The sequence below is a fragment of the Delphinapterus leucas genome, chromosome 2, assembly GCF_059928025.1.
Source record: "Delphinapterus leucas isolate spDelLeu-1000000601 "Yukka" chromosome 2, BTC_Dleu_Yukka2, whole genome shotgun sequence".
NCBI lineage: Eukaryota > Metazoa > Chordata > Mammalia > Artiodactyla > Monodontidae > Delphinapterus > Delphinapterus leucas.
Window position 1 is genome coordinate 86,460,723 of NC_143130.1, and position 144,179 is coordinate 86,604,901.

General features: G+C 40.1%; 2 pseudogenes; both read left to right on the forward strand.

The window, feature by feature from the left end:
- Positions 1–2,528: 2,528 nt before the first annotated feature.
- LOC111171843 (uncharacterized) lies at positions 2,529–117,323 on the forward strand (annotated as a pseudogene).
- Positions 48,695–57,845, forward strand: LOC149750191 (RAD52 motif-containing protein 1-like; annotated as a pseudogene).
- Positions 117,324–144,179: the final 26,856 nt, after the last annotated feature.

Genomic DNA, 144,179 nt, shown 5'->3' on the forward strand with positions numbered 1-144,179 from the left:
TGTATTGTCCAAAGGCTACATGGGCCAGTTTCTGCCAGTAGGGTGTTCAAATGCTCTGTCTGTCTCTGTCGCCAAAGCTTTGTTCATTGTATCTGGTAGAATTTTGGTCCCAAAGTGTAGGCACTTGCCTTGCTTCTAATAGGAAGTATCTGTTATAGTCCAGTAGTGTCTCTTCCAGGTTTGAACACACTTTGACCCCCACCTGATGCCTTCCTATCTAATTGTATTGTGATTGAACATTTTTGTTTCCACGGCTTTTAATTTCTATGTCCTTATTCTTTAGTTCTTATTTCTAAGATCAAAAAGTTTTTGAACCAAAGTTGATACTTCTTATGTATGTTTTCACAAATAATTATAATAAAAACTGAAGTGCCAGATGAGGGAACTTCTAGGAAAATGCTCTTATTTTCTGCTTTTAGAAGTCAAAAGAATGTCTAATTATTCGGTGCTACCATTGTATATAGGAAGTTTTAGAACAAGAAAACTTCTGAATTGATCCTTGTAAACTTTATTACAGTAAGTGGTAAAACAGCTGTGGCATATAGACGCTGTGAAGAGGTCACAGATGCTAGAACCAAAGAGGAACTACAGGATTTAATTCAAGTATGTGGAGATAAAAGCTCAAGTGGTACACAGCCAGTGTAGCCATAATTCAAAACAACCAGCAGGATTTGGAAGACTTCAGCATATCTACTCAGTTCTGTCTTCCTTAGGAAAAGGTGAAACTCTGAAAGTGCTTTTGAGGCAGGAAATTTCTAGCACTTCTCCAAGTCCCGGACCTTGTCTCTGGCCCCTTATTTGAAGTTTCGAGAGCAGGATTGAGGGCCACCAGTGTACGTCTATGGTTGTGGACACAGGAGAAGACACAAGCCTTTTAGAACTCCCCTCAAATAGAATTGCAGGGACTTGGGAACAAAGTAACTATGGTCTTAAGTGTGATTATGCTACACTGTCTAAAAACTATTCATGCCTTTCAAGTAAGGTATATTACCCAGATCTCAGCATCTCATATGTATCTTGTGTTAAATATTTTGCTAAAGAACCTTTTTGTAAAACAGTTATATGAATGCCTCGAATTATGGATTAAGTTGTCAGTGTAATTTCTCAAAGAAAACATTAATGTACTGCATATAGGATTTTTATTCAAAAGGAGCAAAAAATGTGTTTCGTGTCATTGAGAGCTTAATTTTTGGCTAGATTTCTGATTATTTAACTCACCCCAATGTTGCAAAGTTTGTTTTGAAGGGAAGAAAGTAGAGAAAGAAAAGGTGGTTATGTTCTGAAAAATTTTGAAAGTTTTTTCCTGTACAAACTAATTATTTTAAATCAATTTAAATCAGTCAAGGGAACTTGAAACGTATCCATGTTTGGGCTTTAAGAAGTGTAGCTTTCTATGAAATGTGAGAGGAAAGGGTTCCGTATTGATACTAAAGATTCTGGAAACCTAATTATAACAACATATCCACTCCTAAATGAGGCCAATCTTGGAATCAGTTCCATTTAGAAACCATCATGTGCTAGGCACTGGAAATTAGGTGAAGCTCCTTCTCTCTTGTAGTTTAGGTGTTAAAGGTGTACCAGACAATTTAAAAGGAGTAAAATTAAATAGATTATGAAAAGGACTGTGAAGAAAGTAAACTTCGTGCTAGTTACAGTATTTCAAGAAAATTACTTATCATGCTGACTTTAACATTCTAACTGTCTTCTCCATATGTGCGCACAGGGTAGACCTCTGAAAAGTGACACTGTAGTTTTTTCTAGATTAATGGCTCTGTTGGGACAAGTTGGGATGGGGGAAGTCTTCCCATGCTAATGTAAAGGGCCATTCACTTGGTTTTAGGCTCTCTTTCCCAGAATGAATTGCTCACCTGCCCCAAACCCCTGCTACAGAAGTTCTGGAGTCATCACTGATTCAGTGGTAACCCCTAATAACAGAGTGGTGTATGAATAATGAGACGTGAATACTGAGAGTTTGGAGGAAATGGCAACATTTTTGCGTAATTGTAAGGTGTGTCCCCCTCCCGCCACCCTAACTGATGCTCATTTTGCAGGTCAGCTACTTTTCTTGTCAGCCGTGTGGCCAAAGCGAGCAAGAATGTCTCTCAGACTGTAGCTTTGAGGAGGAAGAGTTCAGATTGCCAGGACTGGACTAGCACTTTTGAATTTCCCAGAATGCCAGGTCCTTTGGTTTCCTCGGGAAGCTCTGTATCCTTCCCTCCCGCGTCCACCCCTGGGCTGCTGGAGTTTGGGGCCACTCGGGTCTGCAGCCCAAATCCCGCCTCATCGTTTGGGGCCAGGGAGGGCAGGGCGGGGTTGGGAAGAGGGCCCAGCAGGAGGTAATTGTTGCCTTGCAAGGGGAAGGATGGCTTGCGCCCTGGGGACTCTGGGAAGAAGGCCCACTCTGGTGGCGCGGATTGGATCTCCGCACGAGCCTAAAAACTGTGGCGCAACTAAAGACGTCATAAATAACGGGAGGGACGTTAGGCGGGGGCGGGGCGCGCGATTGCTAACGTGAGCCGTTGCGTAGGCGCTGGCATAGCGGTTCAGCTCGGATGCAGGATGTGGCTCCTGCTCCTCACTGGCCTGGGTCTCTGACCCTGGAGCCGCCACATGTTATGTCCCGGCTGCGCCATTGGTTGCCTCGGCTCTTCCTCACATGGCAAGGACGGTGGCTTCTAGTCCAGGCAGTTCAGCCTCCGGAGTGGGCCCTGGGCCCCGTCCAGGTGACCCCCAACGCCCCGCGGCTGACAGAGGCTTGGTCTTCACAGGCATCAGAACCTCTTCCCAAATTGCCCCATGCCCTTACACCCCTGGCAGAAGCCGTGGGCTTTAATTACTTAAAGCCCTTGTCTCCAGTCCAGATGTTGGCCCCCCCTCATCAGGAGTTGTCTGAGACTGAGGTTCCATTCCCGGACACGGATTCGGTTGGAGAGCTGCCTACAGGGCCAGATCAGTTTGCTGTTCCACATCAGGATCTGAATAACAAGCAAACGCAACATCAAAAGCTCCCAGAGGCAGTTCCAGTGCTAGACTGGGATCAGAATCAGCCCTTCGTTCTCCCTTCTTGACACAAAAATAAGACTAAACACATAGATCTAGAGGAGGCTGAAGTTCACCAATCATTTGAAATACTTGTTCCACCTCTAGGTAGTAATAGCTCAAAACCAATGAAGTTTATTGTTTAAGCAAACGCAACATCAAAAGCTCCCAGAGGCAGTTCCAGTGCTAGACTGGGATCAGAATCAGCCCTTCGTTCTCCCTTCTTGACACAAAAGTAAGACTAAACACATAGGTCTAGAGGAGGCTGAAGTTCACCAATCATTTGAAATACTTGTTCCACCTCTAGGTAGTAATAGCTCAAAACCAATGAAGTTTATTGTTTCACCCCCAAATCTGAAGAAAGATCTAGTTCAGCATCAACGGCTTGACAAAACTATTGTTGGAAGTATAGGCCAATTTCAAAAAAACACTCAGGGTCTAGAACAACAGTTGCAGGGTGATTATTTAGATCCCAGTATGGATGCCATTTATCCTGAGGAGTGCCTACCTACGGATTTTTTGGAGGAGCCCAGATGAACCTACAGAACCCCCCTGAGGAAGCTGAAATTTCTCCATCCCAGCAGGATGGCCCAGTGCTAAGTTTGATCACTTGATTAAGATGGTTTCTTCCATATCTCTCCATGGTAAAGTTATTTTTCCCCTTGGTAATTGATAAATAATCTGTGGGGTGATACTTTGGGATCAGTGAAGATCCTACTTTCAAACAACTCTTCACCCAACTGTGCATCAATGATAATCTTTGTCTGAATCAACTATTACATTGATAGTTGCAAAATGACACTTTCCTATTCTATCATCCATTTTGTATTAATTAGCTGACATTATTCTATACAGAAGAGCTCCCCCACTTTTCCTTCTGAGTATCACTATGAACTCATGTGCTTTTTTAAAAATTAACTATGTTATACCTTATTATAATGATAGTGTTATTCTTTGGAATGTTCCTTTTGTCTAGATTTGGCCAATGTGATCTCTGTTACTGTTTAACCACACGATGCTTTTTTATGACTAGAATAATTTCTAATATATTACTACTCACAAATGGGAACTGACAGAGTGATTCCAGAAGGTGCAGTCTTATTCAGACTCTTCTTATAAGTGTGCCTTCTTCCTGTGTACTCAACCCAAAGTGAGGCTTTTGGGTTGGAAGGAGATACTTCTGAATTAAAGTACAGATCAATGTCACCCAATTCTAATCCCTATTCCCTTTTTTGTAGGCATACCATACCTACTGCCATCCTAATCCTTCTGTTGGGCACATCTCTCCTCCTCTATATTTATTTCCAACAGTCAAGAGCAGCAATTGGCCAACCGGCCCCTATTCAGTTCTGCAGTCCATACGCCCCAAGAACTCCTTTTTGCACTGGTCTGTGGTGGCCTTGATCTACCTCTTCTACCTACTCAAGTAACTCTTTTACCACGAATTTAATTATCTGTGTTTCCATTTATAGGGACTTACCTAGCCATGTGGCCTGTTGCCTCTGCCAATTTAAAAATACCATTGAGGTTGTCTGTAAGAGAGTCAAGCTGTGTTGTGACAGTGGATGCCTGACAGACTTCACACGTTGTGGTGAGTCTCAACTGTGGGATAATAAGTTTTTAATTTTATTTTATTTTTAATCAATAATGATAATTTTAAAAATTATTTGAAAATAAAAATTAATGATGTAATTTCATTATTTTAATTAATTCATTCAGAGTTCCAGCTCCCTAAGTTTCTAAGACCTCCCCCCTTGGTAAGAATCAGAGTCTTGGTTACATTATTAAGCTAATAGTTGCTCAGTTACATTGTTAGCTTAATAATGTTACTGATACACATACATAAAGGGACAAGAGAAGGGAATGGAAGCGGGAAGGGAATTAACATTAATGGCCCCATATCCTATGCTGTGCTCTCTGCAAATGAGAACTTATTGATATAGTGCATCACAGTTTGTTAACTGATTTTATATACATTAGGTCTCAGTTACCCTTTACCTTATAGGACAGGTGTAAATATATTTTTGTTTACTTTGTTTGTTTCTGCAATTTTATAAAGAGTACAAGTGATGCTGTTTTATGTCCTATTTGGAGCCTGAGATTTCTGGTTCCATAACCGGAAGCTGCTACCTAGCCCTTCTAATGGATGGGAGAGCTAGTTTATTCTTAGACTGTCCAGCTCTGAACTTGCTCTGAATCTCAAACTTTTCTATCCACAAAACACTCAGGGGCTTTCAACTATTTTGCTATATATTAGATTTATTGGCCCTAACTTGGTGACTTCCAAAATGTGCTTTCATGCCCACGTAGCTTGAATCCAGGTCTCTATCACTGATCTAGAGCACATCATAAATAATAACACTTTGCTACTTATATAAAGACAATATTGCTGATTTTTCAACACAATGTTTTTTTTTTGTCTGTGACACACAGCTTGTGGGATCTTAGCTCCACAACCAGGGATTGAACCCGGGCCACAGCAGGGATAGTGCCGGGTCCTAACCACTAGACCACCAGGGAACTCCCCCAAACAATTTTTTTACTAGTTGTATTACTCCCTCCTCCCCCAGAAGTGGGCAGAAAAGGCATTTTTAATTTCCTTTTAAGGTGAGGAGAAACAAGTTCAGAGCTGTTAAGTGCTATGACCCTAGTGCCCCGGTCTCCTCTCCCCAGTTTGGGGCTCTCTGCAAGCCCATGCTCCTCCTTTCTCATGACACTTCCCTCCTCCTTTGACCCTCAGGAAAAATACTTTTCATCCTTTTGGAAGAGAAGCCCAGCTACACAATGGTATACATTACCTTCACACAGTCAGAAGCTTTGGATGGTTCCCCAAGTAAAGCTGGAAATATTAGAAGTAAAATGAAATGAAAGCAAAGTAGCCATCTGACAGAAGTTGCTTTTTCCCTCCTGCATTTTGGACCTCAAGTATTATTCCATTGATTTGTTGAACATTCCACGTTGGCCTACAATTGGGCAAATCTCTTATACCCCAGATCCCTGCCCAAATTTTAGCAAAGAGCTCAGGCGAACATAGTGATTTTTTTCTGTATAGAGCCTTCTGTTATGAGGGCTGGGATATATGGAAGCAGGGACTGAGCAAAGGACTCGGTGGGTGGGTGGAGAAGGAAATGTCCAGATGACGACCTGTTAATGGCGGTTGTTGTCGTGGTCATCTGTGATAGTAGCACGGACACAAGCACACTAAAGGGGTGGATAGAGGAAGGCTCACACTCCTCTGCCTCTGAGGAGGGACAGGATGGGGTATATAAATTTGAGGAGTCACAGTAGATCTGCAGAGAGTCCAGCTGAGTAGGGGAATATTTGTCTTCCAGCCTTGGATTTTCTTCAGTTCTGGCCCCTGGGAACCAGTGGAGTAATCCTGAATATAGTTAGTATATTTCACGCTACAGAATTTTCTGAGTAGATAGCCACTTTTTCAAGAGATATCTTTTTCACATTTTGTTGTTGCCAGTCATAGGCTTAAGTGTGTGTTTCTTTTTCTCCTAAGTGGCACTCAAACGTTGAGTGATTCCTAATTTATTTGGCTGTGGACTGGCTAAAAGCTCTCCCATCAGTCTGCAGTGATCAAAAACAGTTATTTTTGACAGATGAAGAAACATCTGTAGGGAATGCAGAAGGATCGTTGAAGGTGTTACAAGCCTGGAAGAAGAACAGCAGCGAGCTGACTATTGAGTCAGAGAGGGCATCCTCAGATAAAGTGCTGTCAGCTTGTCAGGCTTCATGAATGAGCAGCTGGACTTTAATAATAGAAGTGATATTATCAGTGCACTGAATTACATACTGCCTTTTATCTCAGAGGGGAATCTAGGAGATGTGGAATCAACATTATTACCATTCATTCAACTTCTTTTCTCAAATACACAAGATGGAGATATGCCACTGGGCATTTTGAAAATCAGTACAAGGAGCCCTTCTGTTAAACCTGTACCCAACAATTCAACTAATAAAAATAAATTGAAGAAACTTCACTTTCTGGAAAATTTTTAGATGCAGAAACTGAAGAAAAATTTGATGAGGTTAAAAAGGAAGAAAAACCTGCCACGCATACGCGTTCCACCCATTTAAGTGCCATGTTTAAACTCTGCATCTTTCAAAAGAAATTGGAAGCTGCCCAACCACAGAAAGACAGCCTAGCAAAGATTGAGATTACAGAGAAACACCTGCTGAGAGTGAACAGGGTCCTCAGGGGCCCAAGGGGCATACAGAAAATGCACCTCAAAGCAGTGGGAGATGAGAGCGTCAGGAGGAAACAGAATGCCCAGCAATCTGTGGCGAACACTGCCGAAGAAAGAAGGCTCAGGAGGCCATCCCCAAGAAAGCTGAAACAGCTTCTCATGGTGCAGAGGCCCAGGCAGCTGGTGGGAAAGTCGTCCAATGCAGAGTCTTCATTCATAAAGGAACACAAGGCAGCAGGCTCCTCTTCCCTGAAACAGTACTTCAAGGGCAGGCCTTGTGCCTCCATCCCTCCAAAATCCCCATCTGAGGTTAAAAGCAAATCAAAAGACTTATCCCACACTATTTTTGTTTTAGAAGCTGTAAAGGCTAGAGTTAGAAATATTGAGGCTCCTGAACTAATCTTACCTTCTGGTGAAAAATACATCTTCCATGAAACTCAGTCTCATCGGGTCCACAGAAAACCCAAAGTCAAAAGGAGTCGAAAGTTCAGAAAGAAAAGTTCACTCAATAGAATGATGCTTGCAAGCTCTCCGTTCTCTGTAGCGAGGAGTCTCATAAATTCCTCTCCACGAGAGGCTGTTTCACCTTCAAGAGAAGTGACTTCTCAGGAAAATCCTTTTCTAGCATTATTTTCTCTTTCAGACCATCCTACAGAACACACTACTTCAGAAAACAATACTGCATAAAATGTTTCTGATGAAATTATTTCCAGAGGAAACTCTACTCTGCCAGGAGGAAACGGCCCTGGAAACACTACCCATAGGAACGTCTTCACTGCACATTCTACTGTTGCTGCAGACAACAGTATTCCAACTGTTCAACACACCAACAAAACACAATGGGAGTACCACAACACGGGCACTGAATTATCCTCCAAGCCCACAGGCTTCCCTTTCCCAGGGCTCATATCCCCAGGTGATCAAGTTGAAACTCACCTAAACCAGCAGCTACGGTCCCTCATCCCCAACAATGACATGCGAAGGCTCATTTCTCATGTTATCCAGACTTTGAAAATGGACTGCTCAGAGACACACGGGCAGCTGGCCTGTGCCAACCTCATGTCTCAAACAGGCCTCCTGATGAAACTTCTCAGCAAGCAGCAAGAAGTAAATGTTTCCAAAGCGGAATGGCATACAGACCAGTGGAAAACTGACAACTATATCAGTGAAAGCACAGAAACCCAGAGTGAGCAGAAAGAGCAGGAGTCAAGTGAGGTGAGGATAACCCCTGACACATGGGAGCTGGACTTTTACTCAGTTTAGGACATGCCATTAACGTGCCCAAGCAGGAATACCATGGGCTCCTAGTCTGTATCTTATCTTCAGCCATGAAACTGGCTAAGACAGTGATCTCCCACTTTGCTCGTTAGAGAGTGTGCCACTATTCCTTGGGTAGACGAGAAAAGGCATAACACAAGATAAATAATGTGTAGATAAATAAACTGTAGGAGAAATTGCTAATGATAAGATTAATAACATTCAATTTGGCTTGTTCTTATTGAAGCTACTCGCCTGAAAGGATTGGGTTTTATAGTATTTTAAGAATAGTTAACTATCATTTAGAATAGGATTGAAAATAGTTAGCTTTCATCCCTTCCATCTCCTTGTTTTAGAAAAACGGTTATTTATTATTTTTAGCTCACAAAAGAAGTTCCAGGATATGGCTATAACAACAAACTCATCCTGGCAATATCTGTAACTGTAGTAGTGACGATTTTGGTTACAATTCTCTGTCTCATTGAGGTAAGGATGATAATTAATTCAGATTCAGAACCCACAAACTGAGAATCAAAGCCACCTTTCCTCCTACTACTACTTGATCCTTGTCTTTAATCATGAGGACTGAATACACTTCGTTCTTTTACTGAAAAGTATATTCCCAGGATTTTTTGTTTGTTTGCTTGTGCTTTTGTTTGTTTTTTTTATGTGCGTTGGGTCTTCGTTGCGGTGCGCAGGCTTCTCATTGTGGTGGCTACTCTTGTTGTGGAGTACGGGCTCTAGGCACGCGGGCTCAGGAATTGTGGCGCCCGGACTTAGTTGCTACGCAGCATGTGGGACCTTCCCAGACCAGGAATGAAACCCGCGTCCCCTTCACTTGCAGGCGAATTCTTAACCACTGTGCCACCAGGGAAGTCCCCACAGGATTTTTAAAGGAACTCCACTCCCAGGAGATCTCTATGGAATTGGATCCATGGTAACAAGCCATTGGACTATTTTGACAAGTGAAGTTTATAAGAAGGCCAGAGTTGACATGATAGTAAAATTTCTTCAACACAAAAAACTATGCTGATTTGTTGTACTCACCTGTCACTCTCATTGTACTGTTGATTTCTTTACTTGTTGGCTGAAATGATAGATATAGGATCTCCATACTCATGGAGCTATCAGTCACCCTGGGAGGGCTAAAAGGACATGCTTAAAAGATAAAAGTGTGATCTCGTCAATTCCTTAGGTTTACTTAGCAGCTTTCTTCTCCGGTGTATTAGGAATTGTGTAGATATGTTCCATTAAAACACTGCAAGTAAAATCCTGCAGCAGGCTACCCTAAAGTATGTCATAGTTATAGTAGCCTATTCCTGGAGCTAGCCTGTTTACCTTTTGTTCAGTTACATAATGGTTTATTACTTTTCCCAACAGGCAGTTGCTAACATTAAAAGAGTGACTTTAGTAAGCTGACAATCTTGATTCTACCCTACCAATCCAACCTACTTTATTGATCTTTTCTCTTGTAATGGCAGGCCCCCATTCCAGCCAAAGCAGCTCCTCACTATACGCTAGTTACACCATACCCATTCCTACTTTTGTCTGTGCCTTTACCCATCGAAAATTCCTTTATTTTGCTTTGCCTGTGGAAGTCCTATGCACCTCTTAAAGAAGTTCAGATATCTTTCTTCATAAAGCCTTCGCTGAATACTCCAGCCCTCCTGATCCTTGTCCTGTGAGGTTTGTCACCAGTTCTTAGGGGCCATAGCAAAGCAGTCCCCTCCCCTCAGAACTCACAAAAGTGGTAAGCAGTTTTTTAAAAGGCAGCCCCCCAGGAGAGAAACAGCAAGGTTAGCACATCGTGGAGCTGAGCAGAGATGTGTAAGGACCAATGGCTTCCTGGCCTATCAGACTTGAATAAAACCTGACATGATGTACTAACTTGTCAAGAGAAATGTGTCTATCTGCAGGAGGGTTGGTCAGTAGTGAAAGCATAGAAAAGGTGAGGAGAGAACAACATGGGCAGTGCCCATCCTCACATTGCCCGAGAGTAGAGATGGCACCTTAGGCAGCATAACTGAAGAGTCAGGCCCACCAGCCAGGCTGTGCCTGTTGAGGAGATGGATGGATCCAGCTACCTCAGACATTCCCATTAAATTCTCGATTCAGCTGATTCCTTTTCTAATTCTGTTCTCACCAAGTAGCCTTCGATTGTGATTGTGCTTGAGTGTGCCACGGAGGCCTGTCTCCACAGAAGGTAATAATTAACTGATTGTGCAGACACGGATGCCCTGTGTGTAGAACAGATGTATTTCTCCTTGTCAAGTAATAATTTGGCATTCTGCGTTTTGATCAATCCTGTGATATTGATAAAGTGAGACCGCCACAACAGGAAGACATGAGTTCTCTCTTGGTGAGGAAGAGGATGATTTCTGAGCCTCGGAGGCTGGGGACTAGCATGGGGTCAGCTTGCTAGTCATTGGCCATTGCCCAGACTGTACTCTCTACATCTCCAGCTGGCATATGTCCTTTTGCTTTTTTACAATTTCTGTAAAGTCCCCTTTTTATTGTTTTTACCTTCTATGTAGTTTAACCTTGCATTTGTTTCCTTTTGTTTTGATTTCGCCTGCGAGACCTTAGTTCCCCAAGTAGGGATTAAACCTGTGTCCTCGGCAGTGAAATCGAGGAGTCCTAACCATTTTTTTGTCTCCCCACTTATATGATAAGCTTTTTGAGGACAGGGGCCATGCAGTGCTCTTCCTATGGCAGACAATAATGGTGTTCAACGGAAGAGAGATGAGGCGTTATGTCAATTCCACAGTGAGGAATAATGCAGCCGAATATTTATTTGAAGTAGCATAGAGTCCAGCAATAGACCCATGTTTTCTTAAGACTTTTGAAATGTCATGTTTTAATATTTGAATCAGTGAAAAAAATGAATTAATGGTGATAGAATAGCTACCTAACTATTTGGGGGGTAAATAATAGCAGATCCCCATTTTTCATCTTAAATAAACATATTTCCATAAATGTGAAGAAAGACCACGTAAAGGTATTAGAAGAAAATAAAAGCAATATTTTTATAATCTTATGGTGTGGGAAAGAGCCTTCAGAGCCTGATGCCACAAGCAGAGCCTTTGATATATTCCACCGTATTGTCTGTGACACCAGCTTAGCACTGATTCATGCCAAGCGTAAGAGGAAGAGTTTTCCATGTATTGTCTGATTTAATGCCCACAGTCCTGTAAGGATGATATTACTATCCCTCCTTCATAGATGAAGGAGATCAATGTAAGGCCCCAGTGGCCAAACCAAAAGCAGAAGCCAGCTTCAGCCGACTGCGAAGCTTGTGCTCCCTACTCCACTCTTTTTTCTTGTCTCCTTAGAGACAAAAAAAACTGGAAAGATTCGAAACACTGAAATTCAATGAAAGCCAGTATTTCTTTACTATAATGAGTTTTTTGTTTGTTTGTTTGTTTGTTTGGGCGTGGCGGGGTTTGGCCATGCTGTGCAGCTTGCGGGATCTTAATTCCCTGACCAGGGATTGAACCTTGGGCTGGCCACAGCAGTGAAAGAGACAAGGCCTAACCACTGGACCACCAGGGAACTCCCAAGAGTTTTATAAGTCAACAAGAAGAAGACAAACAATCCAGGGAAAAAGGGGACAAGGGCTGTGAAGAGTAGGATGTGTGTTGACAGTCAGCCACCATATCTGCCCGACCTCTCCTCATGGCTCCTGTGCTGTGGGTTTTGTTAGCCAGGACTTTGTCACCTCATGACGTAAAAATAATCCATAATCTTTTCTTCAAGTACTTTAATAATCTGTCTAGAATTTGTTGTATTTGTTTTTTTGTGTGGTTGAGGTAGGGGATCTAACATTTTCCCCCTATATGAAGATCTAATTGTTTTCAAAGCTTTCACTGAATGGTTTAGTCTTTCTTCCCTGGTCTAATATACTATCTTTATCTGGACTCTATTCTGTGATCCAGTTATCTTGTCCTGTACGAGTACCAATATCACACTGCTTAATTCCAGTTGCTCTATAACATATGTTATATCTGGTAGGGCAAGATCCTACTCTTTGACCACCTTTTTCATACATTTCATAACTATTCTTACATATATTCTCTACCAAATGTCTGCTGGCCAGGTTTTATTTAAAAATTATTTTGGCTATAAATGGATTGCATTGAATTTGGAGGTTACTGTGAAGAGAATTGATCTCTTTACAACCTTCTAGGAGGATGGTATCTCATGCCATGTAAGTACATCTTAATGTCCTTCAGAAAAGTTTTAATATTTTCATCACATAGGTCTTACAAATTTTTGGTTAAGTTTATTCCTAGGTACTTTATGCATTTCTATTGATATAGTAAATGGGATGTTTCTTCTGTTTCGTAGTTATTTGTGTTATATGGGAAAGCTATTGAGGCTTATATGTGGATCTCTTGATTTTGTATGGAGCCATCTTACTCATGTTGCTTCCAATAAAATTTCGGTTGATTCTTTTGGTCTTTTTAGGTCTCTCTCATTTCACGTGCAAATATTTTTGTCTCTTCCTTTCCAATACTTCGTTTTTCTTATCATACTGATTAAGACCTCCTCCACAGTGATCAATAGTAGCAGTAATCATGGGCATCCTACTCTTGGTCTTGACTTTAAAACAATGCTTAGGTTTCTGCTAGATACTTTTATTTTCTTTTCCTACTTCTAAGAGTTTTTATTAGGAATTATGTGTTGAACGTCATCTAAAACAGTCAATAAAATATATCGCCTGCTGCATGCAAGTCCCTATGTTAGGTACTGTGGAAGAGTCAAAGGATTATTAAACAGGGTAGAATTCCTTTCCTTAAAAAAGTTATCATCTCACTGGGTAGATAAGATTTAAAGTAAAAAGGAATGAATAAGGATTTGGAAATAGTTGTAATGGCTAATCATGATCACGTTTTCTTTCAAAACAGATTTATTCTCATAGAATTGCAAAAGAGGAAGATAAAAAAAGAAGCAGAAGGTAAATATTGGTTTTGAAAGCAGAATTTGACAACTAGAGGAGAACTTAGAACTCATCTATTTCAATTTCCTGACCAAAGGCAGGAAGAATGTTTAATTACCCTAATGGTTTACCCTAATTTATTTATTAGCAGAATTAGCTCCCCAGCCCAAGCTGATTTAGAACAGGACTGGCACCGATTCATCTGCTTTCACTAGTCCTTTAAGGAAAGAGGGTGGGCGGGGGGAGGTTTTGGTTGTACCTGTTCCTGCTGGCCTGATACCGGGTTCCTAGGCATCAGGCCAGGCCAGAGGCCTTCTAGGAGGCTCCAGGGTAGGGAAGGCCACATGATTGGGGATGTAGGGCCTGGCCTCACTCAAAGCTGACAAAAGGTAGAACATATGAGTCCCTTCTGTAATTTGGCAAGGAAACTTCGCTTCTCATCCTACAGCTTTTTATGCCCCTACTCTGCATTCCCTTTATCCAAACCTCATAGAATTTTAACCGGGAGAAACTTTAGACAGTAGTTTGTCTCTTCCTTTAATAATAAGGCAATGGAGAAGGAGAAAGGTAAAATACTTTGCCCCATGGTCATACTGCTAGTGATTATGAAAAGGAAGAGGGTTCCTTTCCACTGAGGACTTCTCTGCTGATCGCACTGTGCTTGGGCTGTGAGCTACGTTTTATGTCACAATTCAGTATACACATACTATATGGACATAAGTATTTTCTGAAACAAATTTATTGTGCACTCTGATGTTTTTCTCTTCTATTTGTATTCAAAAAGAGTATTTTGTGTTTGCCTGCTGGTCATGGCCTTTAAACTGATCCCACAATTCACTGACACCTCAGTGACAGCCTGCAGTATGAAAGTCAGGGAGGTATAGATAACTTTGCTCGTTGGTTTCAGGTGTTTACTTGGTGTGATTCAACTTATAGGATAGAGCAGCCAGGACAATAAAAGCACCTTCTCCCCACACCCACACCCCCAGCAAATGCTGCATGTGCGACTATGTCCGAAGCGGACTGGTGTGAAACACATCTAGAGAGTAACGTTTTTCTGCCCAGCGCCGTTGTGCAGTGTTTTCTCTGCACAACGTCACTTGACCAAGGACCGAGAAAGATGAGTGGGGCTGAAAATCCTGCCTATACTCCATGCTAAGCTACATGTAAAAGTCTCCCCAGAGACACTAGGGGGCCATTTTGGACAGACAGAGAACTTCTGGAAGGACAGCATGCATGCAATGATTCTCAAGATCCCGGGTCTCTTGTGATTTTGCTCATTGTGATTATGGACTGAGGTACCCATTTAGTCCTAATACGACCAGAGATAACACATTGTGAGAGAGATGAAAAATGACATGTAACACTAACTGTGTGTGTTTTCCTCCAAGGGGCTTTTTTCGATTTCTGCTGCGTAAGAGAAGCTCAGGGGAAAGTGAGAGGTAAGTTTGAGGAGGAGAAAATACTGTGGCCAGAGAAAGCAGGGGAGATGCAGAATTAATTTTTCCCTTTCTGTTTCTAGGAGGGCTCTTTGAGGAGAAGGCGGCCAGTTTGGCATAGGGATACGTATAGGCCTCTCAATGCCACACACAAGGAAATTATGGCACAAAAGCTGCACGACAGGGAGTCTTCTGAGGAGGATAAGATATTTCTCCATCCCAGCAGAAGGCCCAAACTTGTCATCCAGAGCTCACTGAGGAGGCTGAATCTTTACCCCAGGAGACCACTGCTCAGCATCCACAGACCCCTGAAGAGATTGAATCTTTTTCACCCCAGGAAGAGGCCCAGACTCAGCATCCAGAGCCCACTGAAGAGGTAGAACCACCTCCACCTCAGCAGGAGGTTCCATCTCAGCCTTCAGAGGCCCCTGAGGAACTAGAAACTCCAAGTCCTCCAGAGGCCCTCACCCGGCCTTTGGAGACACTTAAGGAGCTTGTAGTTCGACCAGTAGCACATCATGGGGTAAATGAAGCTCAGCAGTCAAACTTGTACAATTTCACTATTAAACCTATGGATATGGCACTTACCATAACTCCACAGGTCACTAAATAGGTTGATCCTTCTCCAGTCCATCAGGGACCCTATCTCAGCCTCCAGAGAGCCCTGAGGAGGTGAACCTTCTCTACTCCATCAAGACGCCCCAACTCAGGCTCCAGGTCTCCCTACTGAGTATGTACATGAAATTCCAGTGAGTGAAGAGGTAGCATCTCTACCTGGCGTTCAGCGTCACGCTCATTCCAACTCGCCCAGTGTTACACTTCAACCTCTGGATTTGGAACCTACCATCACTCCAGAGCCCACTATGGAAGCTGAATTTCCTACAGCTCAGCAGGAGGCCCTGACTCCAAGTCTTGAGCATCCTGGGGGTACAGAATCTTCTCCAACCCAACAAGAGACCTCAGCTAAGCCTCCAGAGTCTCCTGGAGAGGTGGAGCCTTCAAGGGAACAGGAGCAACCAGCTCAGCCTTCTGAGCCTCTTGGGGAAGTTGAAACTTCTCCAACCCAGCAGGAGCCCACAGGTCAGCCCCCAGGGCCTCTTGTGGAAGCTGAGCCTTCTCCAAGTGAACAGGATCTTCTCCAAGTGAACAGGACTCAGCCTTCTGAGCCTACAGAGCCTCCTGAGGAGGTGAAAACAGCAACCCAGCAGGACATTCCAGCTCAGCTTTCAGAGTCTTTTGGAGAACCTGAAACCTCTGCCACCAAGGAGGAAGCCTCAGCTCAGTATCCAGAGACCCCTAATGAGGCAGAATCTTCTGCAACCCAGCAGGAGATCCCAGCTCTGTCTCCAGCGGAGATAGAAACTTCTGCAACCCTGCAGGAGCAACCAGCTCAGCCTCCAGAGCCTTCTTCAGGGGAGGTGGAACCTTCTCCGACTCAACAGGAACAGCCAGCTCAACCTCCAGAGCATCATGAAATGACAGCTTCACCTCCAAGTCACCCTCATGCTCAGCATTCAGGCTTATCCAGTGTCATTGTCAAACATGCAGATGTGGAGCTTACCATAATGAAAGAACCCACTCCAGAGGTGGGACCTTCTCCAAATCAGTGCAAGCCTTCAGCTCAGCCCTCAGTGCCCCTTAATAATGCAGAATTTTCTACAATGCAACATGAGGCCCCCACACTGCCTTCACAGCCACCTGAGGAGGTTGAACATTTGTCAGTTCAACAGGAGGCTCCAGCCGAACTCTAGAAGACAGTACACATAATAAACCTTCAGGACAAGCGGAGACCCCAGCTCAGTATCCGGAGCATCGTGGAGAAGAAGTTATACCTGCCACAAGCCAGCTGTAGACTCCAGATCAGTTCTCACAGGCTCCTGACGTTGTACCTTCTCCACCTCAGCAGGAAGCCACAGCTCAGCATCCAGAGTCTCATGGTGAGGTGGAATCCTCTCCAACTCAGTCTCCAGAGCTCTCTAATGTGACTGTAGTTTTCTCTCCAGAGCATCCTGTGACAACAGTTTCTCCTCTAGGTCAGGATCAAGCTCAGCTTCTGCAGTGGCCCGATGTCACTGTTAAACCTGTGGATCTTGCACTTATCATAACTCCAGCGTTCACTAGTGAGATTGAAACTTCTGCACCCCAACAAGAAACCTCGGCTCAGTCTACAGTCTCCCCTCAGCAGTTGGAACCTTTGTCCGTCCAGCAAGAGTATTCAGATCAGCATCCAACCCCCTCTGAAAATGACGAACCTTCTCCAATTCAGCAGGAAGCCCCAACTCAACCTGAAGAGCTTCCTGAGGAAACTGAACCTTCTCCAAGCCAGCAGGAGAGCTCAGCTCAGCATCCAAAGCCCACTGAGTGTGTTGGACCGTCTCCAGTCCAGCATCAGCACCCAACTCAGCCTCCAGGGGCCTGTACAGATGGTGCAGCTCAACCTTCAGTACATAATGAAGTGACATTCTCACCTCTAGGTTAAGGTGAAGTTGAACATCCAGTGTTGCCTAATATCACAGTTAAACCCATGGATCTGGCGGTTGTCTTAACTCTAGAGCCCACTAATGAGGTTGAACATCCTACAGTGCAGCAGGAGAACCCTACTCAGACTCCAGATCCCCCTGGAGGGATAGAGCTTTCTTTAATCCAGGAAGAGGCTCCAGCTCAGCTTACAGTTCCATAGGGGGGCTCAGATATATCTCCTGAGGCCCCTAAGGATGGGTGGTACCTTCTCCCACACAGCAGCAACTTCAGGCTCATTCATCAGAGCTCCCTGCAAAGGTGGAACCATTTCCAGTCCCTCAAGGGACTCTTCCTCAGCTTCTACAGCTCCCTGAGAATATGGAATCTTCTCCAGTCTAGCAGGAGTTCCCAGACCTACCTCTGGAACCCCTTAAATAGACAGAACCTTCTCCAGCCGAGCAGGAGGCCCCATCTCAGCCTCCAGCGCCACCTAAGGAGGTTGTAGCACAAATTCCAGTGCATTATGAGATAAAAGTTCCAACACTAGGACAGGACCAAGCTCAGCATTTAAACTTGCCCAGGGTCAGGGTTAAACCTTTGGACCAGGGGCTTCCCAGAGCTCCAGAACCTACAACGGAGCCTGAACATTCTGCAGCCCTGCAGCAGACTGCAGTTCCTCCAACATAGCCCGAGGTGACATTTCCAAATCCAGAGCAAGTTCAGGCTCATCATCCAACCTTGACTGAGGTCACTATTCAACCTTTGGACCTTAAACTGATGATAAGGCCAGAACCCACTAAGGAGGATGAAACTTCTCCATCCATGTAGGATAACTTAACACAGCCTCCAGAACCACCTAAGGAATTTTTTGTAGCTCAGCCTCCAGTATATCAGAACCCAATAGTTCCAACACCAGATCAGGATCACACTGAGCTTCCAACATCACCCAGTGTCACAGTTCAACCTTTAGACCAGGGGCTTACCACAACTCCAGAACCTACTATGGAGGTGAACATTCCACACCCCTGCAGGAGACTATAGATTCTCCAACATACCCTTAGGTGGCACTTCCAAATCCAGAGCAAGTTCAAGCTCAGCATCCAACCTTGACTGAGGTCACAGTTCAACCTTTGGACCTGGAACTTACATTAATTCTGGAATCCAGTATGGAGGTTGAACCTTCTTCAGCAATGCAGCAGACCCAAGCTCAGCCTCCAGAGCTCATTAAGGAAGTTGTAGCTCAGTGTCCATTGTATCCCGAGGTGCTAGTTCCAGCCCCAGATCAGGATCATGCTGAGCATCGAACATCACCTAGTATCACAGTTAAACCTTTGGACCTGGAGCTTACCAAAACTCAAGCACCTACTACGGAGTCTGAACATTCTACAGCCCGGCAGCAGACTACAGCTCCCCCTCCAAAACACCCTGAGATGACACTTGCACAGCCAAACCTGACTCAAGTCACAATTCAAACTATGGATATGGAACTTACCGTCACTGCAGGCTGCAATATGGAGACTGTACCTTCTCCAATCATGCAGGAGACCACAACTCAGCCTCCGGAGGCACCTCAGGATGTAGTAATTCAAGCTCCATTCCAGCAGGAGGTGACAGTTCCAACTTGAAGTAAGGATCAAGGTCAGTATTCAACATCGTCGAGTGTCACAGTTCATCATGTGGACCTAGAGCAAACCACAATTCCAGAACCCGCTATGGAGGCTGGACATTGTACATCCCTACAGCAGACTACAGCTCCCCCTCCAAAACACCCTGAGGTGACACTTGCACAACCAAACCTGACTCAAGTCACAGTTCCACCTGTGGGCCTGGGAGTTAACATATCTCAGCAACCAAGGGCATCTGAGACAGTTCTTTCAGTATCCACAGGTCTTCCTGGTGTAAAATATACCCCAGAAAAGAAGCAGCCAGAACAGAATGCCACCACAAACATCAGCATATGTGAGCTGTGTACCTGCAAAAATGAGACGCTGTCGTGTGTTGGTCTCAGCCCAAAGCAGAAGCTCTACAGAGTGCCTGAGCCAGAGCCTAACGCCTACAATGGCACCTTCAGCATCATGTAAGAATCGCCTCTCCTCATTTGTTCTCTGCATCCTGCCTGACATGGCAGCCTTTCTTCAGGTCTTCCTGGGTCCTCCTTTTCTCCCCAATCCACATCGACTGACTTTCTGTTTACACCTTTTGTTTGTCAATGATTCCTCATCTTCATTCTCCTTCTTACTATTTTTCCCTCTCCTCCAGTCTTTTACTTTTAATTGCCCTTATTTTTTCTTTCTCCATTTTTTACCCCATTATTTAATGCCTTAACATCTACTCTTCTCCCATCTTTATTCCATCCTCTTTACAGCGACATGTCCCTCTCCCCATCTCATTTGTGGTAATAGAGCAAAGTGGTTAAGAGTAGAGATTCTGGAGCCAGACTACCTGGGTTTGAACCCAGGTCTGTCATTTATTAGCTTTATGACTCAGTTTCCTCATCTGTAAAATGGGGATTATGGTAGTCATCATGTCATAGGATGACATGACTCCTCAATCTCCAAATGGCTCCAATCTCATTGGGAGATTTAGATGAGTTAATATAGGTAAAGCTCTTCTGTCAGTGCCTAGCATATATCTTAGTGTTAGCTATTATTATTATTCCATCCCTCAGTTATATCTAGAGCTCATCTTTTTCCCCTTGGTTTCTATATGTAGCACCCATTTTGTGCCCAACCCAGGGCTAAATACTCTGGGAGCCACAGAAGTATATGGCATTGTCTCCAGAACATGACAATGACAAGTGGGAAGAAAGGGGATATGCCTTAAAAGGGAGGTAATATATAATTAAGTTTTAAGAGAAATAGAGATAGGTGCTGTAATTCACCAGAACCTGTAATCACAGGGGTGAGGAGGTCACAGAAGGCTGCATGGATAACCTAAATCTTTAGCTAGGACTTAAAGATTGGCTGTGATTTGTCAGAAAAATAAGAGGCAGTACAGTCTAGGCAAAAGTGTGACTGCAGGGATGATCAGAATTTTATCGATTAGTCTGGCTGAAAATAATTGGGTTAGGCAACAATGAAAGGTAGGATTATAAAATTCCTTGGCTATCGGCAATGGGTGTTTGAAAGTTACGCTCTAAGTTATGGGGAGCCACTGCAAGTTTTCAAGCAAGAGAGACAAATGATTAATATAAGAGGCTTATTTTAGATTTCATATGTAGAGGGATCTAGAGAGGAAAGCTTGATTCAGGGAAACCAAATAGAGTGCTTTAGCAAAATCTAGGAGTAAAGTGAGAAGGGGCCGAATTAGAGTGGTTGTGGTGGAAGTAGAAAGAAAAACCTGAGAGTACTACAGAGGAAAAACTGGTAAGATATAGTAATTGACTAGAGTTGTGGGACTGTGGTACAGGAAAGAGAAAACTCACATGTGTTGATGGGCAGAATGATGGTGGTATAGCAGGTGGAAATACAGCAGTTGGGAAGCAGAGGCAGTTTGAGGGAGATGAGTTCAGTCTTAGGCATCTTTTATTGGTGAGGATTAAGCAAGCAGAAGGCTCTGTTTGAGTGAAAATGTCCCTCAGGCAGATGGGCAGACAGGTATCCGTTTTGACTTATTTCTGACTCCCGTGAAAAATGTGCATATAAACTGAATAGTTACATTGTTGCTGAGGGAAGAGGACAAAGCTAAAGCAAAAGATTCAAAGTCATCCACTGAGTTAGTGGTTGAAACTGAACCTCAGGCATTTAACAGCTTGTCTTAAACATGTCTAATTCATGGATACATTCTCACTGTTTAAAAAAAGAAATGTCACAGAAGTGTATAAGATAAAATGTGAAAATTGCACCCCACCTTCCCTACCACCAATAAGGTAACTCCTGTTACTGTTTTGATGTGTGTCCTTCCTTCCGATCTCTTTCCTTTGCATTTTGTTCTCCTAATGAGGTAATAACTTTATTCCTTGCTCAGTGACCTGTGCTTTTCCCTATGCAATATGTTGAAGAGATATTTTCGTATTACTCCCTATAATTTCTAATTGCCTGTATCCTTCTAACTCATGCAGAGATTCTGAGGGGACTGAGCCAAAGCCTTGATGTTTCCTGGCATAGGATTTCTTTATATTTATTTGCTGATATTGATAAATGTTTGCCATTTTTCTCATTGATTTGTAGGAGTCATTTTAGACACAAAAGTGATTTTGGAAAAAAAGTAATTGGCATGTATCCAAGAAATTGGACAGATAGGAATTTCAGGTTCTGAGGAGATGCCTCATTGTTTGTGCCAGTGGCCTCACAGTATGTTTTTATTACTTGTGCACACTGAGAAGCCGATAAGCTGTGGGAACTGGAAAGCTGGTCTTTTCTGCATTTGAATATTTCCCACTCGGTGGCCACTATTCTTTTCCTTATTCTCTACATTCTCTTCCTACCTATAAAAGGATATGAACTGTGTTTCTTCACAGAAATTTCCAAGGAAACTCTATTTCTTACATTGATGAAAGTATATGGAAGTCATACTGCTGGCCTTAGAAGCTGTGAGTATACTCTCCCCAAATATGAATACAAAAAGCTAACTGCATTGTAAGATCCTTCTTTGTCCAGAATTTTGAGGTCAATACCTGTGAGAAAAGGTATTTCCCCTTCCATATCCCAAAAGCAACCTAATGATTGACATTCTGTGTTTATTTTAAAAATTAAATTTGGCAGGACCTCTTTAAAATCAGTAAGAGACAATTTAAACTTATTTTCCGTTATACAAGTAATACATGATTATATTCTCAATATATAACAATGAAATAACAGATATAGTGAAAACCCTCCTTGTGCCCTAATCCCCCACCCACTACTTTGAGTTTTGTATTAATCCTTCCAGACTTTTTTCTGTACGTTTGAGTACATGCATATTTACAGATAGCAAAATAGGTTTGTGTGTTTTTCTTATCTTTTTTATACATAAGTAACATCCTGCAACTTGATTCCTTCATTTCATGATATGTCTTAGATTTCTTTGCTTCCCAGTACATAGAGCTTTACCCCGTTCATTTAAACTCTTGCATAATATTCCATAGTATGAATGTATCACAGTTTAATAATGTCCCTATTGAAGGATGTTTAGATTTTGTCCAGTTTTCTTGTTACTTGCATTGCTGCAATGAATATCCTTGTACATGCATTTTTGTGAGCCTGATCATTAATTTCTATAGAATAGTTATCTAGAAATGGGATTGTTGGGGTGAAGACTATTTAGATATAAAATTTTAATTGCCCTCAAAAATGTTGTGCCAACTTATTTATACTCCAGTCATCATGCTGTGATGACATTCATTTCCCCACACCCTTCCACCACCACTGGATATTCTCCTTTTTTTTTTTTTTTTTTCTGCTAATCTGATGGGTGAATAAAAGGAGGCCCATCTGAATTTGAATTTTTCTTATTACGTGTGAACTTAAATATCTTTATATGTTTACTGAACATTTGTATTTTATCTCTGAATTGTCTGTCCTTTGCCCATTTTTCTGTTACTATTTTTTTTTATAGATTTGTAGAAAATGTCAGTTTGGATACATAAATGATTTTGGAAAAAAACATTCAAAGTAATTTTTCATAACAGTCTGTGGTCATATCTGTAGTTCAAGTTGAATAGACAAGTCATAGATGACTTCTGAATTAATAATAAAAGACATAACAGTCAATCTAAAAACAGGTATTATGACCACCCTTAAAGAGATGCCTCCTTAGTCTGTTATCTTACTGGTAAGGAAAAAAATGCTAGAACCAGGCAATTTTTTTAATTTACAGATTTCGTAAATATTATATGTAGTTTATATTTCCCGTGATGGTATCTAACTTGGAGATTTTATTTCCCAAACTTGTAAGAAAAATGAAAATCATTTGGCACAAGAAATAGATAACTTAATTTCCTCTGGGAGTGGAGGGGAGTGGTAGACTGAGGGACAGAGGTAAGAGAAAATGTTTGAATTGTGTGCTACATATTTTTGGAATTTTGAGATGTGAATATATATTAGATATTTTTAAAAAAATAAATTGAAATTAAAAATTAATTTTTAAAAAGCATGTTTGGGAGGCGATACACTATAACATGAGTCTGGTAAGGTTTGAAGATTTCTAAGTCAGCTTGAAGTTTATACCTTATAAGCAGAGGTTCCTAACTTGAGGTCAGTGGTTCCCCAAAGCAGGATTCCTTAACCTCCCTCCTGCTCCCCAGTGTATACCTCTTTGGCAAGCTGCAGAAGCTTATGTTCTTGAGATAATGTTTTAAAATGTATAATAAGCCCAACTATATAGAAAAACAAAGGAAACCAGCTATATTGAAATAGTTTTCAGAATATTTTTAAAATTAATGAAATAGTAATAAATATGCTTCTCTTAACACATTAAAAAACAAGATACAGTGGTAGGTCTAATAAATATTATAACTCCAGGGTAGTGATGAGAATAAATGATATTTCGAGGTATCTGCAATATATATGTGATATGAAATGACCTGTGATTTCTGTTGGGCCCAAAGTAACTATACTGCTGATCTACTGTGGTTTGTTGCCTACATTCATAATGGAAGGAAGTGCTGATTTTAGTTAGAGATTTGTGAAACCTGAGATGTACTTTTATTTCCCATCCAAGTTTGGCACTCTGGATTCAGTCCTCTCTATTCACAGACCTCTGCCCTAAAAGGATAATCCACAAGTCGAAATTGCATGCACACTTTTGCGTGTGTTCAAGAAAGTGCAGTTTTTTAGGGAAAAGAACCATTGCTTTTATGAAATTCTCAAAGGATTCTTGTCTCAAAAGATTGAGTCACAAATGTAGGGGAGAAGAAAGACATTTCTTTTCCTGTACTTATCCTCATGAGTGACGATAAATGGATAATTTGTTTTAAATAAAAGTATCTGATAGTTGATAATTGTCACTTTCTGAATTCATTCAAAAAATATTTTTCGAGTATCTACTATATGCCAGGAACTCTTTTACATGCTAGGGTTACAGGCCCAAGAATGAAACAGACCAAGTATCCCAGTTCTCAGGGGGTTTACAAATATATAGAAATAAGTATAATAAATAGATATAATTTCAAGCATTGTTAAGTACTTTGTGGAGAAAGAAAGCAGGCGAAGGAGAGTAGATCAGTTCCAGAAAGGCCTATTGTTTGCATTGTGTGTGTGTGTATATACATATATAGTTAAATCAATCAAACAAAGAAACCCTGAGACCTCTCAATTTCCTAGAAGTTACAGAGGTGGAAAGAAGGATAATTGTCAGTAATGCAGAATCAAGAATGAATGTGAAATTCAGAAGATTGCCTTAGACTAAACCCTGGTCAAAAGTGAGACATGGATCTTTCTTAAATGTTACTTCATGCCTGGTTTTGATATTTGCATGGTGTGAGAAAGTTTTAGATCTGGCTTTAACTCTGATTCCCCATAGTTTAAAAATTTTTTTCTTCAGTCAAAATGAATATTTGGAATTTTACAGATTAATGTATTTTGTTTCAGTTATTCAGTTATTGCTTATTTGAAGCTCCTTTTTGGGTAAATTTTTGGGGACTAACTCATTCTCAGTCTAAACTTTACTTCTAGGCTGAATTTACCGTTGTTATTTTAAAAATTTCTACTATCCTGTCATCCAAACAACTTCAGAGAAAGAAACCCCATTAATTTGAAATACATACTGTTTGGTTACCCCCTGTCCTACCATGATATTCAAACTGTAACCAGTCTGATATGGGCATCAGCCAGTCAGAGAAGACAGTGCCATAAAGAGTTGAGGATCATCTCTTTGCTGTACTTACTGAATTCTTGTCAGTGTTCAAAGTTATAATTAGTATATATGAGTTCCACTTTTATGTAGCTTTTTTTCATATACCATCATTTCCTGTGATGTTTGTATATCATGTATGGTGTATACATACAGTTTTGTTACGCGATATGGGGAGGTAGAGTTTTTTCCTACCTTTGAAGGTATGGAAAGGGTTACCATAAATGTCGTTGGACATACTGATTTGTTTCTCTTTTCTTTTTGGATAATTTCCATGGAAATATGACACCACTATTTAGAGGTGAGAAAACAATCAATCTTAGCACCATCTGTTGACCATTCCCCCTAACATGTATTCTGACAATCACTGCGATTCCTTCTAAAACGGTGAATTTCAAATTGAGGTCAGGGTCTTTGAAGCATGCTCAGGGCTCCAAGAGTTCATTGTGGGAATTGAAGTCTTTTGTGTATTTGCTTTAGTGATCTTACACAAATGTGTGTGACTATATTCTGTATAATATGAACCACCTTAATAACTGAGTTGCAGAGTTTCCAGGTAGTAATATTTTAATTCTCATAAGCTATGAGTAAAGAATTAATTTATGAGCTGGAATTAAACTATGAGATGGAATTAATATAAATATGTGACCAAGAGACACTGTGAGTGAAAAGCAGAACGTTTTAAATGCAGAACTCAGTGGAAATAGATTCACAAGGCAACATAGCCTGTGCTCAGATCCCCAAGGCTCCTGAAGGATGTACCACTGTTAATATTACCTGCAAGGAAGGGGATTCTTCCAGGCAAGAGAAACCTACCTTTGACATCTTATATACTTTCTTCTGTACTGGCTCTCTCTACCAGTCCCTCACTCCACTCTTGGGATACTGGCTATGTTCCTTCCTGCTTATCAGATATAAGAAACAGGTGCAAAACACCACGCCCTCCTCCCCGCAGCATGTTACTAGACTTTATTGTGAGACCAGCAGAAGCAAAGGGCTTAACATTCTTCATGCAGACCCAGGCGTCAGGCTTGACTGTGAATCGTTCCTGCTCCCTTCATTCTGCATTTTGGAGAAGTCATTGGCTGCATCTCTCAGTTTCCTAAATTATTCTTTAACTGTCATTTCTGCTGCTCATATACTGAGTTTTTTTTTATTATTGCTAACACTTTTCATTCGTATATTCTTGAGTTGATTAATGGAGACACTATCTGCTTACATCTGTCTGAGGGTAATAATTGTGCTATCCTAAGGTCCTCTTGTGCTTTGTTAACTCTCATTCATTGGCTATAAGCTCTTATGTTTGTTTTTGTTTTCTGTCCTTAATGGAGCTGACTTTCTCACATTGTTTGGTCATTCCTGAGTGTAATTCACCTTTGTAGTTGAGATTCTACTGCATTTCTTTCCTAGCTTTAGGGGAGAAGTGAAATGAGCTGTTGGGGCTTATTACACCCAATGGGTTCCCCTGAGAATAAGGCAGAGGTGGAAGGTGCCTTCTGGTGGCTAGTCAGGGCGTGCATACCTTTCTTCCAGGGTTCTGGGACCTTGCCCACTTTCTAACACCAATTACTCTGCCTAGAAGAAAACACCTTTTGCTGCCTTGATCAAGGAGGGAAGATGTGGGGTTGATGTGTGCTGTAGGCTGCTCCTACCGCACTATTCCAACTGATCACCCTGAAGGCAGCTCGGGGACGTTTCTGGTAGGAGAGCTGCTTCCACACATTGAGCTAAGGTTGTGATTTTTAAGTTATATCTTTTCTATCATTCTTAAGGATTTTGGTGGAAGTTGAAGGGGTGGAGACTTGACATGCTTCAATCTGCCAACTTGAAATAGCACAACTTCTTAGGAAACAATTTTGTATCCCTATTACATCCTAGACAAACTCAGGCAAATATGTATCAGGATACAAATACAAGAAGTTTCAAAGCAGTATTGTCTTTAATAAATAAAAACTAGAAAAATCTCAGTATACACCAACAGTTGAATGAGTAAAGTGTGGTATAGTCATACTTAGAAGTCATACACTTCATCAGAAACATAATGCAAGCCACATAAGTAATCTTAAGTTTTCTGATAGCCACTTAAAAATAAAAGTAAAATGAAACAGATGAAATATATGTTAATATCTTTTACTTAACCCTTATATCCAAAATATTATCATTTTAACATGTAATCATTATATACATTATTAATAAGCTATTCTACGTTTTTTATACTAAGTATTTAAAAATATCCAAGGTATTATCATATCTACACGTAATCAATATAAAAACTAATGAGAGGATCTACATTTTTTTCCCATACTAACTCTTTGAAATCACAATTTGGTTGCTAAATTTTATTACAAATACTTGATTGGTATTTAGATTTCATAAAATTTACAGTCGAAAATGTAGTATCACACATGAAAATTTTGCTAACATAAACATTTTCCAATAATTACATTGAGTATCAGTTTTAGTTTTAATTTTAAAATAATTGAAATGAATTAAATTAAAAATTCAACTCCTTAGTCACATTAGCCACTTTCAAATACTCAGAATCTTCATGTAGTTGGACATGCAACACTACATATTACAGGTAAAAATAAAATAATTTTACAAAATAATGTTGAATAAAAAGAGCCATGTGGAAAATAATACATATAATATGATTCCACTTATATAAAGTTCAAGAAGAAGCAAGACTAAACTGTGTTGTTTATGGCTGATAGCGAAAAGGCAAAACCACATTTCAAAAGCAAGGAAATTATTACTAAAGTGAGCATAGTTGTTCCCTCTAGGAAGTCAGAGAGAGCGTTGTGATTGGAAAAGGGCACACGGGGGGCTTCTGGGATGCTGGCAGGATTCTTTCTTGATGTGAATGGTGCTACTTGGGCATATGTTTTGTAATTATTAAATAGTTGAACAGTTGTTCAATTGAATTATTGAACAGTTATGTATATTTTATGCACATTTTAGTTTTCTAAAAGTTTGTAATGGGGGAAAAATCAGATGGCTTCATTTGCCCTGATACAGTTCTGTGTGGGACTTCCCAATAAGGTTTGGGGAAAGAGAGTAGGGAAGGGAAGCGCTGCAACGTTGGTGCAACCAAGAGCAGGGTTCTAACCAAGACTTCCTGATCTAGAGAGTAGGCATTAACTGTATGATTTGGTGGGAAGAGTGGGTGGTGTGTGTGTGTGTGTACGCACACGCGCGCGTAAGCACATGCATGATGGAGAGAGATGGACACAAAGGAGGACGTGAAAAGAAGGTTTAAATGGAAACAGAGCAGAAATCACCATCCCTAAATTAAATAAGAATTATGTTGTTCAGGTGACACCATTACCCAGCTTTCCTCCACATATAGGAGTTAGTCCAATGTAGTATATAGTTGTAGTTATTTTGCATTTTGATCCAGAAACAATCTTTTCATTTTTCAGAATTCTCAGTGAAAATGATTTGACTGAATTACATAAGAACTCATTTGAAGGCTTGCTATCCCTCTAATATTTGTAAGTTAATCATATTTATTTATGAGTTCTTATCTATAAAGTAGATTATCTATACAGTAATTAAGGGGTTCAAGTGAGATAATGTCTTCAATTTCTTCTAGCAATTAAATTCTACAATTCTGTAAGTCTGTGTAGGGCCCCAGCCCATCGCTAGCACTAAATATCTCCTATTCATTTAAAATTTTTTAACTATATAGACAAGGTATAGATAGAAAAATACCCTTTAGTTGTAGAGGAAAAGTGGTAATGAGGTCTCAGCAATTATAGACTCCCGTATGAACCTTGTTATATACGTGTTCATATAGTCTCCATCTGTATTTACATTTTGTTTATGACCTATGGATCAAATCTGGCCCACAGTCCATTTTTATACAGCCCATAAGTTAAAAGTGATTTTTAAAGGGCTATAAATGAGAAAAAAGAAAACTATGTGACGGAGACTGTATGTAGCCTGCAAAGCCTAAAATATTTATTTATCTGGCCTATACAGAAAAGGATTGAGAAAGTTGGTTTAGTGAAATGAGAGGAATTAAAGTTAACCTCAAATTGTCACCTACAGGACAAGAAAATATAGAACACTTACATTAATATGAATGCCATTAACTCATAGCTTTGATAATTTAATGTAAATTAAATTAACGTTTAAGTATTAAATATTTAAGCAGATGAATTATGTAAACAGTATTGTAAAGGGACTTCCCTGGTGGCTTACTGGTTAAGACTTTGCCTTCCAGTGCAGGGGGAGTGGGTTCGATCCCTGGTCAGGGAGCTAAGATCTCACATGCCTCATGGCCAAAAAACCAAAACATGAAAAAAAAGAAGCAGTATTATAACAAATTCAATAGACACTTTAAACATGGTGCACATCAAAAAAAAAAATCTTAAAAAAAAAATCAGTACGGTCAGGAACACATTAAGTTACCACAAGAAAATACTGTTGTTAAGGATTTCAGTGCACGAACTGTGATACTGATATTAAGAATGTTTAAGATGATGGTTAAGTGGTATATTTAGAAATGTTCACGCTAAATAAGCATATCAGAAATGCCCCTAACAAAAATCTCTGCAGCCTTTTGTTTTCTGTTTTTTGTTTGTTTGTTTGTTTTGTTTTTAGGGCCACGCCACACGACTTGCGGGATCTTAGTTCCCTGACCAGGGATTGAACCCAGGTCCCCAGCAGTGGAAGCACCGAGTCCTAACCCCTGGATCGCCAGGGAATTCCCTCTCCAGCTTCTTTATCAAAGAGGAAATGCTTGCCTAGTATTTCTTTTTATTTAGGGATAAGGAGATAACTGTGTTTTTTGCTATAAAAGCTCAGTTCTTGTCCTTTGTCCATGGCATCCAAAGCTGTGTATGTCATTATTCCTTATGAGGCCAATTAATGATCCTCTTTAGCAAATAGATTCTTCTTGCAAATATAAAAGGCTTAAGGGAAGTGGGTGTAAAGAGCCTCACATGACCCGAAAAATAGTTATTTTAATTATCAAACCTTCCAAGCATTAAGGGGCAATCACCTTTATATTAGTCTCTTCTCTGCCATCTGGGCTCCAAACCTTACAAACACAGTTTGCAGAAAAACAAATAAGATAACTGCTCAGTGGACTAGGCCCTTCATTACTTCTACTATGAAATACTTTATAATCTGATTATTTTATGTTAGCATAAGTATTCTCATTCTTTAAAAAAAATGCCAATTAATAAAAAGCGAAAAAAGAATATGCTAATACACACTATGCCTATTGTTGTAAACATGAAGATGGGTAAGACAGGATTCCTTTTAGCAACTCATGATCTCATAGGTAAAATAAACATATAATAAGCTCAAACCAGAATGACAAAGTGCTATGGAGGCACCATGAAGTAATAAACCTACATTTCTTTTAAAACAGTCATTTCCTCCTTCTATTCACTCCCCAGCTATTTGTTGATTTTATAAATATTTGAGTTTGCTTCATGTCCACGCGTTGGCTTTCAACATGATAGACTATGCACAGAAGCAGGATCTAGTCCATACTTTGAAGGAGTTTATGCTCAGAGGAAATGGGTTGCAAAAATAGCTATATTTAAAGAAAGAAATGAATATGGGGAAGGAGAGCTACAAGTTGGTATTGGATCACAAAAGAGGTAAAAAAAAGACTTCAAATTGGATCAGGGAAGATGTTATTAGAGCAATGCTGTTTAAATGGGAGCACGAAGGGCCATTGGGTATCAGTGACCGACATCTTGGGAAGAGTAAGGTTGCAAAAGGAAAGTGGGAGAAAGGCAACACACAGGAAAAATACTTTGAGTACCTGTAGAGTACAAGTGGGAAGAGTAGGAGATTAGAGCCAGATCATCTAGGGCTTTGGAGGCCAAGCCAAGGATAACATGCCAAGCTACCATGTTACCACAGCAGTGCTTTAGGACAAGCTTTAGCCTGCAACAGAACCAACCACTTGGAGGGATTGTGAAAACACAAGTTCCAGCCCCATAGTTACTGATTCAAGAGGTCCAGAGTAGGCTGAGTATTTGTATATTCAATAAGCTCACAAGAGATGCTGGCATTTGAGAACCGCTTCCAAAGAGTTAATCTGGTGATCGCGTGGAGGATGGCTTAGAAAGGGAGAGGGTAGAGATGGAAACACCAGTCAGAAGACAGTTATACCCATCCAGGTGAAATGAGAGACTAAGCTGGAATCAATGGAAATATGATAGTCAGCTATTGTCAAGAGTAGGTATTTTCGAATAAAAGTCAATATGATAGAAAGTGTAATCCTAAATTAACATGACATATTAATGATAGGAGTAACTCCCTTTAAAGTTGTGTGAAAGGTTATCTTTTATTTCTACTAGTAATGAATTGGCCGAGAAAAACAGAACTATACTGGGGAGTGTGTAAATATAAGAATATCCCTTTTAATATTAGAAATTATAATGATATATAGAGATAAAAACTTTGAGCTCATAATCTAGAATTTGATGAGACCACAAAAGGTGGAATCTAATCAATGCCTCTGCCCTCAGAAAAGGTTACCTCCAAAATCTATTGATCTATAGCTGTATATTTAATTTACGAAGATCCTGAAGGTGAGACTCTTAAGAGAGGTGAGGCAGGGTTAGGGGCTCTGGAAGGTTCAAATAGTAATTCCTAAAGTTTGGAGATTAGACCAAAGCTTCTTATTTATTATTATCATTCTAACTTCTACTAGTTATCCCTACTAATTAGATATCTAATAGCTAATTGAGGCAATATTTTCCTTTTACTTTTCCTAGAGATTTATCGTGCAATAAAATACCGTCTATCGAAAGATGTACATTTGAACCACTACCTTTTTTGCAGTTTATGTAAGTTACAAATATAATTGATTATGTTTGCAAATTTTATAAAGCTTAATTTTTTATAAAATTAATTTGTTACTCATTTTGAAAGATGATTAAAATTACCAGTAAAATTTTGTAGCAAATCCTTTTTGTCTCTAGCAAAGATTAGTGTGAGAATTATTACACAGATCAGAGTGAATCATTATAGAGCAGTGGTTCTCACCCAGGGTGATTTTGCACGTAGGTGACATTTAGTAGTGTCTGGAGACATTTTTGCTTGTCAGATCTGTATATGCTACTGACATCTAGTGGACAGAGGCCAGAGATGCTAGTAAACATCCAAGAGTGTACAGGAGAGCCTCCCACAGCAAAGAATTACCCAGCCAAAAATGTCTATAGTGCTGCCTTTCTAGAGAAATAAAGATCACTTAACACAAGTATTTAATGAGCATTTACTATTTTGTATCTAATGCACCACATATATAATCATGAAAGTATAAATCATAACATCTTCCACAGTGAGATTTCTTTAGTGTATGGAGGGAGTAGTGATGTTATGTTTCATCATAGATAAATTAGAATGATTGCCAAAGGATAAATGTTCTGAAAGAATATATATTTTTCTTCTTCTTTTGCTTGTGTCTTTTTTTGTAGAAATCTTGGTTGCAATTTACTTACAGAACTGAACTTTGGAACGTTTCAGGCCCAGCATGGAATGCAGTTTTTCCACAAGTAGTAAGTGAAACAGAAGATGAATAAATGTAAAAAACTGTGTGTAAAAACATCATGCAGTTATTGGTTAGCTGGGTGTAAGCCCGGTATGAACTCAGGAAATTATGTCTTGAGAGCCATTTTTTTTTTTCAAATGAGGAAACTAAGGAACAAAGAGGCCATGAGACTTGTTTAACTCATATATATATGAAACACTCTGCTTTCCATAGTACTTATCTTTGGCATGGGCAATAAAAGGCACCAAGCAAAAACACTCAAAGTCGCATTGTCAAGGAATCCCACTGATGCCTCTCCAATATGCGAATGGCCCATGAAGTTCCACTTTTGAATTTAACTTTGATTCCTGCTTATGTGCAAAGTTCCTAACTGCATAAAATGTATGCAACACAGAGCTGCAAAGAACTAAGTTTAGCACCCACTTCTTCAGGGAGCAAAATGTGTGGGTGCTTCCCCAACATTATTAGCTCTTTTAAATGGTAAAGCAGAAAGAATTCCTGAACACACACCACAGGGCTCTCCCCAGCCACCCAGAACATTGTTTTTCAAAAAGCATATATCTCTGAAGTGAATTATCTGTGACCAATAGGAAACTTTGAGGTATGGAGAAAGACGTTGTTTGTGTTCAGCTGTAGTGTGAAAAATATAAAGAAAATATATTGCTGTAGCCTAATTCAATATACTTTCTTTGCTGACTACTCTTCAATAAGAAATGTGGGTTTCACACCCCTTCAGCTCAAAAATTCTGTGATTTCTCTTGACACAATGAAATGATAGTGGGTACGTTCAATGGCCCGAAGGTGATTTCAGACTCAAGGTAAAGAGAGCTCTTCTACACCTGGCTTTGGAAAAGACTCTCTTACCTGTCTTTTGGGTCAGAAATCCAGTTTTACACAGTTCACACATTTTGGGTTAATGAAGGTGCTGAGGCTGTGTCTGGAACTGGATTAGCAATTCCTACAGATGCCTAGTTTTAGCGGCCTCCTTCCTTTCCCTTGTTAGTTTGCTGATGCCTACCTTGGGGAGAGAGCACCAAGGGTCAGTTGTTCTTTTGCCTGCACACCAGGCTCATGAGGTCCCTTCACAAGGAGGTTTTTGTAGCGTCAGTACAACGTCTTAAGCTCACCACCTTTCCTAAACATCCAGTAACAGCAAGAGTTCCTTATAAGAATCAGAGTTTCACTATAGTTATGTAGGCAACACAGGACAATATATTGTGGAAATAAAGAAAGAAAGAAATCGCAGTTTAAAAATTAATGAATTCATTCAAAAACATTCACTGAGTGCCATGCCCACTGTGTGTCAGCACTGTACAAAATACTGGGGATACAAAGACGCATAGGGCAGGGACTTTGTCCCCAAGAAGCTTTCATACTGGAAGGAGAAAGATGGATGTTGATGGGAAAACATAGATGAGAGCCATTCTAGCATCTATGCAGCAGGGTAACAAGGTGAGGGAGGTGGGTGATGAAGTAGAAAATGGGTGGTAGTTTAGAAAAGATTTGTAATGGAAGAGGCACCAACTTGTTCCTTTTGTATTTGTGTTCCTCTTAAATGACAGAAAAAGGTAGTGAAAGAATCAGAACTATCTGGTGTTGGAAATCAATTAGTACTGTACTCCTAAAACTCGTTCACAGTTACTTTCAAAAGATTGTCACAGTATAGTAAGTCTTTGTTTTGGGCTAAGTCTTTCTAATAGACAAAGCTAATTTGATTCAGGAAACATTTGCCATGGTGAGACATAAGCTTTATTGCATCTCTTTCCAAAGGCAAGCCACCAAGGGAAGACACCACCCTTGAGTTAAGTCATTTTACTACCTATAATGACATATTACTGGGGTGTTTATAATTTTCCTGCATTAAATAAGTTTGGAAAAGGGCCCCAGCTTAGGTGGATTTATCATGAATTAAATGAAGCTTAGGGTTCAGGGCTCCTCACTTGCATAGGTCGCTTCCAAGGTCTTGAGAAGGGTCATAGCGATTTTTGTTTTCATAACTTTACATGTTTTTATTAGATAGGATTTCTCAACGTAGATGAGCTTCAGGCCCCACAAAACCTTGAGTCATCACCGGGTTTCAGGTAATTATAAGTCAGCAGGTTTCTTGAATGAAGCCTCTATGTTATTGACAAATATCAGGTGAAGTAGTTAGCAGTGTGGTAGTCTATTTTAAATCCGAAATCTACTTCAAAAATGAGCCAAGAGCTTACTAATTCATAAAGTACCACTTTTTGAATGTTGGTAGTAATCATATCTCTTTCAGATAAAATCAGGAGTGAAATATATTATGGAAAACCAGCAGTGGTTGATAACCCTAAATGTTAAGTATACTTTTTTTTTCTGACTTTAAAGTGTTTCTCCTTCATTCACCTATGCAGGTGCAGACTGATGGCTTATTTTTAAAATTCTTTTAGTCACTTCTTTGGTTCTAACAATACAAGCTCCTAGATTTTAGAAACTGAAGGGCTCTACAATGTACAAAGGCTATATAACTTAACGAGACAGAGAACATTCACATGCTGCCTTGTCTGTGGTACATCAATATTGTACCAAGAACATAAGGACTAAGAGAGAATAAGAGGAAAATCAAAGCCTTATCCCTATTAAATTATTTACCCCATTGTTGAGAATATCAATGAGGGAGGTGTGGCCACACTATGAAGGCAAATTGAGCTGTCATCACAGAGCAACCCTAATGCTCCCCCAGTCAACTATCATTGGTTTCCTTTAGATAGCTATGTACACACAAAAGCTGACACACTTCAGGGTGCTGTCATCACTTTTTGCTATGTACTAGAATCCTGGCAGCTTCTCAGATTTAGAAAGGTATAAACACTCAAAACAAAAAGACTTGGGTCTGCCCTTTGGGGTGATTCAGGGTGGCTGTTTTATTTGTAATAGTTCAAAATTTTGAGATTGTCACACCTAGCAACTACTATGCTTTTCTTCTCCCAGCTGCCTCTTATTCTTCCCACCTGTAGTATTTTCTCCCATTCTATATGTTTTTTCACTTGCTTGATAGTGTCCTTTGGAGCACAAACTTTATAAATTTTATAAAATCCCATTCATGTATTTTTCCTTTGGTTCTTTGTGCTTCTGGTATAATATCTAAGAAACTGTTGTCTAAAGCAAGGTCATAAAGATTTACTCCTGTGTTTTCTTCTAAGAGTTTTATAGCTTTAGCTCTTACGTTTGGATATTTGATCCATTTGGAGTTAATTTTCATATATGGTGTGAAGTGTAGGAGTCCAGCTTCATTATTTTGTGTGTGGATGTGCAGTTGTCCCAGGATCATTTGAAAAGACTGTTCTCTCCACATGGAATTGTTTTGGCATGCTTGTTGAAAATCAATAGACCATATATATGAGGGTTTATTTCTATAATGTCTGTTCTGTTCCATTAATTTACATGTCTGTTCTTATTCCAGTACCACACTGTGATTGCAGTAGCTTTGAACGGAGTTTTGAAACCAGGATGTGTGAGTCCTCCCGCTTTGTTCTTTACCAACATTGTTTTGGTGATTCTGTTTCCTTGAATTGCCATATGAATTTTAGAATTAGCTTGGCAATTTCTGGAAAGAAATCAGCTGGGATTTTGATAGGAATTGCAGTGGAACCATAGGTCGATTTGGGAAGTAGTGACATTTTAATAAGATTATCTTCCAGTCCATGAATCCAGCATGTCTTTATATTTATTTAGATCCTTTTCAATTTCTTTCAACAGTTTTGTACTTTTCAGTGTGAATCTTGCACTTAACTTGGTTAAAGTTTTCCCTAAGTATTTTATGTCTTTTGATGCTGTTACACATGGAATTGCTTTCTTAATTTCATTTTTGGATTACTCATTGCTGGTGTGTAGATATAATATTGATCTTATATCCCACAGCCTTCCTGAATTCATTTATTAATGCTAACAGTTATTTTCCTACATTCCCAGGAATATATCTTGTGGTCTTCCAGTTTCCCAGGAATACATTGGAACATTTAAGAGCCTCTGTGGACATCTCATGTCTCAGCTTTTCTTTTTAAGCTTTTTCGCTGGGCTGTTTTTTGCCCCAAACTGTTATCCATTTCCTCATGCAACTGTCATGTTAAAATATTTGCTTGCAAATGTTTTCCAGTAATGCCACCTGAGAAGCGGCTTTTCTCACTAGACAGCTCTCAGTCAGGTCACAGGCAAGCCTTTCAAGTGAGGTCTTCCAGGGACCACAAGACATGTAAAACAATGATAGTTCTTTGGGAATGAGGCTTTGAAGGCCATCCCAGTCCATGCTTCTCCTTCTGGTACCAGGGATGTGGACTGTTTTTCAAGGCTACTACTGGCATGGAGATCAAAGGTCAAGGACAAGTTCAGGCAACACAGATCTTATTGTTCTTACAGAAATTAATTTGTTTTCCTTGAATAAATTGCTCCCCAATGTGCAGCAACCTGTTGGTTAAATTTCCAGAGTTCAGAAGAAGTTGATTCTGACCATTTTTGCCAGTTTTATTGTTGTTGTTGTTGTTGTTATTGGTATTGTTGCTTCTATGGAGGGATGAATTATCAGATGTCCTTCCTCCATCATTTTTACTGATTTTCCTGCAATGTTTTTTAAAATCTCTGAAGTCTCAATGACCATAGGCTAATTAAATATTTGTCATGGGAGATGATTAAGGAAAAAATAAAAAGAGAAATAAATAAAAAAACAAAATGAGAAAATATAATTCTCTTAGAGGCTTTCCCAGATGGGTAGATGAAGTTTGAAAAGGTATTTCTATATTTAGTGCTCTCAAAATTAAGGTTCAAGTAACAGGTGTTTAAAACACGCCCACTTTTTTTTTCATTCAGGTTAAACACAGGCTTTAGAGTCAGAACTGAGTTCAAATTCCATCTCTGCTTCTTACTAGCTTGATGACTTAGGACAAGTTATGAAACTTCTCTGTGCCTCAGTTTCCTCATTTGTACAATGGGGTAATATATCTATCACATAAGGTTACTGTGAGGATTAACTGTTAAATGCTGATCACAGATGCCTGGCAACCCAAAAGATATTAGTTTTGATAGTTATCTTTCTAATATTCTGGAAAAATACGTTAATAATTCTTGAGTAGAGTTAACCTAAAGTCAGATATTCTTTTCTTTCTTCCTGTTTCTTTTGGGTTTTTTTTCCCCCTTATTTGTTTTAAAGAATTAAGAAAAAAAAAAGAAAGAAAGTACTAAGAAGGAAATCCATCCCAGCATTTTGGAATAAAATTTTGCTCCCCAAAATTAATTTGTTTATTTTATTGATATATAAACAAAATGTTATTTATTTATTCGGCAAACATTTAGTAAATACCTAGTAAATATTAGGCACTGTGTCAGGCAGAGGAATAATAATGACAATAAAGTGTGATCCCTGCTCTCATGTTGCTGACAGTCTAAGAAACTGACAAGTAAACAGGTGATTACATACACAGTAACAAAGGCTGTGATACACGTATACACATGGGAGTATGTGATGGGAGTATGGCTTTCACCTGTTCCTCTTGGATTTATCTCTTCTTCTTAGGCTCCAGAACCAAGGAATTAGCCCTATTTTTGTCTTTAACTGGGTAGTTTAAATCATTAAATTAAAAAAAAATCGTAGAGATGAAAGAAGAACGCCTTGAATTATGGAGGACACTAGAAATAGTACTTTTTTACAGAGCGAGGGCTTCCTACCAGCATAGGCACTTTGATGGTTTTGAACCTGAAAAGTTCTTTGGCATGTTTTTTCTTTGCTAGCCACTTTTTTTCTATGTTTTTCTTTGTTTCTTTTCTCCACTTTATCATTTAGAGACCTGGGTGGTTCCCAATGAAAGAGTGTTTTAAAGATTCTAATGGTGATTTATAGGTAAAGTGAGAAAATGGGTTTTTTTTGACCTTCAAGTTCCATACCAGAAAAAATGAATATAAGCTTTCATGGCAGTAATTGAAAATGCAGATAATTTTAATTCCATTCCATTTTTCAGAATTCTCAATTGTAATCCTTTGACAACAGTTGAAGATTCTTATCTTTTTAAATTGCCAGCATTAAAATATTTGTAAGTATTGCAACACTTTCATGGCTCAAAATATAATTTCTGCTCTTTTTTACTTTCGTCAGAGATTGAGTATTTTGCCTAAAAAGTCATAATTTAGATTTTAACTGGGTTATTGAAAATAAGAGTTATTGGCAAACAAAAGGATTAAGAAAGAACATATACGGGTAAGACAGCCAGCAGAGAATGAGGACAGTGTTGAAGAACACATATAGTTATGGAAGATGTAGATGCGTGTAGGAATATTATTTATCCCAGAAAGCAAAAAGGAATAAGGGGTACATTATTGTTTTTAAATGAGTGACCAAAGAGGTAGATGCAATTGAAAATGAGAAGTTCGGATAATAAAAAATGATTTTGCTGTTCAGCACCATGGTCATTCATTTGATGATGCAAATTTAAATTTCTTCAGTAAGAGTTCTTTAGAATTATCATCTATGGCATGTCAGAAGCCAGAATTGAAGTAATCACATGTTAAGTATCTTCTTAAGTTTAGAATTTTTGTCTTTGGGTTTTATATCATGCATGTTTGGGCTTCTCCTTCAGAGACATGGGAACAACACAAGTGTCACAACAATTGAGGGCATCCTCATGATGACCCTTGAATTGGAAAAACTGTAAGTTGATTTTTCTGACATTTATTTTCACTCAATTGTTTTTTTAGGTTTGTTTTATTATTTTCTTAAGTCAGGTTTATTTATGTATAATTTTCATTTCACAAAATTCACTATTTTTAAATATACAGTGTGATGTGTTTTGACAAAAGTACACTTCTGTAGCCACCACCACATTTGAGGTAAAGAAAACTTCTGCACTCCCAGAAGACCCCTCATGTCCCTTTGTAGTCAATCCATCCTCCTCCCACTACCAGCCCCTGGCAACCAACAATCGGATTTTTGTCCATATAATGTTGTCTTTTCTAGAATATCTTATAACTGAAAGCATGTGTTATATAGCCTTTTGTTTTTGGCTTCTTTCACTTACCAGTCTGTTTGGAGATTCATCTGTTTTGCTGCACCTGTCAGTAGTTCATTCCTTTTTATTGCTGAGTAGTATTCTAGTTGTGTGGATACACAGTTTGTTTACATATTCATCGTTTGATGCACATTTGAGTTTTTTCTAGTTTTCTGGCTATTATGAACAAAGCCTCTGAAAACACTCACATGTGTGTGTGAACATATGTTCTGTGCGATCATATGTTTTCATTTCTTTGGGGTAAAATACCTAAGGGTGGGATTGCTTCATCATATGCTAAGTGCATATTTAACTTTTTCAGAAACTGCTGAACAGTTTTCTAAAGTGCCTGTGCCATTTTGCTTTCCCGCTAGCAGTCTATGAGAGTTGCAGTTTCTCCACATTGTCAACTGATCCTTATATATGTTTTTTTAAAAAAAATTAGCATTTCTAGAATGTGTGTAGTTGCATCTCGTGTTTTTTGCCACATTTTGCATTTCTGTAATAGCTGATGATGTTGAGTGTCTATTCATGTGCAAACATCTTTTTAAATGAACTGTCTGTTCAAATCCATTTTTTAATTGGATATTTATATTGAGTTTTAAGAGTGCTTTATATAAAAAGCAATGGAAAAAGTCCTTTCTCTCAGATATTTGTTTAGTAAATATCTTCTCCCAGATTGTGACTTATCTTCATTGTATTAAAGTGTCTCTGAAGACTAGAAGTTTGAAATTTTTGATGAACTCTAATTTAGCAATTTTTCTTTTTTTCATATTTATTTAATTTATTTCTTTGCTTGTGCTGTGTCTTAGTTGTGTCAGATGGACTCCTTAGTTGCGGCTCATGGGCTTCTTAGTTGTGGCATGTGAACTCTTAGTTGCGGCATGCATGTGGGATCTAGTTGCCTGATCAGGGATTGAACCTGGGCCCCCTGCATTGGGAATGCGGAGTCTTAACCACCAGGGAAGTCCCTTAGCAATTTTTCTTAGATGGTTTGTGCTTTTTTGTGTCTTATCTAAGAAATCTTTGTCTGAGACCCCATTGTCTAACCCCAAATCACAACGATTTTCTCCTATGTTTTCTTCCGGAAGTTGTATAGTTCCATTTAGGTCTATGATTCATTTTGAGTTAACTTTCATATATGTTTTGAGGGAAGGGTCAACTTTCATTTTTTTGCAGTTTAAAAATCTATTTCTGTAGGACCCTATTGTGACAGCTTATTACACAACTTACTGCACCTTAAATTGTGCCATCATCCCTCCAATATGACAAGCGAATAGAAACTTTCTGTTATGCCAAGGCTAGTTAAGGGGATTGCATGAGATTAGTATGTGGAAAGGGTCCTGCATTTAGCACTCTATTCCAACCATCTTAGGTCAGCTGACAAATGAGTGTCTTCACCACGCCTTCACACATTGGTCACTGCTCTAGCCTCATCTTCCTCAGCCTCCCACAACATCTGCCACAATTGCGATCCCTCTCTTGTCAGGTAGATGCCCTCCTCTCTGGATATTAAAACTTATTTCCCTATGTAACTACAATACTGTTAACACACAGTATTGAAGAAATTAAATTCCTACACAATAATATTACCTAATAAAGACTTGCTATTCAAATTTCCCCAATTGTCTCTCTCATATAATATCATTTCTTTTAACAGCTTTTTGAGGTATAATTGACATACTGTAATCTGTTTTCACACACACACATACATACACACCATGAAGACATCACCAAAATCAAAATGTCCATCACCTCAGAAAGTTTCTTAATGTCTCTTTATAATTCTTCCTTCCTATCATTCCTTGCCCTTCCCAATCGCCATGCAACCATTGATCTGCATTCTGTTTGCATTTTCTAGAATTTTATGTAAATAGAATCATACACTGTATACTTTTTTCTAACTGGCTTCTAACTCAGCATGATTATTTTAATCTTCATCCATATTGATGTATATATCAGTAATTCATTTCTGTTTATTGCTGAATAGTATTCCATTATATGGATGTACTCCAATTTATCTATTCACCATTGATGTACACGTGAGTTGTTTCAGTCTTTGTCTATAACAGATAATATTGCTATGAATATTTGTTTACAAGTCTTTGTATGGATGTATACTTCCATTTCTCTTGGGTAAATACCTGCAAGTAGAATGGCTGGATCATTGGTAAGTGTATGTTTTATTTTTTAAAACATACCTGTTTTCCATACCGTTCTGATCATTTTACATCTCTACCAGCAGTGTATGAGAATTGCATTTTCTTCACGTTGCGGCCAACACTTGCTATGCTCAGTATTTTTAATTTTAGATAGTTTAATAGGTGTGTAGTTGTATTTCACTGTAGCATCCCTCATGATTAATCATGTCAAACAACTATTCATATGCTTATTTTCCATGTGTATATCTTTGAATCTTTAATCTATATTTTTCTGGAGTTTTGAGAGTTCTTTATATATTCTGGAAATTAGTCCTTTATCCAATATACAAGTGGCTAAGTATTTTCTCCCATTCTGTGACTCATCTTTTCGTTCTCTCAGGAGTGTCTTTTGCAGGGCAGAAATTTTTAATTTTGACGGTGTCTAATTTATCTATGTTTTTCTTTTATGCATTATGTTTCTGGTGTTGTATCTAAGAAATTTTGCCTAACTCAAGGTCATAAAATTTTTCACCTGTTTTCTTCTAGAAGTTTTATGTTTTACATTTAGATCTCTGAACCAATTTCAGTTCATTTCTGTATATGGTTTGGATGGAAGTTATTATTTTGTTTGTTTTGTTTTGCACCTGGATATTCAATTGTTCCAGCATCATTTGTTGAAAAGACTATCGTTTCTCCACTTAAATGCCTTTGAACCTGAAAATCAGTTGTCCACATCTCTCTACTTTTGAACTTTCCATTCTGTTCCTTTCATTTTTTTTGTCTATCTTTACCCTACTATTACAATGTCTTGAAAGTGTAGCTTCATAACCCTTGAAATCAGTTACTGTTAGTTCTTCAACTTTGTTCTTTTTCAACGTTGTTTTAGTTATTCTAAATTTTATTTCCATATGAATTTTAGAATTAGCTTGTCAATTTCTATAGAAAAGCCTACTGGGATTTTGATCTATAAATCAATTTGGGGAGAATTGATGTGTTAACAATATTGAATCTTCTGATCCATGAATACATTATATCTCTCCATTTATTTAGGTCTTCCTTAATTTCCCCCAGCAATATTTTTCAGTTTTCAGTGTGCAAGTCTTTTACATCTTTTGTCAGATTTATTTAAGTATTTTATATGTTTGATTCTATTATAAGTAGTATTTTAAAAGTTTGATCTCTGATTGTTTGTTGAGATAAATTAATCTTTTTGTATGTTGATCTTGTACCCTGCAAACTTGATAAACTCATTTATTAGTTCCAGTAGCAATTTTGTAGATTCTATCAGGTTTTCTACATAATCATGTTATCTGCAAATAAAGATAGTTCCCCTTCTTCCTTTCCATTCTGAATATGGCTTATTTTATGTTGCCCTATTGCACTGGCTAGAACCTTCAGTGCAATGTCAAATAGAAGTAATGAGAGTAGACATCCTTGCTTTTGTCCTGATCCTGGAGAGAAAGTACTTTGTCCTTCACCATTAAATATGATGTTAGGTTTTTTTGTAGAAGTCATTTATCAAGTTCAGGAAGTCTCTTTCCATTCCTATTCTACTGAGGGTTTTTTTTTCTGTAATCAGGAATGGATGTTAGATTCTCTTTTCTTGTATCTATTGCAATGATTATGTGATTTTTGCCTTCTTTTCTTAATTTGTTTATTTATTTTTGGCTGCATTGGGTCTTCATTGCTGCATGCAGGCTTTCTCTGGTTGTGGCGAGCAGGGACTAAACTCCGTTGCAGTATGCCGGCTTTTCATTGCGGTGGCTTCTCTTGTTGCAGAGCACAGGCTCTAGGTGAACAGGCTTCACTAGTTGTGGCACATGGGCTCAGTATTTGTGGCTCACAGGCTCTAGAGCACAGGCTCAGTAGCTGTGGTGCACGGGCTTAGGTGCTCTGTGGCATGTGGGATCTTCCTGGACCAGGGCTGAAACCCATGTCCCCTGCACTGGCAGGTGGATTCTTAACCACTGCCCCACCAGAGATGTCCAGATTTTTCTTTTTTATAGTGTACTAAGTTGGGTAAATTGATTTTCAACTATTAAACCAACCTTTCTTTCCTGAGATAAACCCCACTTGGTCATGATGTTTCATCTTTTTATATATTACTGGATTTGATATGCTAAAATTTTATTAAGAATTTTTGTCTCTATGTTCATTTGAGATATTGGCCTATAGTTTTCTTGTAATGTCATTGTCTAATTTTGATACGGTGAAAGTTGGCCTTATAAAAAAGTTGGGAAATATTCCCTTCTCTTCAACTTTCTGGTAAAGTTTTTGCAGCACTGGCATTATTTTATTCCTTAAATGTTCAGTAGAATTTACCAGTTAAGCCACCTGGACTTGAAGCTTTCTTTGTTGGAAGGCTTTAAACTGCACATTCAATTTCTTTAATACCTTTATTCTTTAATAAACTTTAGTAGTGCATGTCTTTCAGGGAATTTTTCCATTTCATCTTGAATTTATTGGTATAAAGTATTCTATAATATTCTCATTATCCTTTTAATATCTATAGTGTTTTTCTGTTTTCCATTTTATTTATTTCTACCTTGAGCTTTATTGTGTTCTTTCTTCTCTTACTCTGTGATTAACTTGCTCTCGTTTTCCCAGATTAAGGTGGATGTTGAGGAAGCTGAGTACAGCGTTAGCAATATCCCACATGTTGACATATTATGTTTTCAGTTTCAGTGAGTTCAAAATAGTTTCTGATTTCCCTTTTGATTTCTTCTTTGACCACAAAGTTATTCAGAAGTGTGTTGTTTAGTTTCCAAATATTTGGAGCTTTTTCAGATTTGTTAATTTCTAATTTATTTCCATTGTGTTCAGAGACATATATTAAATGACTAAAATCCTTTAAAAATTTTTGTAAGTATTTTTTAAAATTTATTATTTTGCTGCATTGGGTCTTTGTTGCTTCGCCTTGGCTTTCTCTAGTTGTGGCAAGCAGGGGCTGCTCTTCGTTGCAGTGCGTTGGCTTCTCATTGGATAACTTCTCTTGTTACAGAGCACAGGCTCCAGGTGCGTGGGCTTCAGTAGTTGTGGCACACAGGCTTTAGAGTGCAGGCTCAGTAGTTGCTGGCTACGGACTCAGTTGCTCCACAGCATGTGGGAGCTTCCCGGACCAGGGATCAAACCTGTGTCCCCTGCATTGGCAGGCACATTCTTAACCACTGAACCACCAGGGAAGTCCCTATTCCTGTATTCTTAATCTTTGTGTAGATCCATATTCCAATCTGGTGTCATTTTCCTTCTGCTTAAAAATCTTATTTTAAAATTTCTTATAGTGAAATTCTACTAGTAATGAATTCTTTCAGCTTTTGTATGTCTGAGATAGTCTTTATTTTGCTTTGGCTTTGACAGATCTGGGTATAGAATTCTAGCTTGATAGAATTCAGTTCACTACTTTAAAGATGTTACTCCACTGAGATCTCATTTACGTTGTTTCCAACAGAAATTCTGCTGTCATTGTTTTCTTTCTTCCTCTGCATGTATTGTGTAGTTTTTTTCTCTGGCTGCTTTTAAATTTTTCTCTTTATTGCTGGTTTTGAGCAATTTGATTATTTTTTGTGCCTTTGTGTAGTTTTGTCCATGTTTCTTATGCTTAAATTTCATTGATCTTCTTGAGTTTGTGGCTTTATAGTGTTTACCAATTTGGGAAAATTATGGCTATTATTTCTTCAAATGTTTGTATTTCTCCTCTCCTTCATAGACTCTAAGTACACATGTATTAGGCGACTTGAAGTTGTTGCACAGCTTACTGATGCTCTATTCATTTTTGTTGTTGTTTTGTTTTGTTACTCTTTTTGTTTCATTTTGGATAGTTTCTATTACTATGCCTTAATGCTCACTTACCGTTTCTTCTGCAGTGTCTAATCTCCCATTAAGCTCGTTCAATATCTTTTTCATTTACACATGGTTTTTAACCTCTAGAAGCTCAATTTGGGCCTGTTTTACATTTTCCACGCCTATACTTAACATTTTCAGTGTATAGTCTGGGTTTTTTTAACATGTGAAATACAGTTATAATAACTTTACTTCAGGTATAATAACTTTTTAAATGTTCTTTTCTGCAAATTCTAACATCTGTATAGATTATGGGTTAGTGTTGATTGATTGCCTTTTCTCCTCACTATGGGGCATATTTTCCTACTTCTTTGCATGCTTGACAATTTTTCATATGATCCCCGATATTGTGAGTTGTAGTTTCTTGTGTGATATATATATTTATATTCCTGTAAAATGCTTGGCCTTTGTTTTGGGTGAAAATAAGTTACTCAAAACAATTTTATTCTTTTAGGCCTAGCTTTTAAGATTCATTGGGTAGGATTCCAAGTAGCCTTTAGTCTGGAGCTCATTATTTGCAACTACTGAGATAAGTCCTTTCTGAGTATCATGAGGGTTTCCAGTCTGACTTGTAGGAACAGCTGTTATTCCTACAACCCTGTGTGATATCCAGTTATTCTTATTATTAATCCTTTCATGTGGTTCTTTTCCTGGCATCAAGTAATTCCTCCCACAAATGTACTGACAAATACTTTGTTGAATTCTCAAGAGATCCCTCTGCATATCTCCAGAGTTCTTTGTCTGTGCACTTCTTTTCTGTCTGGTAGTCTGCTTTGTGAACTCTAGTTACCTTGGTTTTCCCAGACTGTCAGCTCCATTTCCTCAGTCAGGGAGTCCACCAGGCTCTGCCTGGACTTCTCTTTCCTGTACGATGACCAGGGCACTCTCTCAGAGAAGTAAGTTAGGGCAATTATAGGGATCACTTCATTTATTTCCCATTTCCTGGGGATCACTGAACTTTTATTGCCTGAGGTCCAGTTTCTTGAAAACTGTTATTTCGTATATTCTTTCTGATGTTTTCATTGTTTCAGGTGGGAGGTTAAATTGGTCCTTGTAACTTCATCTTGACCAGAAGCCAATAACATTCTTTAAGTCTGTTTTGTTTTGATACAGGGTCCAATTAAAGATTAGGCATTGCATGTCATGCCTTTGTTTCCTTTAATCTGGAATATTTCTCTACCACATTTTTTTTTTGGTCTTTTATGACATTGGCGTTTTTGAAGAATCTAAGCCAGTTGTCGTGAAATTGCCCCACAATCAGTATTTGTCTGTTTCATCATTAGATTCAAAGTAAATATTTTGGAGAAGAATACTATATAGGTGATGTATTCTTCATACTTCATCACTTCAGGTGTCCCAGGACTAAGTTTGATCACTTAATTAAGGTGGTATCTTCCATATCTCTCCATTGTAAAGTTATTTTTCCCCTTGGTAATTGATAAATCATATGTGGGTTGATACTTTGGGATCAGTGAAGATCGTACTTTCAAACAACTCTTCATCCAACTGTGCATGAATGATAATCCTAGTGTGAATCGATTATTACATTGATAGATGCAAAATGACACTATCCTGATACTGTCTTTCCTTTTGCATTTATTAGCTGACATTATTCTATAAAGAAGAGCTCCCCCACTTTTCATTTTGAGTATCACTATGAACTCATGTGCTTTTTTTTTCAATTAACTATGTTATACCTTATTATAATGATAAAGTTATTCTTTCGAATGTTCCTTTTGTCCAGATTTGGCCAATGCGATCTCTGTTATTGTTTAACCACACGATGCTCTTTTATGACTAGAATAATTTCTAATATATTACTGCTCACAAATAGGACCTGAGAAAGGGACTCCAGAAGGTGCGGTCTTATTCAGACTCTTCTTAGAAGTCTGCCTTCTTCCTGTGTACTCTCAACCCAAAGTGAGGATTTTGGGTTGGAAGGAGATAATTCTGAATTAAACTACAGATCAATGTCACTCAATTCTAATCCCTATTCACTTTTTTCTAGGCATACCATACCTACTGCCATCCTAATCCTTCTGTTGGGCACCTCTCTCCTCCTCTATATTTATTTCCAACAGTCAAGAGCAGCAATTGGCCAACCGGCCCCTATCCAGTTCTGCAGTCCATATGCCCCAAGAACTCCTTTTTGCAGTGGTCTGTGGTGGCCTTGGCCTACCTCTTCTACCTACTCAAGTAATTCTTTTACCACGAATTTAATTACCTGTGTTTCCATTTATAGGATCTTACCTAGCCTTATGGCCTGCTGCCTCTGCCAATTTAAAAATATTATTGAGGTTGTCTGAAAGACAGTCAAGCTGCGTTGTGAAAGTGAATGCCTGACAGACGTCACACGTTGTGGTGAGTCTCAATTGCAGGTTAATACATTTTCAATTTAATATTTTAATTTTTATTTTTAATCAATGATGATACATTTTAAAATTAATAATGTAATTGCATTATTTTAATTCACTAATTGAGAGTTCCAGCTCCCTAAGTTTCTAAGAATTACCCCCTGGCTAAAAATCAGATTCTTGTTTACATTATTAAGCTAATAATATCTCAGTTACATTTTTAGCTTAATAATGTAACTGATCCGCATACATAAAGGAACAAGAGAAAGGAATGAAAGGGGGAAGGGAATTAACATTAATGGCCTCATATCCTATGCTGTGCCCTCTGCACATGAGAACTTATCGATGTAGTGCCTCACAGTTTGTAAACTGATTTTATATACATTAGGTCTCAAGTACCCTTTGTCTTATAGGCCAAGTGTAAATATATTTTGTTTGTTTCTGCAATTTTAAAAAGAGTACAATTGATGCTGTCCTATTTGGAGCCTGAGAGTTTCTGGTTCCATAACCAGAGGCTGTTACCTAGCCCTTCTAATGGAATGGAGAGCTAGCTTATTCTTAGACTGTCAAGCTCTGAACTTGCTCTGAATCTCAAGCTTTTCTATCTACAAAACACTCAGGGGCTTTCAAGTGTTTTTCTATATATTAGATTTACTGGCACTAACTTTTTAAAGAGCGCGGGCACGCGTTCTCTGGCGCAGTTCGCTTGCGCCCTGAGCCGCGCACGCACTGTGACGATAGGATGGTGCAGTTGGTACCTTTTGCGGTTCCCATTGGGGGTGACAAAACCTTGCTGCTGTGGGAGCTGAGCTCTCGACCCACGGCTGAGGCCTTGCAAGTGAGATGAGCCGGAGCAGAGACAGGGGTGGAGGAAGCCGCCCCGCGCCCCAGTAACTGGGCTCCCCGGGGTACTGCTTCAGCACCTCATCTGCCTGTGGTCTCCGCTGAGAGGAATCTTAGTTCTAGAGATGACCTGAGCAGTCAGCTCTCCCCCATAGACTTTTGAGAGATAGTTCCCAACAGAAGTCATTGCCTCCTAATGCTTCTCGAAGCTTAGGATTTCAGAGGGAAACCTGTTCATGAAATGAGAAGTGTTTGGAGTTCCAGGCTCACCACAGTTACCTGTGGCAAAGGGCTGGGGGAATATAAGGGAATGGGCAGTTTGGTTTCCTGGGCCTGAAATTTACTGCACTTTCTTAGCGTGGGACCGCCCTACAGCATTCTCTCTTCACAGTCTTCTGCAGGTTTGGCCTTCTGTATTCGGTCTGAGTCTCCCCAAACGCAGCAGTGGCCTGTCCTGGGTTCTATGCCATCATCAAGTTTTATTCAGCAATGGATGCCCACAGAGCCCAAAAGGCATGCGACCAGAAGCAACTTTTTCACACATCTCCAGTGAAGCTGGGTCCAAATGTGGAATTCCTCGCTCTACTGGGATGATGTGCTGAATTTAAAACTAATAGGCCATTGGGAATTTCCTGGCTGTCCAGTGGATAGGACTCTGCACTTTCACTGCTGAGGGCCCGGGTCCAATCCCTGGTCTGGGAACTAAGATTCCAGGGGGAAAAAAAAAAAAAAAAAAAAAAAGGCCAGCGTTTCTACAGCACTGTGGTGTACAGAATGCTCTCACATGCACTGCTCCACTGATCCCCCAGTTCCCCAGTTGTTTCTTTTTTGCTAGATGAAGAAACTCGAACTCAGGATGGTTAAGTGACTTACTTAAGGTTCATGACAGTAAACGTGGAAACTAGAGGCCAAACCCAAACTTAACTGATGTTAAACCCCATGTCATTTTATGCTGCCCCTTAATTTAAGAAATCTTCACAAGAGTCTTCCTTTTATTTACTTTTATGTGGATTTTAAATGTGTGAGGTTGACAATTTTTTAAAAATTTATTTATTTATTTATTTTTGGCTGCGTTGGGTCTTGTTGCTGCGTGCCGGCTTTTTCTATTTGCGGCGAGCGGGTGTTGCTCTTCGTTGCCATGCGTGGGCTTCTCATCACGGCGGTTTCTCTTGCTGTGGAGCATGGGTTCTAGGCACGCGGGCTTCAGTAGTTGTGTCTCACAGGCTCTAAGCACAGGCTCAGTAGTTGTGGCACACGGCCTTAGTTGCTCTGCGGCATGTGGGAACTTCCTGGACCAGGGACCGAACCCATGGCCCCTGCAATGGCAAGAGGACTCTTAACAATTGTGCCACCAGGGAAGTCCCGAGCTTGACAAACTTTGGTTAAATGTAACATAAAGGAGGCTTCATCATCATCATCACTCTCAAACTGCCTATTCAGAACTCCCTTCAGATTCCAGAAAATGGTTAAAATATTCTTTAATGCATTGTAGAAACCTTATTCCATATCAACATGCCATCCAATTTTACTTTCCCAGAATTAACATTTCATTATGTGCCTCCATTCAGTCACCATTCCGTTTTCAAGGACCTTTCCAATTCCTCTGAATAAGTGAGTGAGGCTTAGATTTCCCAGACCTTTCCCTTTGTAATTTTGGGTCTTCTCTGACTGGCTTCTTGCTCTGGCTACTTCCTACTGACCTGCTGCCTATTCTCACCCGTATTTCTTTTCTCACTGATTTCACCTATATTGAATCTGAGAACTCTCCTCAGATGGGACTCCAGGTACACTACCTCCCACCTCTGTAATCTGTTTAACACCCACTTCAATCCTGGCAGTATTCCCTGGGATTGAAATGATTTTGTGTCAGACATTCTTTAGTTTACGGACCCTGCGACCATTTCACGTACCACTCAGATATTACAGATGGTCCTGGAAAGAGTATGAAACAGTTACTTGGTATCAGTTGTAAGTAATGAGTTCTTTTCTTATATTGGACATTAAGACCATTCGATAAGCGTATGTTGTGAGATTTTCACAGCATAAAGCCCGTCACTGATAGAGTAATGAAGAAAATGTTCTCCAAATCACTATAGAGTTGAGAGGAAAGGGCATTCATATTAGATTTCTTTATTTAATGCAGAGCCTTAGTTTACTACCCACACCCCCGAAATTGTTTCCTTATTTACTTATGCGTTCTTTTTCAATTTTATTTATATATTTATTTATTTGGTTGCACTGGGTCTCAGTTGCAGCAGGCGGGCTCCTTGGCTGCGGCTCAAGGGCTCCCCAGTTGTGGCATGTGGGGTCCCCATTTGCAGCAGGCAGGCTCCTTTAGTTGTGGCTTGCAGGCTCCTTAAATGTGACATGCGAACTCTTGCAGCATGCATGTGAGACCTAGTTCCCTGACCAGAGATCGAACCCGGGCCACCTGCTTTGGGACCAAGGAGTCTTAACCACTGCACCAGCACGGAAGTTCCAATTATGTGTTATTTTATTCACTGGCAGGTATACATACTTCTTAGCCTTTTCCCCTGTGTTTTTTATAAATACAGAAAAGAGAATAACATCTTAAAATAAAATGAAGGAAAGGCCTAATATATCTGAGTTTTTCTCAGTAACATGAAGAGAAATGTTTGCCAGGAAGACCTGTGGCAAGGTTATCCCAGATGTGAACTGTCTCTACTACCCAGGGGCTCAGAGCCCTTCTGAAGCTTCCTAATTGTCCAGGACAGCTCCATTATGACTCACCACACAGGACCTAGCGTCCCATGTGACACTCAACATTTAAAAATTAGTCTTCATTTCTCCTTCCCTGCAGGCAGCTTCAGTTGGAGAAAGTAATTTCATTTTCTTATGTACTCATTCCTTCACTCAGTCAACAGACCATCACTCCGCTATTATATGACAATATTTATGCTTGTTTCTCGTAACAAGGAAAGAATAATACATGGTTCCTTCAAGCACTTAAGGAGCTCATAAACTAGTGACAGAGGAAGATGCACAAACAAATCAATAAAGAATTAACAATGCTTTGACTTTATTTGTATTATTTGAATTTTTATGACTATATTTATATACTATACCATGTTCAAAATGGAAATAGACATTTAAGAAAGAACTAGTGATGCACAAATCCACAGTAATATGTAAGTTCTTTAGGGAGTTAAGACTGGAAATATTTGCACTCTCAAAGAAGCTTGTTAATGCAGATGAACCTCTAATTCTTTTCGTTGCTTCATTTACATTTATAGAGGTAGACATATTCCCTCTTCTTACAGAAGTTAGTAACTTGGGGAGGGTGTGCTACAGATTAAGGTCCTAATTCAGTGGCAGGTCCATCTTATCTCCTCTTCACGTCATATTCTCAAGCAGGAGCTACAGGATGAGATGAGTAAAACAGTTCACTTCCTTTGCGTACCCCCAGCCCCATAATAGGCTTCTGCCAGGCTTCCTTGGTTGCTTTCATCATCACTTTCACCACCAGAGGTCAGGGAACCTCCCGGTTAATCAGGGGCCCTGGAAATGATGCAGAAAAGTACTGACTTAAAAATACTAAATAACATTTATTTAGGGATCACTGTGAACACATTGCTTAAAATGTCCTACTTAATCTTCACAACCACTCTATAAAATTGGTATTGATAAATCTCAGGTATATCCAAAATAAGTCTCTATGTAGGGTGGTGATATTTTTAGGTCTTTTATGTCTTTAGGTTCGTCTCGGCACCAGACATAAGGCGGTTCAACATAATACGCTTGCCCTAAACAGCTGCAGATGCCAAGAATTGGCAAATTACTACTTTGATTTCCATGGGTGGTCAAAAAGGATCATCAAGGTAAACTCTGTAGATTTTCTTTGACTAACCAGACTCTTTTCAACATTGAACTCCTAGACTTTAGAGAGAAGAATAGAACAGGGTTATGGGGAGGAGATGTGAGAGACTTCCACATGGAAGTATCTGAGCATTGGCCTGCCAACTAGAATTAGTGATAATCTCAATGACTTGGATGGTGGTGTCCATAATTTTCTCCAGTATTTGTATGGTATATCATAAAAAATACTTGTCCATATCTAGTCATTCATTTGCAAGTCTCAGTTGATTTTGAAGGGGTAGCATACCTAAGCTATCACCTGGGATTGGTGGAGTTTAGTTTTTATTTCTAACAACAGTATATGTTGAAGTCTAGCCTTTAATTCAAAATCCTAACAGCTTCGGGATCTTTATAACCTTGAAAAAAGGCAAAATACAGATATTGTGACACCACTTCAGAAGCAAAGCCTGAAGTTCTTCTGTGCTTTAGAGGTGGTGTTGACCTCCCACGAGTGCAGGAGTCCCTGAGTTGGCATGGCTGAGGAACCTTTGGATAAGTTGGAGGAAGGTCTGTTTTCCAGTATGTGTGTGTGTGGGGAGGTGAGGGAGTGGGATATCTCTTTTTTCCTTTCTTTCTGAAACTCAACTTTTCAGATACATCCTCATCTTTTCTAAGCAAGTAAAGCCCTGGGCAGAATTGTTCTGCCCGACAATATAGGTTTTTATCTTAGGGAATACCTGACAGCACCTTAACCTTTAGAATTTTAGAACTGACTGCCTGCCAAGAAGCTTAGGAGGAGGGAAAATTAGGTTTTTTTGTTTTGTTTTTTGAGGTTGTTTTTTTTTTTGTTAATTTGTTTTGGGCTAAAACAGTCCTTCAAATGCACATGTCTTCTGGCCTTCAGTTATCCCAACAAAATCATTGTCTAAAGATTGAAATAAACTCTTGTGTAAATGTTCAGTCCTTTGCCTCTTATGGAAGGGCCTGAGCGGAAAAAGTAAATGTAGATCCCTAGAAAGGGGATTCCGATTGGTACTGAGTTTTTTCCTAGAATCCATGGCACTTGGGCTTAGGGTTTGAAGTCAGAGGCAGGGCTGTTAGCGAATGGGGTGGAGGAGGCTCCACCATCACCTGCGTGGGTGATGGTTGAGTAGAGGCCAGATCATCTGCACTACAACCAAATCTATCTCACTGTATGAGTCCAGCCCTTTACGCACGGGAGAGCAGGGTCTGTAGCAGTGTAGCCTCTGCTTGTCTATTTGAAATCTGTGAGTAATATGAGATTTGTGCCACGTTCTTGGTTTGCATTTCCCGTGTAGTATTTTAGGAACTTCCAGAATAGATCTGAGCAGTACAAATATGCCATGCCAGGGTATACCTGCAACAGAGACATTCACCCGTACCCCAGTGTTGTGCCTGCCCTTAATCACTAAGATAATGATCTAAGAATCACGGATGCATTTTTAGTTTTAAACGTATAACCTAGAAATCACTTATTCATATAGGCATTTTAAATTCATCTGTTTTGGTTGGATTTAGGGTCATTATCATTCCTTATGGGAAGGAAGGTAAGCCAGAAGCTTGCTATTCAGAAAGCTATGACAGATGCATTCCAGAAATTGCTGATTGTGGTTTTAGGTAAGACCTTTTTGATTGTCGTTGAAGTGCTTCAGATTCAGTGAGCAAATAAATTTATTTGAAAAGTGAATTGGATGAAAATGATGGTTATCTAAAACATTACATATTCTTTCATTCACCATATGCTTTCACAGCAACAGTCTTAAATTTGTTCTTTGTGGCATTTATGAGAAGAACGACAGCAAATATTATTGTCCCCAGTGTTTAGATGTAGAATGACTGGCCTCAGTTCATACAGAAAGTGTTTGATCCAGTTCTTCCTCAATTGCTTGCTTCTCATACAGAATAGTGTAGTGATTATAAGCCTTGGACACCTGTGTTTGAGTCCTAACATTGTCTCTTAGATTTTGTTGTTGTTGCAATTTTAGAGTTTTGTAGCCAGAGACATTTGAAGGTATTTAATATATGTAAGCTGCAATTTCTTTATCTGCATATAGGGTTAGTAATTCAGCTTACCAGCAAATCGGGGATATTGTAAGAGTAAATGAGGTGATGAATGTAAAAAGCTTAGAACTATGCCTGAAACATAGTAAGCAGATAAAGTATATTGACTATTATTATTACCGTTGTTTTCTTGTTGAAGAGTTTATTAGATTATGCTTTTGGAATCAGTGTAATTTCAGTTTTCATTTCTGATATATTGGATGAATATGATTCTTATATAAAAATCGGCTACGTTTTTGTGAGTCTTGAAATTGGTCATGCCATTGACTAGCGTTGATTGTGTTCCCTATCGAGTTATACAATGGTGAGAATGTCACAGGCTGTGCCCAAAGGAAACTTTATGATTAGTAGATTCCCGGAAGAGAATTGCTCCCCTGCTTCACAGCCCTGCAGGCTGAGAGACTGAGAAATCCTAGCTAAGTTGTCAGAGAGATTATTTGCTTGTAAGAGTTGACCCTGGATTGGTCTTGGCCTTCCAGTCTGGGCAGTCCTTCCAGTGAAGTTTGACTTCCCTAGTCATCAGGCAGAATCTCCATCAGCTGTCAACTCTGGGTAACAACCTTTAAGAAGCAAACTTAATGCCTGGGTTGTTTGTGCCTAATATGCCAAGGTACTCCTTATATGTACACAAAACCCCTTAGACCAAAAAGCCTGGTGGCACTAGCTTGCCTTGAGGAAAGCTGTATTGTCCAAAGGGTACATGGGCCAGTTTCTGCCAGTAGAGTGTTCAAATGCTTTGTCTGTCTGGCTCTGTCTGTCTGTCTCTGTCTCCAAAGCTTTGTTCAGTGTATCTGGTAGAATTTTGGTCCCAAGGAGTAGGCACTTGCCTTGCTTCTAATAGGAAGTATCTGTTATAGTCCAGTGGTGTCTCTCCCAGGTTTGAACTCACTTTGACCCCCACCTGATGCCGTCCTATTTAATTGTATTGTGTTTGAACATTTTTGTTTCCACGGCTTTTAATTTCTATGTCCTTATTCCTTAGTTCTTATTTCTAAGATCAAAAAGTTTTTGAACCAAAGTTGATACTTCTCATATATGTTTTCACAAATAATTATGATAAAAACTGAAGTGTCAGATGAGGGAACTTCTAGGAAAATGCTCTTATTTTCTGCTTTTAGAAGTCAAAAGAATGTCTAATTTTTCGGCGCTACCATTGTATATAGGAAGTTTTAAAACAAGTAAACTTCTGAATTGATCCTTGTAAACTTTATTACAGTAAGTGGTAAAACAGCTGTGGCATATAGACCCTGTGAAGATGTCACAGATGCTAGAACCGAAGATGAACTACAGGATTTAATTCAAGTATGTGGAGTTAAAAACTCAAGGGGTACACAGCCAGTGTAGCCATAATTCGAAACAACCAGCAGGATTTGGAAGACTTCGGCATGTCTACTCAGCCTTGTCTTCCTTAGGGAAATGTGAAACTCTGAAAGTGCTTTTGAGACAGGGAATTTCTAGGACTTTTCCAAGTCCCGGACCTTGTCTCTCTGGCCCCTTATTTGAAGTTTGGAGAGCAGGATTGAGGGCCACCAGTGTATGTCTACGGTTGTGGACACAGGAGAAGAGGCAGGCATTTTAGAACTCCCCTCAAATAGAATTGCAGGGACTTGGGAACAAAGTAACTATGGTCTTAAGTGTGATTATGCTACACTGTTTAAAAAGTATTCATGCCTTTCAAGTAAGGTATATACCCAGATCTCAACATCTCATATATATCTTGTGTTAAATATTTTGCCAAAGAACCTTTCTGTAAACCAGTTATATGGATACCTCGAATTAGGGATTAAGTTGTCAGTGTAATTTCTCAAAGAAAACATTAATGTACTGCATATAGGATTTTTCTTTAAAAGGAGCAAAAAATGTGTTTCATGTCATTGAGAGCTTAATTTTTGGCTAGATTTCTGATTATTTAACTGACCCCAATGTTGCAAAGTTTGTTTTGAAGGGAAGAAAGTAGAGAAAGAAAAGGTGGTTATGTTCTGAAAAATGAAAAAATTTTGAAAGTTCTTCCTGTACAAAATAATTATTTTACTTTTAATTCAATTTAAATCAGTCAAGGAAACTTCAAACGTATCCATGTTTGGGCCATAAGAAGTCAAGCTTCCTGTGAAATGTGAGAGGAAAGGATTCCGTATTGATACTAAAGATTTTGGAAACCTGATTATAACAACATATCCACTCCTAAATGAGGCCAATCTTGGAATTAGTTCCATTTAGAAACCATTATGTGTTAGGCAGTGGAGATAAGATGAAGCTCCTTCTCTCTTGGAATTTAGGTGTTAAAGGTGTACCAGAGAATTAAAAAGGACTAAAATTAAATAGATTATGAAAAGAACTGTGAAGAAAGTAAACTGGGTGCTAGTTAGAGTATTTCAAGAACATTACTTAACATGCTGACTTTAACATTCTAAGTGTGTTCTCCATATGTGCACACAGGGTAGACCTCTGAAAAGTGACACTGTAGTTTTTTCTAGATTAATGGCTCTGTTGGGACAAGTTGGGATGGGGGAAGTCTTCCCATGCTAATGTAAAGGGCCATTCAGTTGGTTTTAAACTCTCTTTCCCAGAATGAATTGCTCACCTGCCCCAAACCCCTCGTACAGAAATTCTGGAGTCATCAATGATTCAGTGGTAACCCCTAATAATACAGTTGTGAATGAATAATGAGATGTGAATACTGAGAGTTTGGAGGAAATGGCAACATTTTCGCATAATTGTAAGGAGTGTCCCCCTCCCGCCACCCTAACTGGTGCTCATTTTGCAGGTCAGCTACTTTTCTTGTCAGCCATGTGGCCAAAGGGAGGAAGAATGTCTCTGACTTCAGCTTTGAGGAGGAAGAGTTCAGATTGCCAGAACTGGACTAGCACTTTTGAATTTCCCAGAATGCCAGGTCCTGTGGTTTCCTCGGGAAGCTCTGCATCCTTCCCAACACCCCACCGCCACTGGGCTTCTGGAGACACCCATTAGAATGGCTCAAATGTGAACAATGACAAGAACAAATTCTGTAGGGGTGGTGGAATAACTTGTTCACAACATAGGCCTGGTTCTGTTGGTATTAGGATTCTTTAATGTTGGCGTCCTGGGATAGGAGCTGTTTTTAGGCCTGAGAACTAACAGCCCAGGGGTGTACAACAATTTCAAATGAAACTAACTAATATTCAATGACTATCTCTAACTACTCGGTTGTTGATTTCTATTAGTCATTATTCTCCTGGTTTTAGCTCTGATGTGGGGATTACAGAGGAGTCAGCATTTAAATCTTCATAATCTGTGTGTTTGTAGCTTCAGTATCACTACTGACCCATAGTTTTTTATGGTTTGGGAAGAGTTATTGATTTCATGTATCATGTAAAGGATTCACAATGATGATAGAGCAGCTAAGATTACAATAATGGCTAGTAAATTGTTCACATTTTCTCTACCTGTGCATCTATTGTATATATATGAGTTAGTTTAGATGTCAATATTAGTGAAATAATATAGAGGACTAGAGAACTTATTTTAAAAATCACTATTGTGTGATGATGAAAATGTAAAAGTTCTTCCATAATAGATGATGTTGTGTCTTGAGCGCCTAGATGAAATTGATACGCCTTAGTGATATACAGGATTTTAGCCTATGATTTAACTTTGACAAAGCTACATCACTTTTTACTTTTATCTCATTTATTGAGAAAGACATAATTGTTATGGTGTTGGCTTGAAACTGGTTGAAAAGGACTTGAGTCCTTCCTTATTTTACATTTACATAGGTAGGATCTTGAAAGATGGGGTATGATGGAGGGCATTCGTGTAACCATCCTAGGTTAGGAGTAGCAGTTTCCACTGCTAAGACTTCGTGTTTAGACGCAAATGCTTTTCAAAGAATGAAGATTATTAGCATTACCGCTGCTACTGAGATGAATGAGCCTAAGACAAAATACTTCATGTTGTGTGTGCCTCAGGGTACTCAGACTAGCGTAGTGACATCCCTGAGAGGCCAAGAAAGTGCTGCAGGAAGTCATATTTACTACTACAAATATACTTGGAAAGTGAATATTTGCTCATGCTGAGTTAACTGTATAACCTGCGAATAGTGGGAATCAGTGTAGGAAGCCTCCTATAATAGTGAAGACTGCTCCCATGGACATTAGGTCATGGAAGTGTGCTACTACATAGTATGTATCCTAGAGGACAATGTCTGGAAATGAGTTGGCTAAGATGATTCCTGTCAAACCACCTACTGTAAAAAGAAAAACTAAAGCCTAAAACTCATAATATAGTGGGAGGTCATACAGTATTACCTCCGTGAACCGTTGCTAACCAGGGACTTCCCTGGTGACGCAGTGGTTAGGAATTCGCCTGCCAATGCAGGGGACACGGGTTCGAGCCTTCGTCTGGGAAGATTCCACATGCCGCGGAGCAAAAAGCCCATGTGACGCAACTACTGAGCCTGCCCTCTAGAGCCCGCAAGCCACAACTACTGAAGCCCACGCGCCTAGAGGCCGTGCTCTGCAACGAGAGAAGCTACTGCAATGAACAGGCCACACACCGCAATGAAGAGTAGCTGCCGCTCATCGCAAGCAGAGAAAGCCCACGTGCAGCAACGAAGACCCAATGCAGCCAAAAAAAAAGAAAAATTAAAGAAAGAGTTGCTAATCAGCTAGATACGTTTACTCCTGTAGGGATAGAAATAATTATGGTAGCTGATGCAAAGTATGCTCCTGAGTTGACAGCTATCCCTATGGTAAACATATGATGGGCCCATAAGAGAAATCCTAAAAAGCCAGTAGACATGAGTCATAGTATTCCCAAATAACTGAAAGGCACTTTTCGTCCTAAATAGTATGTAATGATATGTGAGTTTATAACAAACCCTGGTAGGCCATGAATGCAGACTTCAGGGTGACCAAGGAATCAAAACAGGTGTTGGTATAGGATTCAGTCTCCTCCTGAAGGGTCAAAGAAAGTAGTGTTGAGATTTCTATCTCTTAACAGTATGGCAATTCTGGCTGCTCGGACTGACACTGGTAATTATAGTAATATGGCTATAGTCGGGGAAGATTAAACTAATAGTGGTGTTTGGTATTGGGATATGACTGCTGTAATAAAAGTAATAATACCAAGAGTTACAGAGACACGGGCTAAATGTAAGAAGAAAATGGTTAGGTTGACAGAGGCTCCTGCGTGGGCCAGATTGTAGACTAGAGCTGAATATGGCATTCCACTGGTACCAGAACCTGCTTCTACTATCGGTGATATGAGTAGGAGTAAGAATGATGGGGGAAGTAGTCAGAATTTTACATGATTTTTTGGGGGAAATGCTACCTCAGGTGTCCGAGTTGTTAGTGGGCCAAGTCAGTTTTCAAACCCTGCAACCATAATGGGTACAACTATAAAGAAAATTATTACAAGTGCAGGGACTGTTATGACTGCCTTACAGATTTGGGCATCTCCAAGTAGCGCTCCAGGTTAGCATAGCTCAGCCTGGATTAATATACCTAAGGTGCTGCCTGCTACTCCAGCTCAAGCACCAAATAGTAAATATAAAATGCTGATATCTTTGTGATTTGTTGAAAATAATCAGCAGTGTATGAACAGAGGTAAAAAGACTGAGCTAGCATTCGACTGTAAATCTAAAGGCAGAGATTGAGCCCTCTTTCTCAAAAACCCTGTGGTGAATCAACAAATTGAATTGTAGCTTCAGAGAAGCAGCTTAAACTTCTGCCGGTGATTTTCCTGCCTTTTTTTTCTTTCTCAAATGAAGCAGAAGTAGACTGAAGCCAGTTGACTGGAGGATTGGCCTGTTAACTAAAGTTTCCTGGAGTTAAAACTCATCAATCTCGTAAAGATTTGGCTTAATTACAATGTTTGCTTTACATTCGATTGATGTAGGATGAAGTCTTGCAATCCTTATTTTTAGGAATTGAGTAAATTTTACTTGTTTAGGGTTATGAAAGCTCTTGGTCTGAACTAACCTAAATTCCTAGTCCAGCACTGATAGAATGGGTGTTATGTGTAGTAATCGTGTGGATATTATGATTGGTAATGATAGGAAGGTTATTTCTTTGTATGTTCAAATTGTTTTATTTTTGTGTTGTTTAATGAAGGGAACATAGTTAGTGATGTGGAGTATGTTAGCTGCAAGTAGAAATATATGTTGAGGACTGCTATGATGGCTATTAGTGTTGGAAGAATGATGTTATCATTTTTGTTATCTGTTGGATAATTACTCATTTGGGTAAAAACCCTGATAGTGATGGGTGATGTCCTAATGATACTATAATGGTGAGGAAAAGGATTGTGATGGGAGGAGTTTTATCTCATGTGTGTGATAACGATACTCTTGTAGTACATGATCTGGGCATAAATAATAATAAGAGAGTGTTGTTATGATATAAATTAGTATGTTTAGGATTGTTATAATTGGAATATACTTTATAATAGCTGTTATTCATCCTATATGGGCAATTGATGAGGAGGGTGTAATTTTTTCCAGGTGAGTATGGCTAAGTCTGCCTCAGCCTCCAGTTATGATTTATAATATCACTATGATTAATAGTATATTTAGCTTGATGGATGGTGACATGTGATATAAAAGTGATAGGGGTGCTCTTTTGTCAGGCTGATAGCATCAGGCCTGCTGTTCATGGGATGCCTTGTGTGACTTTAGGCACTCAGAAGTGAAATGGGGCAAGTCCTACTTTTGTGACAAAGGCGATTGTCATGAGGGTGGATGCTGCTGGATTAAAGATTTTTGTTATTCATTGTGTTCTTTGACCAGAGTATATTAGATTAATGATAATAGCCATTATAAGTAGTGTTGATGTGGTGGATCGTTTTAGGAAATATTTGTTGGATGCTTCTGTAGCTTATGGGTTCGTGTTTTTTATTAGAATGGGGATACCATTAACCAGTGTGAATTTGTTATACAATTATGTTTCCTGAGAAAATGGTCTGTAAAATGATAGTAAAAACAATGAGAGTTTATTAGTACAGGAAGGATATACGACAACATTTTGGGTGTATGGGCCTGAAGCTCACTTAGAGAACCTTACTATATAGCATGTGGTGTAAAGTGGTAGCATGGAGAATGTAAGATTCTTAGGAAGAATTCAATTCCAGGAATAAGAGCATTGAAACCTCTATGATTTACTCTATCAAAGTAACTCCTTTGTCAGACATATTTCTTAAGTTTGTGGTGGGTTGCCTGGTATGATGACAGGTTGTGAAAAAAACTCATATATATAGGGCTAATGTTAGTAGTAAAAAAACTTTTTATAAGAGATGTATACATTGATCATATCAAAATTCTGGGTAGGATGCTCAAATTCATAGAAAGGAGATTGTTAGATGTGTTTTAATGATGACTTGGGCTGTATATAATTCTTGCACCTAGGGATTGTCGAATGCTCCTAAAAATAGATTGTTGTGGAAATGTTTATTATAAGGAAATTGACATATTCTCTAGGAAGGACGGGGTGAATGGGCCTGCTACATTTTCTACATTGAAGACATATACAGGTTTTGTTTCTACTTCTGTGACATCAAGTGGGGCTTCATTGGATTTCTGCTACTGCGGAGATAATCAAATTCTGGGTAGCAGTCAGGAGAAAATTAGTCATAGGTGTTCTCATGTAATAATTACTGTTGAAAGTGTAAATGATCCATTTATCAGTAAGACTGAGAATGGAATAACTGCTGCATTACTTCATATGAGATTGTGTGTGCTACTGTCCCTAGAACTCCAGTGAGTGAGTATTTTGAATGTGAAGCTCATCCAGATCAGAGGATGGAATAAATGGCTAGGTGTGATATGGCTAATATAAATAATATGCCTACATTTATATTAATTAGTGGATAAGATATGGGAAGAGGAATTCATGTTGTGAGAGCCAGGGTTAAGGCTAGCATTGGGGCAATAATATATAAATTGATGATGTTGATGGACATAGTGGTTCTTTAATAAGTAATTTGAATGCCTCAGCAATGGGTTGTAATAATCCATGGGGGCTGATGATGTTTGGCCCTTTCTGGATTTGTATATAGCCTAGGAATTTCCATTTAGTTAATATGAGGAATGCTATGGTGAAGTAAATTGGGTCATTTGTGAAAGAATGTTGATTATAAACATATTCTTAGGAAGAGGACTTGAAACAGTGCAGATAAAGGTTTCAGTTTTACATAATTACTGGGCTCTGCCACCATAACCAACCCGGTTCTACAGTAAGGTATGTATAAATTAATTGAATGTAGATTTTATCATCATTTAGCTTGCAGACATTTTGTAAAGTAAGCCGTATTGCTCTTGTCCTTTCATACTGGAAGAAACCTGCAATAGACAGAAAGCAACCAGGATGACTCCAGTCTGAACTCAGATCATGTGAGACTTTAATCGTTGAACAAACAGACAATGAATAGCAGTTATACCATTGAAATATCGTGATCCAGCATCAGGGTCATAAACCATATTGCCGATATGAACTCCAGAATACAATTACACTGTTATCCCTAGTAAAACTTGTTCCGTTGATCAGTGTTTTTAGGAACATGTGATAAAGCATTTTGACTAGCTGGTCTAAATTTTAATCACTCAGAGGTGGTTTTATTATCCAAAAAATAAATGGCGCTCGGAGTCAAGGTGCACCGGCTTCAGTAGTTGTGGCGCACAGGCTCAGTAGCTGTGGCCCACTGGCTTAGTTGCTCCGTGGCTCGTGGTATCTTCCCGGACCAGGGATCGAACCCGTGTCCCCTGCATTGGCGGGCGAATTCTTAAGCACTGCATCACCAGGGAAGTCCCTGAATCGCAGTCTCCCTTTTAATATACCTTAAGCCCAAAGAATCCATGGAACATTGTTACAGAAAATAAGACAATAAAATATTGTAAGGACTATAACAGAAGCCTATAGTACACAGCTCATATAGACACATCCCAAGCAGTTACAAAGTATATGAAAAGGGAGGCTGCAATTTTATTTTATTTTTTATTATTTTTTAAACATCTTTATTGGAGTATAATTGCTTTACAATGATGTGTTATTTTCTGCTTTATAACAAAGGGAATCAGTTACACATATGCATATGTTCCCATATTTCTTCCCTCTTGCATCTCCCTGCCTCCCACCCTCCCTGTCCCACCCCTCTAGGTGGTCACAAAGCACCAAGCTGCTCTCCCTGTGCTATGCGGCTGAGGGAGGCTGCACTTTTAAAAGAATAAGATAAATTATACCCACAAACTCCCAATATTTCCTGAAACATTGCAATCTGAAACTCTATTGTAGGAAGCAGAAGATTCCGGGAGACATTCTACAAACGAAGGACTCTAAACACTGTGGTTGGATAAGGAATTCTGGAAGGAAGGTATCCTCACCCCAGGAGAGCAGGTTCCTATACTTCTCTAACATCACATCCCTGTATAATTCCCACTGATCTTGGTCCAGGCATTCTCACTCCTCTTGAGAGAAATCTATGGCCATATCCTGGAATGTCAGCAGTCCCTGAAATTAAAGGTACACATGCCATGTGGCCACCGGAAGAGTTCATAATGTGACCCAAGAAGAAAACAGCAAGTTAAGAGAACTGGTTTTAATTTAGAAGAATGTCTTCAATTATCACAAATATATATATATATATATATTACAAAGTAACTTTCTCTGCCTTATTTCTAACTACAAGAAAAGAGTATGGCATGTGATTCACAAAACCAGTATAGAGACTATACTTATCTGGAAAAGAAATGATAAAATGATGGTTTCAACACAGGCATATGCATTTTTGAATGTTTTATTTATATCAAATTGGATAAAATGTGTGTACTTCTCAGACAGAAAAGACATGTCGAGGTAGAAATGTACCTTTCAACGATTCTTGGGTACACAAGTACACTGGGGAGATTGTAAAAGTGCAGATTGTGTATGATTGAGGAGGTCCGGTGGGCCTGAGTTCTATTTTTTTAACAAGCTCATTTTTAACTAGTGATGCCACAGCCTCTGATCCGTTAAGGACAATTGTGAATATCAGAGACATAATTAGAAAGGTAAAAATTCATATTTAATTTTGAACTTAAAAGTGTTTTATGGATTTTACACGTTTAGTAGGACAGTAAGCACAGCAGCAACAATCATTTGTGAATATTTACTATAGACCGTGTATCTTTCTAACTTTTTTTGTATAGGATTCCAGGAAAAAGGCCTGGGCTGCGGTCACAGTGGGGGGGGGCCCAGGCCGGGTCGCCCCTCCAGGAACCCCGACGGGGCCCCGCGCTCCTGGCGGCTCCGTCCCCCGGCGCCCCCCTCCCTCCCGAAAGGCCTCCGGGCAGAGCAGTCCCACCCTCTGCGCCCAGAACGGAGCCCGCGTTTCCGCAGAGCTGGAACTCCCGCAGCTCGGGGTCTCTTCCCTCCGCCGTCACGGAACTCCCCGGAGGCCGAGGGGTGGGCGGCCTCACTGAGGCTGCCGGTTCTGGAGGGGCCCCGGCGGCCGAAGCCGTGACAGTCGTGCGGACGGCGGGCTGGGTAAGTGGGCGCCGACCCTCCGCCTGGTCCGGTGCCCGGGCGGCAGCGCAAGACCAGCTTCTGAGGGACAGGGGTTCGCTGCCACCCGCCGCTGCCGTGCAGAAAGAGCGGCCCCCAGCGTCTGGTCCCGGGGAACTTCGGTCCCGGGGAACTTCGGTCCCTCCTCCCGCCCCTGGCTTCGGCCTGGCTCGCGGGGCCTGTGGGGCGTGGGGAGGGCGGTCGGCCTGAGTGTCCTGAGGGGAAACGGTGCAAGGGTGGAGCAGGGTCGGCTGCAGCCTCAGCGCCTCTCCTCCCGACTGCGGGGAAACCGGCTGAAAACTCCTCCCGAAGCTCTCAGGCCCCTTATTCAGCCCAGTCTCTCTGCGCTCCTTCCTCCCTGAGCTACAGTATCAGGGGGAGGGGACTGGGCAGGGGCCTGGCGCAGGTAATGGGGAGCATTAAAAGGTGATTGTTAACTAAAGAAAACCAGCTCTCGCAACTTGAGGAATGTAGCGCTTTTCTTTGTATAGGAAGATGCCAGAGTCTGGGCTCACTGAAATTCACCCTTTCATATGCACCTCAGCTCTCTGGGGCCTGCATTCTCTATTTGCATATCCTGAATTACTCAGGGCCCGCGGCTCACACTGGAGGGCTGCAAGTGCTGATGACTGTGACATCCTTTGTTTACTGAGCTGGCAAGAAATATTCCATTTCTCACAGGCTTGAGGGGCAGACAGTGAAAGAGTCGGAGAATCTCACTCAGCATGTACTTTGGTTTACATATAGATAATATTTATACTTAACTGTGCTAATAGAGGTTCTCAAGTCCAATCAGCTTGTACTACTGCCCTCTAGGTATTCATTTCATCAATATCATAAGATAAATGCCTATAGAATTGACTTAATCCATTTAAATAGGATAATGATTTTTAAAGGAAACATAATAGAAATATAACAACAAAACCTTGACCACTAAAGGCTGGGTCTGGAACAACCTACATAAATGTTCCATTGTTAAAATATTGAAAGATGTCTTCAATAGAAATATCAACAAAAATGACAAATAATAAGGGCAGCAGAACGTTGAAATGTTCTATCTTTATCATTAAAGTGGCAGAAAATCATATATTAGTAGGCACTGGGGGCAGAAGATGCCTGATTTTATATCTTTGTCATATTTGTACAGTTGTTTCAACAAGTAACATAAAGACAAAATGGAAAAACAAGGAGGTTTGTGCCTGAGATCACGTTGATGTGAAACCAGGGATGGCCACCTTGTGCCAGGTGAGTTAAGTTGACCTGGCAGGTAGACCGCAGAGCTCCTGAGAAGCAAGGGTTGGAATTTTTCTCCTGGGTGCCCCGTAGGTTCTGTGACTTGACTGATTGTGAGTCATGTTTCGGGAAAGACCTGGTCACAGGAAAAGGGTGGGAATAGAGTGATTTGGGGAGCAGCTAACATCATTCATCACGGCTCAGGGCCTGAATGAAGTTTAAAGAAACAGGAAAACAAATGCTTCTCATGGAATCAGAGAATGTGAGGGCTGGACAATCCCACAAAATGAGGAGCACCCGTCCCATTTTCCAGATGAGAAAACAGAGGCCCAGCAAGGTGAAATCCCTCACCCAAGTTGCACCCGTCTCCCCTCCCCACTGCATGGTTCATGAAAGCAGGACTCTTCCTGTCGTGATCACTGCTGAACCCCAAAAAGGGCCAGGTATCTAGCAGCTTCTCCAAAAATTTTGGTTGAGTGTAGGAGCAATGCTATTTCTTTCTTTCTCACTCTTATTCAGGATTGTGCCAAGAACTCCCCAGTTTTCAATGTAATTCGATAAATGTAAATATTAATAGAGTTTTGTTGTGATGAGGACTTAGGCTTTGAAGGTAACAGACTTGGTTCAGATCCTGGTTCTGCCACTCAATAGCTGTTTGGCTTTGGGAAAATTACGAAACCTCTCTGAGCTTATTTCTTCCTTTGTAAAGTGGGGATAAATGTATCTGAGCCAGCAGATCACCTGCATGAGAGATGTGGACTAAATATTTGTCTTTCTCACTCTACCATGCCATCTCTGTGTTCTTCGCAGAGAAGTTGTACAGAAGGATATAGTACTTTAAAAAATAATTCAATTAATTTTTGGCTGCGTTGCGTCTTTGTTGCTATGCGCGGGCTTTCTCTAGTTGTGGCGAGCGGGGGATACTCTTTGTTGCGGTGCGCGGGCTTCTCATTGTGGTGGCTTCTTTTGCTGCGCTTGCTGTGGAGCACCGGCTCTAGGCGAGCGGACTTCAGTAGTTGTGGCCTGCAGGCTCAGTAGGTGTGGCACGTGGGCATACCTGCTCCTCGGCATGTGGGAACTTCCCTGACCTGGGCTCGAACCCATGTCCCCTGCGTTTGCAGGCAGATTCTTAACCACTGCGCCACCAGGGAAGTCCGGTATAGAACTTTATAAAGAGGGCTTTTAATTTATGTCAGATAGTGTACATGCTTCTTGTAGAAAAGATTATTCCACTATAGAAACATTAACACGCGATACGACTACAAATGCAGTATTCTATGGGCTAGATCTTATCAGTAAATTTCATAAGTAATTGGGCAAATGACAAAGCACTAGGCACTGGGGAGTAAGAAGACTCAAATCTGTGGTGCCCCCACCCCAATTTAAAGAGCAGCGTGTGTTTTTCAAATCCATATTTCATCTGGTCTTTGTTTCTCATCCATTCTCAGTGTCTGCCTTTCTCAAGAAGGCTCAGATCCTCTGCTTTCACACCTTCCTGGCTGGCTGTGCCCCAGCTCCCGCCCTGGAACCTCGGCATGCATGGGTGTGCCCGCTCTCCCTGTGCATCACCAGCTTTGCCAGGGAGCTGCTGTATCGTGCACTGCTTGCTGTACCCCAGGGTACCTAGACCCTTCTGGTACATGAAGTACACTCTCATCACCATGAGTGCACGCCCATCCCCTTACCTTATATCCTGCCTCTAAGCGAGGCTTGGGGGTGACTCCAGTGTGCATTCAGCTATGTGAGCTGCTGGGATCAAAGCGAAGTTCCCAACTTTAGAAGTTGCAGGCTTGAGGGGCACACAGTGATTTAAAGTCGGGTCACCTGACTTAAAGGGGGGGGCTGATTGATTTAAAGCCAAGGCAGCTGACTTAAAGCCTGCGTCCCTCAGCTGCAGGAAGAGACCAACTTGGGGTGCACGGGTTCGCTCCAAGCCAGCACTGCTGTTCAGGAAGAGCTTCCAGTAGTGCCTTAGTGCGGGGGGACTTGGTGCCTTGTCTTGCCCCTGCCCTCAGAGGGAGGCCACCTGCTCTTCTGGAGGAGAATCAGGGAGGGGAAAGTGCAGAGTCCCGGCTGGAGTTGCAGCACCCCTTGTCTGATGTCAGGGAAGTGGGGGCGGGGCTGTGTGGTGTCCTGGGCCTGGACTCACCAGGTCGACTCAGCCTCTCAGCCTCCTAACCTCCCCACACACACTCCACAAGAGTTTCCAATAATACGTAATTGCGCCTTAGGTTCTCAGTCTTCAAACTCATACCCGGACTCCCAGGTCCCTTGAATCATCCAATTCCTCTGTGCTCTTTCTTCTATTAGATACAGTCCGAGAGGGAGGGGCTGGGGGATGGGACTGGAGGGTCCCCGGCAGCACTGGCCTCAGCTGACTAAAGAGATCTGGGGCCTGCGCTCTCACATGTGTCCGAGGACCCTTAAGGCGGAATCGAGGGGGCCAATTAGAGGCAGTCCTTGCTGCCTCAAGTGAGTATGGATCACTGTCCGGTAGGGAGCACGCTGACCCCTGAGAAGTACTGTGAGGAGGTTGTGTTCCTCCCTTGGCTTCAAGGACGTGGGTGGACTTCAGGGCTCCAGTTCCCCTCCAGTCCTCCAGGTCCGACTGCACCCCAGCGGCCTTGCAGACCTGGCTTCCTGTCCCAGAACTTTCCAGGCTCCAGAAAGAATCCAGACTGCAGAGATGGTGCCTGAGGGCTCCCGCTTAAGAAGTGCTGCCCCTGGAGACCCAACAGTGGAGGGAGGAAGGGTGAAAGGAGTATGGGGGTGGCGTAGGGAGGGGTGGCTGCCCTGGGAGTTGTTGAGAGAGAAATATTGCCTCCCACACCCCATGCCCCCTGCAACTGACGCATTCATGCCATAGGATCTCAGGGCCTTTTAGTCAGAGATGCCTCTGCTTCTTTACTCCTGTGTTCAAAACTATGCAAAACCAACTCTTCATCCTCTTGCTGCCTTGCCAGGACTTTGAAAGCACTGTTCTTTTGAAGCACTCGTTCCCTAAACTGCAGTTTGGAGCTGTCCCAGCTATTTAAAAGTTTTCTCCTTAAACTGAGACTAAATCCTACTCTTTTGGAAAAACGACCTTCACTTCAGAGGAGATCGTCTTTTCTGCCCATTCCTTCCTTCTACTTCCCTCTAAAGCACCTCTGTGCTCAAAGAGCTTGGTGATTTATTTTCTGCTTGATGTCAAAAAGAAACCTTCCTCATGCACCCCAAAAAGCTTTCCTTGAACATAGGTGTTTCAAAACCATGACAGTGTTTTGCAGTTAGTATACACTGGGTAGACTGCCTAGCAATCCCTCCAAGAGCCAGAGGTGAGCGACACCTTTACTTATTTGATTGGCTGTCCTTCAAGTTTAGGAAGGTCCCATTCTTATGCCCCAGCAGATAAGAGAGAGCCCTGGATGGCTGTGGCTGTGATTAGATAACTTCTGATGATTTTATTTCCCTTACTAAGCTGCTGCTTCTAGGTTAAATTCATTTTATTACCTGTCCTATTTGTTTTTTTTTTGCAGTACGCGGGCCTCTCATTCTTGTGGTTTCTCCCGTTGTGGAGCACAGGCTCCGGACGCACAGGCTCAGCGGCCATGGCTCACGGGCCTAGTCGCTCCACGGCATGTGGCATCCTCCCGGACCGGGGCACGATCCCGTGTCCCCTGAATTGGCAGGCAGACTCTCAACCAGTGCGCCACCTGGGAAACCCTACCTGTCCATTTTTAAAGAAAGGCTGACAAAGTCACTGTAATAGGTCAGGAGTCTGAGCTCAGGGTTGGTCAAAGGTAGTCACAGGGAAGAAGGTGGATAAAAATAGGTGGGTAAAATAGGAGGGTTGGTAAGTACAGCCAGGACAGCCGTGTTCACTGTGCATACTAATAAAGGCCAGAATCTCCTCATTTATCTCTGGTGGAAAGTTCTGCTGGTTTCACAGGATCAAACTCAAATCATATTCAAACTAGGGGGCTTCCCTGGTGGTGCAGTGGTTGGGAATCCGCCTGCCGATGGAGGGGATGCGGGTTCGTGCCCCCGTCCGTGAAGATCCCACATGCCGCGGAGCGGCTGGGCCCGTGAGCCATGGCCACTGAGTCTGCGCATCCGGAGCCTGTGCTCCCCAACGGGAGAGGCCACAACAGTGAGAGGCCTGCATACTGCAAATAAAAATACAAACTAGGGGATTTCCCCTGAGCATAAAAGTAAGTATCCACCCCTTGCAGGAGTCGCTGCTGAGGAATAAAGAAGCAGATGTAGAGAACGAACTTGAGGACGCAGAGAGGGGAAAGGGTAAGCTGAGATGAAGTGCGAGAGTGGCATAGACATGTATACAGTACCAAAGGTGAAATAGATAGCTAGTGGGAAGCAGCTGCATATAGCACAGGGAGATCAGCTCAGTGCTTTGTGACCACCTGAAGGTGGGATAGGGAGGATGGGAGGGAGACGCAAGATGTGGGGGATATGGGGATATATGTATACGAATAGCTGATTCACTTTGTTATACAGCAGAAGCTAACACAACATGGTAAAGCAATTATACTCCAATAAAGATGTTAACAACAGCAAAACCCCCCAAAAAACTAAGTCAATCAAGCCAAGGGAGACATTGTATGTGTTTACAGTTCAAGAAATCCAGAAGAGAATCCTTTACTCTGTATGCAATGAATGGTCCGTTTGAAAAGAAAAAAACTTTCTGAAATGTTGTTTTTCCATTTATTGTTCAGAACATCATTTTTATACCTCTGCATTTCTTACTATTCAGAGCCAAGTCACGTGAGTTACAGGGAAGCAGCTGATTGATTTAAAGTTGGGTCATGTGATTTAAAAAGCAGTGGCAGTTGATTGATTTAAATCCCGGTCATATGACATGAGGAGGGAGTGCTAAAAACTGCTTTTTCACCTCTGGCTCAGAATATCATATTTACCTTGGTTTTTCTTATGATTTAGAAAACTTGAGCTGTCTCTCCTTGGAATCATCAGGAGAAAAATACAGTATTTCAGGTTCATTCTTGAAACCAACTTCTTACGGTTAAGGTGTATTGACTAAAAGATCTTCCTTCCAGAGATTCCAAACCTCTGTAGGACACTTCATTGTCATTGGGGAAAAAGGAGAATGAAATCAGGCCAGCAGCTGCAGAGGGCAAGGCAGCCCCCAGGACTAGGGAAGGAGGAGGAGGAAGGGCTGAGAGTTGCCATAAGAGAAGACAACGTCCAGAGGGCGCTGAAGCACCGGCAGAGCCCACCTGCACTCCCACTTTGGCACTCCAGGATCAGAGTTGTGTTTGGAGATGGGGTTGTTGTAACCCCAAGGAGGTGAGCAGAGAGGAGGAGTTGATTACCGGTCTCCTCTGACTCTCTGGCCCACATTACCTGGCTTCACGGGGGGACAGAGTTTTGCTTTCAGCAACTGAGGGGGCACTTCCAGGCTGGTCGGGTTGCCCCGTGGCCCGACAGCCTGACAGGCTGACTGCGGTGTGAGCGCCCTTTGTTTCTCCAGAATCTGTACATCAGGAGGTGCATGGCTGCGGGAGCCAATTCACCGCCCTCCCCCCAAGGGGGATGGCACCTTCCCTGGCTGTACCCTATGATCACCAGGTACTTGAAATGAATGCAAGTTTTTTGACTTCAAGGAAGAGCTCACATAACCCCTTCTGCCTCATAATGTGTGGGATTTACTATAATGGAAGGACATTATAAAGAACAGGTAGAAAACTCACCTGTTGGTCTCCATGTAGGAGTTTATTTTGCACGAATCCCTCCTACACGAGTAGATAGCAGAGGTTTATTTTTGTTCCTGTGTGTGTAGTTGTGGCAGAGGATGTAGGTATGGTGATTTGAAGCCCTGAAAGAAATATTCTCAGAATTCTCAAGACTTCCCTTGATTGTAATCGAAAGAGACCTGGAAAAGGAGGAAAAGAAAAGGAGGAGGGAGAACGAACGACTGTTTCTCAGTAAATTCACCTTCTTGGTTGATTGTTCTGTCTTCTCATTGCTTTTAACTTCTATGTATGTCTAATGGAATAATGTAGAAAGGCTGATTTTTATGGTTTAAAAGATTTTACATCAGAAACTAGAAGTGGCTAACAGAACTTATTCAAATCAATGTTACATAGAGACTTTGATATTAAATTTGTATACTAAAATTGGTTAATCCAAATTCTCTCTTTCTTTTTGAGTGAATATTTGTAACATATTTTTGTAGATAATAATTTATCTTAGGTATACAAAATGGTGAGAATGGGTACCATTTTTCACCACTTAAATGATTTCTTTTAAATGAATAGATCGTACACTTTAAATGCCAATGTTGTGTCTTACATGTTGTTTTTTAATTCCTTGATTTCCAAAACTTGTGTTTATTTAATTGATTTCTATCTAACAATCTCCTCTTTATTGTTTCTTTATATTTTATTGATCTATAGTTAATTTACATTGTTATATTAGTTTCAGAGGTACAACATAGTGATTCATAAATGTTTACGTTGTTCTCCATTTATACTTATTATAAAAGAGTGGCTCTATTCCCCATGCTATACAGTACGTCACTGTAGATTATTGATTTTATACATAGTGGATTCTTCCTCAGAATCTCCTACCACTATTTTGCTCCTCCACCCTGTCTCTCCCTGCTGGTAACCACTAGCCTGTTCTTTAATCTGTGAGTTTGTTTTGTTGTTGTTGTTGTTGTTGTATTGAATTTTTTAGATGCCACATGTAAGTGATAACCTACCAGGCTTGTTTTCTCTGTGGCTTATTTTACTAAGCATAATACCCTCCAGGTCCATCCATGTTCTTGCAAATGGCAAAATTTCATCTTTTGCTGAAGTCATCATAGAAAATCGTTTTTATCCCCTAACTTATTGATGAACACTTAGTTTGACTCTATATCTTGGCTATGGCAAATAACACTGTTATGAACATTGGTGTGCAGTTATGTTTTTGAAATAGTGTTTTTGTCTTCTTGTTATATACCCAAGAGTGAAATTGCAGGATATTATGGTAGTTCTGTTTTTAGTTTTTTGTGGAGCCTCCATTCTGCTTTCCACAGTAGCTGCACTACTTCACGTTCACATCAAGAGTGTACAAGAGCTTCCCTTTCTCCACATCCTCACTAACCTTTGTTATTTGTGACCTTTTTGATGACAGCCATTCTGACAAGCCTGAGGTGATATATCTCATTGTTTTGATTTGCATTTTATTGCCGGAATAGCTATGTTTAGCATCTTTGTGAGTTCTGGCTGTCTCTCTGTATTTTTTCCTTGGAAAAATGTCTATTTAGGTCTTCTCATATTTTTAAAAAAGATTTTGGGTGTTGTTCTGATATTGATTGTATGTGCTGTTTCTGTAGTTTAGATATGAACCCTTGCTTGGTCATCTTTTTGGTGTTAACCTCTAATCATGTGCAAATATTGTCTCTCCTTCAGCAGGTGGTCTTTTCATTTTGTTTTTGGTTTCCTTTGCTGTGCAAAATCTTTTAAGTTTAGTGAAGTCCCATTTGTTTATTCTTGCTTTTGTTTCATTTGCCTTAGTAGACTGAACCCAAAACTGTTGCAGTCATTTATGTTGAAGAATGTTCTGTATTTTCCTCTAGGGGTTTTATGGACCTATATTTAAGTCTTTATTCAGTTTTGCGTTTATTTTATATATGGTGTGCTAAAATACTCTAATTTTATTCTTTTCCATGTAGCTGACCAGTTTTCCCAGTACCACTTATTGAAGAGACAGTTTTTTCTCCATATTGCCTGCTTTGTCATAAATCAATTAAATATAAGTGTGTGGGCTTCCTTCTGGGATCTCTTCTATTCCAGTGATCTTTGTGTCTGTTTTTGCTCTGGTCCGGTTCTCTTTGATTACTGTCGCTTTGCAGTATAATCTGAAGTCAAGGTGCCGTGATGCCTCCAGCTCTGTTCTTTCTGAAGATTGTTTGGCTATTTGGGATCTTTGTGTTTCTATACAAATTTTAAAATTACTTTTTCAAGTTCTGTGAAAATGCTTTGGTATTCTGAAAGGGATTGCATTAAATCTGTAGATTGCCTTTGGTAGTATGGTTATTTTAACAGTATTAATTCTTCCAGTCCATGCACCTGCTATATTTTCCCATCTTTTTCTGTTGCCTTCAACTTCTTTCACCAATGGCTGGTAGATTTCTGAGCACATGTCTTTTACCTGCTTAGGGGTGTTTGTTCGTAAGTATCTTATTCTTTTTGGTGTGATTGCATATGGCATTGTTTTCTTAATTTTTTTCTTTCTGACAGCTTCGAGTTTTGTTTTTTCTTCTTTTTCTAATTCCTTCAGGTGTAATGTTAGGTTGTTTATTTGATATTTTTCTTGTTTCCTAAGAATAAGCTTGTATCACTATAACTTCCCCCTGTGAACTGCGTTGGCTGTGTCCCATAGATTTTGGATCATTGTGTGTTCATTTTCATTTGTCTTGGGTATTTTTAGAATCCCTCTTTAATTTCTTCAGTGTTCCTTTCTTCCCCTTTTATTCCCTTCATCTGTGATGTGAGGACTATCTTTAATATTATGTTTGGATTTCTTTTCAGTTGTGTGTGTGTGTGTGATTATTTAAGTTGCTGAGCTCTAAATTTCACATGGACACTAACAACCCTGCACTGTTACTCTGCTCCCCCACAGTTACTGAATTTGACCTTATATTTTACATCTACTTGTTTTGTGTGTCCCTGAACTTCTTATTGTGAATATAGATGATTTTATGACTGTTTTCTTTCATCCTTCCCATTAGCTGTGTACATGGTTGATTTCCTGCCTTTGTTGAATATTGGCCTTATCCAATGAGGTTTTTCCTTTAGTAAGTTTCCTTTCCTAATTTTTAGGTTTCAGTCATGGCCTTTCCTTTTTTACTGAGAAAAGCCCCTTTAAGATTTCTCATAAAGCTGGTTTGGTGTTGCTGAGCTCTTTTAGTTTTGCTTCTCTGTAAAACTTTAGATCTCACCATCAAATCTGAAGGAGAGCCTTGCTGGGTAGAGTATTTTTGGTTAGAGGCTTTTCCCTTTCATGACTTTAAACATACCATGCCACTCCTTTCTGGCATGCAGAGGTTATCCTGAAAAGTCAGCTGATAACTTTATGCAAGTTCCCATGTTTGTAACTTGTTGCTTTTCCTTTGCTCCTTTTAATAGTGTCTTTTTATCTTTATTTTTTTTGCCATTTTAATTACAGTGAGTCTTGGTGTGGTCCTATTTGGGTTGATCCTGTTTTGGCCTTACTGTGTTTACTGGACATGGATGTCTGTTTTCTTTCCCAGGTTATGGAAGTTTTCAGCTCTTATGTCGTCAGGTATGTTCTACACTGCTTTCTCTTTCCTTTTTTGCTCTGGGACCAGTATATTGCAAATATTAGTACACTTGATGTTGTTTCACAAGTCTGTTCAACGTTCCTCATTTCATTTTTTTCGTTTGTTTGTGTTTGTTTTTGTTTTTGTTTTTTTTTTTCGTTTTGTTGCGTTACGCGGGCCTCTCACTGTTGTGGCATCTCCCGTTGCGGACGCGCAGGCTCAGCGGCTATGGCTCACGGGCCCAGCCACTCTGCGGCATGTGGGATCTTCCCAGACCGGGGCACGAACCCGTGTCCCCCGCATCAGCAGGCGGACTCTCAACCACTGCGCCACCAGGGAAGCCCCCTCATTTCATTTTAATCTCTTGTTTTACCATTCATCTTCAGTGATTGCCAGTACTCTGTCCTCAGTTTTCTGATTCATTCCTCTGTATCATTTAGTCTACAGTAGTTTCCTTTTAGTGTATTTTTCATTTCAGTTATTGTATTCCTCATCTCTGTTTTGTTGTTCTTTAATGGTCTAACTCTTTAAAAAAAAATTCTAACTTCTTGCTCTGGTCGTCGGTTCTTCTCCTGAGTTCTTTGATCATCTTTATAGTCATTACCTTGAACTCTTTGTTGAGGAGATTGGCTATCTCCACTTCACTTAGATCTTCTTCTGAGTTCTTATCTCGTTCCTCCATTTGGATCGTGTTTCTGTGTCACCTCATTTTTCTTAACTTGCTGTTTTTATTGCTATGTATGTAGTAGGCTCGTTACACTTGCTGACCTTGGAGAGGTGGCCTTTTGTAGGAGAGGTCCTATGTGTCCCAGCAGCCCACTGTCCCCTGGTCCCTAGAACTATATGTTCTAGGTGTACCCCCTGTGTGGGCTGCTTGGGCTCTTCTGTTGTGGTGGGCTGACTACTGTGGGTAATCTGGTAGGCTTGGCTGCCCCCAGAGTGCATGTTTGCCAGACTCTGCCTAGTATGGAGGCTGTCTGTGCTGCTTGGTGAGGCTAAATCATAAGGCAGCTGGCTGCACAACTCTGGGGGACACCAAATCTAGTGCTGGATCATTTATGGGTTGAATTGCAGTCCAGGTGATATCAGGGCTAGTGCCCAGTCACTGGTCCTGGGGCTATGCTGGCTACTGGGAGGAAGACACAGGTCCTGAGTTCTGGCAGCGGGACCCAGGATTCTCAGAGTTGGTGTTGGATCACTGTTCCTGACACAACTATCTGCAGGGTCTGGGGCATCCCTGATCTTGTGTTGGCATTCTGATGGGCCGGGTCAGGACCAGCTGAGTCCATGGCTGCTTCTGGCCTGCAAGTGAGTGTTCTGGTCACACACGCTGCTGGACGGTGGTATTCCTGAAGCTGGTGTGTGCCTGTTGGTGTATGAGGCTGATCCCACTGCTAGAGCAGGTTTGCTGTTGGGTAGGTCCAAGCTCCATCCAGTCCCTGTTCAGTAATCACCTGCTGACGGTGAGGCTGATTCCAAGGCCAGAGCAGTTAATCTGGTGATCCCGTGGAGCATGTTTTAGAAAGGGAGAGGGTAGAGATGGAAACAGCAGTCAGAAGACAGTTATACCGATCTAGGTGAAATGAGCGACTAAGCTGGAATCAATGGAAATAAGATAGTCAGCTATCGTCAAGAGTAGGTATTTTCGAATAAAAGTCAATATGATAGAAAGTGTAATCCTGGATTAACGTTACATATTAATGATAGGAGTAACATCCTTTCAAGTTTTGTGAAAGGGTATCTTTTATTTCTTCCGGTAATGAATTGGCCTAGAGAAACGGAACTATACTGGGAAATGTGTAAATATAAGAATATTCCTTCTAATAATAGAAATTATAATGATATATAGAGATAAAAACGTTGAGCTCATAATCTAGAATTTGATAAGGCCACAAAAGTTGGAATCTAATCAATGCCTCTGCTCTCAGGAAAGATTACCTCCAAAATCTATAAAGATCTATAGTTGTATATTTAATTTATGAAGATCCTGAAGGTGAGACTCTTAAGAGAGGTGAAGTCAGGGTTAGGGGCTCTGGAAGGTTCAAATAGTAATTCGTAAGGTTTGGAGATTAGAACGAAGCTTCTTTTTTATTATTATCATTCTAACTTCTACTAGGTATTCCTACTAATTAGATATCTAATAGCAAATTGAGGCAATATATTCCTTTTAATTTTCCTAGAGATTTTTCCTGCAATAAAATACCATCTGTCGAAAAAATTACATTAGAACTACTACCTTTTTTGCAGTTTATGTAAGTTACAAATATAACTTCATTATATTTGGAATTTTTATAAAGCTTAATTTTTTATAAAATTAATTTGTTACTCATTTTGAAAGATGATTAAAATTACCAGTAAAATTTTGTAGCAAATCCTTTTTGTCTCTAGCAAAGATTAGTGTGAGAATTATTACACAGATCAGAGGAATCTTTATGGAGCAGTGGTTCTCAACCAGGGTGATTTTTGCACGCAGGTGACATTTGGTAGTGTCTGGAGATATTTTTCCTTGTCAGAACTGTATATGCTACTGGCATCTAGGGGACAGAGGTCAGAGATGCTACTAAACACCCAACTGTTCAGGGGAGCCTCCCACAGCAAAGAATTATCCAGCCCAAAATGCCAAGAGTGCTGCCTTTCTAGAGAAATAAAGATCACTTAACACAAGTATTTAATGAACATTTACTATTTTCTATCTAATGCACCACATATATAATCATGAAAGTATAAATCATAACATCTTCCACAGTGAGATTTCTTTAGTGTATATGGAGGGAGTAGTGTTGTTATGTTTCATCATATATAAATTAGAATGATTGCCAAAGGATAAATGTTCTGAAAGAATATATATTTTTCTTCTTCTTTTGCTTGTGTCTTTTTTTGTAGAAATCTTGGTTGCAATTTACTCACAGAACTGAGCTTTGGGACATCCAGGCCCGGCATGGAATGCAGCTTTTCCACAAGTAGTAAGTGAAATAGAAGATGAATACATGTAAAAAACTGTGTGTAAAAGCATCATGCAGTTATTGGTTAGCTGGGTGTAAGACCAGTATGAATTCTGGAAAACATGTCTTGAGAGCCATTTATTTTATTTTTTCAAATGAGGAAACTAAGGAACAAAGAGGCCAAGAGACTTGTATAAGTCATATATATGAAACGCTCTGCTTTCCATAGTACTGATCTTTGGCATGGGCAGTAAAAGGCACCAAGCCAAAACACTCAAATTAGAATTGTCATGGAATCCCATGGATGCCTCTCCAATATGCGAATGGTCCATGAAGTTCCACTTTTGAATTTAACTTTGAATCCTCCTCATGTGCAAAGTTCCTAACTGCTTAAAATGTATGCAACACAGAGCTGCAAAGAACTAAGTTTAGCATCGAATTCTTCAGGGAGCAAAAGGTGTGGGTGCTTCCCCAACCATTATTAGCTCTTTTAAATGGTAAAGCAGAAAGAATTCCTGAACGCCCACCACAGGGATCTCCCCAGCCAACCAGAATATTGTTTTTCAAAAAGCATATATCTCTGAAGCGAATTATCTGTGGCCAATGGGAACCTTTGAGGTATGGAAAAAGACGTTGTTTGTGTTCAGCTGTAGTGTGAAAAATATAAAGAAAATACATTGCTGTAGCCTAATTCAATATACTTTCTTTGCTGACTACTCTTCAATAAGAAGTGTGGGTTTTACACCCCTTCAGCTTAAAAATTCTTTGATTTCTCATGACACAAATAAATGATAGAGGGTATGTTCAATGGACCGAAGGTGATTTCAGACTCAAGGTAAAAAAGAGCTCTTCTACACCTGGCTTTGGAAAAGACTCTGTTACCTGTCTTGTGGGTCAGAAATCCAGTTTCACACAGTTCACACATTTTGGGTTAATGAAGGTGTTGAGGCTGTGTCTGGAGCTGGATTAGCAATTCCTGCAGATGCCTATCTTTAGCGCCCTGCTTCCTTTCCCTTGTTAGTTTGCTGATGCCTACCTTGGGGAGATAGCACCAAGGGTCAGTTTTTCTTTTGCCAGCACACCGGAGAGCAGGCTCATGAGGTCCCTTCACCAGGAAGTTTTAGTAGCGACAATACAACGTCTTAAACTCACCACCTTTCCTAAACATCCTATAACACCAAGAGTTCCTTATAAGAATCAGAGTTTCACTATAGTTATGTAGGCAACACGGGAAAATACATTGTGGTAATAAATAAATAAATCACAGTTTAAAAATTAATGAATTCATTCAAAAACGTTCACTGAGTGCCATGCCCACTGTGTGTCAGCACTGTACTGAGTGCTGGGGATACAAAGACGCATAGGGCAGGGACTTTCTCCCCAAGAAGCTTTCATACTGGAAGGAGAAAGATGGATGTTGATGGGAAAACATATGTGACAGCTATTCGAGCATCTATGCAGCAAGGTAACAAGGTGAGGGACGGGGGTGATGAAGTAGAAAATGCGTGGTAGGTTAGAAAAGATTGGTAATGGAAGAGGCACCAACTTGTTCCTTTTGAATTTGTGTTCCTCTTAAATGACAGAAAAAGGTAGTGAAAGAATCAGATCTATCTGGTGTTGTAAATCAATTAGTACTGTACTCCTAAAACTCGTTCACAGTTACTTTCAAAAGATTGTCACAGTGCTTCCCTGGTGGCGCAGTGGTTGGGAGTCTGCCTGCCGACGCAGGGGACTCGGGTTCGTGCCTCGGTCCGGGAAGATCCCACATGCCGTGGAGCGGCTTGGCCCGTGAGCCATGGCCGCTGAGCCTGTACGTCCGGAGCCTGTGCTCCGCAACGGTGGAGGCTACAACGGTGAGAGGCCCGCATACAGCAAATGAAAAAAAAAAAAAAAAGATTGTCACAGTATAGTAAGTCTTTGTTTTGGGATAAGTCTTTCTAATAGACATAGCTAATTTGCTTCAGGAAACATTTGCCATGGTGAGATATAAACTTTATTGCATCTCTTTCCAAAGGCTAGCCACCAAGGGAAGATGCCACCCTCGAGTTAAGTTATTTTACTACCTATAATGACATATTACTGGGGTATTTATAAGTTTCCTGCATTAAATATGTTTGGGAAAGGGCCCCAGCTGAGGTGGATTTATCATGAATTCAATGAAGCTTAGGCTTCAGGGCTCCTCACTTGCAGAGGTCCCTTCCAAGGTCTTGAGAAGGGTCCTAGCGATTTTTGTATTCATAATTTTGCATGTTTTTATTAGATAGGATTTTCCAAAGTAGATGAGCTTCAGGCCCCACAAAACCTTGATTCATCACCGGGCTGCAGGTAATTATAAGTCAGTAGGTTACTGGAATGAAGCCTCTATGTTATTGACAAACATCAGGTGAAGTAGTTAGCAGTGTCGTAGTCTATTTTATATCCGAAATCAACCTCAAAAATGAGCCAAGAGCTTATTAATTAATAAAGTACCACCTTTTGAATGTTGGTAGTAATCATATCTCTTTCAGATAAAATCAGGAATGAAATATATTATGGAAAACCAGCAGTGGTTGATAATCCTAAATGTTAAGTATACTTTTTTTTCTGACTTTAAAGTGTTTCTCCTTCATTCACCTATGAAGGTCCAGACTGATGGCTTATTTTAAAAAATTCTTTTAGTCACTTCATTGGTTCTAACAATACAAGCTCCATGATTTTAGAAACTGTAGGACTCTACAATGTAGAAAGGCTATATAACTTAACCAGACAGAGCACATTCACATGCTGCCTTCTCTGTGGTACATTAATATGGTACCAAGGGCTTCCCTGGTGGTGCAGTGGTTGAGAGTCTGCCTGCTGATGCGGGGGACGCGGGTTCGTGCCCCGGTCCGGGAGGATCCCGCATGCCGCGGAGCGGCTGGGCCCGTGGGACATGGACGCTGGGCCTGCGCGTCCGGAGCCTGTGCTCTGCAGCGGGAGAGGCCGCAACAGCGAGAGGCCTGCGTACCGCAAAAAAAAAAAAAAAAGTAAAAATAATATGGTACCAAGAACATAAGCACTAAGAGAGAATAAGGGGACAATCAAAGCCTTATCCCTATTGAATTATTTACCTCATTGTTGAGAATATCAATAAGGGAGGTGTGGCCACACTATGAAGGCAAATTGAGCTGCGGTCACAGAGCCACACTAATGCTTCCCCAGTCAGCTAGCGTTGGTTTCCTTTAGATAGCTATGTACACACAAAAGTTTATACACTTCAGGGTGCTGTCATCACTTTTTGCTATGTACTAGAATCCTGGCAGCTTCTCAGATTTAGAAAAGCATTAACACTAAAAACAAAAATAACTTGGGTCTGCCCTTTGGGGTGATTCAGGGTGGCTGTTTTATTTGTAATAGTTCAAAATTTTGAGATTGTCACACCTAGCAACTACTATGCTTTTCTTCTCCCAACTGCCTCTTATTCTTCCCAACTGTAGTATTTTCTCCCATTCTATATGTTTTTTCACTTGCTTGATAGCGTCCTTTGAAGCACAAACTTTTTAATTTTTATAAAATCCAATTCATCTATTTTTCCTTTGGTTGTTTGTACTTCTGGTATCATATCTAAGAAACTATTGTCTAATGCAAGTCATAAAGATTTACTCCTGTGTTTTCTTCTAAGAGTTTTATAGCCTTAGCTCTTACATTTGGATATTTGATCCATTGGGAGTTAATTTTCATATATGGTGTGAAGTGTAGGAGTCCAGCTTCATTATTTTGTGTCTGCATGTACAGTTGTCCCAGTATCATTTGAAAAGACTGTTCTTTCCACATTGAATTGTTTTGGTACGCTTGTTGAAAATCAATAGACCAAAAATATGAGGGTTTATTTCTCTACTGTCATTTCTGTTCCACTGATATACATGTCTGTTCTTATTCCAGTACCACACTGTGATTGCAGTAGCTTTGAACTGAGTATTGAAACCAGGATGTGTGAGTCCCCCACTTTGTTCTTTACCAACATTGTTTTGGTTATTCTGTTTCCTTGAATTGCCATATGAATTTTGTAATTATTGGCAATTTCTGGAAAGATATCAGCTGGGATTTTGATAGGAATTGCAATGGAACCATAGTTCGATTTGGGAAGTAGTGACATTTTAATAAGATTATCTTCCAGTCCATGAATCCAGCATGTCTTTATATTTATTTAGATCTTCTTCAATTTCTTTCAACAGTTTTGTACTTTTCAGTGTGAAACTTGCACTTACTTGGTTACGTTTTTCCCTAAGTATTTGTTTTCTTGTGGTGCTGTTACACATGGAATTGTTTTTTTTCTTAATTTCATTTTTGGATTACTCATTGCTGGTGTGTAGAAATAATATTGATCTTATATCCTACAACCTTGATGAATTCTTTTATTAATGCTAACAGTTATTTTCCTAGATTCCCAGGAATATGTCTTGTGGTCTTCCAGTTTCCCAGGAATACATGGGCACATTTCAAAGTCTCTGTGGACATCTCATTCCTCAGCTTTTCGTTTTAAGCTTTTCGGTTGGTCTCTTTATTGCCCCAAACTGTTATCCATGGCCTCATGCAACCGCCATGTTAAAATATTTGCTTGAAAATGTTTTCCAGAAATGCAACCTGAGGAACGGCTTTTCTCACTAGACAGCTCTCAGTCAGGCCAAAGGGCAAGCCTTTCAAGTGATGTCTTCCAGGGGACCACCAGACATGTTAAACAATGACAGTTCTTTGGGAATGAGGCTTTGAAGGACCTCCCAGTCCATGCTTCTTCTTCTGGTACCAGGGATGTGGGCTGTTTTTCAAGGCTACCACTGGCATGGAGAGCAAAGGTCAAGGACAAGTTCAAGCAACACAGATCTCATTGTTCTTACAGAAATTAATTTGTTTTCCTTGAATAAATTGCTTCCCAATGTGCAGTAAGCCTGTTGGTTAAATCTCCAGAGTTCAGAAGAAGTTGATTCTGACCATTTTTGCCAGTTCTGTTGTTGTTGCTGTTGTTACTGGTATTGTTGCTTCTATGGAGGGATGAATTTTCAGATGTCCTTCCTCCATCATTTTTACTGATTTTCCTGCAATATTTTTTAAAAAATCTCTAAAGTCTCAATGACCATAGGCTAATTAAATATTTGTCATGGGAGATGATTAAGGAAAAAATAAATTAAAAGATAAATACTAACTAAAAAGAGAAAATATAATTCTCATAGAGGCTTTCCCAGATGGGTAGATGAAGACTGAAAAGGTATTTCTATATTTAGTGCTCTGAAAATTAAGGTTAAATTAACATATGTTTAATACACCCCCCCTTTTTTTTTCATTCAGGTTAAACACAGGCTTTACAGTCAGAAGTGAGTTCAAATTCCAGCTCTGCTTCTTACTAATTTGATGACTTAGGACAAGTTACATAACTTCTCTGTGCCTCAGTTTCCTCATTCGTACAATGGGGTAGTATATCTACCACATAAGGTTACTGTGAGGATTGACTGTTAAATGCTGATCACAGATGCCTGGCAACCCAAAAGATATTAGTTTTGGTAATTATCTTTATAAGATTCTTCAAAAATATGCTAATAATTCTTGAGTAGAGTTAACCTAAAGTTAGATATTCTTTTTTTTCTTCCCGTTTCTTTTGGTCTTTTTTCCCCTGTTTGTTTTAAAGAAGTAAGAAAAAAAATAAAAAAGAGAGAAGGAACTAAGAAGAAAATCTATTCCAGCATTTTGGAATAAAATTTTGTTCCCCCAAATTTATTTGTTTATTTTATTGATATATAAACAAAATTTTATTTATTTATTCAGCAAACATTTATGAAATACCTAGTAAATATTAGGCACTGTGTCAGGCAGAGGAATAATAATGACAATAAAGTGTGGTCCCTGCTCTCAAGTTGCTGACTATCTAGGGGACTGACAAGTAAACAGGTGATTACATACACAGTAACAAAGGCTGTGATAGAAGAATACATATGGTACTATGTGATGGGAGTATGGCTTTCACCAGTTCCTATTGGATTTATCTCTCCTTCTTTGGCTCCAGAACCAAGGAATTAGCCCTATTTTTGTCTTTAACTGGGTAGTTTAAATCATGAAATTTTTAAAAATTTGTAGAGATGAAAGAAAAACACCTTGAATTATGGAGGACACTAGGAATAGTACTTTTTTACAGAGCGAGGGCTTCCTACCAGCATAGGCACTTCTTGGGATTTTAACCTGAAAAGTTCTTTGGCATATTTTTTCTTTGCTAGCTACTTTTTTTTTCTATTTTTTTGTTTGTTTCTCTTCTCCACTTTATCATCTAGAGACCTGGGTAGTTCCCAATGAAAGAGTGTTTTACAGATTCTTAGAGTGATTTATAGGTAAAAATAGAAAATGATTTTTTTTCACCTTCAAGTTCCATACTAAAAAAAGTGAATATAAGCTTTCATGGAAGTAATTGAAAATGCAGATAATTTTAATTCCATTCCATTTTTCAGAATTCTCAATCGTAATCCTTTGACAACAGGTAAAGATTCTTATGTTTTTAAATTGCCAGCATTAAAATATTTGTAAGTATTGCAACAGTTTCATGGCTCATGAGATAATTTCTTCTCTTTTTTGCTTTCGTCAAAGATTGAGTACTTTGGCTGAAAAGTCATAATTTAGATTTTAACTGGGTTATTGAAAATAAGAGTTATTGGCAAAGAAAAGGATTAAGAAAGAATATATACGGGTAAGACAGCCAGCAGAGAATGAGGACAGTGTTGAAGAACACATATAGTTATGAAGATGTAGATGCGTGTAGGAATATTATTTATCCCAGAAAGCAAAAAGGAATAAGGGGTACATTATTTTATTAAAAAGAGTGATCAAAGAGGTAGATGCAATTGAAAATGAAAAGTTCGGATAATAAACAATGATTGTGCTGTTCAGCACCAAGGTCATTCATTTGATGATGCAAATTTAAATTTCTTCAATAAGAGCTTTTTGGAATTATCATCTATGGCAAGTAAGAAGCCAGAATTGAAGTAATCACATGTTAAGTATCTTTTTAAGTGTAGAATTTTTGTCTTTGGGTTTTATATCATGCATGTTTGGGCTTCTCCTTCAGAGACATGGGAACAACACAAGTGTCACTTACAACTATTGAAAGCATCCTCATGATGACCCTTGAATTGGAAAAACTGTAAATTGATTTTTCTTACATTTATTTTCACTCAATTGTTTTTCTTTAGTTTTGTTTTATTATTTTCTTAAGTCAGGTTTATTTATGTATAATTTTCATTTCACAAAATTCACTGTTTATAAATATACATTGTGATGTGTTTTGACAAACTTATAATTCTGTAGCCACCACATTTGAGGTAAAGAAATCTTCTGAAATTCCAAAAGACCTCTCATGTCCCTTTGTAGTCAATCCATCCTCCTCCCACTACCAGCCCCTGTCAACCAACAATCTGATTTTTGTCCATATAATGTTGCCTTTTCCAGAATATCTTATAACGGAAATCATGTGGTATGTAGCCGTTTGTTTTTGGCTTCTTTCACTTACCAGTCTGTTTGGAGATTCATCTGTTTTGTTGCACCTGTCAGTAGTTCATTCTTTTTATTGCTGAGTAGTATTCTACTTGTGTGGAAACACAGTTTGTTTACACATTCATCGTTTGATGTACATTTGAGTTTTTTCTAGTTTTCTGGCTATTATGAACAAAGCCTCTGAAAACACTCACATGTGTGTGTGAACATATGTTTTGTGCGAGCATATGTTTTCATTTCTTTGGGGTAAAATACCTAAGGGTGGGATTGCTTCATCATATGCTAAGTGCATATTTAACTTTTTAAGAAACTGCTAAACTGTTTTCTAAAGTGCCTGTGCCATTTTGGTTTCCCACTAGCAGTCTATGAGAGTTGCAGTTGATCCACACCGTCACCTGATTATTATATTTGTTTTTAAAACAAATTTAGCTTTTCTCGTAGGTGTGTAGTTGCATCTCATGGTTTTTGCCACATTTTGCATTTCTGTAATAGCTGATGATGTTGAGTATCTATTCATGTGCAAGTATCTTTTTAAATGAAGTGTCTGTTCAAATCCAATTTTAATTGGATATTTATATTGAGTTTTAAGAGGGCTTTATATAAAAAGCAATGGAAAAAGTCCTTTCTTTCAGAGATGTGTTTAGTAAATATCTTCTCCCAGATTGTGACTTATCTTCATTGTATTAAAGTGTCTCTGAATACTAGAAGTTTTAAATATTTGATGAACTCTAATTTAGCAATTTTTTTCATATTTATTTAATTTATTTATTTGGTTGTGCTGGGTCTTAGTTGCAGCAGAGGGACTCCTTAGTTGCGGCTCATGGTCTTCTTAGTTGTGGCATGTGAACTCTTAGTTGCGGCATGCATGTGGGAACTACTTCCCTGACCAGGGATCGAACCTGGGCCCCCTGCATTGGGAACTGGGAGTCTTAACCACCAGGGAAGGCCCTTGGCAATTTTTCTTAGATGGTTTGTACTTTTTTGTGTCTTATCTAAGAAATCTTTGTCTGAGACCCCATTGTGTAATCCAAAATCATAAAGATTTTCTCCTATGTTTTCTTCCGGAAGTTGTATAGTTCCATTTAGGTCTATGATTCATTTTGAGTTAATTTTCATGTATGTTTTGAGGGAAGGGTCAAATTTCTTTTTTTTTTCCGTTAAAAAAAATCTATTTCTGTAGGACCCTATTGTGACAGTTCATTACACAACTCACTTCACCTTAAATTGTGCCATCGCCCCTCCAGTATGGCAAGCTAATAGAAAGTTTTTGTTGTGCCAAGGCTAGTTGAGGGGATTGCATGAGATTAGTATGCGGAAAGAACCCTGCATTTAGCAGTCTGTTCCAACCGTCTTTGTCAGGTCAGCTGAGAAATGAGTGTCTTCACCACGCCATCACACATTGTTCACTGCTCTAGCCTCATCTTCCTCAGCCTCCCACAGCATCTGCCACAATTGTGATCCCTCTCTTGTCAGCTAGATGTCCTCCTCTCTGGATATTAAAAATTATTTCCCGGGGCTTCCCTGGTGGCGCAGTGGTTGAGAGTCCGCCTGCCGATGCAGGGGAGGCGGGTTTGTGCCCCGGTCCAGGAAAGATCCCACATGCCGCGGAGCGGCTGGGCCCGTGAGCCATGGCCGCTGGGCTGCGAGTCCGGAGCCTGTGCTCCACAACGGGAGAGGCCACAACAGTGAGAGGCCCGCGTACGGCAAAAAAAAAAAAAAAATTATTTCCCTATGTAACTACAATACTGTTAACACACAGTATTGAAAAAATTAAATTCCTGCACAATAATATTACCTAATAAAGAGTTGCTATTCAATTTTCCCCAATTCTCTCTCATATAATATCATTTCTTTTAACAGCTTTTTGAGGTATAATTGACATACTGTAATCTGTGTTCACATACACACATACATACACACCATGAAGACATCACCAAAATCAAAATGTCCATCATCTCAGAAAGTTTCTTAACGTTTCTTCGTAATTATTGCTTCCAATCGTTCCTTGCCCTTTCCAGTCGCCATGCAACCATTGATGTGCTTTCCGTTTGCATTTTCTAGAATTTTATGTAAATGGAATCATGCAGTGTATACTTTTTTCTAACTGGCTTCTAAGCTCAGCATGATTATTTTAATCTTCATCCATATTTTTGTATATATCAGTAATTCATTTCTGTTTTTTGTTGAATAGTATTCCATTATACGGCTGTACCCCAATTTATCTATTCACCATTGATGGACATGTGAGTTGTTTCAGTCTTTGTCTATTACAGATAAAGTTGCTATGAATATTTGTGTACAAGTCTTTGTATGGATATATACTTCCATTTCTCTTGGGTAAATACCTGCAAGTAGAATTGCCGGATCATTGGTAAGTGTATGTTTAAGTTTTTTAAAAATACCTATTTTCCATAGTGGCTTGATCATTTTACATCTCTACCAGCAGTGTACGAGAGTTGCATCTTCTTCACGTTGCGGCCAACACTTGCTATGCTCAGTATTTTTAATTTTAGATAGTTTAATAGGTGTGCAATTTTTTTCTCACTCTAGCATCCCTAATGATTAATCTTGTCAGACATCTTTTCATATGCTTATTTTCCATATGTATATCTTTGAGTCTTTTATCTATATTTTTCTGGAGTTTTGAGAGTTCTTTATATATTCTTGAAATTAGTCCTTTATCCAATGTGTAAGTTGCTAAGTATTTTCTCCCATTCTTGGACTCATCTTTTCATTCTCTCTGTAGTGTCTTTTGTAGGGTAGAAATTCTTAATTTTGATGGTGGCTAATTTATCTATTTTTTTCTTTTATGGATTATGCTTTTGGTGTTGTATCTAAGAAATCTTGCCTAACTCAAGGCCATAAAATTTTTCACTTGTTTTGCTCTAGAAGTTTTATAGTTTTTTGTTATACATTTAGACCTTTGAACCAATTTGAGTTCATTTCTGTATATGGTTTGGATGGAAGTTGGTTTTTTTTGTTTTGAACCTGGATATTCAGTTGTTCCAGCATCATTTATTGAAAAGACTATCATTTCTCCTCTCAAATGCCTTTGAACCTGAAAGTCAGTTGTCCACATCTCTGTACTTCTGAACTTTCTATTCTGTTCCTTTGATTTTTTGTGTATCTTTACACTACTATCACAATGTCTTGAAAGTGTAGCTTCATAAGCCTTGAAATCAGTTACTGTTCTTCAACTTTGTTATTTTTCAACGTTGTTTTAGTTATTCTGAATTTTATTTCCAGATAAAATTTAGAATTAGCTTGCCTATTTCTACAGAAAAGCCTACTGGGATTTTGATCTATAAATCAATTTGGGGAGAATTGATATCTTATCAATATTGAATCTTCAGATCCATGAATACATTATATCTCTCCATTTATTTAGGTCTTCCTTAATTTCCCACAGCAATATTTTACAGTTTTCAGTGTGCAAGTCTTTTACATATTTTCTCAGATTTATTCTAAGTATTTTATATGTTTGATTCTATTATAAGTAGTATTTTAAAAGTTTGATCTCTAATTGTTTGTTGAGATAAATTAATCTTTTTGTATGTTGATCTTGTACCCTGCAAACTTGATAAACTCATTGATGAGTTCCAGTAGCAATTTTGTAGATTCTATCAGGTTTCTACATAATCATGTTATCTGCAAATAAAGATAGTTCTACTTCTTCCTTTCCTTTCTGAATATGGCTTATTTTTTGTTGCCCTATTGCACTGGCTAGAACCTTCAGTGCAGTGTCAAATAGAAGTAATGAGAGTAGACATCCTTGCTTTTGTCCTGATCCTGGAGAGAAAGTACTTTGTCCTTCACCATTAAATATGATGTTTGGTGTTTTGTAGAAGTCATTTATCAGGTTGAGGAAGTCTCCTTCCATTCCTAGTCTACTGAGGGCTGTTTTTTTCTTTAATCAGGAATGGATGTTAGATTCTTTTCATTGTTTTCCTGCATCTATTGCAATGATTATGTCATTTTCCCCTTCTTTTCTTTTCTTAATTTGTTTATTTATTTTTGCCTGCTTTGGGTCTTCATTGCTGCATGCAGCCTTTCTCTAGTTGTGGCGAGCAGGGACTACTCTTCATTGCAGTATGCAGGCTTCTCATTGCGGTGGCTTCTCTTGCTGCAGGGCATGAACTCTAGGTGAATGGACTTCACTAGTTGTGGCACATGGGCTCAGTAGTTGTGTCTCACAGGCTCTAGAGCACAGGTTCATTAGTTGTGGTGCATGGGCTTAGTTGCTCCGTGGCATGCGGGATCTTCCCGGACCAGGGCTGAAACCCATGTCCCCTGCACTGGCAGGTGGATTCTTAACCACTGCCCCACCAGAGATGTCCTGATTTTTCTTTTTTAGTGTACTAAGTTGGGTAAATTGATTTTCAAATATTAAACCAACCTTTCATTCTTGAGATCAACCCAATTGGACATGATGTATCATCTTTTTATATAATACTGGATTTGATATGCTAAAATTTTGTTAAGAATTTTTGCCTCTGTGTTCATGAGAGATACTGGTCTGTAGTTTTCTTGCAATGTCATTGTCTAATCTTGATATGGTGAAAGTTGGCCTTATAAATAAGTTGGGAAATATTCCCTTCTCTTCAACTTTCTGATAGAGTTTGTGTAGAATTGACATTATTTTATTCCTTAAATGTTTGGTAGAATTTATCAGTTAAGCCACCTGGACTTGAAGCTTTCTTTGTTGGAAGGTTCTAAACTGCACATCCCATTTCTTTAATAGCTGTATTCTTTTTTTTTTTTTTTTTTTTTTTGCGGTACGCGGGCCTCTCACTGTTGTGGCCTCTCCCGTTGCGGAGCGCAGGCTCAACGGCCGTGGCTCACAGGCCCAGCCACTCCGCGGCATGTGGGATCTTCACAGACGGGGGCACGAACCCATGTCCCCTGCATCAGCAGGCGGACTCTCAAACGCTGCGCCACCAGGGAAGCCCTAATATCTATATTCTTGAAAAACTTTAGTAGTGTTTGTCTTTCAAGGAACTTGTCCATTTCATCTTGAATTTATTGGTATATTCTATATATTCTCTTATCCTTTTCATATCCATAGTATTTTTCTGTTTTCATTTTATTTATTTCTACCTTGATCTTTATTGTGTTCTTTCTTCTCTTACTCTGTGATTAACTTGCTCTCATTTTCCCAGATTAAGGTGGAAGTTGAGGGAGTTGAGTACAGATTTAGCAATATCCCACATGTTGACACATTATGTTTTCAGTTTCAGTGAGTTCAAAATAGTTTCTGATTTCCCTTTTGATTTCTTCTTTGACCACAAAGCTACTCAGAAGTGTGTTGTTTAGTTTCCAAATATTTGGAGCTTTTTCAGATTTGTTAACTTCTAATTTATTTCCATTGTGTTCGGAGACATATATTGAATGACTAGAATCCTTTAAAAATTTTTTAAAGTATTTTTTTAATTTATTTTTTTGCGGCGTTGGGTCTTTTTTGCTTCTCCTGGGCTTTCTCCAGTTGCGGCGAGCAGGGCCTACTCTTCGTTGCGGTGCACCCGCTTCTCACTGGATGTGTTCTCTTGTTGCAGAGCACAGGCTCTAGGTGCATGGGCTTCAGTAGTTGTGGCACACAGGCTCTAGAGTGCAGGCTCAGTAGTTGTGAGGTACAGGCTTAGTTGCTCCGTGGCATGTGGGATCTTCCCGGAACAGGGATCGAACCCATGTCGCCTGCATTGGCAGGCAGATTTTTAAACACTGAACAACCAGGGAAGTCCCTATTCCTGTATTCTTAATCTTTTATGTAGATCCATGTTCCAATCTGATGTCATTTTTCTTCTGCTTGAAAATACTTCTTTTAACATTTCTTAAAGTGAAAGTCTACTAGTAATGAATTCTTTCAGGTTTTGTATGTCTGAGACAGTCTTTATTTTGCTTTTGTTTTGACATATTTGGGTATAGAATTCTAGCTTGATAGAATTCAATTCACTACTTTAAAGATGTTATTTCACTGTGTTCTCATTTACGTTGTTTCCAACAAAAATTCTGCTGTCATTGCTATCTTTGTTCCTCTGTATGTAGTGTATAGTTTTTTCCTCTTGCTGCTTTTAAATTTTTCTATTTATTGCTGGTTTTGAGCAATTTGATTATTTTTTGTGCCTTGGTGTAGTTTTGTCCATGTTTCTTATGCTTAAAGTTCATTGATCTTCTTCACTTTGTGGCTTTATAGTGTTTACCATTTTGGAAACATTTTGGCTATTATTTCTTCAAATTTTTGCATTTCTCCTCTCCTTCATGGACTCTAAGTACACATGTATTAGGCCACTTGAAGTTGTTGCACAGCTCACTGATGCTCTATTAAGTTTTGTTGTTGTTTAGTTTTGTTACTCTTTTTGTTTCATTTTGGATAGTTTCTATTGCTATGCCTTAATGTTCAGTGACCCTTTCTTCTGCAGTGTCTAATCAGCCATTAACCTTTCAGTATCTTTTTCATTTAGACATTGCTTTTAATCTCTAGAAGCTCAATTTTGGTCTGTTTTACCTTTTCCATGCCTGTACTTAACATTTTCAGTTTTTAGTCTAGGTTTTTTCACATATGAAATACAGTTATAACTTTACTTCAGGTATAATAACTTTTTAAATGTTCTTTTCTGCGAATTCTAACATCTGTATAGATTATGGGTTAGTTCTGATTGATTGCCTTTTCTCCTCACTATGGGGCATATTTTCCTACTTCTTTGCATGCTTGGCAATTTTTCATATGATCCCAGATATTGTGAGTTTTAGTTTATTGTGTGATATATATATTTATATTCCTGTAAAATGCTTGGGATTTGTTTTGGGTGAAATTTAGTTACTCAAAACAATTTTATTCTTTTAGGTCTAGCTTTTAAGATTCGTTGGGTAGGAGTCCAAGTAGCCTTTAGTCTGGCGTGCATTATTTGCAACTACTGAGACAAGTCTTTTCTGAGTATCATGAGGTTTTCCAGTCTGACTTGTAAGAACAGGTACTATTCCTACAACCTTGTGTGATATCCAGTTATTCTTATGATTAATCCTTTCATGTGGTCCTTTTCCTGGCATCAAGTAATTCCTCCCACAAATGTACTGACAAATACTTTGTTGAATTCTCAAGAGATCCCTCTGCATATCTCCAGACTTCTTTGTCTGTGCACTTCTTTTGTCTCTGATACTCTGCTTTTTGAACTCTAGTTACCTTGGTTTTCCCAGACTGTCAGCTCCATTTCATCAGTCAGGGAGTCCACCAGTCTCTGCCTGGACTTCTCTTCCCTGTACCATGACCTGGAAACTCTCTCAGAGAAGTAAATTAGGGCAATTATAGGGATCACTTCATTTATTTCCCACCTCATGAGGATTACTGAACTTTATTGCCTGAGGTCCAGTTTCTTGAAAAGTGTTTTTTCATATGTTCTGTCTTATTTTTTCATTGCTTCAGGTGCAAGGTTAAATTGGTCCTTGTTACTTCATCTTGGCCAGAATCCAATAACATTCTTTAAGTGTGTTTTGCTTTGATAGAGGGTCCAAATAAGATTAGGCATTGCGTGTCATGTCTTTGTTTCCTTTAATCTACAATATTTCCCTGCTATTTTTTTTCTTGGTCTTTTATGACATTGGCATTTTTGAAGAGTCTAAGCCAGTTGTCTTATAAATTGCCCAACAATCTGGATTTGTCCGTTTCCTCATTAGATTCAAAGTAAACTTTTTGGGGAAGAATACTATATAGGTGATGTAATCTTCATACTTCATCACTTCAGGTGGCCCAGTGCTAAGTTTGATCACTCGATTAAGGTGGTTTCTTCCATAGCTCTCCATGGTAAAGTTATTTTTCCCCTTGGTAATTGAAAAATAATATGTGGGGTGAAAGTTTGGGATCAGTGAAGATCCTACTTTCAAACAACTCTTCACCCAAATGTGCATCAATGATAATCCTTGTCTGAATCGATTATTACATTGATAGTTGCCAAATGACACTTTCCTAACTCTATCTTTCCTTTTCCATTTATTAGCTGACATTACTCTATAATGAAGAGCCCCCCCACTTTCATTTTGAGTATCATTATGAACTCGTGTTCTTTTTTTAAAATTAGCTATGTTATAACTTATTATAATGATAATGTTATTCTTTGGAATGTTCCTTTTGTCCAGATTTGGCCAAAGCGACCTCTGTTATTGTTTAACCACACGATGCTTTTCTATTACTAGAATAATTTCTAATATATTAGTACTCACAAATAGGACCTGAGAAAGGGACTCCAGAAGGTGCGGTCTTATTCAGACTCTTCTTAGAAGTGTGCCTTCTTCCTGTGTACTCTCAACCCAAAGTGAGGCTTTCGGGTTGGAAAGAGATACTTCGGATTTAAACTACAGATCAGTGTCACCCAATTCTAATCCCTATTCCTCTTTTTCTAGGCATACCATACCTACTGCCATCCTAATCCTTCTGTTGGGCACCTCTCTCCTCCTCTATATTTATTTCCAACAGTCAAGAGCAGCAATTGGCCAACCGGCCCCTATCCAGTTCTGCAGTCCATATGCCCCAAGAACTCCTTTTTGCAGTGGTCTGTGGTGGCCTTGGCCTACCTCTTCTACCTACTCAAGTAACTCTTTTACCACGAATTTAATTACCTGTGTTTTCATTTATAGGATCTTACCTAGCCGTATGGCCTGCTGCCTCTGCCAATTTAAAAATACCATTGAGGTTGTCTGAAAGACAGTCAAGCTGCGTTGTGACAGTGAATGCCTGACAGACGTCACACGTTGTGGTGAGTCTCAATTGTGGGATAATAAATTTTTAATTATTTAATATTTTTAATCAATGATGATAAATTTTAAAATTCATGATGTAATTGCATTATTTCAATTCATACTTTCAGAGTTCCAGCTCCCTAAGTTTCTAAGAACTACCCCCTTGCTAAAAATCAGATTCTTGGTTACATTATTAAGCTAATAATAGCTCAGTTATATTGTCAGCTTAATAATGTAACTGATCCGCATACATAAAGGAACAAGAGAAAGGAATGGATGGGGGAAGGGAATTAACATTAATGGCCACATATCCTATGCTGTGCCCTCTGCAAATGAGAACTTATTGATATAGTGCCCCACAGTTTGTAAACTGATTTTATATACATTAGGTCTCAAGTACCCTTTGTCTTATAGGACAGGTGTAAATATATTTTTGTTTATTTTGTTTGTTTCTGCAATTTTATAAAGAGTACAAGTGCTGCTGTTTTATGTCCTCTTTGGAGCCTGAGAGTTTCGGGTTCCATAATCAGAAGCTGCTACCTAGCACTTCTAATGGAATGGAGAGCTAGTTTATTTTTTGGCTGTCAAGCTCTGAACTTGCTCTGAATCTCACGCTTTTCTATCCACAAAACACTCAGGGGCTTTCAGCTCTTTTTCTGTATATTAGATTTATTGGCACTAAGTATTTAAAGAGCGCGCGTGCGCGTGTGCACGCGTAGTCCGTTTGCGCCCCGAGCAGCGCACGTGCGGTGACGGTGGGTTGGTGCAATTGGTACTTTTTGCAGTTCCCATCGGGGGTGACAAAACCTTGCTGGTGTGGGAGCTGAGCTCTGGACGCACCCCCGAGGCTTTGCAATTGAGCCGTGCCGGAGCGGAGGGAAGGGTGGAAGAAGCCGCCCCGCGCCCCAGCAACTGGGCGCCCCGGGGTACTGCTTCAGTACCTCATCTGCCTGTGGTCTCCGCTGAGAGGAATCTTAGTTCTAGAGACGACCTGAGCAGTCAGCTCACCCCCATAGATTTTTGAGAGTTAGTCCCAAACAGAAGGCATTGCCTCCTAATGCTTCTCCAAGCTTAGGATTTCAGAGGGAACTTGTTCATGAAATGAGAAGTGTTTGGAGTAGCAGGCTCACCACAGTTACCTGTGGCGAAGGGCTGGGGGAATATAAGGGAATGGGCGGTTTTGTTTCCTGGGCCTGAAATTTACTGCACTTTCTTAGTGTGAGACCACCCTAAAGCATTCTCTGTTTACAATCTTGTCCAGTTTGGCCTTCTGTATTCGGTCCGAGTCTTAAACTCAGCAGTGGGCGGTCCTGGGTTCTCTGCCATGATCAAGTTTTATTCAGCAAGGGATGCCCACAGAGCCCAAAAGGCATGCGAGCAGAAGCAACTTTTTCACACATCTCCAGTGAAGCTGGGTCCAAATGTGGAATTCCTCGCTCTACTGGGATGAAGTGCTGAATTTAAAACAAATAGGCCATCTGGAAATCCCTGGTGGTCCAGTGGTTAGGACTCTGCACTTTCACTGCTGAAGGCCCGGGTTCAATCCCTGGTCTGGGAACTAAGATCCCAGGGGGGAAAAAAAAAAAAAAAAACGGCTAGCGTTTGTACAGCACTGTGGTGTACAGAATGCTCTCACATGCACTGCTCCACTGATCCCCCAGTTCCCCAGTTGTTTCTTTCTTTTATTTTAGATGAAGAAACTCGAACTCAGGATGGTTAAGTGACTTACTTAAGGTTCATGACAGAAAACGTGGAAACTAGAGTCCAAACCCTAACTTAACTGATGTTAAACCTCATGTCATTTTATGCTGCCCCTTAATTTAAGAAATCTTCACAAGAATCTTCCTTATATATACATTTATGTGGATTTCAAATGTGTGAGGTTGACAAAAATTTTTTTTAATTAATAAATTTATGTATTTATTTTTGGCTGCGTTGGGTCTTGTTGCTGCGCGCCAGCTTTCTCTATTTGCGGCGAGCAGAGTTTGCTCTTCGTTGTGGTGCGTGGGCTTCTCATCGTGACGGCCTCTCTTGTTGCGGAGCACGGGTTCTAGGCACGCGGGCTTCAGTAGTTGTGCCTCACGGGCTCTAGAGCACAGGCTCAGTAGTTGTGGCACACGGGATTAGTTGCTCTGCGGCATGTGGGATCTTCACGGACAAAGCTCGAGCCCTTGTCCCCTGCATTGGTACCCAGACTCTTAACTAGTGTGCCAACAGCAAAGTCCCGAGCTTGACAAACTTTTGTCAGATGTAAGATAAAGGAGGCTTCATCATCATCATCACTCTCAAACTGCCTATTAAGAACTCACTTCAGATTCCAGAAAATGGTTAAATATTCTTTAATGCATTGTAGAAACCTTATTCCATATTAACATGCCATCCAATTTTACCTCCCCAGAATTAACATTTCATTATGTTAAGTACCTTTTCAATTCCTCTGAATGAGTGAGTGAGGCTTAGATTTCCCAGACCTTTCCCTTTATAATTGTGTGTTTTCTCTGATTGGCTTCTTGCTCTAGCTACTTCCTACTGACCTTGCTGCCTCTTCTCACCCATATTTCTTTACTCACTGATTTCACCTTTATTGAATCTGAGAACTCTCCTCAGATGTGACTCCAGGTACACTACCTCCCACTTCTGTACCCTGTTTAACACCCTCTTCAATCCTGGCTGTAGTCCCTGGGATTGAAATGATTTTGTGTCAGACGTTCTTTAATTTGCGGACCCTGCGACCATTTCACGTACCACTCAGATATTACAGATGGTCCTGGAAAGATTATGAAACAGTTACTTGGTATCAGTTGTGAGTAATGAGTTCTTTTCTTATATTGGACATTAAGACCATTCCATAAGCATAGGTTGTGAGATTTTCACAGCATGAAGCCCATCACTGATACCGTAATGAAGAAAATGTTCTCCAAGTCACAATAGAGTTGAGAGGAAAGGGCATTCGTATTAGATTTCTTTATTTAATGCAGAGCCTTAGTTTACTACCCACACCCCCGAAATTTTTCCCTACTTTACTTATGGGTTCTTTTTCAATTTTATTTATTTATTTATTTATTTGGTTGCACTGGGTCTCAGTTGCAGCAGGCGGGCTCCTTAGTTGCGGCTCAAGGGCTCCCCAGTTGTGGCATGTGGGCTCCCCATTTGCAGCAGGCAGGCTCCTTTATTTGTGGCTTGCAGGCTTCTTAAATGTGGCTTGCGAACTCTTAGTTGCAGCGTGCATGTGAGACCTAGTTCCCTGACCGGGGATTAAACCTGGGCCCCCTGCATTGGGATAACGGAATCTTAACCACTGCACCAGCACGGAAGTTCCAATTATGTGTTCTCTTACTCATTGGCAGGTATCTTCCTATCTTTTTCCCCTGTTTTTTATAAATACAGAAAAGAGAATAACATCTTAAAATAAAATGAAGGAAAGGCCTAATGTATCTGAGTTTTTCTCAGTAGCACGAAGGGAAAGGTTTGCCAGCAAGAACTGTGGCAAGGTTATCCCAGATGTCAACTGTCTCTACTACCCAGGGGCTCAGAGCCCTTCTGAAGCTTCCTAATTGTCCAGGACAGCTCCATTGTGACTCACCGCACAGGACATAGCCTCCCATGTGACACTCAACATTTAAAAATTAGTCTTCATTTCTCCTTCCCTGCAGGCAGCTTCAGTTGGAGAAAGTAATTTCATTTTCTTATGTACTCATTCCTTCACTCAGTCGACAGACCATCACTCCTCTATTGTATGCCAAGATCTATGCTTGTTTCTGGTAACAAGGAAAGAATAATATATGGTTCCTTCAAGCATTTAAGGAGCTCATAAACTAGTGACAGAGGAAGATGCACAAACAAATCAATAAAGAATTAACAATGCTTTGACTTTATTTGTATTATTTGAATTTTTATGACTATATTTATATACTACACCCTGTTCAAAATGGAAATGGACCTTTAAGAAAGAACTAGTGATATAAAAACTCCACAGTAATATGTAAGTTCTTTAGAGAGTTAAGAATGGAAATATTTGCACTCTCAAAGAAACCTGTTAATGCAGATGAACCTCTAATTCTTTTGGTTGCTTTATTAACATTCATAGAGGTATATGTATTCCCTCTTCTAAGAGGGGTTAGTAACTTGGGGAGGGGGTGCTACAGATTAAGGTCCTAATTCAGTGGCAGGTCCATCTTGTCTCCTCTTCAGGTCATATTCTCAAGCAGGAGCTACAGGATGAGACGAGTAAAACAGTTCACTTCCTTTGCGTACCCCCAGCCCCATAATAGGCTTCTGCCGGGCTTCCTTTGTTCTTTCATCATCACTTTCACCACCAGAGGTCAGGGAACCTTCCAGTTAATCAGGGGTCCTGGAAATGATGCAGAAAAGTACTGACTTAAAAATACTAAATAACATTTATTTAGGGATCACTGTGAACTCATTGCTAAAAATTTCCTACTTAATCTTCACAACCACTCTGTAAAATTGGTATTGATAAATCTCAGGTATTTCCAAAATGAGTCTCTATGTAGGGTTGTGATATTTTTAGGTCTTTTATGTCTTTAGGTTCATCTCGGCACCAGACCTAAGGCGGTTCAACATAATACGCTTGCCCTAAAGAGCTCCAGATGCCAAGAATTGGCAAATTACAACTTTGGTTTCTGTGGGTGGTCAAAAAGGATCATCAAGGTAAACTCTGTAGATTTTCTTTGACTAACCAGACTCCTTTCAACATTGAACTCCTAGACTTTAGAGAGCAGAACAGAACAGGGCTATGGGGAGGAGATGTGAGAGACTTCCACATGAAAGTATCTGGGCATTGGCCTGCCACCTAGAATTAGTGATAATCTCAATGACTTGGATGGTGGTGTCCATAATTTTCTCCAGTATTTGTATGGTATATCATAAAAAAAAATACTTGTCCATATCTAGTCATTCATTTGCAAGTCTCAGTTGATTTTGAAGGGATAGCATACCTAGACTATTACCTGGGATTGCTGGAGGTTAGTTTTTATTTCTAACAACAGAATATGTTGAAGTCTAGCCTTTAATTCAAAATCCTAACAGCTTCAGGATCTTTCTAACCTTGAAAAAAGGGAAAATACAGATATTGTGACACCACTTCAGAAGCAAAGCCTGAAGTTCTTCTGTGCTTTAGAGGTGGTGTTGCCCTCCCACGAGTGCAGGAGTCCTGGAGTTGGCATGGCTGAGGAACCTTTGGATAAGTTGGAGGAAGGTCTGCTTTCCAGTATGTGTGTGTGTGGGGAGGTGAGGGAGTGGGATTTCTCTTTTTTCCTTTCTTTCTGAAACTCAACTTTTCAGATACATCATCACCTTTTCTAAGCAAGTAAAGCCCTGGGCAGAATTGTTCTGCCCGACAATATAGGTTTTTGTCTTAGGCAATACCTGACAGCACCTTAACCTTTAGAATTTTAGAACTGACTGCCTGTCAAGAATCTTAGGAGGAGGGAAAATTAGTTAGGAATTTTTTTTTTTTGGTTAATAATTATTTTTGTGCTAAAACAGTCCTTCAAATACAGATGTCTTCTGTCCTTCAGTTATCCTAACAAAATCATTGTCTAAAGATTGAAATAAACTCTTGTGTAAATGTTCAGTCCTTTGCCTCCTATAAAAGGGCCTGAGCAGAATAGGTGAATGTAGATCCCTAGAAAAGGGATTCCGATTGGTACTGTTTTTTTCCTAGAATCCATGGCACTTGGGCTTAGGGTTTGAAGTCAGAGGCAGGGCTGTTAGCGAATGGGGTGGAGGAGGCTCCACCATCCACCTGAGTGGGTGATGGTTGAGTAGAGTCCAGATCATCTGCACTACAACCAAATCTATCTCACTGTATGAATCCAGCCCTTTACACACGGGAGAGCAGGGTCTGTAGCAGTGTAGCCTCAGCTTGTCCATTTGAAATCTGTGAGTAATATGAGATTTGTGCCACGTTTTTGGTTTACATTTCCCGTGTAGTATTTTAGGAACTTCCAGAATAGGTCTGAGCAGAAAAAATATGCCATGCCAGGGTATACCTGCAACGGAGACATTCACCCGTACCCCAGTGTTGTGCCTGCCCTTAATCACTAAGGTAATGATCTAAGAATCGCAGATGCATTTTTAGTTTTAAACATATAACCTAGAAATCAGTTATTCATATAGGCATTTTAAATTCATCTGTTTTGGTTGGATTTAGGGTCATTATCATTCCTTATGGGAAGGAAGGTAACCCAGAAGCTTGCTATTCAGAAAGCTATGACAGATGCATTCCAGAAATTGCTGAATGTGGTTTTAGGTAAGACCTTTTTGATTGTCCTTGAAGTACTTCAGTTTTAGTGAGCAAATAAACTTATGTGAAAAGTGAATTGGATGAAAATAATGGTTATCTAAAACATTACATATTCTTTCATTCACCAGATGCTTTCACAGCAGCAGTCTTACATTTGTTCTTTGCGGCATTTATGAGAAATACGACAGCACATATTATTGTCCCCAGTGTTTAGATGTAGAATGACTGGCCTCAGTTCATACAGAAAGTGTTTGATCCAGTTCTTCCTCAATTGCTTGCCTCTCATACAGAATAGTGTAGTGATTATAAGCCTTGGACACCTGTGTTTGAGTCCTACCATTGTCTCTTAGATTTTATTGTTGTTGTTGCAATTTTAGATTTTTGTAGCCAGAGACATTTGTAGGTATTTAATATCTCTAAGCTGCAATTTCTTTATCTGCAAATAGGGTTAGTAATTCAGCTTACCACTGGGGGATATTGTAAGAGTAAATGAGATGATGAATATAAAAAGTTTAGAACTATGCCTGAAACATAGTAAGCAGACAAAATATATTGACTATTATTATTACCGTTGTTTTCTTGTTGAAGTGTTTATTTCTGATATATTGGGTGAATATGATTCTTATATAATAATCGGCTAAGTTTCTGTGAGCCTTGAAACTGGTCATGCTATTGAATAGCGTCGATTGTGTTCCCTATCCAGTTATACAGCGGTGAGAATGTCACCCTGTGAGGCTGTGCCCAAAGGAAACTTTATGATTAGTAGATTCCGGGAACAGAATTGCTCCCCTGCTTCACAGCCCTGCAGGCTTAGAGACTGAGAAATCCTAGGTAAGTTGTCAGCGACCTTATTGGCTTGTAAGAGTTGACCCTGGATTGGACTTGGCCTTCCAGCCTGGGCAGTCCTTCCAGTGAAGTTTGACTTCCTGGTCATCAGGCACAATCTCCATCCACTGTCAACTCTGGGTAACAACCTTTAAGAACCAAACTAAATGCCTGAGTTGTTTGTGCCTAATATGCCAAGGTACTCCTTATATGTACACAAAACCCCTTAGACCAAAAAACCTGGGGGCTCTAGCTTGCCTTGAGGAAAGCTGTATTGTCCAAAGGGTACATGGGCCAGTTTCTGCCAGTAGAGTGTTCAAATGCTCTGTCTGTGTCTGTCTCCAAAGCTTTGTTCAGTGTATCTGGTAGAATTTTGGTCCCAAGGAGTAGGCACTTGCCTTGCTTCTAATCGGAAGTATCTGTTATAGTCCAGTAGTGTCTCTTCCAGGTTTGAACTCACTTTGACCCCCACCTGATGCCTTCCTATCTAATTGTATTGTGATTGAACATTTTTGTTTCCACGGCTTTTAATTTCTATGTCCTTATTCCTTAGTTCTTATTTCTAAGATCATAAAGTTTTTGAACCAAAGTTGATACTTCTTATATATGTTTTCACATAGAATTATAATAAAAACTGATGTGTCACATGAGGGAACTTCTACGAAAATGCTCTTATTTTCTGCTTTTAAAGTCAAAAGAATGTCTAATTATTCGGTGCTACCATTGTATACAGGAAGTTTTAGAACAAGGAAACTTCTGAATTGATCCTTGTTAACTTTGTTACAGAAAGTGGTAAAACAGCTGTGGCATATAGACCCTGTGAAGAGGTCACAGATGCTAGAACCAAAGAGGAACTACAGGATTTAATTCAAGCATGTGGAGATAAAAGCTCAAGTGGTACACAGCCAGTATAGCCATAATTCAAAACAACCAGCAGGGCTTGGAAGACTTCAGCATATCTACTCAGTTCTGTCTTCCTTAGGAAAAGGTGAAACTCTGAAAGTGCTTTTGAGGCAGGGAATTTCTAGTACTTCTCCAAGTCCCGGACCTTGTCTCTGGCCCCTTATTTGAAGTTTCGAGAGCAGGATTGAGGGCCACCAGTGTACGTCTATGGTTGTGGACACAGGAGAAGACACAGGCCTTTTAGAACTCCCTTCAAGTAGAATTGCAGGGATTTGGGAACAAAGTAACTATGGTCTTAAGTGTGATTATGCTACACTGTCTAAAAACTATTCATACCTTTCAAGTAAGGTATATTACCCAGATCTCAGCATCTCATATGTATCTTGTGTTAAATATTTTGCCAAAGAACCTTTCTGTAAAACAGTTATATGGATGCCTCGAGTTACGGCTTAAGTTGTCAACGTAATTTCTGAAAGAAAACATTAATGTACTGCATGTAGGATTTTTATTCAAAAGGAGCAAAAAATGTGTTTCGTGTCATTGAGAGCTTAATTTTTGGCTAGATTTCTGATTATTTAACTCACCCCAATGTTGCAAAGTTTGTTTTGAAGGCAAGAAAGTAGAGAAAGAAAAGGTGGTTATGTTCTGAAAAATTTTGAAAGTTTTTTCCTGTACAAAATAATTATTTTAAATCAATTTAAATCAGTCCAGGGAACTTGAAATGTATCCATGTTTGGGCTTTAAGAAGTCTAGCTTCCTATGAAATGTGAGAGGAAAGGGTTCCGTATTGATACAAAAGATTCTGGAAACCTGATTATAACAACAGATCCACTCCTAAATGAGGCCAATCTTGGAATCAGTTCCATTTAGAAACCATCATGTGCTAGGCACTGGAAATAAGGTGAAGCTCCTTCTCTCTTGGAGTTTAGGTGTTAAAGGTGTAGCAGACAATTAAAAAGGAGTAAAATTAAATAGATTATGAAAAGGACTGTGAAGAAAGTAAACTTCGTGCTAGTTACAGTATTTCAAGAAAATTACTTAACATGCTGACTTTAACATTCTAACTAACTGTCTTCTCCATATGTGCACACAGGGTAGACCTCTGAAAAGTGACACTGTAGTTTTTTCTAGATTAATGGCTCTGTTGGGACAAGTTGGGATGGGGGAAGTCTTCCCATGCTAATGCAAAGGGCCATTCACTTGGTTTTAGGCTCTCTTTCCCAGAATGAATTGCTCACCTGCCCCAAACCCCTCCTGCATAAGTTCTGGAGTCATCACTGATTCAGTGGTGACCCCTAATAACAGAGTGGTGTATGAATAATGAGACGTGAATACTGAGAGTTTGGAGGAAATGGCAACATTTTCGCATAATTGTAAGGTGTGTCCCCCTCCCGCCACCCTAACTGGTGCTCATTTTGCAGGTCAGCTAGTTTTCTTGTCAACCGTGTGGCCAAAGTGAGCAAGAATGTCTCTCAGACTTCAGGTTTGAGGAGGAAGAGTTCAGATTGCCAGAACTGGACTAGCACTTTTGAATTTCCCAGAATGCCAGGTCCTTTGGTTTCCTCGGGAAGCTCTGTATCCTTCCCTCCCGCGTCCACCCCTGGGCTGCTGGAGTTTGGGGCCACTCGGGTCTGCAGCCCAAATCCCGCCTCATTGTTTGGGGCCAGGGAGGGCAGGGCGGGTTTGGGAAGAGGGCCCGGCAGGAGGTAATTGTTGCCTTTGCAAGGGGAAGGGTGGCTTGCGCCCTGGGGACTCTGGGAAAAAGGCCCACTCTGGTGGCGCGGATTGGATCTCCGCACGAGCCTAATAACTGTGGCGCAACTAAAGACGTCATAAATAACGGGAGGGACTTTAGGCGGGGGCGGGGCGCGCGGTTTCTAACGTGAGCCGTCGCCTTGGCGCTGGCATAGCAGTTCAGCCAGGACAGAGGATGTGCTTCCGGCTCCTCACTGGCCTGGGTCACTGCCCCTGCAGCCGGCGCATGTTATGTCCTGGCTGCGCCATTGGTTGCCAGGACTCTTCCTCACATGGCAAGGACGGTGGCTTCTAGTCCAGGCAGTTCAGCCTCCGGAGTGGGCCCTGGGCCCCGTCCAGGTGACCCCCAACCCCCCGCGGCTGACAGAGGCTTGGTCTTCACAGGCCTCAGACCCTCCTCCCAAATTGCCCCATGCCCTTACACCCCTGGCAGAAGCCGTGGGCTTTAATTACTTAAAGTCCTTGTCTCCAGTCCAGATATTTGCTCCCCCTCATCAGGAGCTGACGGAGACTGAGGTTCCATACCCGGACACGGATTCGGTTGGAGAGCTGCCTACAGGGCCAGATCAGTTTGCTGTTCCACATCAGGATCTGAATAACAAGCAATCCCAACATCAAAAGCTCCCAGAGGCAGTTCCAGTGCTAGACTGGAATCAGAATCAGCCCTTGGTTCTCCCTTCTCGACACAAAAGTAAGACTAAACACATAGGTCTAGAGGAGGCTGAAGGTCACCAGTCATTTGAAATACTTGTTCCACCTCTAGGTAGTAAGAGCTCAAAACCAGTGAAGTTTTTTGTTTCACCCCCAAACCTGAAGAAAGATCTAGTTCAGCATCAACGGCTTGACAAAACTATTGTTGGAAGTATAGGCCAATTTCAAAAAAACACTCAGGGTCTAGAACAACAGTTGCAGGGTGATTATTTAGATCCCAGTATGGATGCCATTTATCCTGAGGCGTGCCTACCTATGGATTTTTTGGGGAGCCCAGATGAACCTACAGAACCCCCTGAGGAAGCTGAAATTTCTCCATCCCAGCAGGATGGCCCAGTGCTAAGTTTGATCACTTGATTAAGGTGGTTTCTTCCATAGCTCTCCATGGTAAAGTTATTTTTCCCCTTGGTGATTGATAAATAATCTGTGGGATGATACTTTGGGATCAGTGAAGATCCTACTTTCAAACAACTCTTCACCCAAATGTGCATCAATGATAATCTTTGAATCAACTATTACATTGATAGTTGCAAAATGACACTTTCCTATTCTATCATCCATTTTGCATTTATTAGCTGACATTATTCTATACAGAAGAGCTCCCCCACTTTTCCTTTTGAGTATCACTATGAACTCATGTACTTTTTAAAAAATTAACTCTGGTATACCTTATTATAATGATAATGTTATTCTTTGGAATGTTCCTTTTGTCTAGATTTGGCCAATGCGATCTCTGTTATTGTTTAACCACACGATGCTTTTTTATTACTAGAATAACTTCTAATATATTACTACTCACAAATGGGAACTGAGAAAGGGATTCCAGAAGGTGCGGTCTTATTCAGACTCTTCTTAGAAGTCTGCCTTCTTCCTGTGTACTCTCAACCCAAAGTGAGGCTTTTGGGTTGGAAGGAGATACTTCTGAATTAAAGTACAGATCAATGTCACCCAATTCTAATCCCTATTCCCTTTTTTCTAGGCATACCATACCTACTGCCATCCTAATCCTTCTGTTGGGCCCATCTCTCCTCCTCTATATTTATTTACAACAGTCAAGAGCAGCAATTGGCCAACCGGCCCCTGTCCAGTTCTGCAGTCCATATGCCCCAAGAACTCCTTTTTGCAGTGGTCTGTGGTGGCCTTGGCCTACCTCTTCTACCTACTCAAGTAACTCTTTTACCATGAATTTAATTATCTGTGTTTCCATTTATAGGAACTTACCTAGCCATATGGCCTGTTGCCTCTGCCAATTTAAAAATACCATTGAGGTTGTCTGTAAGAGAGTCAAGCTGTGTTGTGACAGTGGATGCCTGACAGACTTCACACGTTGTGGTGAGTCTCAACTGCGGGATAATAAGTTTTTAATTTTATTTTATTTTTAATCAATAATGATAATTTTTAAAATTAATTTAAAATTAAAATTAATGATGTAATTTCATTATTTTAATTAATTCATTCAGAGTTCCAGCTCCCTAAGTTTCTAAGACCTCCCCCCTTGGTAAGAATCAGAGTCTTGGTTACATTATTAAGCTAATTGTTGCTCAGTTACATTGTTAGCTTAATAATGTTACTGATCCACATACATAAAGGGACAAGAGAAAGGAATGGAAGCGGGAAGGGAATTAACATTAATGGCCACATATCCTATGCTGTGCTCTCTGCAAATGAGAACTTATTGATATAGTGCCTCACAGTTTGTAAACTGATTTTATATACATTAGGTCTCAAGTACCATTTGTCTTATAGGACAGGTGTAAATATATTGTTATTTTGTTTGTTTTTGCAATTTTATAAAGAGTACAAGTGATGGTGTTTTATGTTCTATTTGGAGCCTGAGATTTCTGCTTCCATAACCGGAAGCTGCTACCTAGCCCTTCTAATGGATGGGAGAGCTAGTTTATTCTTAGACTGTCCAGCTCTGAACTTGCTCTGAATCTCAAACTTTTCTATCCACAAAGCACTCAGGGGCTTTCAACTATTTTGCTATATATTAGATTTATTGGCACTAACTTGGTGACTTCCAAAATGTGCTTTCATGCCCACGTAGCTTGAATCCAGGTCTCTATCACTGATCTAGAACACATCATAAATAATAACACTTTGCTACTTATATAAAGACAATATTGCTGATTTTTCAACACAATGTGTTTTTTTTTTGTCTGTGACACACAGCTTATGGGATCCTAGCTCCACAACCAGGGATTGAACCCAGGCCACAGCAGGGAAAGTGCCGGGTCCTAACCACTAGACCACCAGGGAACTCCCCCAATTTTTTTACTAGTTGTATTACTCCCTCCTCCCCCAGAAGTGGGCAGAAAAGGCATTTTTAATTTCCTTTTACAGGTGAGGAAAAAGAAGATCAGAGGTGTTAAGTGCTATGACCCTAGTGCCCCGATCTCCTCTCCCCAGTTTGGGGCTCTCTGCAAGCCCATGCTCCTCCTTTCTCATGACACTTCCCTCCTCCTTTGACCCTCAGGAAAAATACTTTTCATCCTTTTGGAAGAGAAGCCCAGCTACACAATGGTATACATTACCTTCACACAGTCAGAAGCTTTGGATGGTTCCCCAAGTAAAGCTGGAAATATTAGAAGTAAAATGAAATGAAAGCAAAGTAGCCATCTGACAGAAGTTGCTTTTTCCCTTTAGCATTTTGGACCTCAAGTATTATTCCATTGATTTGTTGAACATTCCACGTTGGCCTACAATTGGGCAAATCTCTTATACCCCAGATCCCTGCCCAACTTTTAGCAAAGAGCTCAGGCGAACATAGCGTTTTTTTTCTGTATAGAGCCTTCTGTTATGAGGGCTGGGATATATGGAAGCAGGGACTGAGCAAAGGACTCGGTGGGTGGGTGGAGAAGGACATGTCCAGATGACGACCTGTTAATGGCGGTTGTTGTCGTGGTCATCTGTGATAGTAGCAAGGACACAAGCACACTAAAGAGGTGGATAGAGGAAGGCTCACACTCCTCTGCCTCTGAGGAGGGACAGGATGGGGTATATAAATTTGAGGAGTCACAGTAGATCTGCAGAGAGTCCAGCTGAGTAGGGGAATATTTGTCTTCCAGCCTTGGATTTTCTTCATTTCTGGCCCCTGGGAACCAGTGGAGTAATCCTGAATATAGTTAGTATATGTCACGCTACAGAATTTTCTGAGTAGATATCCACTTTTTCAAGAGATATCTTTTTCACATTTTGTTGTTGACAGTCATAGGCTTAAGTGTGTGTTTCTTTTTCTCCTAAGTGGCACTCAAACGTTGAGTGATTCCTAATTTATTTGGCTGTGGACTGACTAAAAGCTGTCCCATCAGTCTTCAGTGATCAAAAACAGTTATTTTTAGCAGATGAAGAAACATCTATAGGGAATGCAGAAGGATCGTTGAAGGTGTTACAAGCTTGGAAGAAGAACAGCAGCGAGCTGACTATTGAGTCAGAGAGTGCATCCTCAGATAAAGTGCTGTCAGCTTGTCAGGCTTCATGAATGAGCAGCTGGACTTTAATAATAGAAGTGATATTATCAGTGCACTGAATTACATACTGCCTTTTATCTCAGAGGGGAATCTAGGAGATGTGGAATCAACATTATTACCATTCATTCAACTTATTTTCTCAAATACACAAGATGGAGATATGCCACTGGGCATTTTTAAAATCAATACAAGGAGCCCTTCTGTTAAACCTGTACCCAACAATTCAACTAATAAAAATAAACTGAAGAAACTTCACTTTCTGGAAAATTTTTAGATGCAGAAACTGAAGAAAAATTCGATGAGGTTAAAAAGGAAGAAAAACCTGCCACGCATACGCGTTCCAACCATTTAAGTACCATGTTTAAACTCTGCATCTTTCAAAAGAAATTGGAAGCTGCCCAACCACAGAAAGACAGCCTAGCAAAGATTGAGATTACAGAGAAACACCTGCTGAGAGTGAACAGGGTCCTCAGGGGCCCAAGGGGCATACAGAAAATGCACCTCAAAGCAGTGGGAGATGAGAGCGTCAGGAGGAAACAGAATGCCCACCAATCTGTGGCGAACACTGCCAAAGAAAGAAGGCTCAGGAGACCATCCCCAAGAAAGCTGAAACAGCTTCTCATGGTGCAGAGGCCCAGGCAGCTGGTGGGAAAGTCGTCCAATGCAGAGTCTTCATTCATAAAGGAACACAAGGCAGCAGGCTCCTCTTCCCTGAAACAGTACTTCAAGGGCAGGCCTTGTGCCTCCATCCCTCCAAAATCCCCATCTGAGGTTAAAAGCAAATCAAAAGACTTATCCCACACTATTTTTGTTTTAGAAGCTGTAAAGGCTAGAGTTAGAAATATTGAGGCTCCTGAACTAATCTCACCTTCTGGTGAAAAATACATCTTCCATGAAACTCAGTCTCATCGGGTCCACAGAAAACCCAAAGTCAAAAGGAGTCGAAAGTTCAGAAAGAAAAGTTCACTCAATAGAATGATGCTTGCAAGCTCTCCATTCTCTGTAGCGAGGAGTCTCATAAATTCCCCTCCACGAGAGGCTGTTTCACCTTCAAGAGAAGTGACTTCTCAGGAAAATCCTTTTCTAGCATTATTTTCTCTTTCAGACCATCCTACAGAACACACTACTTCAGAAAACAATACTGCATAAAATGTTTCTGATGAAATTATTTCCAGAGGAAACTCTACTCTGCCAGGAGGAAACGGCCCTGGAAACACTACCCATAGGAACGTCTTCACTGCACATTCTACTGTTGCTGCAGACAACAGTATGCCAACTGTTGAACACACCAACAAAACACAATGGGAGTACCACAACACGGGCACTGAATTATCCTCCAAGCCCACAGGCTTCCCTTTCCCAGGGCTCACATCCCCAGGTGATCAAGTTGAAACTCAGCTAAACCAGCAGCTACGGTCCCTCATCCCCAACAATGACATGCGAAGGCTCATTTCTCATGTTATCCAGACTTTGAAAATGGACTGCTCAGAGACACACGGGCAGCTGGCCTGTGCCAACCTCATGTCTCAAACAGGCCTCCTGATGAAACTTCTCAGCAAGCAGCAAGAAGTAAATGTTTCCAAAGTGGAATGGCATACGGACCAGTGGAAAACTGACAACTATATCAGTGAAAGCACAGAAACCCAGAGTGAGCAGAAAGAGCAGGAGTCAAGTGAGGTGAGGATAACCCCTGACACATGGGAGCTGGACTTTTACTCAGTTTAGGACATGCCATTAACGTGCCCAAGCAGGAATACCATGGGCTCCTAGTCTGTATCTTATCTTCAGCCATGAAACTGGCTAAGACAGTGATCTCCCACTTTGCTCGTTTAGAGAGTGTGCCACTATTCCTTGGGTAGACGAGAAAAGGCATAACACAAGATAAATAATGTGTAGATAAATAAAGTGTAGAAGAAATTGCTAATGATAAGATTAATAACATTCAATTTGGCTTGTTCTTGTAGAAGCTACTCGCCTGAAAGCATTGGGTTTTATAGTATTTTAAGAATAGTTAACTATCATTTAGAATAGGATTAAAAATAGTTAGCTTTCATCCCTTCCATCTCCTTGTTTTAAAAAAACTGTTATTTATTATTTTTAGCTCACAAAAGAAGTTCCAGGATATGGCTATAACAACAAACTCATCTTGGCAATATCTGTAACTGTAGTAGTGACGATTTTGGTTACAATTCTCTGTCTAATTGAGGTAAGGATGATAATTAATTCAGATTCAGAACCCACAAACTGAGAATCAAAGCCACCTTTCCTCCTCCTACTACTTGATTCTTCTCTTTAATCATGAGGACTGAATACACTTTGTTCTTTTACTGAAAAGTATATTCCCAGGATTTTTTGTTTGTTTGCTTGTGCTTTTGTTTGTTTTTTTTATGTGCGTTTGGTCTTCATTGCGGTGCGCAGGCTTCTCATTTTGGTGGCTACTCTTGTTGTGGAGTACGGGCTCTAGGCACGCGGGCTCAGGAATTGTGGCGCACGGACTTAGTTGCTACGCAGTATGTGGGACCTTCCCAGACCAGGAATGAAACCCGCGTCCCCTTCACTTGCAGGCGAATTCTTAACCACTGTGCCACCAGGGAAGTCCCCACAGGATTTTTAAAGGAACTCCACTCCCAGGAGATCTCTATGGAATTGGATGCATGGTAAGAAGCCATTGGACTATTTTGACAAGTGAAGTTTATAAGAAGGCCAGAGTTGACATGATAGTAAAATTTCTTCAACACAAAAAACTATGCTGATTTGTTGTACTCACCTGTCACTCTCATTGTACTGTTAATTTCTTTACTTGTTGGCTGAAATGATGAGAGATATAGGATCTCCATACTCATGGAGCTATCAGTCACCCTGGGAGGGCTAAAAGGACATGCCTAAGAGATAAAAGTGTGATCTCGTCAATTCCTTAGGTTTACTTAGCAGCTTTCTTTTCCGGTGTATTAGGAATTGTGTAGATATGTTCCATTAAAACACTGCAAGTAAAATCCTGCAGCAGGCTACCCTAAAGTATGTCATAGTTATAGTAGCCTATTCCTGGAGCTAGCCTGTTTACCTTTTGTTCAGTTACATAATGGTTTATTACTTTTCCCAACAGGCAGTTGCTAACATTAAAAGAGTGACTTTAGTAAGCTGACAATCTTGATTCTACCCTACCAATCCAACCTACTTTATTGACCTTTTCTCTTGTAATGGCACGCCCCCATTCCAGCCAAAGCAGCTCCTCACTATACGCTAGTTACACCATACCCACTCCTACTTTTGTCTGTGCCTTTACCCATCGAAAATTCCTTTATTTTGCTTTGCCTGTGGAAGTCCTATGCACCTCTTAAAGACCAACTCAAGTTCAGATATCTTTCTTCATAAAGCCTTCGCTGAATACTCCAGCCCTCCTGATCCTTGTCCTGTGAGGTTTGTCACCAGTTCTTAGGGGCCATAGCAAAGCAGTCCCCTCCCCTCAGAACTCACAAAAGTGGTAAGCAGTTTTTTAAAAGGCAGCCCCCCAGGAGAGAAACAGCAAGGTTAGCACATCGTGGAGCTGAGCAGAGATGTGTAAGGACCAATGGCTTCCTGGCCTATCAGACTTGAATAAAACCTGACATGATGTACTAACTTGTCAAGACAAATGTGTCTATCTGCAGGAGGGTTGGTCAGTAGTGAAAGCATAGAAAAGGTGAGGAGAGAACAACATGGGCAGTGCCCATCCTCACATTGCCCGAGAGTAGAGATGGCACCTTAGGCAGCATAACTGAAGAGTCAGGCCCACCAGCCAGGCTGTGCCTGTTGAGGAGATGGATGGATCCAGCTACCTCAGGCGTTCCCATTAAATTCTCGATTCAGCTGATTCCTTTTCTAATTCTGTTCTCACCAAGTAGCCTTCGATTGTGTGATTTTGCTTGAGTGTGCCACAGAGGCCTGTCTCCACAGAAGGTAATAATTCACTGATTGTGCAGACATGGGTGCCCTGTGTGTAGAACAGATGCATTTCTCATTGTCAAGTAATAATTTGGCATTCTGCGTTTTGATCAATCCTGTGATATTGATAAAGTGAGACCGCCACAACAGGAAGACATGAGTTCTCTCTCGGTGAGGAAGAGGATGATTTCTGAGCCTCGGAGACTGGGGACTAGCATGGGGTCAGCTTGCTAGTCATTGGCCATTGCCCAGACTGTACTCTCTACATCTCCAGCTGGCATATGTCCTTTTGCTTTTTTACAATTTCTGTAAAGTCCCCTCTTTATGTTTTTAACTTCTATGTAGGTTAACCTTGCATTTGTTTCCTTTTGTTTTGATTTCGCCTGCGAGATCTTAATTCCCGAAGTAGGGATTAAACCTGTGTCCTCGGCAGTGAAAGCGAGGAGTCCTAACCATTTTTTCCTCTCCCCACTTATATGATAAGCTTTTTCAGGACAGGGGCCATGCAGTGCTCTTCCTATGGCAGACAATAATGGTGTTCAACGGAAGAGAGATGAGGCGTTATGTCAATTCCACAGTGAGGAATAATGCAGCCGAATATTTATTTGAAGTAGCATAGAGTCCAGCAATAGACCCATGTTTTCTTAAGACTTTTGAAATGTCATGTTTTAATATTCGAATCAGTGAAAAAAAATGAATTAATGGTGATAGAATAGCTGCGTAACTATTTGGGGGGTAAAAAATAGCAGATCCCCATTTTTCATCTTAAATAAACATATTTCCATAAATGTGAAGAAAGACCACGTAAAGGTATTAGAAGAAAATAAAAGCAATATTTTTATAATCTTATGGTGGGAAAGAGCCTTCAGAGCCTGATGCCACAAGCAGAGCCTTTGATATATTCCACCGTCTTGTCTGTGACACCAGCTTAGCACTGATTCATGCCAAGTGTAAGAGGAAGAGTTTTCCATGTATTGTCTGATTTAATGCCCACAGTCCGGTAAGGATGATATTACTATCCCTCCTTCATAGATGAAGGAGATCGATGTAAGGCCCCAGTGGCCAAACCAAAAGCAGAAGCCAGCTTCAGCCGACTGCGAAGCTTGTGCTCCCTACTCCACTCTTTTTTCTTGTCTCCTTAGAGACAAAAAAAACTGGAAAGTTTTGAAACACTGAAATTCAATGAAAGCCAGTATTTCTTTACTATAATGAGTTTTTTGTTTGTTTGTTTGGGCGTGGCGGGGTTTGGCCATGCTGTGCAGCTCGCGGGATCTTAATTCCCTGACCAGGGATTGAACCTCGGGCTGGCCACAGCAGTGAAAGAGACAAGGCCTAACCACTGGACCACCAGGGAACTCCCAAGAGTTTTATAAGTCAACAAGAAGAAGACAAACAATCCAGGGAAAAAGGGGACAAGGGCTGTGAAGAGTAGGATGTGTGTTGACAGTCAGCCACCATATCTGCCCGACCTCTCCTCATGGCTTGTGTGCTGTGGGTTTTGTTAGCCAGGCCTTTGTCACCTCATGACGTAAAAATAATCCATAATCTTTTCTTCAAGTACTTTAATAATCTGTCTAGAATTTGTTGTATTTGTTTTTTTGTGTGGTTGAGGTAGGGGATCTAACATTTTCCCCCTATATGAAGATCTAATTGTTTTCAAAGCTTTCACTGAATGGTTTAGTCTTTCTTCCCTGGTCTAATATACTATCTTTATCTGGACTCTATTCTGTGATCCAGTTATCTTGTCCTGTACGAGTACCAATATCACACTGCTTAATTCCAGTTGCTCTATAACATATGTTATATCTGGTAGGGCAAGATCCTACTCTTTGACCTTCTTTTTCATACATTTCATAACTATTCTTACATATATTGTCTGCCAAATGTCTGCTGGCCAGGTTTTATTTAAAAATTATTTTGGCTATAAATGGATTGCATTGAATTTGGAGGTTACTGTGAAGAGAATTGATCTCTTTACAACCTTCTAGGAGGATGGTATCTCATGCCATGTAAGTACATCTTCTTAATGTCCTTCAGAAAAGTTTTAATATTTTCATCACATAGGTCTTACAAATTTTTGGTTAAGTTTATTCCTAGGTACTTTATGCATTTCTATTGATATAGTAAATGGGATGCTTCTTCTGTTTCTTAGTTATTTGTGTTATATGGGAAAGCTATTGAGGCTTATATGTGGATCTCTTGATTTTGTATGGAGCCATCTTACTCATGTTGCTTCCAATAAAATTTCGGTTGATTCTTTTGGTCTTTTTAGGTCTCTCTCATTTCACGTGCAAATATTTTTGTCTCTTCCTTTCCAATACTTCGTTTTTCTTATCATACTGATTAAGACCTCCTCCACAGTGATCAATAGTAACAGTAATCATGGGCATCCTACTCTTGGTCTTGACTTTAAAACAATGCTTAGGTTTCTGCTGGATACTTTTATTTTCTTTTCCTACTTGTAAGAGTTTTTATTAGGAATTATGTGTTGAACGTCATCTAAAACAGTCAATAAAATATATCGCCTGCTGCATGCAAGTCCCTATGTTAGGTACTGTGGAAGAGTCAAAGGATTATTAAACAGGGTAGAATTCCTTTCCTTAAAAAAGTTATCATCTCACTGGGTAGATAAGATTTAAAGTAAAAAGGAATGAATAAGGATTTGGAAATAGTTGTAATGGCTAATCATGATTACGTTTTCTTTCAAAACAGATTTATTCTCATAGAATTGTAAAAGAGGAAGATAAAAGAAGCAGAAGGTAAATATTGGTTTTGAAAGCAGAATTTTACAACTAGAGGAGAACTTAGAACTCATCTATTTCAATTTCCTGACTAAAGGCAGGAAGAATGTTTAATTACCCTAATGGTTTACCCTAATTTATTTATTAGCAGAATTAGCTCCCCATCCCAGGCTGACTTAGAACAGGACTGGCACCGATTCATCTGCTTTCACTAGTCCTTTAAGGAAAGAGGGTGGATGGGGAGAGGTTTTGGTTGTACCTGTTCCTGCTGGCCGGATGCACCAGGCCAGGCCAGAGGCCTTCTAGGAGGCTCCAGGGTAGGGAAGGCCACATGGTTGGGGATGTAGGGGCTGGCCTCACTCAAAGCTGACAAAAGGTAGAACATATGAGTCCCTTCTGTAATTTGGAAAGGAAACTTCGCTTCTCATCCTACTGCTTTTTATGCCCGTACTCTCTATTGCCTTTATCCAAACCTCATAGAATTTTAACTGGGAGAAACGTTAGACAGTATTTTGTCTCTTCCTTTAATAATAAGGCAATGGAGAAGGAGAAAGGGAAAATACTTTGCCCCATGGTCATACTGCTAGTGATTATCAAAAAGAAGAGGGTCCCTTTCCACTGAGGACTTCTCTACTGATCGCACTGTGCCTGGGCTCTGAGCTACGTTTTGTGTCACAATTCGGTATACACATACTATATGGACATAAGTAGTTTCTGAAACAAACTTATTGTGCACTCTGATGTTTTTCTCTTCTATTTGTATTCAAAAAGAGTATTTTGTGTTTGCCTGCTGGTCATGGCCTTTAAACTGATCCCACAATTCACTGACACCTCAGTGACAGCCTGTAGTATGAAAGTCAGAGAGGTATAGATAACTTTGCTTGTTGGTTTCAGGTGTTTACTTGGTGTGATTCAACTTATAGGATAGAGCAGCCAGGAAAATAAAAGCACCTTCTCCCCACACCCACACCCCCAGCAAATGCTGCATGTGCGACTATGTCCAAAGCGGACTAGTGTGAAGTGCATCTACAGCGTACCGTGTTTCTGCCCAGCGCCGTTGTGCAGTGTTTTCTCTGCACGATGTCACTTGGCCAAGGACCAAGAAAGGTGAGTGGGGCTGAAAATCCTGCCTATACTCCATGCTAAGCTTCATGTAAAAGTCTCCCCAGAGACACTGGGGGCCATTTTGGACAGACACAGAGAACTTCTGGAAGGACAGCATGCATGCAATGATTTTCAAGATCCCGGGTCTCTTGTGATTTTGCTCATTGTGATTATGGACTGAGGTACCCATTTAGTCCTAATACTACCAGAGATAACACATTGTGAGAGAGATGAAAAACGACATGTAACACTAACTGTGTGTGTTTTCCTTCAAGGGGCTTTTTTCGATTTCTGCTGCATAAGAGAAGCTCAGGGGAAAGTGAGAGTCAGGTAAGTTTGAGGAGGAGAAAGTACTGTGGCCAGAGAAAGCAGGGGAGATGCAGAATTAATATTTCCCTTTCTGTTTCTAGGAGGGCTCTTTCGGGAGAAGACGGCCACTTTGACATAGGGATACGTATAGGCCTCTCCACACCACACGCAAGGAAAATATGGCACAAAAGCTACACGACAGGGAGTCTTCTGAGGAGGATGAGATATTTCTCCATCCCAGAAGAAGGCCCAAACTCGTCATCCAGAGCTCACTGAAGAGGTAGAACCACCTCCACTTCAGCAGGAGGCTCCATCTCAGCCTTCAGAGGCCCCTGAGGAACTAGAAACTCCAAGTCCTCCAGAGGCCCTCGCCTGGCCTTTGGAGACACTTAAGGAGCTTGTAGTTCGACCAGTAGCACATCATGGGGTAAATGAAGCTCAGCAGTCAAACTTGTACAATTTCACTTTTAAACCTATGGATCTGGCACTTACCATAACTCCACAGGTCACTAAATAGGTTGATCCTTCTCCAGTCCAGCAGAAGACCCCATTTCAGCCTCCAGAGAGCCCTCAGGAGGTGAACCTTCTCTAATCTGTCAAGACACCCCAACTCAGGCTCCAGGTCTCCCTACTGAGTATGTACATGAAATTCCAGTGAATGAAGAGGTAGCATCTCTACCTGGCGTTCAGCGTCACGCTCATTCCAACTTGCCCAGTGTTACACTTCAACCTCTGGATTTGGAACTTAACCATCACTCCAGAGCCCACTACGGAAGCTGAATTTCCTACAGCTCAGCAGAAGGCCCTGACTCCGCCTCTTGAGCATCCTGAGGGGACAGAATCTTCTCCAACCCAACAAGAGACCTCAGCTAAGCCTCCAGAGCCTCCTGGAGAGGTTGAGCCTTCAAGGGAGCAGGAGCAACCAGCTCAGCCTTCTGAGCCTCCTGGGGAAGTTGAACCTTCTCCAACCCAGCAGGAGCCCACAGGTCAGCCCCCAGGGCCTCTTGTGGAAGCTGAGCCTTCTCCAAGTGAACAGGATCAACCGACTCAGCCTTCTGAGCCTACAGAGCCTCCTGAGGAGGTGAAAACAGCAACCCAGCAGGACATTCCAGCTCAGCTTTCAGAGTCTTTTGGAGAACCTGAAACCTCTGCCACCAAGGAGGAAGCCTCAGCTCAGTATCCAGAGACCCCTAATGAGGCAGAATCTTCTGCAACCCAGCAGGAGATCCCAGCTCTGTCTCCAGCGGAGATAGAAACTTCTGCAACCCTGCAGGAGCAACCAGCTCAGCCTCCAGAACCTTCTTCAGGGGAGGTGGAACTTTCTCTGACTCAACAGGAACAGCCAGCTCAACCTCCAGAGCATCATGAAATGACAGTTTCACCTCCAAGTCACCCTCATACTCAGCATTCAGACTTATCCAGTGTCATTGTCAAACATGCAGATGTGGAGCTTACCATAACAAAAGAACCCACTCCAGAGGTGGGACCTTCTCCAAATCAGCGCAAGCCTTCAGCTCAGCCCTCAGTGCGCCTTACTAATGCAGAATTTTCTATAATGCAACATGAGGCCCCCACACTGCCTTCACAGCCACCTGAGGAGGTTGAACTTTTGCCAGTTCAGCAGGAGGCTCCAGCCGAACTCTAGAAGAAAGTACACATAATAAACCTTCAGTACAAGAGGAGACCCCAACTCAGTATCCAGAGCATCGTGGAGAAGAGGTTATACCTGCCACAAGCCAGCAGTAGACTCCAGATCAGTTCTCACAGGCTCCTGACGTACCTTCTCCACCTCAGCAGGAAGCCACAGCTTATCATCCAGAGTCTCATGGTGAGGTGGAATCCTCTCCAACTCAGTCTCCAGAGCTCTCTAATGTGACTGTAGTTTTCTCTCCAGAGCATCCTGTGACAACAGTTTCTCCTCTAGGTCAGGATCAAGCTCAGCTTCTGTAGCGGCCTGATGTCACTGTTAAACCTGTGGATCTTGCACTTACCGTAACTCCAGCGTTCACTAATGACGTTGAAACTTCTCCACCCCAACAAGAAACCTCGGCTCAGTCTACAGTGTCCCCTGAGCAGTTGGAACCATTGTCAGTCCAGCAAGAATCTTCAGATCAGCATCCAACCCCCTCTGAGAATGTTGAACCTTCTCCAGTTCAGCAGGGAGCCCCAACACAACCTGAAGAGCTTCCTGAGGAAACTGACCCTTCTCCAAGCCAGCAGGAGAGCTCAGCTCAGCATCCAAAGCCCACTGAGTGGGTTGGACCTTCTCCAGTCCAGCATCAGCACCCAACTCAGCCTCCAGGGGCCTGTACAGATGGTGCAGCTCAACCTTCAGTACATAATGAAGTGACATTCTCACCTCTAGGTCCAGGTGAAGTTGAACATCCAGTGTTGCCTAATATCACAGTTGAACCCCTGGATCCTGCGGTTGTCTTAACTCTAGAGCCCAGTAAGAGCTTGAACATCCTACAGTGCAGCAGGAGGACCCTACTCAGACTCCAGATACCCCTGGAGGGATAGAGCTTTCTTTAATCCAGGACGAGGCCCCAGCTCAGTCTCCGGTTCCCCAGGGGAGCTCAGTTATATGTCCGTAGCCCCCTAAGGAGGTGGTACCTTCTCCCACAGAGCAGGAGCTTCAGGCTCATTCATCAGAGCTCCCTGCAAAGGTGGAACTATTTCCAGTCCCTCAAGGGACCCTCCTCACCTTCTACAGCCCCCTGAGAACATGGAATCTTCTCCAGTCCAACAGGCGTTCCCAGGCCTACCTCTGGAACCCCTTAAAGAGACAGAACCTTCTCCAGCTGAGCAGGAGGCCCCATCTCAGCCTCTAGCACCACCTAAGGAGGTTGTAGCACAAACTCCAGTGCATTATGAGATGACAATTCCAACACTAGGACAGGGTCAAGCTCAGCATTTAAACTTGCCCAGAGTCATAGTTAATCCTTTGGACCAGGGTCTTCCCACAGCTCCAGAACCTACAACGGAGGCTGAATATTCTGCAGCCCTGCAGCAGACTGCAGTTCCTCCAACATAGCCCGAGGTGACATTTCCAAATGCAGAGCAAGTTTAGGCTCAGCATCCAACCTTGACAGAGGTCACAATTCAACCTTTGGACCTTGAACTGACCATAAGGCCACAACCCACTAAGGAGGATGAACCTTCTCCAACCATGCAGGATAACTTAACACAGCCTCCAGAACCACCTAAGGAGGTTTCTGTAGCTCAGCTTCCAGTATATCAGAACCCAATAGTTCCAACACCAGAACAGGATCACACTGAGCGTCCAGCATCACCCAGTGTCACAGTTCAACCTTTAGACCAGGGGCTTACCACAACTCCAGAACCTACTATGGAGGGTGAACATTCCAATCCCCTGCAGGAGACTATAGATCCTCCAACATACCACGAGGTGACACTTCCAAATCCAGAGCAAGTTCAGGCTCAGCATCCAACCTTAACTGAGGTCACAGTTCAACCTTTGGACCTGGAACTTACGTTAACTCTGGAATCCACTTTGGAGGTTGATCTTTCTCCAACCATGCAGCAGACCCATACTCAGCCTCCAGAGCTCATTAAGGAAGTTGTAGCTCAGTCTCCATTGTACTCCAAAGTGACAGTTCCAGCACCAGATCAGGATCATGCTGAGCATCCAGTATCACCCAGTATCACAGTTAAACCTTTGGACCTGGAACTTACCACAACTCCAAAACCTACTACAGAGTCTGAACATTCTGCAGCCCGGCAGCAGACTACAGCTCCCCCTCCAAAACACCCTGAGATGACACGTGCACAGCCAAACCTGATTCAATTCACAATTCAACCTATGGATGTGGAAATTACCATTACTGTAGGATCCAATATGGAGACTGTACCTTCTCCAATCATGCAGCACACCCCAACTCAGCCTCCAGAGGCACCTCAGTATGTTGTACTTCAATCTCCATTCCAACAGGATGTGACAGTTCCAAATCCAAGTAAGGATCAAGGTCAGCATTCAACATCATCCAGCGTCAGAGTTCATTATGTGGACCTAGAGCAAACCACCACTCCAGAATCCACTATGGAGGCTGGACATTGTACATCCCTACAGCAGACTACAGCTCCCCCTCCAAAACACCCTGAGGTGACACTTGCACAACCAAACCTGACTCAAGTCACTGTTCTACCTGTGGGCCTGGGAGTTAACATATCTCAGCAACCAAGAGCATCTGAGACAGTTCTTTTTCCTTCGACTCAGTATTCAGTATCCACAGGCCTTCCTGGTGTAAAATATACCCCAGAAAAGAAGCAGCCGGAACAGGATGCCACCACAAACATCAGCATATGTGAGCTGTGTACCTGCATAAATGAGACGCTGGCGTGTGTTGGTCTTAGCCCAAAGCAGAAGCTCCACAGAGTGCCTGAGCCAGAGCCTAACGCCTACAATGGCACCTTCACCATCATGTAAGATTCGCCTCTCCTCATTTGTTCTCTGCATCCTGCCTGACATGGCAGCCTTTCTTCAGGTCTTCCTGGGTCCTCCTTTTCTCCCCAATCCACATTGACTGACTTTCTGTTTTCATCTTTTGTTTGTCAATGATTCCTTATCTTCCTTCTCCTCCTTACCATTTTTCCCTCTCCTCCAGTCTTTTACTTTTAATTGCCCTTGTTTTTTCCTTCTCCATTTTTTACCCCATTATTTAATTCCTTAACACCTAATCTTCTCTCATCTTTATTCCATCGTGTTTACAGCAACATGTCCCTCTCCCCATCTCATTGGTGGTAATACAACAAAGTGGTTAAGAGTAGAAATTCCGGAGCCAGACTAACTGGGTTTGAATCCAGGTCTGTCATTTATTAGCTTTATGACTCAATTTCCTCATCTGTAAAATGGGGATTATGGTAGTCATGTCATAGTATGACTCCTATGACTCCTCAATCTCCCAATGACTCCAATCTCATTGGGAGATTTAGATGAGTTAATATAGGTAAAGCTCTTCTATCAGTGCCTAGCATATATTTTAGTGTAGCTATTATTATTATTCAATCCCTCAGTTATATCTAGAACTCAACTTTGTCCCCTGGCTTTCTATATGTAGCACCCATTTGTGCCCAACCCAGGGCTAAGTACTTTGGGAGCCGCAGAAGTATATGGCATTGTCTCCAGAAATAACAATGACAAGTTGGAAGAAAGGGGATATGCCTTAAAAGGGAGGTAATATATAATTAAGTATGAAATGAAATACAGATAGGTGGTGTAATTCACCAGAACCTGTAATCACAGGGGTGTGGAGGTCATGGAAGGCTGCATGGATAAGCTCAATGTTTAGCTGGGACTTAAAGATTGGCTGTGATTTGTCAGAAAAATAATAGGCAGTACAGTCTAGGCAAAGGTGTGACTGCAGGGACGATCAGAATTTAATAGATTAGTCTGGCTGTAAATAATTGGGTTAGGTAACAATGAAAGATAGGATTATGAAAAACCTTGGCTATCGGCAATGCAGGTTTGAAAGTTCCGATGTAAGATATGGGAAGCCACTGCAAGTTTTCAAGCAAGAGAGACAAATGATGAAAACAAGAGGCTTATTTTAAACTTGAAGATGGGTAAGACAGGATTCCTCTTAGCAACTCATGATCTCATAGGCAAAATAAGCATATAAGCTCAAACCATAATGACAAAGTGCTGTGGAGGCACCATAAAGTAATAAAACTACATTTCTTTTAAAACAGTCATTTCCTCCTTCTATCCATTCCCCAGCTATTTGTTGATTTTATAAATATTTGAGTTTGCTTTATGTCCACGTGTTGGCTTTAAATATGATAGACGATGCACATAAGCAGGATCTAGTCCATACTTTGAAGGAGTTTATACTCAGAGGAAATGGGTTGCAAAAAGAGCTATATTTAAAGAAAGAAATGAATATGGGCAGTGAGAGCTACAAGTTGGTACTGGAGCACAAAAGAAGGAAAAAAGACTTCAAATTGGATCAGGGAAGATGTTACTAGAGCAATGCTGTTTAAACGGGACCTCGAAGGGCCATTGGGTATCAATGACAGACATCTTGGGAAGAATAAGGTTGCAAAAGGAAAGTGGGAGAAAGGCAAAACACAGGAAAAATACTCTTGAGTACCTGTAGAGTACAAGTGGGAAGAGTAGGGGATTAGAGCCAGATCATCTAGGGCTTTGGAGGCCAAGCCAAGGATAACATGCCAAGCTACCATGTTACCACAGCAGTGCTTTAGGACAAGCATTAGCCTGGAAGAGAACCAACCACTTGGAGGGCTTGTGAAAACAGAAGCTCCACCCCCACAGTTACTGATTCAAGAGGTCCAGAGTAGGGCTGAGTATTTGTATCTTCATTAATTCACAAGTGATGCTGGTATTTCAGAACCACTTCTGGAGAGTTAATCTGGGGATCGCGTGGAGGATGGCTTAGAAAGGGAGAGGGTAGAGATGGAAACACCAGTCAGAAGACAGTTATACCCATCCAGGTGAAATGAGAGACTAAGCTGGAATCAATGGAAGTAAGATAGTCAGCTATAGTCAAGAGTAGGTATTTTCGAATAAAAGTCAAAATGATAGAAAGTGTAATCCTGAATTAACATTACATATTAATGATAGAAATAACTTCCTTTCAAGTCGTGTGAAAGGTTATCTTTTATTTCTTCTGGTAATGAATTGGCGTAGAAAAGCAGAACTATAGTGGGAAGTGCGTAAATATAAGAATATTTCTTTTAATAGAAGAAATTATAATGATATATAGAGATAAAAACTTTGGGCTCATAATCTAGAATTTGATTAGACCACAAAAGGTGGAATCTAATCAATGCTTCTTCTCTCAGGAAAGATTACCTCCAAAATCCATCAGGATCTATAGTTGTATATTTAATTTATGAAGATCCTCAATGTGAGACTTTTAAGAGAGGTGAAGGCAAGGTTAGGAACTCTGAAAGGTTCAAATTGTAATTCCTAAGGTTTGGAGTTTAGACCAAAGCTTCTTATTTATTATTATCATGCGAACCTCTACTAGTTATTCCTACTAATTAGATATCTAATAGCAAATTGAAGCAATATATTCCTTTTAATTTTCCTAGAGATTTTTCCTGCAATAAAATACCATCTGTCGAAAAAATTACATTAGAACTACTACCTTTTTTGCAGTTTATGTAAGTTACAAATATAACTTCATTATATTTGGAATTTTTATAAAGCTTAATTTTTTATAAAATTAATTTGTTACTCATTTTGAAAGATGATTAAAATTACCAGTAAAATTTTGTAGCAAATCCTTTTTGTCTCTAGCAAAGATTAGTGTGAGAATTATTACACAGATCAGAGTGAATCATTATAGAGCAGTGGTTCTCACCCAGGGTGATTTTGCACGCAGGTGACATTTAGTAGTGTCTGGAGACATTTTTGCTTGTCAGATCTGTATATGCTACTGACATCTAGTGGACAGAGGCCAGAGATGATAGTAAACATCCAAGAGTGTACAGGAGAGCCTCCCACAGCAAAGAATTACCCAGCCAAAAATGTCTATAGTGCTGCCTTTCTAGAGAAATAAAGATCACTTAACACAAGTATTTAATGAGCATTTACTATTTTGTATGTAATGCACCACATATATAATCATGAAAGTATAAATCATAATATCTTCCACAGTGAGATTTCTTTAGTGCATGGAGGGAGTAGTGATGTTATGTTTCATCATATATAAATTAGAATTATTGCCAAAGTATAAATATTCTGAAAGTATATATATTTTTCTTTTTATTTTGCTTGTGCCTTTTTTTGTAGAAATCTTGGTTGCAGTTTACTCACAGAACTGAGCTTTGGAACGTTTCAGGCCTGGCGTGGAATGAAGTTTTTACACAAGTAGCAAGTGAAATAGAAGATGAATACATGTAAAAAACTGTGTATAAAAATATCATGCAGTTATTGGTTAGCTGGGTGTAAGCCCAGTATGAATTCTGGTAAGGATGTCTTGAGAGCCATTTATTTGTTATTTTTTTCAAATGAGGAAACTTAGGTACAAAGAGGCCAAGAGACTTGTTTAACTCATATATGAAACCCTCTGCTTCCCATAGTACTGAACTTTGGCTCGGGCAATAAAAGGCACCAAGCCAAAACACTCAAATTAGCATTGTCATGGAAACCCACTGATGCCTCTCCAATATGCGAATGGCCCATGAAGTTCCACTTTTGAATTTAACTTTGATTCCCGCTCATGTGCAAGGTTCCTAACTGCTTAAAATGTATGCAACACAGAGCTGCAAAGACCTAAGTTTAGCACCAAATTCTTCAGGGAGCAAAAGGTGTGGGTGCTTCCCCAGCCATTATTAGCTCTTTTAAATGGTAAAGCAGAAAGAATTCCTGAACACCCACCACAGGGCTCTCCCCAGCCACCCAGAACATTGTTTTTCAAAAAGCATATATCTCTGAAGTGTAATGTTTGTGGCCAATAGGAACCTTTGAGATATGGAAAAAGACGTTGTTTGTGTTCAGCTGTAGTGTGAAAAATATAAAGAAAATACATTGCTGTAGCCTAATACAATATACGTTCTTTGCTGACTACTCTTCAATAAGAAGTGTGGGTTTTACACCCCTTCAGCTCAAAAATTCTGTGATTTCTCATGACACAAGGAAATGATAGTGGGTACATTCAATGGACCAAAGGCGATTTTAGACTCAAGGCAAAAAAGAGCTCTTCTACACCTGGCTTTGGAAAAGACTCTGTTACCTGTCTTGTGGGTCAGAAATCCAGTTTCACACAGTTCACACATTTTGGGTTAATGAAGGTGTTGAGGCTGTGTCTGGAACTGGATTAGAAATTCCTGCAGATGCCTATCTTTAGTGGCCTCCTTCCTTTCCCTTGTTACTTTGCTGATGCCTACCTTGGGGAGAGAGCACCAAGGGTCAGTTTTTCTTTTGCCAGCACATCGGAGAGCAGGCTGATGAGGTTCCTTCACCAGGAGGTTTTAGTAGCGTCAATACAAGGTCTTAAACTCACCACCTTTCCTAAACATCCTATAACACCAAGAGTTCCTTATAAGAATCAGAGTTTCACTATAGTTATGTAGGCAACACCGGAAAATATATTGTGAAAATCAATCAATCAATCACAGTTTAAAAATTAATGAATTCATTCAAAAACATTCACTGAGTACCATGCCCACTGTGTGTCAGGAGTGTACTACGTGCTGGGGATACAAAGACACATAGGGCAAGGACATTGTCCCCAAGAAGCTTTCATACTGGGAGGAGAAAGATGAAAGTTGATGGGAAAACACAGATGAGAGCCATTCTAGCATCTATGCAGCAGGGTAACAAGGTGAGGGAGGGGGTGGATGAAGTAGAAAGTGGGTGGTAGGTTAGAAAAGATTTGTAATGGAAGAGGCACCAACTTGTTCCTTTTGAATTTGTTTTCCTCTCTAATGACCGAAAAAGTTAGTGAAATAATCAGAACTATCTGGAGTTGGAAATAAATTAGTACTGTACTCCTAAAACTCATTCACAGTTACTTTCAAAAGATTGTCACAGTATAGTAAGTCTTTGTTTTGGGCTAAGTCTTTCTAATAGACAAAGCAAATTTGATTCAGGAAATATTTGCCATGGTGAGATAAAAACTTTATTGCATCTCTTTCCAAAGGCAAGCCACCAAGGGAAGATGCCACCCTCGAGTTAAGTCATTTTACTACCTATAATGACGTATTATTGGGGTGTTTATAAGTTGCCTGCATTAAATAAGTTTGGAAAAGGGCCTCAACTGAGGTGGATTTATCATGAATTCAATGAAGCTTAGGCTTCAGGGCTCCTCACTTGCATAGGTCCCTTCCAAAGTCTTGAGAGGTGTCCTAGCAATTTTTGTATTCACAACTTTGCATGTTTTTATTAGATAGGATTTCCCAAAGTAGATGAGCTTCAGGCCCCACAAAACCTTGATTCACCACCGGGTTTCAGGTAATTATAAGTCAGTAGGTTTCTTGAATGAAGCTTCTATGTTATTGACAAACATCAGGTGAAGTAGTTAGCAGCGTGGTAGTCTATTTTAAATCCGAAATCTACCTCAAAGATGAACCAAGAGTTTATTAATTACTAAAGTACCACTTTTTGACTGGTGGTAGTAATCATATCTCTCTCAGATAAAATCAGGAATGAAATATATTATGGAAAAGGAGCAGTGGTTGATAATCCTAAATGTTAAGTATACTTTTTCTTTCTGATTTTATAGTGTTTCTCCTTTATTCACCTAGGCAGGTCCAGACTGATGGCTTATTTTTAAAAATTCTTTTAGTCACTTCATTGGTTCTAACAATACAAGCTCCATGATTTTAGAAACTGAAGGACTCTACAATGTATAAAGGCTATATAACTTAACCAGACAGAGTGCATTCACATGCTGTCTTGTCTGTGGTACACCAATATTGAACCAAGAACAAGAGAGAATAAGAGGAAAATCAAAGCCTTATCCCTATTAAATTATTTACCCCATTTTGGAGAATATCAGTGAGGGAGGGGGGCCACACTATGAAGGCAAACTGAGCTGTGGTCACAGAGCCGCCCTAACGCTCCCCCAGTCAACTAGCATTGGTTTCCTTTAGATAGCTATGTACACACAAAAGCTTACACACTTCAGGGTGTTGTCATCACTTTTTGCTATGTACTAGAATCCTGGCAGCTTCTCAGATTTAGAAAGGCATAAACGCTAAAAACAAAAATAACTTGGGTCTGCCCTTTGCCATGATTTAGGGTGGCTGTTTTATTTGGAATAGTTCAAAATTTTGAGACTGTCACACCTTGCAACTACTATATTTTCTTCTCCCAACTGCATCTTATTCTTCCCACCTGTAGTATTTTCTCCCATTCTATATGTTTTTTTCACTTTCTTGATAGTGTCCTTTGAAGCACAAACTTTTTAATTTTTATAAAATCCCATTCATCTATTTTTCCTTTGGTTGTTTGTGCTTCGGGTATTATATCTAAGAAACTGTTGTCTAATGTAAGGACTACTCCTGTGTTTTAAGAGTTTTATAGCCTTTGCTCTTTACATTTGGATATTTGATCCATTTGGAGTTAATTTTCATATATGGTGTGAAGTGTAGGAGTGCAGCTTCATTATTTTGTGTGTGGATGTACAGTTGTCCCAGCATCATTTGAAAAGACTCTTCTTACCACATTGAATTGTTTTGGCATGCTTGTTGAAAATCAATAGACCATAAATATGAGGGTTCATTTCTATACTGTCATTTATGTTCCATTGATTTACATGTCCTGTCTTATTCCAGTACCACACTATGATTGCAGTAGCTTTGAAACCAGGATGTGTGAGTCCTCCCACTTTGTTCTTTACCAACATTGTTTTGGTGATTCTGTTTCCTTGAATTGCCATATGAATTTTAGAATTAGCTTGGCAATTTCTGGAAAGAGGTCAGCTGGGATTTTGATAGGATTTGCAATGTAACCGTGGGTTGATTTGGGAAGTAGTGACATTTTAATATGACTATCTTCCAGTCCATGAATCCAGCATGTCTTTTTATTTATTTAGATCTTCTTCAATGTCTTTCAACAGTTTTTTACTTTTCAGTGTGAATCTTGTACTTACTTGGTTAAATTTTTCCCTAAGTATTTTATTTGTTTTGATGCTGTTACACATGGAATTGTTTTCTTAATTTCACTTTTGGATTACTCATTGCTGGTGTGTAGAAATCTTTTCTTTTTTTTTTTTTTTTTTTGTGGTATGCTGCCTCTCACTGTTGTGGCCTCACCCGTTGCGGAGCACAGGCTCCGGATGTTCAGGCTCAGCGGCCATGGCTCACAGGCCCAGCCGCCCCGCGGCATGTGGGATCCTCCCGTACCAGGGCACGAACCTGTGTCCGCTGCATCGGCAGGCGGACTCTCAACCACTGAGCCACCAGGGAAGCCCTAGAAATAATATTGATATTATATCCTGGAACCTCGCTGAATTCATTTATTAATGCTAACAGTTATTTTCCTAGATTCCCAGGAATATGTCTTGTGGTCTTCCAGTTTCCCAGGAATACATTGGAACATTTCAGTCTCTGTGGACATCTCATACCTCAGCTTTTGTTTTTAAGCTTTTCGGTTGGGCTGTTTTTTGCCCCAAACTGTTATCCATTGTCTCATGCAAGTGCCATGTTAAAATATTTGCTTCAAAATGTTTTCCGAAATGCCACCTGAGGAGAGGCTTTTCTCACTAGACTGCTCATGGTCAGGTCAAAGACAAGCCTTTCACGTGAGGTCTTCCAGGGGACCACCAGACATGTAAAACAATGACAGTTCTTTGGGAATGAGTCTTTTTGAAGGACCTCCCAGACCATGCTGCTCCTTCTGATACCAGGGATGTGGGCTGTTTTTCAAGGCTACCACTGGCATGGAGAGCAAAGGTCAAGGACAAGTTCAAGCAACACAGATCTCATTGTTCTTACAGAAATTAATTTGTTTTCCTTGAATAAATTGCTCCCCACTGTGTTGCGAGCCTGTTGGTTAAATTTCCAGAGTTCAGAAGAAGTTGATTCTGACCATTTTTGCCAGTTTTGTTGTTGTTGTTATTGTTATTGTTGCTTCTATGGAGGGATGAATTTTTAGATGTCCTTCCTCCATCATTTTATTACTGATTTTCCTGCAATGTTTTTTAAAATCTCTAAAGTCTCAATGACCATAGGCTAATTAAATATTTATTATGGGAGATGATGAAGGAAAAAATAAATAAAAAGAAAAATAAATAAAAAGAGAAAATATAATTCTCATAGAGGCTTTCCCAGATGGGTAGATGAAGTTTGAAAAGGTATTTCTATATTTAGTGCTCTCCAAATTAAGGTTAAAATGAGAGATATTTTAAAAACCCCCCTTTATTTTTCTCATTCATGTTAAACACAGGCTTTAGAGTCAGAACTGAGTTCAAATTCCAGCTCTGCTTCTTACTAATTTGATGACTTAGGACAAGTTATGTAACTTCTCTGTGCCTCTGTTTCCTCATTTGTACAATGGGGTAATATATCTATCACATAAGGTTACTGTGAGGATTAAATGTTAAATGCTGATCACAGATCCCTGGCAACCCAAAAGATATTAGTTTTGATGATTATCTTTACAATATTCTGCAAAAGTACACTAGTAATCCTTGAGTAGAATTAACCTAAAGTCATATATTCTTTTCTTTCTTCCTGTTTCTTTTGGGTTTTTTTTTCCCTTATTTGTTTTACAGAGCAAAGGAAGAAGAAAAAAAAAGAATGAACTAAGAAGAAAATCTATTCCAGCATTTTGGAATAAAATTTTGTTCCCCCAAATTAATTTGTTTATTTTATTGATATATAAACAAAATGTTATTTATTTATTCAGCAAAGATTTATTAAATACCTAGTAAATATATAGCCACTATGTCAGGCACAGTAATAATAATGACAATAAAGTGTGGTCCCTGCTCTGAAGTTGCTGACAATCTAGGACACTGACAAGTAAACCAGTGATTACATACACAGTAACAAAGGCTATGATACTAGAATACACATGGACTATGTGATGGTAGTATGGCTTTCACCAGTTCCTCTCGGATTTATCTCTTCTTGGCTCCAGAACCAAGGAATTAGACCTATTTTTGTCTTTAATTAGGTAGTTTAAATCATGAAATTTTCAAAAAATTTGTAGAGATGAAAGAAATCACCTTGAATTATGGAGGACACTAGAAATAGTACTTTTTTACAGAGCAAGGGCTTCCTACCAGTATAGTCACTTCGAGGGTTTTGAGCCTGAAAAGTTCTTTGGCATATTTTTTCTATGCTAGCCACTTTTTTTCTATTTTTTTGTTTGTTTCTCTTCTCTACTTTATCGTCTAGAGACCTGCCTAGTTCCCAATGAAAGGGTGTTTTACAAATTCTAATGGTGATTTATAGGTAAAGTGAGAAAATGGTTTTTTTTTGACCTTCAAGTTCCATACCAAAAAAAATGAATATAAGCTTTCATGGAAGTAATTGAAAATGCAGATAATTTTAATTCCATTCCATTTTTCAGAATTCTCAATTGTAAACCTTTGACAACAGTTGAAGATTCTTATCTTTTTACATTGCCAGCATTAAAATATTTGTAAGTATTGCAACAGTTTCATGGCTCATGAGATAATTTCTGCTCCTTTCTTTCGTCAAAGATTGAGTACTTTGGCTAAAAAGTCGTAATTTAGATTTTAACTGGGTTATTGAAAATAAGAGTTATTGGCAAAGAAAAGGATTAAGAAAGAACATATACGGGTAAGACAGCCAGCAGAGAATGAGGACAGTGTTGAAGAACACATATAGTTATGAAGATGTAGATGCGTGTAGGAATATTATTTATCCCAGAAAGCAAAAAGGAATAAGGGGTACATTATTTTTTTAAAAAAGAGTGATCAAAGAGGTAGATGCAATTGAAAATGAAAAGTTAGGATAATAAACAATGATTCTGCTGTTCAGCACCAAGGTCATTCATTTGATGATGCAAATGTAAATTTCTTCAGAGAAGAAACTTAACTTCTTTGGAGTTATCATCTATGGCAAGTAAGAAGCCAGAATTGAAGTAATCACATGTTAAGTATCTTTTTAAGTGTAGAATTTTTGTCTTTGGGTTTTATATCATGCATGTTTGGGCTTCTCCTTCAAAGACATGGGAACAACACAAGTGTCACAGCAATTGAAAGCATCCTCATGATGACCCTTGAATTGGAAAAACTGTAAGTTGATTTTTCTTACATTTATTTTCACTCATTTGTTTTTTTTATGTTTGTTTTATTATTTTCTTAAGTCAGGTTTACTAATGTACAATTTTCACTTCACAAAATTCACTGTTTTTAAATATACAGTGTGATGTGTTTTGACAAACGTATAGTTAGTTCTGTAGCCACCACCACATTTGAGGTAAAGAACATTTCTGTACTCCCAAAAGACCTCTCATGTCCCTTTGTAGTCAATCCATCCTCCTCCCACTACCAGCCCCTGGCAAAAACCAGTCTGATTTTTGTCCATGTAATGTTGCCTTTTCCAGAAAGTCTTATAACAAATCATGTGGAATGTAACCTTTTGTTTTTGGCTTCTTTCACTTAGCCAATCTCTTTGGAGATTTATCTGTATTGTTGCACCTGTCAGTATTTCATTCCTTTTTATTGCTGAGCAGTATTCTAGTTGAGTGGATACATAGTTTGTTTACGCATTCAGTGACTGATGAACATTTGAGGTTTTTCTAGTTTTTTGGCAGTTTTGAACAAAGCCTCTGAAAACACACGTGTGTGTGAACATATGTTTTGTGCGAGCATATGTTTTCATTTCTTTGGGGTAAAATACTTAAGGGTGGGATTGCTTCATTATATGCTAAGCGCATATTTAACTTTTTAAGAAACTGCTAAACTGTTTTCTAAAGTGCCTGTGCCTTTTTGCTTTCCCACTAGCAGTTTATGCGAGCTTCAGTTGCTCCACATCATCACCTGATCCTTATATGTGGTTTTTAAAAAAATTTAGCCTTTCTTGTAGGTGTGTAGTTGCATCTCGTGGTTTTTGCCACATTTTGCATTTCTGTAATAGCTGATGATGTTGAGTATCTGTTCATGTGCAAGTATCTTTTTAAAGAAGTGTCTGTTCAAATCCATTTTTTAATTGGATATTTATATTGAGTTTTAAGAGTGCTTTATATAAAAAGCAATGGAAAAAGTCCTTTCTCTCAGATATGTGTTTAGTAAATATCTTCTCCCAGATTGTGACGTATCTTCATTGTATTACAGTGTCTCTGAAGACTAGAAGTTTTAAATTTTTGATGATCTCTAATTTAGCAATTTTTCTTGTTTTTCATATTTATTTATTTGGCTGTTCTGGGTCTTAGTTGCGGCAGATGGACTCCTTAGTTGCAGCTCATGGGCTTCTTAGTTGTGGCATGCGAACTCTTAGTTGCGGCATGCATGTGGGAACTACTTCCCTGACCAGGGATCGAACCCGGGTCCCTGCATTGGGAACTCAGAGCCTTAACCACCAGGGAAGTCCCTTAGCAATTTTTCTTAGATGGTTTGTGCTTTTCTGTGTCTTATCTAAGAAATCTTTGTCTGAGACCCCATTGTCTAACCCAAAATCACAAAGATTTTCTCCTGTTTTCTTCCAGAAGTTGTATAGTTCCATTTAGGTCTATGATTCATTTTGAGTTAATTTTCATATATGTTGTGAGGGAAGGGTCAAGTTTCATTTTTTTGCAGTTTAAAAACTATTTCTGTAGGACCCTATTGGGACAGTTTATTACACAACTTACTGCACTTTAAACTGTACCATCCCCCCTCCAATACGGCAAGCTAATAGAAACTTTCTGTTATGCCAAGGCTAGGTGAGGGGATTGCATGAGATTAGTATGCAGAAAGGGCACTGTATTTAGCAGTCTGTTCCAACCGTCTTTGTCAGGTCAGCTGACAAATCAGTGTCTTCACCACGCCATCACACATTGGTCACTGCTCTAGCCTCATCTTCCTCAGCCTCCAACAGCATCTGCCACAATTGCGATCCCTCTCTTGTCAGCTAGATGCCTTCCTCTCTGGATATTAAAAATTATTTCCCTATGTGACTACAATACTGTTAACACACAGTATTGAAGAAATTAAATTCCTACACAATGATATTACCTTATAAGAAGTTTCTATTCAGATTTCCCCAATTGTCTCTCTCATATAACATCATTTCTTTTAACAGCTTTTTGAGGTATAATTGACATACAATAATCTGTGTTCACACACACGCATATATAAACACCATGAAGACATCACCAAAATCAAAATGTCCATCTCCTCAGAAAGTTTCTTAACGTCTCTTTGTAATTCTTCCTTCCCATTGTTCCTGCCCTTCCCAATCACCATGCAACCATTGCTCTGCTTTCTGTTTGCATTTTCTAGAATTGTATGTAGATGGAATCATACAGTGTATACTTTCTTCTAACTGGTTTCTAACTCAGCATGATTATTTTAATTTTCATCCATATTGTTATATATATCAGTAATTCATTTCTGTTTATTGCTGAATAGTATTGCATTATATTGATGAACCACAATTTATCTATTCACCACTGATGAACATTTGAGTTGTTTCAGACTTTGTCTATTACAGATAAAGTTGCTATGAATATTTGTGTACAAGTCTTTGTATGGATGTATACTTCCATTTCCCTTGGGCAAATACCTGCAAGTAGAATGGCTGGATCATTGGTAAGTGTATGTTTAAGTTTTTAAAAAATACCTATTTTCTATAGTGGTTTGATCATTTTACATCTCTACCAGCAGTGTATGAGAATTGCATTTTCTTCACGTTGCGGCCAGCACTTGCTATGCTCAGTATTTTTAATTTCAGGTAGTTTAATAGGTGTGTAGTTGTATCTCACCGTAGCATCCCTAATGATTAATCATGTCAAACGTCTTTTCATATGCTTATTTTCCATCTGTGTATCTTTTAATCTTTTATCTATATTTTTCTGGAGTTTTGAGAGTTCTTTATGTATTCTGGAAATTACTCCTTTATCCAATATGTAAGTTGCTAAGTATTTTCTCCCATTCTGTGACTCATCTTTCTGTTCTCTCAGTAGTGTCTTTTGCAGGGCAGAAATTCTTAATTTAGATAGTGTCTAATTTATCTATTTTTTTCTTTCATGGATTATGCTTTTGGTGTTGTATCTAAGAAATCTTGCCTAACTCAAGGTCATAAAATTTTTCACCTGTTTTGTTCTAGAAGTTTTATACTTTTATGTTTTACATTTAGATCTTTGAACCAATTTGAGTTCCTTTCTGTATACGGTTTGGATGGAAGTTCTTTTTTTTTGTTTGGTTTTTGCACCTGTATATTCAATTGTTCCAGCATCATTTGGTGAAAAGACTATCATCTCTCCACTTAAATGCCTTTGAACCTGAAAGTCAGTTGTTCACATCTCTCTACTTCTGAACATTCTATTCTCTTCCTTTGATCCTTTTGTCTATCTTTACACTACTATCACAATGTCTTGAAAGTGTTACTTCATAAGCCTTGAAATCAGTTACTCTTAGTTCTTCAACTTTGTTCTTTTTCAACGTTGTTTTAGTTATTCTAAATTTTATTTCCACATGAATTTTAGAATTAGGTTTTCAATTTCTATAGAAAAGCCTACTGGTATTTTGATCTATAAATCAGTTTGGGGAGAAATGATGTCTTAACAATATTGAATCTTCTGATCCATGATTACATTTTATCTCTTCATTTATTTAGGTCTTCCTTAATTTTAAACTGCACACCCAATTTCTTTAATATCTGTATTCTTGAATAAACTTTGGTAGTGCATGTGTTTCAAGGAATTTGTCCATTTCATCTTGAATTTATTGGTATAAAGTATTCTATATATTCTCTTATTATCCTTTTAATATCAATAGCATTTTTCTGTTTTCCATTTTATTTATTTCTACTTTGATCTTTATTGTGTTCTTTCTTCTCTTACTCTGTGATTAATTTGCTCTCGTTTTTCCAGTTTATGGTGGAAGTTGAGGAAGCTGAGTACCGCATTAGCAATAACCCACATGTTGACATATTATGTTTTCAGTTTCAGTGAGTTCAAAATAGTTTCTGATTTCCCTTTTGATTTCTTCTTTGACCACAAAGTTACTCAGAAGAGTGTTGTTTAGTTTCCAAATATTTGGAGCTTTTTCAGATTTGTTAATTTCTAATTTAATTCCATTGTGGTCAGAGACATATATTGAATGAGTAAAATCCTTTCAAAATTTTTTTAAGTATTGTTCTTTAATTAATTTTTTTCTGCGTTGGGTCTTTATTGCTTCGCCTGGGCTTTCTCTAGTTGCGGTAAGCAGGGGCTGCTCTTCGTTGCAGTGCATTGGCTTCTCATTGGATGACTTCTCTTGTTGCAGAGCACAGGCTCTAACTGCATGGCCTTCAGTAGTCGTGGCACACAGGCTGTAGAGTGCAGGCTCAGTAGATGTGGCACACGGGCTTAGTTGCTCTGCGGCATGTGGGATCTTCCAGTACCAGGGATCAAACCCGTGTCCCCTGCACTGGCAGGCGGACTCTTAACAACTGTGCCACCAGGGAAGTCCCAAGCTTGACAAACTTTGGTCAGATGTAACATAAAGGAGGCTTCATCATCCTCATCACTCCCAAACTGCCTATTCAGAACTCCTTCAGATTCCAGAAAATGGTTAAAATATTCTTTAATGCATTGTAGAAACTTTATTCCATATCAACATGCCATTCAATTTTACTTTCCCAGAATTAACATTTCATTATTTACCTCCATTCAGCCACCATTCCTTTTTCAAGGACCTTTTCAATTCCTCTGAATAAGTTAGTGAGGCTTAGATTTCCCAGACCTTTCTCTTTATAATTGTGTGTCTTCTCTGATTGGCTTCTTGTTCTGGCTACTTCCTACTGACCTTGCTGCCTATTTTCACCCATATTTCTTTACTCACTAATTTCACCTTTATTGAATCTGAGAACTCTCCTCAGATGTGACTCCAGGTACACTACCTGCCACTTCTTTACCCTGTTTAACACCCTGACAGTACTTCAATCCTGGCAGTACTCCCTGGGATTGAAATGATTTTGTGTCAGACATTCTTTAATTTGCAGACCCTGCAACCATTTCACATAACCACTCAGATATTACAGATGGTCCTGGAAAGATTATGAAACAGTTACTTGGTATCAGTTGTGAGTAATGAGTTCTTTTCTTATATTGGACATTAAGACAATTCCATAAGTGTAGGTTGTGAAATTTTCACAGCATGAAGCCCGTCACTGATAGAGTTATGAAGAAAATGTTCTCCAAGTCACTATAGAGTTGAGAGGAAAGGGCATCCATATTAGATTTCTTTATTTAATGCAGAGCCTTAGTTTAGTACCCACAACCCCGAAATTTTCCCCTACTTTACTTATGCGTTCTTTTTCAATTTTATTTATTTATTTGGTTGCACCAGGTCTCAGTTGCAGCAGGCGGGCTCCTTAGTTGCGGCTCAAGGGCTCCCCAGTTGTGGCATGTGGGCTCCCCATTTGCAGTAGGCAGGCTCCTTTTTTTGTGGCTCACAGGCTCCTGAAATGTGGCGTGCAAACTCTTCGTTGGAGCATACATGTGAGACCTAGTTCCCTGACCAGGGATCGAACCCAGGACCCCGCATTGGGAGCATGGAGGCTTAACCACTGCACCAGCACGGAAGTTCCAATTACGTGTTCTTTTATTCATTGGCAGGTATACATACTTCTTATCTTACTTCCCCTCTGTTTTTTATAAATACAGAAAAGAGAATAACATCTTAAAATAAAATGAAGGAAAGGCCTAACGTATCTGAGTTTTTCTCAGTAGCACGAAGGGAAAGGTTTGCCAGGAAGAATTGTGGCAAGCTTATCCCAGATGTCAGCTGTCTCTACTACCCAGGGGCTCAGAGCCCTCCTGAAGATTCCTAATTGTCCTGGCCAGATCTATTATGACTCACCATACAGGGCCTAGCATCCCATGCGACACTCAACATTTAAAAATTAATCTTCATTTCTCCATCCCAGCAGGCAGCTTCAATTGGAGAAAGTAATTTCATTTTCTTATGTACTCATTCCTTCACTCAGTCAACAGACCATCACTCCTCTATTGTATGCCAAGATCTATGCTTGTTTCTGGTAACAAGGAAAGAATAATGTATGGTTCCTTCAAGCACTTAAGGAGCTCATAAACTAGTGACAGAGGAAGATGCACAAACAAATCAATAAAGAATTAACAATGCTTTGACTTTATTTGTATTATTTGAATTTTTATGACTATATTTATACACTACACCCTGTTCAAAATGGAAATGGACCTTTAAGAAAGAACTAGTGATATAAAAACTCCACAGTAATATGTACGTGCTTTAGAGAGTTAAGAATGGAAATATTTGCACTCTCAAAGAAACCTGTTAATGCAGATGAACCTCTAATTCTTTTGGTTGCTTTATTAACATTCATAGAGGTATATGTATTCCCTCTTCTAAGAGGGGTTAGTAACTTGGGGAGGGGGTGCTACAGATTAAGGTCCTAATTCAGTGGCAGGTCCATCATGTCTCCTCTTCAGGTCATATTCTCAAGCAGGAGCTACAGGATGAGACGAGTAAAACAGTTCACTTCCTTTGCTTACCCCCAGCCCCATAATAGGCTTCTGCCGGGCTTCCTTTGTTCTTTCATCATCACTTTCACCACCAGAGGTCAGGGAACCTTCCGGTTAATCAGGGGTCCTGGAAATGATGCAGAAAAGTACTGACTTAAAAATACTAAATAACATTTATTTAGGGATCACTGTGAACTCATTGCTAAAAATTTCCTACTTAATCTTCACAACCACTCTGTAAAATTGGTATTGATAAATCTCAGGTATTTCCAAAATGAGTCTCTATGTAGGGTTGTGATATTTTTAGGTCTTTTATGTCTTTAGGTTCATCTCGGCACCAGACCTAAGGCGGTTCAACATAATACGCTTGCCCTAAAGAGCTCCAGATGCCAAGAATTGGCAAATTACAACTTTGGTTTCCGTGGGTGGTCAAAAAGGATCATCAAGGTAAACTCTGTAGATTTTCTTTGACTAACCAGACTCCTTTCAACATTGAACTCCTAGACTTTAGAGAGCAGAACAGAACAGGGCTATGGGGAGGAGATGTGAGAGACTTCCACATGAAAGTATCTGAGCATTGGCCTGCCACCTAGAATTAGTGATAATCTCAATGACTTGGATGGTGGTGTCCATAATTTTCTCCAGTATTTGTATGGTATATCATAAAAAAAAATACTTGTCCATATCTAGTCATTCATTTGCAAGCCTCAGTTGATTTTGAAGGGATAGCATACCTAAACTATTACCTGGGATTGCTGGAGTTTAGTTTTTATTTCTAACAACAGAATATGTTGAAGTCTAGCCTTTAATTCAAAATCCTAACAGCTTCAGGATCTTTCTAACCTTGAAAAAAGGGAAAATACAGATATTGTGACACCACTTCAGAAGCAAAGCCTGAAGTTCTCTGCTTTAGAGGTGGTGTTGCCCTCCCACGAGTGCAGGAGTCCTGGAGTTGGCATGGCTGAGGAACCTTTGGATAAGTTGGAGGAAGGTCTGCTTTCCAGTATGTGTGTGTGTGGGGAGGTGAGGGAGTGGGATTTCTCTTTTTTCCTTTCTTTCTGAAACTCAACTTTTCAGATACATCATCACCTTTTCTAAGCAACTAAAGCCCTGGGCAGAATTGTTCTGCCCGACAATATAGGTTTTTGTTTTAGGCAATACCTGACAGCACCTTAACCTTTAGAATTTTAGAACTGACCGCCTGTCAAGAATCTTAGGAGGAGGGAAAATTAGTTAGGAATTTTTTTTTTTGGTTAATAATTATTTTTGTGCTAAAATAGTCCTTCAAATACAGATGTCTTCTGTCCTTCAGTTATCCTAACAAAATCATTGTCTAAAGATTGAAATAAACTCTTGTGTAAATGTTCAGTCCTTTGCCTCCTATAAAAGGGCCTGAGCAGAATAGGTAAATGTAGATCCCTAGAAAGGGGATTCTGATTGGTACTCAGTTTTTTCCTAGAATCCATGGCACTTGGGCTTAGGGTTTTAAGTCAGAGGCAGGGCTGTTAGCGAATGGGGTGGAGGAGGCTCCACCATCCACCTGAGTGGGTGATGGTTGAGTAGAGTCCAGATCATCTGCACTACAACCAAATCTATCTCACTGTATGAGTCCAGCGCTTTACGCACGGGAGAGCAGGGTCTGTAGCAGTGTAGCCTCAGCTTGTCCATTTGAAATCTGTGAGTAATATGAGATTTGTGCCACGTTTTTGGTTTACATTTCCCGTGTAGTATTTTAGGAACTTCCAGAATAGATCTGAGCAGTAAAAATACGCCATGCCAGGGTATACCTGCAACGGAGACATTCACCCGTACCCCAGTGTTGTGCCTGCCCTTAATCACTAAGGTAATGATCTAAGAATCACAGATGCATTTTTAGTTTTAAACATATAACCTAGAAATCAGTTATTCATATAGGCATTTAAAATTCATCTGTTTTGGTTGGATTTAGGGTCATTTTCATTCCTTATGGGAAGGAAGGTAACCCAGAAGCTTGCTATTCAGAAAGCTATGACAGATGCATTCCAGAAATTGCTGAATGTGGTTTTAGGTAAGACCTTTTTGATTGTCCTTGAAGTACTTCAGTTTTAGTGAGCAAATAAACTTATGTGAAAAGTGAATTGGATGAAAATAATGGTTATCTAAAACATTACATATTCTTTCATTCACCAGATGCTTTCACAGCAGCAGTCTTACATTTGTTCTTTGCGGCATTTATGAGAAATACGACAGCACATATTATTGTCCCCAGTGTTTAGATGTAGAATGACTGGCCTCAGTTCATACAGAAAGTGTTTGATCCAGTTCTTCCTCAATTGCTTGCTTCTCATACAGAATAGTGTAGTGATTATAAGCCTTGGACACCTGTGTTTGAGTCCTACCATTGTCTCATAGATTTTGTTGTTGTTGCAATTTTAGATTTTTGTAGCCAGAGACATTTGTAGGTATTTAATGTCTCTAAGCTGCAATTTCTTTATCTGCAAATAGGGTTTGTAATTCAGCTTACCACCAAATGGGGGATATTGGAAGAGTAAATGGGATCATGAATCTAAAAAGCTTAGAGCTATGCCTGAAACATAGTAAGCAGACACAATATATTGACTATTAATATTACTGCTGTTTTCTTGTTGAAGAGTTTATTAGATTATGTTTTCGGAATCAGTTTAATTTCAGTTTTCATTTCTGATGTATTGGGTGAATATGATTCTTATATAAAAATCGGCTACGTTTTTGTAAACCTTGAAAGTGGTCATGCGATTGAATAGGATTGTTTTTGTTCCCTATCGAGTTATGCAGCGGTGAGAATGGCACAGGCTGTGCCCAAACGAAACTTTATGATTAGTAGATTCCCGGAAGAGAACCGCTCCCCTGCTTCACAGCCCTGCAGGCTTAGAGACTGAGGAATCATAGCTAAGTTGTCAGAGACCTTATTTGCTTGTTAAGAGTTGACCCTGGATTGGTCTTGGCTTTACAGCCTGGGCAATCCTTCCAGTGAAGTGTGATTTTCCTGGTCATAACGCAGAATCTCCATCAGCTGTCAACTCTGGGTAACAACCTTTAAGAAGCAAACTAAATGACTGGGTTGTTTGTGCCTAATATGCCAAGGTACTCCTTATATGTACCCAAAACTCCTTAGACCAAAAAGCGTGGTGGCCTAGCTTGCCTTGAGGAAAACTGTATTGTCCAGAATGTACATGGGTCAGTTTCTGCCAGTAGAGTGTTCAAATGCTCTCTCTCTCTGTCTCTGTCTCTAAAGCTATGTTCATTGTGTCTCGTAGAATTTTGGTCCCAAGGAGTAGGCACTTGCTTTGCTTCTAATAGGAAGTATCTATTATAGTCCAGTTGTATCTATCCCAGGTTTGAACTCACTTTGACTCCCACCTAATGCCTTCCTATTTAATTGTATTGTGATTGAACATTTTTGTTTCCACAGCTTTTAATTTCTATGTCCTTATCCCTTAATTCTTATTTCTAAGTTCATAAAGTTTTTGAACCAAAGTTGATACTTCTTATATATGATTTCACAAATAATTATGATAAAAACTGAAGTGTCAGATGAGGGAACTTCTAGGAAAATGCTCTTATTTTCTGCTTTTAGAAGTCAAAAGAATGTCTAATTATTCGGTGCTACCATTGTATACAGGAAGTTTTAGAACAAAGAAACTTCTGAATTGATCCTTGTTAACTTTATTACAGAAAGTGGTAAAACAGCTGTGGCATATAGACCCTGTGAAGATGTCACAGATGCTAGAACCGAAGAGGAACTACAGGATTTAATTCAAGTATGTGGAGATAAAAGCTCAAGGGGTACACAGCCAGTGTAGCCATAATTTGAAACAACCAGCAGGATTTGGAAGACTTCAGCATATCTACTCATCTCTGTCTTCCTTAGGAAAAGGTGAAACTCTGAAACTGGTTTTGAGGCAGGGAATTTCTAGGACTTTTCCAAGTTCCGAGCCTTGTCTCTGGCCCGTTATTTGAAGTTTGGAGAGCAGGATGGAGGGCCATCAGTGTACGTCTATGGTTGCAAACACAGGAGAAGACACAGGCCCTTTAGAACTCCCCTCAATTAGAATTGCAGGGATTTGGGAACAAAGTAACTATGGTCTTAAGTGTGATTATGCTACACTGTTTAAAAACTATTCATGCCTTTCAAGTAAGTTGTATTACCCAGATCTCTTATATATCTTGTGTTAAATCTTTTTGCCAAAGAACCTTTCTGTAAACCAGTTATATGGATACCTCGAATTAGGGATTGTCAACGTAATTTCTAAAAGAAAAAATTAATGTATTGCATATAGGATTTTTATTTAAAAGGAACAAAAAATGTGTTTCATGCCATTGAGAGCTTAATTTGGGGCTAGATTTCTGATTATTTAAATCACCCCAATGTTGCAAAGTTTGTTTTGAAGGGAAGAAAGTAGAGAAAGAAAAGGTGGTTACGTTCTGAAAAATGAAAAAATTTTGAAAGTTTTTCCTGTACAAAATAATTATTTCAGTTCAGTTTTAATCAGTCAAGGACACTTCAAACGTATCCATGTTTGGGCTTTAAGAAGTCTATCTTCCTGTGAAATGTGAGAGGAAAGGATTCCGTATTGATACTAAAGATTTTGGAAACCTGATTATAACAACAGATCCACTCCTAAATGAGGCCAATCTTGGAATCAGTTCCATTTAGAAACCATCATGTGCTAGGCACTGGAAATAGGATGAAGCTCCTTCTCTCTTGGAGTTTAGGTGTTAAAAGTGTATCAGACAATTAAAAAGGACTAAAATTAAATAGATTATAAAAAGGACTGTGAAGAAAGCAAACTGGGTGCTAGTTAGAGTATTTCAAGAACATTACTTAACATGCTGACTTTAACATTCTAAGTGTGTTCTCCATATGTGCACACAGGGTAGACCTCTGAAAAGTGACACTGTAGTTTTTTCTAGATTAATGGCTCTGTTGGGACAAGTTGGGATGGCGGAAGTCTTCCCATGCTAATGTAAAGGGCCATTCACTTGGTTTTAGGCTCTCTTTCCCAGAATGAATTGCTCACCTGCCCCAAACCCCTCCTGCAGAAGTTCTGGAGTCATCACTGATTCAGTGGTGACCCCTAATAAGAGAGTGGTGTATGAATAATGAGACGTGAATACTGAGAGTTTGGAGGAAATTGCAACATTTTCGCATAATTGTAAGGTGTGTTCCCCTCCCGCCACCCTAACTGGTGCTCATTTTGCAGGTCAGCTACTTTTCTTGTCAGCCGTGTGGCCAAAGGGAGGAAGAATGTCTCTCAGACTTCAGCTTTGTGGAGAAAGAGTTCAGATTGCCAGAACTGGACTAGCACTTTTGAATTTCCCAGAATGCCAGGTCCTTTGGTTTCCACGGGAAGCTCTGCATCCTTCCCAACCCCCCTGCACCCCTGGGCTGCTGGAGTTTGGGGCCACTCGGGTCTGCAGCCCAAATCCCGCCTCATTGTTTGGGGCCAGGGAGGGCAGGGTGGGGTTGGGAAGAGGGCCCAGCAGGAGGTAATTGTTGCCTTTGCAAGGGGAAGGATGGCTTGCACCCTGGAGACTCTGGGAAAAAGGCCCACTCTGGTGGCGCGGATTGGATCTCCGCAGGAGCCTAATACTGTGGCGCAACTAAAGATGTCATAAATAACAGGAGGGACGTTAGGCGGGGCCGGGGCCCGCGGTTGCTAACGTGAGCCCTCGCGTCCCGGTGCTGGCAGAGCAGTTAGGTTTGGCTCTGAAGGAGGATGAGGCTCTGGCTCCTCACTGGCCTGGGTCGCTGGGCCTGGGAGCCGCCGCATGTTATGTCGTGGCTGCGCCTCTGTGTCGTGGCTGCGCCCCACGGCTCTTCCTCACATGGCAAGGACTGTGGTTTCTAGTTCAGGCAGTTGAGCCTCTGGAGTGGGCCATGGGCCCCGTGCAGGTGACCCCCAACCCCGCACGTCTGACCGAGGCTTTGTATTCACACGTCTCAGAACCTCTCCCAAATTGCCCCATGCCCTTACATCCCTGGCAGAAGCCGGGGTCTTTAATTACTTGATGTCCTTGTCTCCAGTCCAGATGTTGGCCCCACCTCATCAGGAGTTGACTGAGACTGAGGTTCCATACCTGGACACGGATTCGGTTGGAGAGATGCCTACAGGGCCAGATCAGTTTGCTGTTCCACATCAGGATCTGAATAACAAGCAAACCCAATATCAAAAGTTCCCA